Source organism: Trachurus trachurus (genome assembly GCF_905171665.1).
Source record: "Trachurus trachurus genome assembly, chromosome: 20".
NCBI classification, from domain to species: domain Eukaryota; kingdom Metazoa; phylum Chordata; class Actinopteri; order Carangiformes; family Carangidae; genus Trachurus; species Trachurus trachurus.
The window spans coordinates 13081871-13224333 of NC_139911.1; the positions used below are offsets into that span (position 1 = coordinate 13081871).

At 41.1% G+C, this 142463-nt stretch overlaps 9 protein-coding genes across 14 annotated transcripts in view; 4 read left to right on the forward strand and 5 right to left on the reverse strand.

Annotated features, from left to right (window-relative positions):
• Window positions 1-13821: 13821 nt before the first annotated feature.
• On the reverse strand, window positions 13822-19135 carry sec22c (SEC22 homolog C, vesicle trafficking protein). Its single transcript, XM_083995207.1, has 7 exons — window positions 18872-19135; window positions 17866-18077; window positions 17508-17671; window positions 17145-17324; window positions 16927-17045; window positions 16502-16567; window positions 13822-16398 (listed from the first exon to the last, which is right to left on the reverse strand). Exons 2-7 carry the CDS (start codon window positions 18045-18047, stop codon window positions 16198-16200), a joined length of 912 nt encoding a protein of 303 aa, XP_083851333.1. The 5' UTR covers window positions 18048-18077; window positions 18872-19135; the 3' UTR covers window positions 13822-16197.
• A 294-nt stretch (window positions 19136-19429) lies between these two features.
• On the forward strand, window positions 19430-35177 carry nktr (natural killer cell triggering receptor). 5 transcript variants are annotated; one of them, XM_083995708.1, is made up of 17 exons: window positions 19430-19535; window positions 23181-23259; window positions 23741-23815; window positions 24892-24999; window positions 25482-25526; window positions 26871-26958; window positions 27728-27757; window positions 27847-27992; window positions 28770-28989; window positions 29122-29289; window positions 29385-29472; window positions 29747-29895; window positions 29976-32696; window positions 32807-32890; window positions 33178-33237; window positions 34198-34299; window positions 34449-35177. In XM_083995708.1, the coding sequence occupies exons 2-17, from the start codon at window positions 23202-23204 to the stop codon at window positions 34510-34512; spliced, it is 4206 nt and encodes a 1401-aa protein (XP_083851834.1). In that variant the 5' UTR covers window positions 19430-19535; window positions 23181-23201; the 3' UTR covers window positions 34513-35177. The 5 variants fall into 5 exon arrangements, with proteins under 5 accessions (XP_083851834.1, XP_083851835.1, XP_083851837.1 ...); XM_083995709.1 differs by having other exon boundaries at window positions 30000-32696; XM_083995711.1 differs by lacking the exons at window positions 19430-19535; window positions 23181-23259; window positions 23741-23815; window positions 24892-24999 and adding an exon at window positions 25827-25850 and having other exon boundaries at window positions 25515-25526.
• Window positions 35178-37442: 2265 nt separating this feature from the next.
• Window positions 37443-65117, forward strand: zbtb47b (zinc finger and BTB domain containing 47b). Its single transcript, XM_083995378.1, has 6 exons — window positions 37443-37597; window positions 52476-53840; window positions 55184-55331; window positions 56136-56251; window positions 57137-57281; window positions 58382-65117. The coding sequence occupies exons 1-6, from the start codon at window positions 37595-37597 to the stop codon at window positions 58828-58830; spliced, it is 2226 nt and encodes a 741-aa protein (XP_083851504.1). The 5' UTR covers window positions 37443-37594; the 3' UTR covers window positions 58831-65117.
• Window positions 65118-65299: 182 nt separating this feature from the next.
• Window positions 65300-69282, reverse strand: klhl40b (kelch-like family member 40b). The gene is made up of 6 exons (XM_083995565.1): window positions 67986-69282; window positions 67445-67605; window positions 67249-67356; window positions 66939-67124; window positions 66647-66796; window positions 65300-65736 (listed from the first exon to the last, which is right to left on the reverse strand). Exons 1-6 carry the CDS (start codon window positions 69108-69110, stop codon window positions 65625-65627), a joined length of 1842 nt encoding a protein of 613 aa, XP_083851691.1. The 5' UTR covers window positions 69111-69282; the 3' UTR covers window positions 65300-65624.
• A 1907-nt stretch (window positions 69283-71189) lies between these two features.
• Window positions 71190-77351, reverse strand: hhatlb (hedgehog acyltransferase like, b; the record flags this gene model as incomplete). The annotated part of the gene is made up of 12 exons (XM_083995015.1): window positions 77152-77351; window positions 75879-76016; window positions 74313-74380; window positions 74112-74225; window positions 73253-73447; window positions 72941-73150; window positions 72443-72614; window positions 72143-72287; window positions 72027-72062; window positions 71736-71937; window positions 71498-71639; window positions 71190-71401 (listed from the first exon to the last, which is right to left on the reverse strand). The coding sequence occupies exons 2-12, from the start codon at window positions 75982-75984 to the stop codon at window positions 71190-71192; spliced, it is 1602 nt and encodes a 533-aa protein (XP_083851141.1). The 5' UTR covers window positions 75985-76016; window positions 77152-77351.
• Window positions 77352-78101: 750 nt separating this feature from the next.
• Window positions 78102-84529, reverse strand: LOC311003296 (glycine--tRNA ligase-like). Its single transcript, XM_083995013.1, has 17 exons — window positions 84420-84529; window positions 83557-83658; window positions 83319-83421; window positions 83031-83172; window positions 82861-82949; window positions 81595-81671; window positions 81317-81462; window positions 81066-81215; window positions 80807-80969; window positions 80333-80497; window positions 80104-80221; window positions 79574-79715; window positions 79392-79477; window positions 79191-79300; window positions 78994-79087; window positions 78525-78715; window positions 78102-78440 (listed from the first exon to the last, which is right to left on the reverse strand). Exons 1-17 carry the CDS (start codon window positions 84462-84464, stop codon window positions 78327-78329), a joined length of 2037 nt encoding a protein of 678 aa, XP_083851139.1. The 5' UTR covers window positions 84465-84529; the 3' UTR covers window positions 78102-78326.
• Window positions 84530-85268: 739 nt separating this feature from the next.
• Window positions 85269-92875, reverse strand: LOC311003330 (glycine--tRNA ligase-like). The gene is made up of 17 exons (XM_083995060.1): window positions 92582-92875; window positions 92029-92130; window positions 91295-91397; window positions 91061-91202; window positions 90657-90745; window positions 89960-90036; window positions 89709-89854; window positions 88954-89103; window positions 88682-88844; window positions 88263-88427; window positions 88071-88179; window positions 87833-87977; window positions 87636-87721; window positions 87434-87543; window positions 86705-86798; window positions 86394-86584; window positions 85269-85950 (listed from the first exon to the last, which is right to left on the reverse strand). The coding sequence occupies exons 1-17, from the start codon at window positions 92840-92842 to the stop codon at window positions 85825-85827; spliced, it is 2259 nt and encodes a 752-aa protein (XP_083851186.1). The 5' UTR covers window positions 92843-92875; the 3' UTR covers window positions 85269-85824.
• Window positions 92876-99942: 7067 nt separating this feature from the next.
• On the forward strand, window positions 99943-133845 carry ctdspla (CTD (carboxy-terminal domain, RNA polymerase II, polypeptide A) small phosphatase-like a). Of its 2 annotated transcripts, XM_083995372.1 has the most exons (8): window positions 99943-100565; window positions 121040-121206; window positions 122580-122612; window positions 125664-125765; window positions 130583-130639; window positions 131775-131867; window positions 131965-132150; window positions 132806-133845. In XM_083995372.1, the coding sequence occupies exons 1-8, from the start codon at window positions 100490-100492 to the stop codon at window positions 132929-132931; spliced, it is 840 nt and encodes a 279-aa protein (XP_083851498.1). In that variant the 5' UTR covers window positions 99943-100489; the 3' UTR covers window positions 132932-133845. The 2 variants fall into 2 exon arrangements, with proteins under 2 accessions (XP_083851498.1, XP_083851499.1); XM_083995373.1 differs by lacking the exon at window positions 122580-122612 and having other exon boundaries at window positions 99944-100565.
• A 1323-nt stretch (window positions 133846-135168) lies between these two features.
• The window catches only part of vill (villin-like), a gene marked incomplete at its 5' end in the record, with an annotated part of 13867 nt that continues 6572 nt past the window's right edge, over window positions 135169-142463 (forward strand). Inside the window, 10 exons of the mRNA XM_083995668.1 lie at window positions 135169-135213; window positions 136416-136454; window positions 139643-139723; window positions 139871-139945; window positions 140094-140293; window positions 140659-140767; window positions 141101-141211; window positions 141958-142163; window positions 142256-142334; window positions 142427-142463. The exon at window positions 142427-142463 is cut by the window's right edge and continues 62 nt beyond it. Coding sequence (XP_083851794.1) covers window positions 135169-135213; window positions 136416-136454; window positions 139643-139723; window positions 139871-139945; window positions 140094-140293; window positions 140659-140767; window positions 141101-141211; window positions 141958-142163; window positions 142256-142334; window positions 142427-142463 — 982 coding nt within the window. The remainder of the gene's footprint in view (window positions 135214-136415; window positions 136455-139642; window positions 139724-139870; window positions 139946-140093; window positions 140294-140658; window positions 140768-141100; window positions 141212-141957; window positions 142164-142255; window positions 142335-142426) is intronic.

The following is a 142463-nucleotide window of genomic DNA, read 5'->3' on the forward strand; positions in this document are numbered from 1 at the left end:
AAGTGCTCTCTTCTTCTTGACAAGGGCATGGCTTAAAACTGATGCATTTTTTATTTTACTCCCAGAGAGGCTCACATAAAGCTCAAGACTCAAGTTGTTCATGCAAATACACCAGTTCCTGTTAGTGATAAATTTATGTGCAGCCAGTTGCATTAAGATCTTTTTTTATTAAAATATTTATATTTCACAGTCGATGCCTCCTCAACAAGTATTCTGCTCATGTTAAGCTTACAGATGACGAGTCGACTTGATTAAATATGTGTAGTTTGAGCATGAAAGCAGGCGGTTTGAGGTTCCAGCTGATGTGAATGTGTAATATTATTACAAAGTACAGCCCATTAGGTTCTTCAGGAAACAAAGTGTTTGTAACAGACAGCTTAAAAGCTTAGAAATCCTCTCTTCAGCTCACAGAAAGCGATTATCCCGATAACTTACTGTACTTTGTATCTTCATTGTGTGCTGCTACAGGTCACAGTGTCCTTAAAAGATGAAATACCAAGAGACAATTTCTGAAGAAGTAAAATAAACTACTTTGAAAGGTTCAGATTTTCAATCCTAGTTTAAAGCAGAAGTGAGTGATCCGGTCGTTTTTTCCGGTCGAACTCTTTTACTCTTTATAAACTTTGTAATCTACAAGCTAAAAGTGGCTTTTCTAAACTTTTATTGTGAAGGACATTTGGATTGTCAGATGATATTTACTTCTTTTTTTTTTTTTTTTCCTTAAAAATCCCCTCTAACTTTTTCAGATAAAATGAGGGAACAGCTCGATGAAGAAGACAGATTTTACAGTTCCACTGCAGCCACAGCACTACCTGTTTAACAAACACCATAAACTAATAATTTATTTCCCTTGCTTAAAGCAGAAGTAAGCGATCCGGTCGTTTTGGCTAATGCTGCGTTCCCGGCAGGCTTTTGAAACCATAAGTTACACCTTCAAGTCACAACTTACGACTTTGTAGCGTTCCAGGCAACCCACTCGTGTTTTTCCGACCTGTTTTACCGGTGAAAGTCACTATAACGGCCACTCGTAACTTCCGACCTGTGAACTCGTACCAGATCGAACTGGTACGACTTCACGGTCGGAAAAATACGAGTTTCCTTGAACGCACCATAACAGTCCTCGTCGCTACGTCACCACATTCACGGCGTTCCTTGGCTGCACACACAGCCCTGCATGCCGTTCTCTCTCCTCATTGGATAAAAACTGTAGGATACGATAAATGTTTTCTCTTCGGCTCAGAGCAGAGCAGAGGGACTGAGCAACACAGTCTCACTCCCAAGGCGTAATAAACGGACGTTTGGTCAGGGCCCTTTCGCGTTGTTTCCAGACGCTCAAGGTACCCCTCAGCGTGGGACCGGAACGCACAGGGATTTCAATTGATTTTAATGCAATCCCCTCCGCGGCGATATGTGACGCTCAGAGCAAGTGCTCCAGCCATCCATTCACTCCTATTCCGATCCGGCCGCGGTGCTGAAAGACGCCGTGAGCTCCCCTCCCATTGGATAACTGATCCTCGTACCATTTGCAGCTGAATTCGTATATTTATACAGCAATTTGGCCGCAAAAATAACATTTCAACATATTTTTATGACATTTCTAACGAGAAATGTGTGTTTTACTTTCAAAATCTATGTTGAACGAATTCAAATTATATTTTGTTTGGCAAATTGAATCTGTTAAAATCGTACAATATGTTAATTCAGCTTTCTGGCCATAAAAACAACATTTCGGGATATCTGGCATTGTTTGAGGACATTTCTAGCGAGAAATGTATGTTTTACTCTCTAAATATATGTTGAATGAAAGCAGATTGTGTTTTATTTGTCCTGTAACAATATCACAGCTTGTGCTTGTGACTGTAGAGCCGCTTTGGGCGTCATGTTGCCATAACAACGGCCCGCAGAGACTCGTTCCGGAGTCAGAATCATGGTGCAGCTTCCTCATAATCTGATGACAGATTATGAGGAAGCTGCACGCTTTTCAAACCTGCTCAGCAATGTAAACTGCAACGTGACCTCATTTTAACCGACAGTATATTTATACGAAGGATTCAAACGATTTACAGGCCGGACCTATTTCTCCAGCCGACAGGCGGACAGCTTCCGCGTTGTTGCCGAGGATGTGACGTCATTGCAACGGCGCCACCATAGACTGCGACACTGCCATCTACGGTGTCTGGACGGAACTACAACAGTGTGTTTTGTTAGTCAGTTGTGATCATGAGGAGTGGAAATTAAGCCATGTTGATTTAATTCAACAACATGTGAATAAACAGTGAGGAATCAGAACAGTTAGACAGCTCTTTTTCAACAAAGTCCAAATAATTCAAGTAACTCAAGTCATATAGGCCTTTTTTTTTTAAATTCCAGAAAACAACATTTCTCCCCCCTTCTCCCTCCTCCCGCCCAGGAACCTTAGTTTATAATATAGTGTAGAATGAACCCATCCACTGTAGTAATGTTTATGCACAACTGCACCACTTTAGCCAGCTCCTTTATTTCTGGTTTTACATTGGACAAACTGATTAAGGCTCCATTTTCAGGAGACACAGCTATTCTTTAATAACTTCCACATTCGTTGGGTTACGTTCAGAGGTTTATCAGGGCAGGGCCTAGGGTCATCCAGTGTTAGCAATTACAGACCCATCTGACCTTCACAGGGGTCACAGGTCAACTTTTCATGTGAAATTTGACGATATTTGCTATTATTTCAGGCATAAAACACCAATACTTGGAGCCGAGAAGCTGAAATGTTAGCTTCTAGTCCAGACCTTTGAGCAGATTGAGCGTGCCAAATATCAGGGCTGTGTTCCACTCAGAAGTGTCCAAAATGGCCAAAAAGCAGTGTTCATTTCTAATCCTTCATTGTGTACAAGACTAAATTCAACAGATAGTCTTTAATAACTTCCACATGCTTTGAGCTGGAAGTCTGAAAGTTTCAGGGTTTTGTCAGGGGCCTAGGGCCACCCATTATCTGCAATTTCAGACCAATCCCACATTCAGAAGGGGTCAAAGGTCAAGGTTTAGTGTGAAATTTGACGATTTTTGCTATCAATTCAGGCATAAAACACCAATACTTTGAGCTGGGAAGCTGAAATCTTTAGATTCTAGTCCAGACCTTGGAGCAGATTGAAGATCAGAGCTGTGCTCCACTCAGAAGTGTCCAAAATGGCCATGGTAAGTGTCAAAGGTCACAGAGGTCGAACATCAAAGTTAATCCTAACAAAACACACACGCTTTAAGTAATCATCATGAAATTTAGATGAGTTGTATATCAGAGAGTCCTCTATCATTATATTGTATTCCCATTGCTCTGGGGGCCACGGGGGGCCCCTGGGGGCCACTTCGCTTTCCCATGCTCTCACAGATTTGGGTGTCGGGGTGATGGATAAGGGCCTCACAATGAGTCCACCGGCCAAGTTTCAAGTGATTCGGTTGGTTTTTATGGAAGCAGCGGCCTCCTGGAGACAGAGGAATGCGGCTGTTTGAAGCCCCGCCTCTCGAACAGTAATGGCTCAATCAGGACCGAACGCACATCAACGCGTTCGTCTTGGGCCCCCGGAACCACTGATATCAAATTCAGAACTGTACGACTTTTAGAAATATATTTCATCCATTTCAGCTTTTCAGATTCAGAGCCTCTCAGACTTAATGCCTGAGAGACCTTCTGAGTCAGAAAAGCTGAAATGGATGAAATATATTTCTAAAAGTCGTACAGTTCTGAATTTGATATCAGTGGTTCCGGGGGCCCAAGACGAACGCGTTGATGTGCGTTCGGTCCTGATTGAGCCATTACTGTTCGAGAGGCGGGGCTTCAAACAGCCGCATTCCTCTGTCTCCAGGAGGCCGCTGCTTCCATAAAAACCAACCGAATCACTTGAAACTTGGCCGGTGGACTCATTGTGAGGCCCTTATCCATCACCCCGACACCCAAATCTGTGAGAGCATGGGAAAGCGAAGTGGCCCCCAGGGGCCCCCCGTGGCCCCCAGAGCAATGGGAATACAATATAATGATAGAGGACTCTCTGATATACAACTCATCTAAATTTCATGATGATTACTTAAAGCGTGTGTGTTTTGTTAGGATTAACTTTGATGTTCGACCTCTGTGACCTTTGACACTTACCATGGCCATTTTGGACACTTCTGAGTGGAGCACAGCTCTGATCTTCAATCTGCTCCAAGGTCTGGACTAGAATCTAAAGATTTCAGCTTCCCAGCTCAAAGTATTGGTGTTTTATGCCTGAATTGATAGCAAAAATCGTCAAATTTCACACTAAACCTTGACCTTTGACCCCTTCTGAATGTGGGATTGGTCTGAAATTGCAGATAATGGGTGGCCCTAGGCCCCTGACAAAACCCTGAAACTTTCAGACTTCCAGCTCAAAGCATGTGGAAGTTATTAAAGACTATCTGTTGAATTTAGTCTTGTACACAATGAAGGATTAGAAATGAACACTGCTTTTTGGCCATTTTGGACACTTCTGAGTGGAACACAGCCCTGATATTTGGCACGCTCAATCTGCTCAAAGGTCTGGACTAGAAGCTAACATTTCAGCTTCTCGGCTCCAAGTATTGGTGTTTTATGCCTGAAATAATAGCAAATATCGTCAAATTTCACATGAAAAGTTGACCTGTGACCCCTGTGAAGGTCAGATGGGTCTGTAATTGCTAACACTGGATGACCCTAGGCCCTGCCCTGATAAACCTCTGAACGTAACCCAACGAATGTGGAAGTTATTAAAGAATAGCTGTGTCTCCTGAAAATGGAGCCTTAATCAGTTTGTCCAATGTAAAACCAGAAATAAAGGAGCTGGCTAAAGTGGTGCAGTTGTGCATAAACATTACTACAGTGGATGGGTTCATTCTACACTATATTATAAACTAAGGTTCCTGGGCGGGAGGAGGGAGAAGGGGGGAGAAATGTTGTTTTCTGGAATTTAAAAAAAAAAGGCCTATATGACTTGAGTTACTTGAATTATTTGGACTTTGTTGAAAAAGAGCTGTCTAACTGTTCTGATTCCTCACTGTTTATTCACATGTTGTTGAATTAAATCAACATGGCTTAATTTCCACTCCTCATGATCACAACTGACTAACAAAACACACTGTTGTAGTTCCGTCCAGACACCGTAGATGGCAGTGTCGCAGTCTATGGTGGCGCCGTTGCAATGACGTCACATCCTCGGCAACAACGCGGAAGCTGTCCGCCTGTCGGCTGGAGAAATAGGTCCGGCCTGTAAATCGTTTGAATCCTTCGTATAAATATACTGTCGGTTAAAATGAGGTCACGTTGCAGTTTACATTGCTGAGCAGGTTTGAAAAGCGTGCAGCTTCCTCATAATCTGTCATCAGATTATGAGGAAGCTGCACCATGATTCTGACTCCGGAACGAGTCTCTGCGGGCCGTTGTTATGGCAACATGACGCCCAAAGCGGCTCTACAGTCACAAGCACAAGCTGTGATATTGTTACAGGACAAATAAAACACAATCTGCTTTCATTCAACATATATTTAGAGAGTAAAACATACATTTCTCGCTAGAAATGTCCTCAAACAATGCCAGATATCCCGAAATGTTGTTTTTATGGCCAGAAAGCTGAATTAACATATTGTACGATTTTAACAGATTCAATTTGCCAAACAAAATATAATTTGAATTCGTTCAACATAGATTTTGAAAGTAAAACACACATTTCTCGTTAGAAATGTCATAAAAATATGTTGAAATGTTATTTTTGCGGCCAAATTGCTGTATAAATATACGAATTCAGCTGCAAATGGTACGAGGATCAGTTATCCAATGGGAGGGGAGCTCACGGCGTCTTTCAGCACCGCGGCCGGATCGGAATAGGAGTGAATGGATGGCTGGAGCACTTGCTCTGAGCGTCACATATCGCCGCGGAGGGGATTGCATTAAAATCAATTGAAATCCCTGTGCGTTCCGGTCCCACGCTGAGGGGTACCTTGAGCGTCTGGAAACAACGCGAAAGGGCCCTGACCAAACGTCCGTTTATTACGCCTTGGGAGTGAGACTGTGTTGGACTGAGAGACCCGTGTTTCAGTCCAAACACTCTATGTAAGTGATTGCTGTCGGAAGATATAACTATTTAAGACTTATATTAACACAAATATATCACTCACTTCTGCTTTAACCTTTCTAACATTTTGTCCAAGTGCAGACAGAAATCAATGTTGGACTTACATAAATACATTTATTCACATATTTCAAGGTGTTAACTTAAATTGTTTCTATTGTGTACTGCCTCTCTGTTTTGTGCCACTACATTCATCAGATGGTCGCCAGTGAAGCTGCAACTACTCAACAATAAAGCTGTCTGATTTTACTGCACCACAGGGAATAAATTTACACACTGCTGATGCTTTATTGCAACAATGCTTTAACGACTCAAACTGTGACATAAAACAATGGGTATTCATGACCACCACTATGGACACATACTACAGATTGAACTGCACAGTTGATTAAGTTAAAAAAAGAGCTCCACCTTCCCCAGCAACAAAAATGAAAAACAATAATAATAGTTCATATAACTCTATAATTCTGTATAATCAGTACATCTACTTCCAATATTTTCATAACACTTTGTCACTCAGTCTTGTGTACCTTACTTTTGAATACATTTTTACTTGTAATAAATTATTTTTATTCTGGCGTATTCAACTCTTCATATCCACTAAGTGAGAGGAATCACTCTTCTACTGGTCAGAAATCAAAGCAGCTCTTACTTCAGTTCCTCACGGTGCCAGTTTCACTTCAGTTACAATATTTGACAGGTATGACTGACCTGCTGAGTTTGCTTTGGTGTATTGAAGCTCCACCTATTTGAGCTAATCCGTATGTTGTTCCTCAGGTTTATTGGTCCACTGCCTCTGAGTAAAGCAGACCTCTGGCTGTGCTCAGCACCATGAAGAGGAGAGAACTGAGCCAAGGTAAGAAGCCATGTAGTGTAAAAAAAAGATTAACAAACACACCCTGCCATGTCTGGTTTCTCAAATCAAGGTCTAATGTTTCATTAGCTCTATTCATGAAGTGGAAATGACTGAGCATGCATATAATACGATTAAGTATTTATAGAAATTGTAATTATTGTAAATAAAGGATTTGGGTTAGATTACAGAATAAAAATGACTGCAGATATATTGAAAACATCAACCCTACAGCAAATTAACACACATTAATGTAATGTTGTATATTCTTTAATCAGGAAATATCGTGCTTTTGGTCTGATTGTCAGATACCAGAAAGCACAGACAAGAGAAGAGATAGAAGAAGTTATTTTTGTACTCTCAGTGACTCTTAAAATGTAAAACAGGTGTCTTGCCTTTAAGCATCTTTCAATATTCATGACATCAGTTAAATATTCATGTGACAAATAAGGAAAAGTTTGGAAAGGCAAGTGATTGAGCAAACAAGTGAGCTCCGTCCAGACCGCTAAGAGGCTTCTTTGATCACCTCCGCTGTCCTCACACCAGCGCGGAGAAGCCGACTCCTGATCTGAAGAGAGGTTATCTTCCAAATCTGATCTGATCTGTGGCCGCAAGTCATGCTGATGAACATCAGAGGTTTGCCCACTTTACAAAGGCAGAGCTGCAGGAGAAAGTCATTGTATATCACTGATTCCATGACCTCTGTGGTTGTGATTGGCTCCAGTACTTGGTTGTAATTCACAACACTTACCACTTAAATGAATGAATGATGACAAATGTCTGACTTTCTCTTCCAGACAAAGACTTGAAGGAGGGGCGTCTTACTTGGCTCTGCTCTTTTCATTTGCATATAACAGGGAATGTAAAAAAAACAAACTTTATTACCTTGAATTTTATGACCATTTCAGACATTAGCATGGCAACTTCAACCTCAACCAATGCCATTTGGTATTGGTAGGCTATGTGTAATAATTCACCATGTGCAATAATTTATTTAATCAGCTATGTAATATCACCTGTCTGCTGTGTTTTGTTTTATTCAATGTCTAAATGTATGTGTAACTATATTATTCATCTATCTTTTGTTTATATATTTAGGTATTTCATATTGTCATTGCACAGGTTTTCAAATTCCCCCATTGTGGGACTAACAAGGGAATATCTTATCTTAGTGTAGAATAGCTAAACTTAGTTTAGCTTAGTTTATCTTAGCTTAGCTTAGTTTACTTTTGCGTAGCTAAGTTTAGTTCATCACCCAAACAAAACCCAAAGATATCCTCCTCAGAGGTTGACTTACAATTTTGTGTCATGCTGCAGGCAGTAATGGGGTTTTCCTGAAGATGTACTATAGTTTGTTTTGTAACACAATTTAAAAAGAAAAAGATGAAATAGGAAAAGTGAATTACATCAAATCTCAAATGTTCCTCGAATGTTTCGTTGTTCTTAACATCCATGTATCCAAACCTCATCACGCAAGGCAGAGCATTGCGGCATAGATGTTTCCTGAACACTGCACAAAATGAATTCATAACAAAAAAGAAAGCACACAATTAATTAACTCCTTATTTTTTCCTGCAGCTGTTTGGTGCATTGGTGTATTGTTGTGCTTCTCTTTCATCTTGATTTGTAGGGTACACACAGTCATGACTAATGCATGCCACATTTTTTCGAGCCATTCTTCTAACATATTTACTTACTCTAAGTATGTGAAGTGATCTGTCACTGCCAACACACACTATAGAAGAAAGTGATGGAGCCACACTGTTTGATTCATGTTTAACCACGGTGTAAACAAGCTTGGGAAATGGTTCTTCAGATTTATACAATGACAGGATGCTTGATCTCACTTTTGACATAAATACATGACTCAGTTTGGGAAACGATGACGATGATGATGTAGTATTTGAAGTATGCTGCCTCGTCTGGGCACAGCGATTGTATTGTTTTTAGGTTTTGGGCTGGTTTGGCTGGGAGTGTTCTGGCACGACATTTGGCGTGTTGCAGAGAAGGCACCTGCTCTGTTAACATGGAGATTGAAGCCTTGAAGTCTTCCTCAGATCTGTTGTTGTAGCTGAAGCTCTAAAAATCCAGTCATTGCAAACAGGTAAAAAACTTTTAAAATGACTCCAATATGCATTACTCTCAGAGTGACTTAACGGCAAAGCACTTTTATACTGATAACAGCTACACATTGTACAATATACACTTTGAATGATTGCCACATTATATGAATAAACAATTAACTAATTTATTCAGACTTATGATATGTGTACTTTGGGTGCAAATCATCCAACAGCTGCACCCAAGCTCTCAGTCATGTAACAAATACAATAGTATTGTAATAAATGGCACAAGTTTTATACAGAATATTTGCACATTTTATGTTTCACACATAATAGGCTATAATTCCTAAAGCTTATTCCAATTAAACTATTGTTCAAAAACTGGATTAAGTCCTAAAATTATTATGTATGAAAACAGGTTTAGCTTTGCTTTCCTCTCTACAGTAGTATTCCTTTTCAGCAGTCTTATAGAGAGCTCTCAAAGGAGGGGACAGTGTCGGATAGCGGAGTCAATTTCACCCTATCTCTGTGTTCTCTGAATTTCATAAGAGGAGGGGACGTGGATGAAAGGAAAACAAATAAATCAATTGACTTATGGAAATGATGTCTGTTTCAGTATGAGCAAATGAAATGGTGACATCTTAACAGAGTCTGCTCTTTACTTGGATGAGAAGATGTTTCTCAAAGTTTAGCATCGGTTATTATGTCCTTTACATCAGAGAACAATGAACAATTAAAAATCGGTGTTTTAGACAGTTGGTCACATCCCATCACATGATCTTGATCAGCAGATTGAGTTTAACCAGCAAGAAGCAGCATCAAAAGCTCGAAAACAGCCGATAAATGGATCTTGTTTACTCCAAATGATTTCTTAAATACATCAACAATCTAATGCAGGACAGGAAATCATAGTTATTTACACATTTACAACTTTGTGACTCCTGATGAAGATTGTGTAATTAACTTAAAGCTCAACAACTGCTAAATGGACCCCATGCTGAGATCGGCATTGTGTTTCCAAGCCCATGCATTCAATTTGAAACTCAGTTTATCAGTAAGTAACCCACGGTCGGAAATGGTTTCCTCTTGGATCAGTTATTCTCACAGCTCTGACTGGCAGCAAATCCATGTGGCAGGAAAGAAAACTTTTATTTTTTGATTTGTCTTTGGTTTGTGATTTCATGCACTGGCTCTGTTAAGTCTCTGTGTGGGGAACATCAAAGGCCCTGGGTTTATGAATTGTTGAGCATCCTAATAAGCATAAGGGACATGCCGTATAGCCTTAAGGTTTGGAGTACCAGACTGTGAATCAATGCATCATAGCTAGAACATGGTGTGAATGAAAGCTTAGCCATTCTTTCTTCTGCAGCTATGAGAGCACATAATAGAGAATACAAGAATACAGAAATGCAATGGTTTCTGGGTTGAAATAATGAATGGCTCCTTTTAACAGGAAGTTCCTCACTCCAGATGTATTGATTGAAGCTACATGAATTAGTTTTTAATTAAAAATGGATCAAATGAGTATCTTTACATAAGTGGAGTCACAAATAATGGCATGGAGCATTTGAACATCTTTAAAATATTAATAGTTTGGTTGAGTACAGCCCTCATCTTTATCCCTAGAAAACTAAACTGCAACAGCAAACATGCAATAGCAAACTATGTGCAATAAGTGCAACCCAATAACCCTTTCATAAGGCTATTGTTATGCTATGTAACTATTTAGTACGTCACAAATTGGTTCATTATTGATTGTTTTCTGCTTGTGTTCATGTACCTCTCGGATACAGTAGCCTTGAGAGCTCAACACACTATAATTTAATACATGCAAATAATCAAATGTGCTGCAAATTCAGTGATTAAACTGAGTGGCCAAATTACAATTTTGATTATATGAAAGAGATATGTCTTCTTGATATATCTCTGTCCACTTATAACCCGGATTAATCTTCTGTGACCACTGCAATTAAAGCAGAGGAGGGGAAAAAAAAGATCTAATTCCTAACGTCCGATATTGGAGACCTCCACGGAGCGACTGCTACACTGAGGGCACTGAGGGAAAGGGAGATGAATGATACATTTGAAATTAATGGAAAAGGCTAAAGAGTAGCCCACCAGCATGTGGCTAGGGCACTGAACCTGAGACAAAGATTAAATAGATGAGTGGATGCCAGAGTGACTCACCTTGATTAAATCTACCACAGCTCAGAGTAATTTCAGTCCTAGAGAGAGTACTCCAGGAGATTCTGCCATCACATTGAAATATCAGAGAAAAGGTCTGACCTCAGGAATAAGGCTGTTATGTCGGGTTTCTGCTGCAGCCTCAGTCAGAGCAACACAGAACAGAAGCTCCGACCTTACATGCCTCAAGCCTGCAGATAAATTAATGTACAAAATGTTCTTGTATATACCAATGTGAAAATGTATCACTCATTCAACACTGTTTTAGCCTTTTAGCCATGAATGTAAGCTAATGTTTCAACCACTTGATTTCAGATGATTGAAGATACTAATGTATGCATAGGTACAGTTGCCACATATATAGTTTAGATCAGGGGCCACAATAAGTTTTAAAATTCGACAGGTGGGCTGGACCAGTATCAGATGGATGGACAGTGAATGCATGAATTAATATACGTAAATTACATATAAGAGCCATTATTACCTAAAAGTAAAAGAAAACTTACATTCAAACTACATCTCATTTCAGTGGGAGCAGTATTATTGGTCACTCTTTTTTTCTCCAGTGCATCAAAATGTGTGGCCTTAGTTTGCCCATGCCTGGTTCAGATGTTACCAATATACTGAATGTTTTAATGAACTTTATAATCTTTCAATACCCTGAAGAACAAATAACTCTGGCTTGAAACAACTGATCTAAACTGTGACTGATGTGATTGTAAAATATATTACACAGTCACTCCTACTGTTGATCTAACTCTTCATTTTCTGACACAAGCACAGGTCAGTTGTTGTCAGATATTTCACAGACATGCTGCCCGTCAGCACCATGTCAGTCAGCGACAACAAATGACACCAATATTGGAAATCTGTGTGTAATAGCATCATACTTGACAGTTATTAAGAAATTCACTTATATAATACACTGGGGATTTAAATGGTCGTAGATGCTGGGTTAAACCATCTGTCAAAGTCATTTACTGTGTAATTTATTATTACTTGGAGCTGGCAAGGCAAATATTTGTGAAAAACAACAGTGCTGCTGTTCTGTGAACATGTAGGAGCAGAGCGCTTGTCTGTGAGCAAAAGAAATGTGAGTTATAAACATTTCAGCAGGACCACCCATGCTGTTAAGCCTATTTGCTGAGGGAGAGGGGGCAGCTTCTCAACAGTGGGAGCTTCTGCCAATTAGGATAAAAGAGGTTAATCCCTGCAAATGAGGACCCCACATCTGAAGCTGATCATTTAATTTTGATTCATTGTAGCAGGACTGATGGCACTGCGGATTTACGATGCCACTGCGAGCTCCAAGGGGCAAGTTTCATTTGTCTCCGTGTTGCAACCTCAAATTTCCCTCTGAGACTGCTGATAAACACCCGCCATGCTTTACAGCTAATGACCTAACTACGTCAATGTCTGTAAACTAGTGCCAAAAAAAAGTGAAAGCTGCAACAAGACAGTGAGTCAGATATGTATGGGAAGCTTTGATGAATGTATGAATGCTATTAAACCGGAGCTTTTTTTGTTAAATTAGTGAAACCTGCAATGAATGATATAGGTTCTGGTTGAAAGCCATGAATCCCAGCATCATTAAGACAGGATCTCTATCAGTTATCGCTACAGACCCTTGCAGTGAAACCTGAATGAGGAGTGGAGCAAATCTATAAAAGTTGTGGTTAAAAGCAAAACGCTGATGTACGATTCAAGATTTAATTAAATCTGAAAAACAAACAAGATAAACCCATCATGGAGATCTGCTATATAACATTTTGTCGCCCAACTGATCACTTTGGACACCATTATCAAACCAAAAGTGAAAAGCTTCTTTGTTGATTGTAACTTCTGTCAAAGCCTAAATTTGTCTTTTGATGTTTGATGTATATCTCATTTACCTACAGAGAGCCACATGAAACACACATCTGCTTTGAATACCCCTCTGTAAAATACAAGGTTTGTGGGGGCAAAAAAACATGATCAGTGTTTAAACTTAAAATTATCATTCTCATTTCACTTTTAACATTTAAATTGACACATAAACCTTGGAGTTGGGTGAGTTGAGTGTGGATGATGGAGAAGAATTTGTCTTTAAAGTATCACGCAAACTGTTTAAACCTCAGTGTGATCAATTTAAATCAGGGTCAGCAGTTCAGGAAGAACAATTTTGGTCTATTTTATTAATTGTTAAATGTGTCATTTAATAAAATATTTCAGTATCCATGTGAGTCTTATCCTGACTTTGAAGGTTACACAAGACAGATTTCAACCATGAGTATTGTTTGGCCTACTATACTGTAGGTTTGCTGGAGATGAATTTCAAGCTTACTTTGATCAATGTTATTAGTTGTAATATTTAACTAACAGGTAACAAAATCTCTTAAGGCAACACACAAAGGAACATCAGGATTAGTGGTGATAAAGCGCCATCTAGTGTCATTTTGAAAAAATACATAAATAAATTTACATTTTGGTGTTTGGGAAATCAGTTGTTCTTTCAGGAGCAAATGAGTCAAAATATCAAGGTAATAAAGTATTTCTTAATGTATCATATTGTTGATTTTGTGCACACAAAAATAAAATATTCATAGATGGAAAAAAGGACACTGTTTATTAATGAAATGTCAGTTTTACCACACAAGGAAAAAATAAAGCCCTGTAATCACCGGTGCATTTGGCAGTTACAATGAATGACAATATCTCATTACTACCCATCATTGTACACCTGCTCCCCACTGAAAACCCACTCAATCAACCTGATTTAAGTCAAATTAATCAAATAACATTTTAGTGTTTTATATTAAACAAGAGAAACTGTCCTAGAAGCTTTATCGTTTCCAACTTTATAAACTGTATTCAGTTCAGACTTAAGACTTGATGCCAAAAAAGAAAAAGAGACGGCTGTCACATGTTTCAATTGTACAGTGCATTCCTACTGTATGATTGAAAACCTTCATACTTGACATATATAAACTTCATTTTTATTGTCCAGTGCATTTCTCTTTTATGTTTGAAAATCTTCATATCAAACATAATTAAACTTCATTGTTAGTGCGTATTAAAAACCTTTACTTAATTAATTCTATCCTTGAAACATTGGTGGCATTTCTTTGTCTTTTTTATGTATTTGGTCAACAGTGCAGTTGGAGTGTAAATGATGAGTCAGTAAAACCTATTTGTATCAAAAATATTACAGGAGGCTCATTGGTGTAAACTGCAGCTGCACTACATTTTATACTTCCACTGAAAACATACGAACTCTTACTCTTTATAAACTTTGTAATCTACAAGCTAAAAGTGGCTTTTCTAAACTTTTATTGTGAAGGACATTTGGATTGTCGGATGATATTTACTTCTTTTTTTTTTTTTTTTCCTTAAAAATTTCCTCTAACTTTTTCAGATAAAATGAGGGAACAGCTCAATGAAGAAGACAGATCTTACAGTTCCACTGCAGCCACAACACTACCTGTTTAACAAACACCATAAACTAATAATTTATTTCCCTTGCTTAACAGACACCAAGTGCAGCTGTTTAGCTTTTGAAAAGTGAAAATCTAAGAAGCTCAATACAAAAAATAACCGAAGGAGACTTAAACTAAGCCTATTTATTTAGCAGCGCTACAGTCATGTATTCTATATTGATACTTAAATTATAACAACACTATTTCTGTTTAGCACAATTTTGGGCACTAGACATAGGGAGCAGTGTGAATCCCGAAGAAACAGAGGGAAAAAAATCAACAAAGTAAACAGAAATCAGGCCATAAATATCATTTCAGCTAAACCCGATATACTACACATTCAACAACTGCCAAAAAATGCATCTAAAACTTAGTGCAGTCGCTTTGCCAACAATTGTCATTACTATTTAACCTACCAAATCAGTGCTTTTATACCCGCAGTATACATTTCAAACAACGCCAAGATCAGTAGAAAAAACACGCAACTAAAAGATTTACATTTTTTGTGATTGTAGAAAAACGTTTTCAATTGGAGATCATATGATACAATTCTCCTTGAACCAAAACAAATGGTGATATGGAGGATAATATGCCCAAGTAATGTCATGTAAAATGCAATTTCTGTGGAGTCATTAATGGAGCCCTTACATTTGAATTTGCTGAGCACTTGCCGGTGAATTTGTAAATCGGATGATACAATTAAATAATCAAAAGCAATATTTGCATTAGTAAGGCAAGAAACAACCCATAGTTTATCATTTACACCTTTGAACTGGGTTTTTTGCCTCATGATCAAATAATCGAAAGCAAATAACAGCTGCATTTCCCTTTCAGTTGAATTTCAGTGATCGTTAATCAAACTACACTAAGTAGTTTATCTATCGCACTGCCACCAATACAGGATGGACAGCCTAATGGTCTCCTAATCGCCCTCTGTGCCTATTTTCAAAGTACAATTAAATCGAATGTCTGTCACTATCGCACACCGTCACCTAGCTTTGTAAACTGATTATGCCCAGATAATCAATGGTCTGTGGTTGCAAAAGTAAAATAATACTGAGCTGAGTGCAGGCAGAAATGCATCTTAATCCCAAAATGCCAAGCAAAGCCAGCTTCAACAACATTGTTGTTTCTATTTGAAAAACTTTGGTCAACAACTCTGACTAAGGAAAAAAAAAACTCCATGTTCTTTAAAAGCTTTTGAAATAAGAGAGGTTTGATGAAACTAATCGTCATTTTTGTTCTTCAAACAAACATCTCCTTCCTGTTCACGGTGTTAGTTCACTGTTAATCAGATATTTTTAAGGATCCAGAAAGAACTACGTTTCACCGGATAGTTGGTTGGTACAGTCTTGAAAACAAAGACACAAAGTGCAAATGCACAAGTAATTCTCAATGACACAAATATGGTTTTGTTAAAGGGCAAGGACACCTCCACCTTTTGTAGATCGACTCGTCTGTGTCCTTATTTTTCTCACCTGTGCTGCAAACTGGAGACACGAATGGGTTGGAGAGGTGCAATGCAAGTAAGCGTCCAATGCTCCTCAGACGCCACAGTCATTAGTTCTGTCTTGGAGTTTGCGGTTGAGGATGAGGACGGTGGAGAGGGAGGCGACACAAATGTGGAAAATCAGCTGCCACACATTCCTCATGCCGAGCAGGTACAAGTTGCATAGGACAATCACGCTCAACAGGGTGAAGGACTTCTGTTTCTTCAGAGAGGAGTGGAACAGGTAGAGGTGACACTGTGGACGCAGGGAGTTCATTTACAAGGTCAATGCTGCACAGACTGCAGAGACAACATTGAGAAAGAACAGTTTATATTGTGAAAATGTGAACTACATTTACCTGCAACACACAGCAGAGAAATGCCAGGAGAAACGCCACGACGTTCCACAGACCTTCATAATCATCCTGTGTAAAGGCCCCAAAAAGAGAAAAGTTCACTCACTCAACCTTAAAAATGTATGTCAAAGTTCTTCTAAACTAAATTTACACAAGAGCAATAATCTGTGCAGTTTTCTGCAAATCACCAATGTTATTATTTTCTATGTAACCGACTTTTGCTTCCACTGCAAAATGCTAATGTGCAGCAGCCAGTTCCGCCAGCTCAACATATCTGTAATTAATATCAAGCCATAAAGGAAGCATTTATGTCTCACACGTTTATATTTTTGTATATGCTAGCAAGTTACGGCACATTGACATGCTGCTAACCATTCAGCAGTTATCAATTTTAATTATTTGTGAGAAACATCCGAGCACCACCGTACCTGAAATGTGTACTCTATGAGATGCACACCACGGATTACATTCAGAGAAGCACACATAATATTTAGGACCAGAGAGAGGATGCCTGGTGCTGTCACTGGTTCAAGTCTTACATTTTGACCTGTTAAACAAAAGAAAGTCACCATATGAATAGTGTAAATTAATCTAATAAAGTAATTTGTGGATTACCACCAGTAAATAGTGATATGATAAGTCTTACCAGGTCCAGAGCCTTGCTCCACATGTCCATTTGCGATGCCATTGGTGAGCTGCACCTCATCCAAGTTAATTACTTGTAGTGGATGGATCCTCAGATCTTCCTGGACCTCCGCCAGTGTGACCTCTAGGGCCGGACCACCGCTCTGGTTGTACTGCTGCTTCAGCTTCTGAATGGTGCTGTCTGTCAATTCACATCAAGAGTAACAACAGATTTGTGTTAAACAACGTATTTCAATTGTAATTTAATCTAGTTTACCAAAAGACAAGAGCACTGGCTGCCGTTTAGCATTTCATATTTAAATTAAAATCAAAATCACTGCAATCAACAGTAATTACATGTGACAGTATTTCTCTCCTCACGCACCAAATTCCAAAAATGGATACGGCCGAGCTGCCAAGGCAACGACAGTGCTATTGAAGCATGCTGTGAACTCCCAGCGCAGATCTTCCAGGAAGCAGAAGGCCTTAGCAACAGGGAGGCTGCAGTGGCACACAGTCATGTAGGATACACCCTCCGAGGAGATGAAGCTTAACAGTCGAGAGGAGAAAAGGTGTTTAGTAAACAAACAGGCTGACGCAGCGTGGCATGGATATCCCAGTGATCAACTGGACAACAGTCTGTCTGTGTTTTGCTTTAGGATGTATTATGTTCTGAGTCTCTGCACAGCTACAGAAAAAAACAGTGAAACAATCTGCTGCGGCTTTGATTTGTGAATCCTTACTATATGTTGAGCTCCTGGCCCTTGACGGTCCCTCTGTCAGGAAAGCAGGCCAGGGCCTTGCTGATGCCCCTGAGCTGCTGTTTCCTCTCCTGCAGCTCTCGGTTGTGTTCAAAGTCAGTGGAGGCTGACAGAGGGAGTCCATCCCTGACCCGAACCACAAAGGCGAAGAGGATCAGAGACATGATCCACTAGGTCCATGAAGAACACACTGCCTGCGTGGGTTAGAGTACAAGATCAGATCAGAAGGATTATTAAATTATAGGGTTACAACTGGATTATTTTCTAAATCTGACAGTTGTTTCTACAACAACTGATTATTACTATATTATTATTATTGTGATTATTTATTATATTATTTACTACAAAATCATGAAGAATGCCCATTATAAGGCTATAGAGCTGGGACTAATATCTTAAAATGCCTTGTGTCAACACCAAGATGTTCTGTTTACTACCACAAAAGACAGACATGAAAGATTTTATATTTAGCCTTTTAGTAACTTTTAGCCACTCTGGAAATATGTGTGAAATGAAATAAAAATAAAAAATCTAAATGATTTGACGTCTGGTGACTCACTGTATCAACATGTGATTTCTGGCCTGTTTTTAATCAATTAATTAATTTAACTTTCCAATGTATTAAGTACACTAGACTGAAACTAGTCAGATATAATAGTCCTGACATTCATGGACGACATTTTTCATGTTTACCATCTACTATCGGTGTGATTACACTTCGGCAGCACCACTACTACATCCAAAGTGGAATTAAAGGTAAATCAAATCAATAAAACCCACTGTTGCCATGAAGGAAATACTGTTGCAGGACTTGTGTGTTATTGTTTCAGACCTCTTTTGTTTTAGCCAGGATGCACTACAGAGCGTGTAAATTTAACTGCGTAGATATAAAAATCGTGCGGTCCGAAATGTTTAATCAACTTGGGAATCTGTGAGCTTTCGGCTGAAGTAAATGAGGTGCGGATAGTGACAGCCTCTTACACCTTACCTCATTATCATGGGTTTCATGCTGCACCTTGTTACTTAGCTCCTGGAGGCTACTTTACTGATAGCATTGTAGCAAACCAACACCAGCAGCAGCAGCAGCTCAGCTTCAGATACACGCAAGTAGCACAATTGATTACTTTCTAAGACCGGCGATTAACATGGAGCACTCGACTAACGTTATTTATCACGTTTACGCAGCAAAACATTGAAAATAGCCAACGAGCTAACTTGAAATCTGCTTCCTGATACAACAAAACCACAACAAATCTTCTACGGGAACTCGGGAGGGACAAAAACTACCGGCCGGCAGCCAGTCGGCGTTTATGCTGCGTTCGAGACATCTCGCAACTCGGGAAACTAAGAATAACCAAAAACATGGTCGAGCGGGACAAACTTTGCATTCAAATTGCTTAATATAAGGAATAAAAACATGACAAATGGCACAAAAACAATTAAAAAAGTAACATTTTAATGTATTTTGGCATTTAAATACATTTTTCAATTAAGAGGTTGGAAAATCCGAGTTGTCGGGAACGCAGCATTGTGCTACTGACTGCAGCGCATCAACCTCCCTCACCTAAAAGCAAAAGTGAAGTTAGCTCATCATGCCTGAGTGATGACCGTCAGTGACTAGCAAACTGTGGCCAGCTAGCTACTGCACAGAGGTTAGTTGTGTTACTTACATATTTGGGGTAACCTGTAGTGTAATTCACGGCGTTAATTTTGTCGTTTATTTCCATTTCCGCTGTAAGACATGTAACGGAAGACAGCTAACTGTGGCAAGCTAGCTGCTGTTAGCAGCACAACCATTTTGGAAGCGTTAACGTGACTATCATCATCATTATCTGTGTAGCAAGTGGATGTTTTTCTATTGTCGTTTACTGTCTAGACATGGCTTGACCTTACAATAATGTAGGATTTATTTTAGACTAAACGCGATTACAGTGTGTGTCACATTGACATATATCAGACATCATGAATGTCATGGTTTCGTTTTGTTTATTCTCGCCCAGTTCCTTGTTAATATTGCTGGTTCATGGCATTTGTATTGTGATTGCGTTTAATTTATTCACCAGGCACTTAAGCTGGTTTGGTTTGCATGAGTCGCATGACATTTGGCTCATAGTACCTTGTTTTTCTATTGTTAGTTCTCCTAAAGATGAAGGTGTTTATTGTCAGAGGGGAGGTTTTACAAAGTGACAATGTCAATCCCAGAACATCAAAGTTCATACAGTCAGGCTGTGCAACATGATATGAACTCGGCTATAAATACAATGCATTCCCGTGTCTGAGCTGAACAATGGTATCTAACCTCTTGTACACACCCCAGTATCATCACCTACCGTTTTTAATTGTCAACTACACAGTACAGTGCAGCTCCACTGTCCTCTCTTTTTTCTATTATCAATAATTATATAATAAGAGATAGTGAAGTCGACACTATGGCTACAGTACTTATTTTTCAAAGCAGTTCACACAACGCACCTTCACAAATGTAAAATAACTGGAAATGATCAAGTCTAATGAATAACAATATGGTTCGCTTTACAATCAATAAATAGTCCAAAATGCTTTTGAATCACACTCCACATCTTATTGCATTTCTCAGCTGTGGAGTTTGTCCTTTGTCCTTTACAGACCTTCTGTTGCACAAACAGATATTCACGGAAGTTAAACTGTATCATTTGAGGAGACAGGGTGAATGGTACCATAGCAGATTCACACATGAAGCAGCTGTTGCAGAAGTATCTTCCTTACACACTTATGATACTATCTCAGAATCTGCTCTTAATGGTATATTTCTAGTGCATGTTTTGTGAGGTTTAGTGAAGTGAAAGCTGCATATCTTCCGTTATGGTTTACTGCTCTCTGTGGCCCTAAAATCCAGTAAAGCCTTCTCCATATTTCACTTGTCAGACTACTTACTGTGTGCATATGCAAAACATTTCCCTGCAACACCCGAACACATCATGTGAGTTGATAATTGTCACATCATGTCGGCACAGCAACACAGGGTTTGTGTAAATAATAGGCAATTTAGTTATTTCAAGGCGCTGCTGAGAAATGATTATGAGACGCTCCACTTTCTCAGTCTTCAGGCCTTTTCATTACCAATAAAGCTATGTTTATTGGTAACAGACAAAATGTTTTGTGGATGTAATTAGAGATGTTAATAATGACAGTTTTTGTGCTCAGGCTAAAGACATTGGGCCTCATTCACCAATATCTTCTTAAGAACCTTCTTAGATTCTTTCTTAAGTTGTTCTTAAGAAGTTCCTTAAGAAAACCCTACGTCAGATTCATCAACGCGTTCGTAAGCCTCAGAATTGTTCGCAGCTGTGTTCTTATGCCATCTCCTCGTAAGTTGAGGGCGTGTGCCAGGTGAGTCTAATTAACATAGGATTAGCATAGGTAACAGCCCCATCAATGCCCGTAAAAGGGCATGAGACTGCAGGGCCGTGTGCACACAGAACCCACAGGCACTGAGCAGAGAAGGGCCCAATTCCAATCCGACCCCTCATGGACTCACTGACTTAGAGGCGCGTTCACGGGAAGTCCGTGAGTGTGTGAGGGCTGTTCCGTTGTCAGATCATCAAGTCAGTGAGTCAGTGAATGAGCCCTTTCTGCCCCCTTACCGTCAGTCAGCACCGATGCTGACTTTGGGTAGGGGAATTACCCACAGTTCATAGCGTTGTGAAGTCAAACCATAACACAGGGGATGCCGTCGGAACGCAAGTGTTAAAAAAAAAGAAATTAACACAAGTAGTCAGAGAGAGCTCCGCCGGTCTCTTTATTGTTAATGGACAGGAGCCAAAAAAAAGGAATAAATAAAAAGAAAAGAAGAAGTTAACTGTCAGTGTTAACGTGCAGTTTGTGATTATTGATGATGATTTGATCAGATCTGATCCAGGAATATTTTGTTTTGAGTCCGTCCCCCTCACACCACCACGCACCAGACTCCAAACGTAAAAAGAACTTAAGTAGTGAAGTGGAGCTACTGCGGCAGGAATGAAACAAAGAAACAAACAAAAAGCTTATATTTAGTTTAGATTTTTATATTTATATTTAGGCTGTATTTAGTAGCGTCAGCAGTGGATGCAGCTCTTCAGTTTTTATCAGAGAGACCACACTCTCACGTGTGCCATCATAAATATCATCATATTATCACATATGAAAAAAAAACGGTTGTGTGTAGTGTGAACACTTACAGTAAGTACACTGTTGCAGCCCGCAATTAGGAAAAAAATCATATCGGCAGCTGTATGTATCCAAAATAAAAAGAGAGAAAAAAAAAACAACTGATATGAATTAAGTGTCTCTAATGTTTTTTAAGAGACTGCAATGATTTGTCAATTATTATTACTAATATATATGATTATTAAAAACATCATAAAAGATAAGAAAATAATTCTTATTCAAATCATATAATATCATACAACTGCAGAACAAAAGAAAACGCTATAATCGGTTATTTTTGCAGAAGTCTCAGCACCTAAAAGTACGTAAGTATACTCCTGACTGTTCGTAGATTTTGTTCTTAGTTATGAACAAATTCTGGATAAGAAAACATTCATGAATGCCACAATCTTCGTAAAAACTTCGTAAGTAGGACTTAAGAACAAATTTGTTCTTAAGAACGGTTCGTGAATGAGGCCCATTGTCTTGTTCAGTTTCTCTGCTCAACGACACAGAGCAAGTTGAGGCAGTGTGTTTAGAAACATGGTTTAGTTGCTCCTTTTCTCTCCCCAATGTTCAAACCTAAATTTAACTTGGACAGAAAACTGCTTCTACTTTTACACAAAATCTTTTTAAAAGCAAATATCAAGATTTATAAAATTGTACACAATGTGCAGACTCTACCTGATCATGTATTCATGGTGCATCATCTTGATTTAAGTGCAATTTCTTTCCATTTCCAGTTTTGTACTGCCACTGACCTGAGTCTGTGGCAGTGACAGTGGAAGCAAGAGTTAAAAAAAAAAAAGTAAAGTGAGGAGGCTGTGTTGTGCTCTGCTTGGATTTGCATCGTTAGTACATTTCTTCATAGACCGCTCTCTCTCTCTCTCTCTCGCTCCCTCACGTTGTTCTTTCTCCTCCCATTTCTGTTTGTATCCTCTCCCACTGTCTTTTTTAGTCTCTCTACTCTGTTTTCCAACACACTTTCTGTGCTTTCTGTATGCTGTGCTTTCTAGGCTAAAACTAACAGATAAAACGGGAGGAACCCCAACGAAGCACTAACTGCTTCTTTTTAACGACCAGTTCCTTGTTACTTTCTCTGCTTAGCTGTTTGTGCTTTTTCTACATTTTAGGTCACCCAGACTTTGATCACAATGGGGGTGAAAGACCGCCCTCAGTGCTACTTTGATGTCGAACTCAACCGGGAGCCAGGTAAGAAATTCTTAAAGCCAGTCTATAGATTTGAGAGTCAGCCAGTCATCTACTTCCCTTTAGTCGATTATTACTTTGAACTGATTCCATCAAATAAAGACATTGAGACTTTGTATGTAGTGTTTCGTTAGGCTTTGAGCTTTTGATTGATATTTATATGCTTGTATACAATGATAGTTGGATACTAGCACACAGGCTTGTTGTATTGAATGGCTCCATTAAAGTCTAGATTCGCCTGTAGCTATGAGAAACTTTCTATAACGTCTGGGCTTTGCCACAGGATCCTTGTAATTCTTAGTTGGAAGCCAATTAAAAGTGCACAGCACAGGGCTACTTAAGTGTATCCTTGGCCTATTAAAGCTTTTTGTTAATTGTTTTTTTTTGTTTTTTTTTCAACATTTATTCAACATTTGTAATTTTCCATAGCTGCAAGCAGAAATAACTCTTTTGCTGACTTTTTTTTTGCTTCTGTGTCTTGCAGTCGGGCGCATAGTCTTCCAACTTTTCTCAGATATGTGTCCGAAGACGAGCAAGAACTTTCTGTGCCTGTGCACTGGTGAGTAATAATGTTCATTCGAGGACGTATTTGACTCAAATATCATTAGTTGATCACCGTGAGTAGAAAATGAAAGGGAAGAATAAGAACCACCATAGTACCACATTTCACAACCCTAGGTCATTAAATACCACCAGGGACGGAGGTATGGCTGTAGTGTAAACGATCCAGTGACAGATGGAGTTACTAGGCAGAGGGATCCTGTGGTCTGTCTCCCTGGATATTACATCCCAGGGAGCCAAACGCAGTATACTGTAGTAGCCGTGGTCTGCCTAGAGATGACCATAAATCTGCAAACAGACGGCAGATCGATCCTCCCTCTCATTTTTCACCCCACCTTGCAGACGGGAATGTGATGCTGGCAAGGACAGACATGGGAGAGGGCTGGTTAGTCTGTTTCTTTGGCCTGAACGCAACACACACACACACACAGAACATAATACAACAATATACGTGAGTCAGCTGGGCAGATTGCTCTGACTCTCTCAAAGTCTCTACAATGTCCTTTTAGGGGAGGGGGATCAGCTAACTCCATAAGAAACCAAACCCTTGGAACAATGCTGAAGCCAATGAAGCAAAAATACTAGAAGATTTAGCAACACAAGCTGCTGATCTGAACAGCCAGCTCTCTGTCTGCTGAAACCAACCTCATACACATCAACACATCTAATGAAATGTCTGCCTTCACGTCTCCTTTTACCCCAGTGGCGAGGGTAGTCCACGGGGGAATAGCTTTGGGCCATTATTGTGTCCCGAGTCGGTATCACTCCAGTGGAGGGTTTCTTAATGAATACATACAGTCCTACACTGGAGAATTAACAAGATGCCTGAACAAAAGCATCCAGTTTATTGAAACCACACGGCCTCAGCTGTGGTTTCACTTTCCTTTTAAGAATGAAGCTAATGCAACAACATTCAAGTCCAGCATTTCTATACACCTCAAGGCATCTGGTATACGCAAAGTAGTTTGTAGAGCAGCGATAGCCCTCTCCAACTTTCTCTCCCCATTTTTTTTTTTTTTTAGATTCAGTTAACACCATAGACTGTATGGTTAACAGTCATGTACCTATTTGCAGGTGAAAGGGGAACAGGCAAAATCACAGGGAAAAAGCTGTGCTACAAAGGCTCCACTTTTCACAGAGTTGTAAAGAACTTCATGGTCCAGGGCGGCGACTTCACCGAAGGTAATGTCTAATGCATGATCTCATTTACTTTTTGAGTGTGTGTGTTTGTCAATTTCATTGAAATTAGTGATTTGATATTTATCTCAAAGAGGAGGTGCTTTGGAAAAGATGCTGCATTTTTTTTTTTAGAATTGGTAGACAGTGTTTTTCAGGTGAGAACAAAGGAAAACTATTACAACAAAGTTTCTACACACTGGAAGTCTTAAAAATATGGAAATTAGATAAGAGAATTCTCAACTAAGAGAGAAGATACACATTTTAAAGTGTTTTCAGATATGTAAGAGCCACACCCAGCATACTAATGAATGTGAAGGCCACTTAGCACAATATTATTATGAAACTCTTCTCAGAGGAAAAGCATATGAACCACTTCTTTGTCCAAAATGCTTAAGAGACAACGCTTTTATGTACCATAAAGTGTGTGTGCATTAGTCTGACTAACAGCTAAGTGTTCAATTATTGTACTATCTTAATCTCTGTAGGAAATGGAAGAGGAGGAGAGTCCATATATGGTGGCTACTTTGAAGGTAATAGAGTTAACTAATGAGCATGTCCACGTGCTGATATCTCATAAATGTACTTGTAAATACTTTAATACTTTTGCATGAGAATTAAATTAACATTGCATGTGCCTATTAATGTAAACAGGTTTCTTGTGAATTTTCCTATGTATGACTCTTTTGACCTTCACTTTTCCATTGTATGGTGCTGTCTTTATTTAGTTACAGTAGTGGGCTTTATCCAATCAGCATGGAGAGTAGGCATTCTCTTTATTGAAAGCTACAATCTTCCTGCCTAAAATTTTCAACATATTCTTTTATTTATAGAGTGGTCTTTTGCAAAATGAGAAGGTAAGAGATGTACACAGCTCAGTAACACCATGTCAACATTGTCCCCACCACCTTCCTTAGTCAGCAAACAAACAAAAAATGGTGCAAATCTGTGCGGAGGCACAGGTGCAAATTTGCACAGAAGGATTTGCCATCCACACAGCTCCCCTGTTAAACCCCCCCAAAGCCTCTGGCTGCTCAAATTACTTTTTATGTTACATGTGTGATATTTATAGCGACAGTATCCTCAGCTTGACAGGTACAGAGGGACAGTTTCTTTGCTCAATACAAGGACTACGTGGGGTGCCCCAGTGGGCATGAGATAATTAACCTTTAAACATGTGTATAGTGTTGTATAGACACAGATTAGATTTACACATTAGAGGGCATATTATTTTTCATGTTTTACAAATCAGAATAATCTTCTGTTACTTATGTTATGTTATTTCAGTGCTTGACTGAAATCTCTTGTGCATGTTGAATATTAAAATGTGTTTAGTGCATATTTTAGTGCGATAAATCTCAGAAAAGCAGAAATTATCTCTAAAAAGCATTTGGTTTTACTTTTAGTTTGCAGGCACAGTTTGGTTTTTACATTAGTTTCCTATTGATTGTCTTCTCTCCTGTATTGATTTTGTTGAGTTCTCGGCCCTCCTTGAATCTACCACCATGGAGAATCTTTTAAATGCTCGAAAATGTTAAGCAATTTGATAAGAAGTGAGATTGCGAGGCAGAAAGGCAAGAGGGGGCTTCCAGTCTGAGCGATTTCCCTCTGGCAGCATGTTGTTGGTAGTATTAATTATGTAAAAGCAGTTGGTTTTTTTTATTTAGGTGAAGGACTAGAAGTAATATTTGGCACAAAGAAAACCTTAATGAAACTGCTGACTTTATGGAAGGATTGATTGGGGAGGTCATGATCAGGTCTGATGGATTAAAATGCTGTGTTTTTGTTTTTTTCTCCTGTACGTCCGTGAATATGTCTCAACATCAATCAGAGGACACACAGTGAGACTTTGATCCTTTTTTCTCTGCTCCCAACAGATGAGAACTTCATTCTCAAACACGACAGAGCCTTCCTGTTGTCGATGGCCAATCGTGGGAAAGACACGAACGGTTCACAGTTTTTCATGTGAGCATCCAGTAAAACGATTCTCTCTGTAACTTAGATAGATAACCATACCATTTGATTGTGTGCCATTCCTAATGCAGTTTTGTTTTTTGTTTTCTGTCCCTTCTGTTTTGAAACTGTAGAGTAGAACTTGACATTGTGTGACCGTCAACTATCCCCTCTCTGTGTGTTAGAGTTCAAAGTGCAGAGAAACATGGATTCATTCTTTTTTACCCACAAATGTGTTACATTTTTTCTCTTGCCGTTTTTGTGTAAAATTTACAGAAACTCTAGCATCCTGCTCTTCCAAGGTAATGTGTCTCCAAGGCTGTGTTTCTCTCTCTCCTGACTGTATTTATCATTCACTAGTTTATATATGTATTGACACTTTCTTTAAGTTGACTTCTTTTATTTGGCTTTGCAGAATTTATTCAGCACTAACATAGGTTGTCACCATTAGTTGGAAATGATCTCAGTGAATAAAATAACACAAAGGAGGCGCTGTATACACTCTGTTTGAATGATTCGGTGTTATTATGTTTTTGAGTGTATACCTGCCTGTTTTTGGCTGTTTTTAATTTGAAGTATTCCCTAAATACATTTGCAATCAAATATCATTGAACACAAGGTGACCTTAACTCTGTACCACTTTGAGATGGTACAGTAGCACCCACGCGGTGTTGTGATTACTTGTTTTTTCTCATTCTTTTCCTCCATTTTCTCCTTTTTTTATGGACTCACCTCTTCCTTTGGCTGATCTTCACTGGATTGCTGGATTTTCCACAAACAGCACAACCAAGACAGCGCCACATCTTGATGGGTAAGATCTTCTGTTACTCGAATTGCAAATTTGCACGGGTTAGAAAATCTAGGTAGGCCTATAGTAAATCCTTTTTTGCCTCTGTGCAGAGTCCACGTCGTCTTTGGTCTTGTCATCTCTGGCTTCGAAGTGATAAAGAAGATTGAGGGGCTCAAGGCAGATTCAGCCAGCAGACCATACGCTGATGTGAGAGTGGTGGACTGTGGTCAGCTGATCACCAAGTCTGCGAACGATGGTGAGTTCCCTCTTTACTCACTGATCTTATTCTAAAGGGGTAAAGCTGCAGGTGTTGTCCTGTATGTTTCCCAGTGTCAAAGGGCCTGAATGTTTTCTGACCTCTCTGTAATGTAATGTAATGTTTGTTGGACTGAGTTAGCATTTTGAATACAGTCATTTGTTAGTTGGATCAACTAAGATTAGAAATATCATCAGACTTAACCACTTAGTTTAACTTTTAACCTTATACTGTAAGAAATGTCTCTATTACAAGACTTTATACATATTGCTTGCTAGGTAGTGAACTTAAAGTGTAATGTCAGGTGAATATGACTATATCTGATCGTTGCTACAGAAAAGCTTTACACCTTTTTTTAAATTCTCTCCTGTTTTTGTGTTTTCTGTGTGAAACGACGTGCGATGCCTGTGATTGTAACTGGGTCATATTTTGTGCTCATTCTGTAAGAGGTTGGCATTTGGATGCCAACGCCCCCTCCCTCAGTGGCATTAGTACGGGGCGTGTAACGTGATCTTCTGTTTAATGGGGATCAGTGAGGTGATCTCTGTGGAGTTCAGTTGGCATCTGCCCACCTGACTCTGGCAGGCCTGCTTTCATTGCCTCCAACATACCGAGAAGAATCAAACAAAGCCTTTGTTGTAGCAGAGTCATGCCACCCTGAAAATGACTCCTGGCATTTGAACTTTCATGCATCTTTCATTTTTACTGGTGTATTCCTAAAATACATTTAATGATTTTGATGAAATAACATGAATGCTGTTCTATCTCTTTCTTCAGTACTTGAAGGCAAGAGGAAAAGAACCTCCCATTCTGCAGATTCATCCTTCAACTCCCATGACTCGTCCTCTCAGTTCTCTTCAGTGGAATCTGAAAGTGAAACTGATGAAAAGCACAAACATCGCAAGCACAAGAGACATGCAAAGAGTAAACGGTCCAAAAAGAAAAGGAAGGAATCAAAGAAGGAGAAGAACACTCATGTTCCTCCTTTCAAGCAAAGGTACGTTTTTGTTTTGTTTTTTCATCTTCCATCGTCACAGTTTTGAACTAGATAATGACTTTAGAGGCTCGTTGGTTCTTTGCATAACAAAACATTGTTTTGCATTGTGTCATGATGTTGCTGCTGTCACAGCTCTGTGGAAAGACAGACACTGGAGGGAGAGAATGAAGTGGAAGAAGAGAAGGAGCACGGTGGGAAGAGAGAGAAGCCCGTAGTCCGGCCAGAGGAAATCCCACCAGTGCCGGAGAACCGCTTCCTGCTCCGCCGGGACATGCCGTCTCAAGAGAACAAAACAGAGACGTCAGTTGGACTAACATTTATACACTGTTTATAGGAGTATTTGTTGTCTTACACACTTACAGTAAGTATTGACTTTGAACTGTGATCTTTTGCAGAGTTGAGAAAGAAGAATCATCTATTTCAGCTGAACAGAAACCAGCCGTGTCCAAGTCTGGACGGAAGATCAAAGGCAGAGGAACAATGGTAAGATCCCCTCAACTGTTCACATATGTGGTTATGTTAATTCTTACCACAGGTACCTGTTTGTAAGTGCACTGTCTGGGATCAGGATCTCTCAGCTGGTCATAAGATAAATATAGATTTCTGGATAATTTACCTTTTCAAACATAGCAAAGCCAAAGGTTTGGGAATCACTCCTGTTCATCTCAGCGCTCATAAATAGTAAAGAATATTTAGGCATTGGCTTTATGTGAGGAGTTTTGGCAAGTATTTTTATGACTTATTTGTTCCTTTTCAGAGATATCACACACCCACAAGATCCAAATCTCGCTCTGCGTCTGTGGAAGAGCGTGGCAGCAGTGAAACGCCACCTCACTGGAAAGAAGAAATGAAGAGAACCAAAGTTTATCAGCCGCCGAGCGTGGAGAGATGGAGCAAAGGAGACAAGTATGACTTATCATTTTACTTTAGTAGTTCTAGATATAAATCTTCCTTTATTTTTCTTCATGCATCTTTTGACTTAACAGATTGAATGACCATTCCTCAAGCAGATGGGATGACAAGAGTGATTCTGCATGGTCCCGATCTGCAGATCACTCTTCCGACCACAGCTCCGAGAGATCCAACATACGCCGGCAGCAGAAGAAAGAAAAGAAGAAAGCCAAGCACAAGAAGAAGGCCAAAAAACGCAAACATAGCAAGAAGAAGAGCTCCAAAAACAAACCAACCCAACCGATTTACCTGTCAGATGGCGAAAGGTCAGTGTCTTCGGGGAAAAAGTCCCGAAGATCCCGTTCTCTCCTCTCCCGTTCCTCCTCAAGTCAGCGCCACTCATCAGCTCGGAGGAGGCGGTCCTCGATGTCGTTCAGAGACTCACGGTCCTACTCTAGATCCTACACATCCAGTCGATCCAGATCTCGAGGGAGGTTTTATTCGAGATCTAGAAGCCTGACTAGATCCAGGAGCCGGTCCTTGTCCAGATGCATGTCCTATTCTAGATCCAGGTCAAGGTCGAGGTCGAGGTACAGATCCAGGTCTGTGTCGTCATCCAAGAAGAGGAGTTCATCTAGATCTCCAAGAAAGAGGAAAGCCGGCAAGACCAAATCAGATCCCATGATCCACATGACTGACAACGTTCCTGAGAGTAAAGTCACACCTGTCCCCAGACTCCCAACTGTCCCCGCTCCCGAGAGTGTCCCTGTGATCCCGCTGAGCGACAGCCCTCCTCCCTCACGCTGGAAGCCTGATCAAAAGCCCTGGAAGCCTTCCTACATCCATATTCAGGAAATTAAAGCTAAAGTAGCTACCAGTTCTCTCTCCTCCACGGGACAAGCAACAGTTGATAGGGTGACAGAGAAAACTCAGACTTCAGTCACAGCAGTGTCTCTGCCAGGAGATGCTGAAAGCGACAAAGCAAACAAACCTGCAGGACGCTCACGCAGCCGGTCCTCCAGGAGCAAGTCCTACAGCCGATCATACAGTCGCTCGCAGAGTAGAAGTTACAGTAGGTCCAGGTCCAGATCCCCTCATCCGTATCACAGTAGTTCATCCTCTTACACCAGATCAGACTCTGAAAAATCCCCCAAAACAAGTAGCAACAAAAAGAACGCATTAGACAAGGAATGGGGTGAGTATTACACCTCTCTGAGGAGGATAAAAAATGTAGATAAGTACATTTCCCTCAGTAAAGATGCTCAGCCAGAAAACAAGACAGGCATTGAGCATAGTCCTGATATCAGTGTCTCTAGGAGAAGTGACTCTACAGAGCAAATAAAAGAGAAAGGCATCTCACAAGATCAAGAGACAAGACACTGCAGCTCTGTGCCAATAGAGGGATTTAATAGCAGGTCTGAATGGGATAGTGACAGTGATAAAGTGAGCCAAAGCAACAACAGTGTACCATTGAAAAAGCAGAAACAAACAGCTCCAAACAGTGAGTCGTGTGATAAAAAGTCGTCGGCTGTAACTGGATGGAATTCAGAGAGCGACTCTGAAAACGTGGCGGCCAGAGCATTAGCCATATCTGAAAAAGAGGAAGGGGAGGCAAGTTCAGAATCGGACGACGAAACCTCCAGAAAGGCGTCAGAGGCAGTGACTGAATTAGCACAAAAGATCGCTGCTGCTGCCGCCGCCGCCGCTGCAGCTGCTGCAGCTGTTGTCGTCTCCAGCACATCAGAGGGAAGTCCTGAGAAAGCCACAGAGCCAGAGAAGCACAAGAGCAAGAAGAAAGCCAAACGCAAACATAAACATAAGAGGAGAAGTGAGAACAAAACTGGTTCCCATCACAGTAAGGACAAAGGAAAGAGATCTAAGAGGAAACATCAGAAGCTGAAAGAGACTTTTCACTGGCAACCACCTTTAGAGTTTGGAGAGGAGGAGGACGACGACGAATCCAAAAAGGAGAAACACAGTCCTGGTAGAGTTGGAAAAGAGAGGCCTGTTGCTAATAGCAGGAATAATGTTTCATCTTTGAACAAATACGCTGGTAGAGCAGAAGACAGGGCACAACAGAGGGCGAAAGAATGTATTAACAGAAACCCAAAACAAGCTGAACCTCATCAGTCATCCAGCAGGAATAGCACTAGCAGTGCTAATAATGCTAACCTCCCTAGTATCAAAGAGCAGGAGTCGCTGGATGACATGGACATTTGTACACCTGAGCATGATGCTGAAATTGAAGAATCTTCAGTTGCACATAACTCTGAATCAACTCTGAAATCTACCTCAAAGTCTTCAGATATGTCAAGAGAAGATGGTGATTTACCTCGCAGCAAAGAGCAGTCTACTGTAACCTACGCAACAACAACTGCTGGACTGGAAGATGAAGCAGCCAGTGGGAAACCTAGCAGCACTGTAATCAATTTCAAATGGAGGCCGTTGAAGGGAATGTTAGCTGTACAAAATGTGAACGTGCCCCCTGTGACTGCGAAAAACGTCCAAATTCAAGAGAGCCAGAACACCAACAACACACAAGGAGTGAGAATGGAGATAAAAAGTAAAAGCCGGGTAAGGCCGGGGTCTCTGTTCGACGAGGTGCGCAAGACCGCACGGCTCAACCAGAGGCCGAGGAACCAGGAGAGCTCCAGTGAGGAAGGATCTCCTTCTGTGGGAAAGACCAGAGTGACGTCTCGCACGCGGTCCCCGAAGAAGTCCAGGTCTGTTTCCAGTCACCGGTCTCGCTCCAGAGGGTGGACGCACTCGTACAGCAGGTCCAAGAGTAGATCCCGCAGCTCCAGCTACTCATCCAGGTCAGTCAAAATAAATAAAAAAACAGTGCTGGAGTGACATCTTGGATACTTAAATCTTGTATATATCCTAGATACAGAGCACGAGTTGTAACACAATGCAAATGTTTTAGGAGTCGGAGCAGGAGTCGGAGGAGACGACGAAGAGGACGGTCACGCTCCCGCAGTAGCACATACCGGGGTTACAGGAGTCACAGGTACAACCTGAAGCGATTCTTTAACATCCTGTTGTAGCGACTAATGGCTTCTAGTAAGAAAGTACTTTTAGGTTCATAAATGTAGAGAAGAAAGTTGGAGCTCCTGATGTTTTTGTGTCTTGGTCTAAATTTTACATTTCAGCCATGTTGACTCTTAAGAATAGTAAAAAGAAAAAACTGTACACACTTGCCTTCATTGATTCCTCATTTAATTTCTGTGTTTCACTATGATTAATTCTTCAATCTGTTTTTAAAACTCCCTTTTGTTTCTTTTCTCCTGGCGTCAGTCGGACCTACAGTAGAAGTCATTCCAGAAGTCGCTCCCATACCCGCCGTCGGAGATCCAGGTCTGTGAGCCTCCTCAAAGGTTTCTAGTTAAATGGTCACTGACAACACTTTGATCTAAACACAGTTATGCATGCTATATAATCTGTGGGATTCAGTTTCCTAAAAAAAAAAGGCTTTAGTGTTAAATTTAATTTTTCCTGAGGATTAAATTGTACCATCATAGTTACTGATCCATCGGATCATTTATGCCTTTTATGCTGGTCCAGGCAGGTTGTATGAATTTCACTCATCATACTAAAAAAAAAAAAATAAAGGTTTTTTTTTTTAATCTGTGCTGGGTTTCCATAATATTTCTATATATAGTGGCTGGTATGCCTTTGAAGCAGATATTACATTACATTCTTTATGGTATTAAAACTAAAACTGAAGTTGAACCCGGCAGAAACCTGAATAGATCACTGTTGTAGGCTCTTTTCATAAAAATGTCTGCAATAGGGGAGAGCAGACTAACATGAAAGAATATTGTTTATTTGCGTTTTATGTTTCCTGCATCTCTTTGTATCTGTATCGATCTAAATACAACAAGCTTATCAAATTGTTAGGATGTGCATGAAGGACATTGTGTTCTATGACCAGTTTAACGGGTCTTGTGTAAATCAAGGTGATGCTGATGTTAAACTTTTGATTTCTGTTAAGTTCTCTGATGGATGTCTGTCTTTTATAGGCATCATAGGGTCAGTCATATGTGATGTCTTTGTTTGCTGGGGCTATAAATTGTGAATTATTTCCCCTCTGGCTTCCAGTGATAAGTCTCTTATGGTATACATTGTATTCCAATGCCCAACCCATTGTGTGTGTGCATTTTTACTGTGTATAGACAATCTCTGCCACATGGATCTTAATGATCGACATTACCGAGCTGTGGGCCTCTACCAGACATATCTGTGTGAATTACACACCATGATGTAGATATTCCCAAAGCAATAACACTCTGGTTTTGCGGCTGTATGTAAATGCAGGTCAGACTCCTATGACAGCTATTCCAGCCGGAGCCGCAGTGCGAGCAGGAGACGAGGGCGCAGACGAAGTGACAGTTACAGGAGCTCAGACCGCAGATCCCGGTAAGACTCTGCTCCCTGGTGAACCCTGACAGACACCAACAAGGTGGCAGCAGGTCTCAGTTCAGCCATTTTACCCTCTCTTTCTTTCTTTCTTTCTTTCTTTCATGCCTGTAAATCGGAATATTTAATTATGATGTTGTCTTCAACAGGTCGTACCGCTCCTCCAGTCGCAGCTCTTCCAGGTGCAGAAGCCGCAGCAGTCGGTACAGCTGAGCCTCAGGCAGAGTCGATGGTTTCACTTCTGCTGTGGGCCAACATAAAGTCTGGACACTGTGCACACACAATGGCGATCACAGACCAGCAACTAAAGCTCCAAGAGAGTTACTAGTTTAATACTGTAGTATACTGTATATCCTCCCTACATAAGCTGATATGACGGTCTATGAAGAAATGAATGTTACTGAATTTAAATCAATAAAACCACTTACACAGATTACCGATCTTTGTCTTTGGGGACTGTAACAGCTGATAATTACTGGCCACTCAAAACTGAATTTTTGTCTGTAAAATATATGATATGGCCTGTTATCAATAACATGAAAATAAGTTGTAAATATTTTATATTATTGTATATTTGTGTATTCCTTTTATACTTCTTTTATACACTGAAGTGTGCAAATAATTGTTAAGTGTCTAACTAATGTAAGTGAGGGGTTCGGTGGTTATTGGTTGAAGTTCTGCCTTAAGTACAGGGTCAGTAAGACTGGATTGTTTTCCTCAATGAATGAAAAATATGTTTTTTTGTAGCCGTTTCGAGCTGTAACTCCTCTTCGTTCCAACTGTTTAATCACTGTACCATGAATGTTCAAACGTAACTCAGACTAGAGTTTGTCTGACTTTGATTTTGTTCAAACAGTTATGAATGTTTACACTTAATAAATTCCACTGTATCATGTGACTCTGTTTTTCTTTGTTTGTTTGTTGTATTTTAAATCTCTCAATGGTCAGTCATTAATATTGCAGAGATGTCAGTTTATGTCCAAATGTACTCAGGATGTAGTTATGCCTCTACAATGGCGCCATCTGCACTTCAATTTGGAACTGCAGCATGTCCGTCCGTGTGTGTGTACCTGTGAAACCAATCCAGTAAGCTGCAGGCTTATGTCTTTATCCTGGCAGATTTAAATGTGTGTATTTTATTTATGTCAAACACCATCTATGCACAGAGGGAAACATCACTACAGTTTTATGTTCAAAGGATCAACTGTATGTTTTTCTATTGTATGTCATGTAATTGGAAGAATCAGGATTTCAGTCCTGATGAGGGCACTTCATTGGTATAAGAAATGAAGAGTCAATTATTAATCATACCCCCAAACTAATTGAAATGTTGCTTCCCTCCTTGCTAATATTTGCCCACAATTAAAGCTGCTGTGTTCCTGTGTTTCTTATGTGGGAATATCTGAGTGCTGCATTCGAAAAAACCAAGCACCAAGCATGAGATTCAGTTTCTACGGAGCTGGACTCATTTTTATCTGGGTTCATACAGGTACAGTACGTGTTAAGGCCTGTTTTTTTTTTTTTTATGAATGGCTTTCAGTACAGATTAAATCTGGATTTATAATACTCCATCATGCCACTGCCACCATGCAAGAGGGGAAATGTAAGAACATGCACACAGGTTTACTCCAAAATACAGTGTGCTAGGAAAAACCAAAAAGCAAGTTTCCCATGTATATTGTCTTCCATTGAGAGTACTATAAGGTTTTTGTTTCTTACCTCTTCTAACATTTATTTTTCATTTTAAGTATAGAGTCTGTTTATATGGAATTAATTAAAGTCTTCCATCAAGACATCATTTTGCTGTTTAATGTGCAAAAAAAATGGATACCACCATTTAATGTTCTAATGAGGAACAATTATTAGGCTGTTTATAATAGTTTAAGCTGCTAATGCGATCTAAACCACACTATTACTTTGTTCACACCTCCACACACTGAAAACCAGCTAAATACTGAACATGTTTTAAGATTTTCATCAGTCTGGTGCTCAGTTTGGCAGCTTGCCTGAGTGACTGTTTCCACACTCATGTTGTGGACTCAGCTGAGTCCCAGACATGAAGTGATAAATGAGACCTCCTCCAGGTTGTGATCAATTTTTTCCCCCACCTTGTTATGAGAGTATCGACTTCTCCTCCATACAGTCGGCGGAGCTGTGAGTGATGGCAGTCGGGTCCAGAGGCCCTTACCTGAATTACCAAACGGGAAAGGTGGGCAGTTGCCTTGGGGCTCGTAACTGTCTGGGTGTCTGGATGCTCAAGGTTTTCTGTGTGACAATTAGAAATGAAACTGTTAATTAGAGAATGAATAAATCACTAATGCTATTTTTGATAACTGATTTATTGAAGCCAATTTTTCAAGCAGAGATCCTGAACATTTGCTGGTTTCAGGTCTGAAATGTGAGTTTTTGCTGCTTTTCTTTGTTTCATAAAGTTTTATTTGAAGGCAAGGCTTGTTTGAAGAAACAAGACATTTGAAGGTGTCAACTAAAAAACAGAAAGTGTTAATTGAGAAGGTAACAGATTTATTCATAGAACTGTGAGATGCAGCCTTATATGCTCTACTTTAAAGTATGAATATGAGTCATATTCACTTGTTCAGGTGGATGAAAAAATGATATCAGCTGCCAACTGTGAACCAGGTAGTTTTATATAAGGGTGAGCTCATTGCATTTCAAATTATTGGCTCCTATGTGGTTAAATTCCTTATTCACAAATGTTACAATGTGCATGAACAACAATATTGTTGTTCCAGTGAAGAATCCGGACGTGAAAAAGTTGAGACAGGGTTGATCCGTGGCGCTCAGTTTATTTCCATTGTACAATTTAAGTTCTGCAACATGGGAAATAAATGAACTCCCTGACCTCCGCATCTGTCCGCCCGTCTGACGTCACACTGTTGCAGGAGCGCACGGTGAGAGGAAGCGCACCCGGGTTTGCGCCATATGGCCCGTGCATCCTTCCCAGTCGTCCTGCCCGTGCCAAAATAACCAAAGAAGAGTACAAAGAAATGCGCCCGTCTCGCAACTCCACGTTAAACAGTACCGTGTCCCTTTAAAAACGTCTGACAAAAAAGCCCATATGATCCCCGAGCTCCAATCACCAATTCCTTCTGCAAAAGCAGCCTCTGCATTTTTGTCTGTCTGAATGCTACAGCAGCACGGGGGGAAAAAGATTGTGGATAAGGCAAAAACTGAAGAAATGTGACAATCCAACGGTCATTTTCATGGCGAAGGGAAAACTGGTGCGAAAGGAGTTATTCTTGGACTCCTTTGAGCCTCGAAACGCTGGATCAAAATGGTAGGCTACAGAGGAGCGCTGCATTTTTGTTTATTTTTTTTTGTCCCTATTTGATCTCTTGCAAATTTGAGCTACTTAGCAGGCCGATCAAACTTGCCACACTTGTGCCTCGTTATGTGTTTGTACCACGGGTTGTCACCGGTGGATTTCGTGCTTTGTATCCTTCGCGGTGAAGTTTGTAACTTGCCGACATGGCACAAGTTGGAAATTGAAGCTGCTGAAAGAATGCAATGGCTACAATAGCTACATTGATGCGGAGAAGGAGTTAAATTCTTTCATATCAGGGCGCTTCTGCAAAAGCCTCAGGTCGTGACTGGTGCATATGTAGACAGGATGAGTGTAACTAAACTGACCCCTGTTGTTTTTTGTTTTTTTTGTCTTTCCTTCTGAGCCACGCATCCAGTGCAGGACAAGTTTGTCAGGCTTTGACATTCATGCATAAATTAAAGAATCTACTCAGTGTAGTTTAATCGAGGAGTAGATGTCACTCCTCAGGTCTGAATAACTTGACTGCAGCTGACACAGGCAGAGGTGAAACGGTCCTAGAGATGTAAAAGATGTGAAGCTGCTCGTGTGAAGAAATGCTGTTTTTAAATGTTTTTTTGTGTGTGACAGTGATATTTTTGTTCAATAATGTTTGAATGTGTGTTGCATGAGGTCAGTTTCTTATGGTAAATGTCTCCTGTGGTATATCCGGCATTATTTCCATAATGATTTAATTCCTCCATCAACAGATAAGATTAAGATTCTGTGCAGACGGACCGATAGAGTTAAGGGAATAGAGGCAGATAGTGAGGCAGACAGTCAGCTCTGTCTCCAGGGTCATGTTAGGATGCCTCATTAGGAAAGCATGTGGAGCTTGATGCAGTGGTGGAGTAATCCCAGCGCGCGTTCACATCTGGAGGCTTGGGTTAATATCTGGGTCAGGTCAGCGGGGTTAGCCCTGGTGCTCGCTGGGTGGCTTCTGGTGGGAGCAGAGAGGGAGTGAAAGGGTTTGTTTTTTGCTTTGGTTTCCCTCTTTTTTCTATTTGCTTTTTTTTTAGTGAGCACATGAGAGTAAGCTGTGATAAACATAGTGCAAACTGTGCTTGATAAATGTGCCAGCTGATCAGAGGTACTGTATCCTTTGACTGTTTTGGTAAACATGCCCCAGATAATTTCCGCAACTACTTAGTTGACATCAAAAGCGGATTAGTCTTAGCTAATTTTGTTTTTGTCAATAGCTTCAGTTTATATCCCATAAACTCACTTATTCATGGATTACTGAATGGCCCTGTGGGGTCAGGAGGCACCTGGACCCGAGCCTTTTTATGTGAGAGTGACTGCACAACAAACCACAAAGAGAGAGAGATGAAAAAGGACTAAAGAGACACACAAAATGATGCAGTTGCAACAGATACAAAAGCACAAGAAAATGGATATGAATTGACACAAAATGTCACAAAGCGGACAAAAATAGCCACAGAGACACACAACGATAAAAATATAAGTACAAAATGACAAAGAGATGCAAAAACTAGAGGGGCAGGGAGTAAGTCAATTCAGATGCAAAATGACCTTAAACAGTCACAAAACTACCAAAATAGACACAAAAAGAGCAGTGTTTGTTGCTGCTGTTGTTGTTGTGCAGGTGGGAGGCCGTTGTCTCGTAATCCACCGATGGCCTTGTTTGAGTGGAAAGATTGTTTGTTTGCCTCTTAATTTGGTGGATTTATGAAAATGTGAATCTGTCTCAGTTCCATGGTCAGTAGAGATATTTAAACTGTACATTTGTCTCCCTGAAACAGTTTAATTTCTGTCAGCATTGTGAGGTCCTGAGTAGCTCCTTCTCTGTCCTCCTCACAGGGAGCTCTGAGTTTTACGTAACTGCCTATTCAGGGCATTCCTGCCCACCCTTGACTTTGAGGCTTCACTGTCTCTGGGTGCTAAGCAAGGAAACTGTCTTTAGTCCTTGTGACAGGTGCAGCCATTCCCGAGCCACAGCAACAAACTTCAGCAGACATCTTCGGCCCCTGGTAGGAGGCCGCTCTCCTTGGAAACTCAGGCTGTACTGTAGGTGCTGCTAATTTATGCCCCAGAGATAAAGAATAGTGGACAAGGCTGCAGACAGCAAGGTCAAACTTGCTGGGCTTATGTAAGGTTTCTTTTGTTGTTGTTGGTTCAAATGGCGCAAAGTGATTTGAAGTAAGTTAAATTGTTTTTACTATTTGAATAAATCCACAATTTCACTGTTTCCCAGCAGTGTCTGCCAGCATCACCGTCTTTTTGTGTGAGGAAAACAGTTACTTTGATTTAACCCTATGGCAGATATTTTAAAATGGCTTTGAACTCCATTATCAAAGAGGTCAAACAGCTTTTTCTTTCTGTGCAGTTTGATATGAAGATTTCTATTAGCCTTTCATTGTCAGGCATTTGAAGATATTAAGAGAGTTTTTTTTTTTTTTTTTTTTTTTACAAAAAAGGGGCCTTTCTAAAGTGTTCTTATAGCTTTTAGCTGAATTCAGGCCAGAGAGAGACTTAAGAGGAGCTTTAAAGCAGATGGGAATGAGTTTTCATGCTGTTTCCAGAGAATAGACAAGCAGGAAAGCAGAAATTCCTGATCTGATAGTTACCACAAATATTTGTTCATACACACGCAGATTAACATTTTGGTTTTATACTGGAATGACATCTAGATATTGGCCTGTATTTTTAAGCTCCTATCTATGTTAGATTTGCACGGAACTTCCAAAAGAAATATGCTCATGCTATCCTTTTGAAAAATAAACTCTTTGACCTCAAATTTATTTATTTTGAAAGGAATAGCAAGATGTTCTGTGAAACACACATTTGAATTCTGGCAGAGTTGTATAGGCCTACAAAGACTATGAAGCTACATCTAGCATCCACTTAGCTTTGCATGAAGACGACAAACGGGCGCATGACGTCTGTCCGACTACCCATTTCTCCGACCACCCATTTCTCCGACTCCGACCATACATTTCTTTATTTTTGCGTCATCAGTCCGACCTCCCACTTCTCCGACTTAAGTAGCCCTAACCCTTAACCTTACCCTAAACCTAACCTCAACACTGTAGAATGGGTAGTCGGAGAAATGAGCCGTCGGACTTGTGGGCAGTCGGACTGACGTATGCTCCCCACGACAAACAGCAGAGCAGCAAGGTAAGAAAAACAGCCAGCAGTATTTTATTTAATCTAATTTGTTAAATTTGTACAAAAACAGAACAGTTACACAACCGTTTGCCACTTTTCAGGACATTTTTGTGTTTTTTGTACTATTTCTTGACCACGAGCAGTCGCCATGCAACCAGTGGAGACTCCAGGAAGTTAGCTAGCTTACTGCTCCCAGTCGGGAAATCAAGTCTCAACTTACGTCCCATCAAAAAATTGACTTACTAGTAGGTGGATTTACCGTATCACCAGGCTAGTTTACTCGTGTTTACAGTGTTTGTGCTAAGCTAAGCTGCCCTAACCTTTTTTGGATCGTATCTTGGTATTTACCGCACAGACATCCCATCTTCTCGTTTGACTCTTCATCAGAAAGCGAATAAACATATCAACTAGTACATCAAAACTATTCCTTTAGGGTTATTCTCGACATCCGTCTGCAGTTCATTGATTGGTTGTGACTATAGAAAGCCGATGCTCCTCTTCTACCTCTTTTCATCTCCGTCCTCTCTGACCTTCTCATCAAACATATCATCTGCCTCCACACAAACACACACACACACACACACACACACAGGAGGAGTATTGCCACACCAGAGAGATTCCTCTGATAAGGAGCTCTCCAGAGTCTTGTGTTAGCCTCTCCTCTCTTTGTGTCATACTATGAAAGGGATAATGAAGATATCACAGTGTAATAGCCCTCGGGTATGTCTGCACCTGCTCGCTGCTGCACGTCAGAATGATCTTTTGTCTCTAATAGATCACTTCAAAGGTGCATCTTTCACCCTTTGTGTCATGCATTTATGAGATTTCTTCACTCCGCTGGCTTTTATTTTGACACTCTTGTTTGCATTTTTTTTTTTTTACAAATAGACATATCTGTGTTTGTGCAACCCTCCACTCTCTATTGTGCCACAGGTATTTGGCATGGCGTCCCTCCCTGTATTTACTGATGAATCTGGTCACAGCAGGTGTGTGTGTGTGCGGCAGAATTGCGCACATGCGTGTAGGCCTACGTACGGCACTGGCTTGGGAACAGTGTGTTATGACTCCAGCAGAGCGGTGGTGTGTGAAGCGTTGTAACGTGTGTGTGAGGAGGAGGAGATGCCAGCACCACGGGCCCCTCTCTTGGCCAGGCTTCCTGACTCAGCGCTTCCTCTCCCAGCTCATTGGCCCAGACTCAAACTTCCTGGCAGAGCTTCAGTGCGAACGCTCTAACCTCATCGCTGTCCCCCCCTCACCACCACCACCACCAGCACCGCCACCGCCACCAATCGTCCGTCCCACTGCTATACCCGCCTCCAGGCAGCTCCTTTGATTATCCAACCACTCGTCATCTCAACTCGAGACGACCGGTGGTTGATGTCTTCTTTCAACATCACTTCTGATTGTCCAACACGCTCACACGCATACACACTTCGCAGCTTCACCAAACTGATAAAACGCATTCGCCCGGTTTGTTCAAAGGACGACTCAGTAGAAAGGACTTTTACAAAATCATGCAGCCGAGGCAATCCTGCTCACCCTGTCAAATTTTAATGTACTGTACGTCGGCAAGATGCTGCTCAAGCTGTGTTCTCGTCCTTATTTTTGTTTGTGTATCCCAATTTCATGCTTGGGTAAACGCGTATCAGTTGTAGATTGGCTTGTCACCTGTGGTTGCATTAACATATAGATGGAAATGTATTTAAATCTAATGGTGAAAGCTGGTGTAGCTCCACTAGGGCAAGGCTGGGGCAAGTCCAAACTGGTAGATTAGGACAGGGAAAAGTCTGCAGTGTGGAGGGGAGATTGGATGTCTAGGATTAGAGCCGCACTAATGCTGATAATATTGTCTTTATTAATTGCAGCCAGCAGTGAATGTTGTGGTTAAGAAAGTTAAATGTTTTAATAGGCTGAGGGGAATAAAATAATTAGCAAAAGTGGTGGAAAGAAAAACTGAATAACCAGCAGCATATTTTAAAGTAATTTAGGATTTGCCTTTTGCTAGATCTAAAATTATCCAAGTGTACATTTTACCTGACATCTCATACAGTTTTCATGTGTTAAGGCAGTTAAGATTGTTGGGCTCAGTTGTATAGGGTTTAATATTTTCCTCTTTTGTATTTACAAACATTCATCAGGACCAGGGACACTAATGATCATTTTAATTATTGAGCAGCAGATTATTGCCCCCCCACTGAAACAATATTCCTGTAATTTGGTGTTTCACTTATGTGAAATCTAGTTAAATTTATAGATGAAGGTTTTAATGGTGACAGATTTCAAAAACAACGGACTAAATCCGCAGCGTAGAGGTCAAGAACTGCTGACTCAGCATGTGCACAGGGTCATTTCCTGCCGTGCAATTTATGTCCAATGCCAGTGTTCGTTGGCAACACAGGGAGTATTTGTGCATCAATGTAGAAAATCAGACTGTGAGTTTGTGGCTATGGATCTGTAATGTGAGTGTGACTCATTTGATTTCCATGCAGGGAACCACATTCCCTTTCCATCACAAACCTGCAATTAACATTCACCTTGTTATGCTTCTGCACCGGTGACAACGGGGGCCAGAGGCAGTGTGTTTTTGGGTTGTATGCACGTTCATCCATGCGTACATACGTCTGTCTGTCTGTCGGTCCTGTTCTTGTGAACACAATATGCTAGAAACGCCTTGAGGAACTGTCTTCAAATTTAGCACAGTTTTACAATACAATACAACATTCACTCAAACTCAAGTATGAACCGATTAGGTCTTGACAGGCTAAGGTCAAAGTCACAGCTGCTTCAACCTCTCAAATTAGAGTGGCCATAACTCATGTGCCAAATATTACACATTTTGACATAACCGTCAAATAGGATAAAGTGATAGTATTTAATATCCAAAAGGTCAAAGGTCAACTTTACTGTGACATCATAATGTGCAGCAAAACTCTTCCATAATGTGACCATAGTTCCTAAATTAGTCATTTTAAATGTTTCTGTCTCAGTGACAAACCCACTCTGCAGTTCAGACAGTGAGAGAACAGCAGAACACAGTGAGGTTTTGCAACATAAGATCCAGATATTTCCCTTTAATTGGTGGAGACCAAAAACTGAGCCAAAACTTACCTTCATCAGGTGGAGGCAAACACTCCCAACGATGCTAATGGATGCTAATTTTAAATACTAAAATTCCTGATGACATGTTCACATCAATTCAGAAGTTGATAATATAGTATATAGGCTACCGTACATATATTTTATAATATATCCACGCCCACCAAAAATGCCACCAAAATCAGTTATTGAAAGTTTAACCAAGTGTTTTAGTTCTTGACATTAACACAACATTAACAAGTTTATTTTCCATCACCATGAACTTTCCTTGTCTTTAGCCAAACCATTGAGGCCATGTTCAGTTTTTGTAGAGAGAAAGAAGCAGCATATTTCAGGGACGCATGTAATCATTCAGTACGGACATTCTTGTATGATGATAGGGCTGTCTGATACCTCCCATAACGTGTAATGTCTTTGGACTGTTTATTTGTTTTTTTTAGCACTGAAGGAATTATAATTCATGCATATTTTTTTAACCAAGCTTCAATTGGTATGTTTGGTATTTAAGACAAACTAGTGTTTTCACAGTACAGCTGTCTGATGATTCATGACAGTTGATGTTCCAGCACTCTGCGTTGCACGCACCACTTGTTTAGTGGATTATATAATCCCATAGCCTAATACCACAAGGTGTAACTATCAGCCCTAATACCATTATTATCCGATAAACAGTGCCATCCCAGTCAGTATTAAACTAAAATGTAGCTGTGCATGTGACTGTGCCGTGTGTGACCTCGACGGTGGCTGTGCTGCCATCCATCGCTGTGGCTCCCCCTTTAGTCATTGAACATTGATTTTTATTAGCATTTTTTATCATAGTGCTGAAACGATCACTGCCGGGTGTGTTAAAAGCGAGACTTGTCACTTGTGCTACCACCAGTCTGGCTTGTCTGTGCAACAGCAACATGTTTGAAAACAGGATAATGCGAGTTGTATCACATATTCAAATCCTCCTTTTCATCCTGCGACATCAGCAGTGTCATCACGCACACCAAATGTCTTTATTTCCTGTTTACTGACGTGGGCACAAATGCATAATTATGATGCAGGTATTCACGCACAGGCGTTCAGTTCAGGGTTTTGCAGGAGTGTGGGTGGATGTGCTCATGTATCTGCTACTGTATATGCTACTCCTACCTCAAGGTCAGTGCTGGGTCTCTGTGCTGATTGGATTTAGAGAGAAAAGCAGGGAGTGCAGACTGCAGACAGAGGAGAAATCTCTCACCAGACACACGGACGGATTATGAGACTACAGGAAACTGGGCACAGACACATAAAAGGACCCTCACCCCTCTTAAATTGGCAAAAGACACCCAGGCTGAAAAAAAAAAAAAAAAAAAACATAATTAAAAATGTTGCCATGATGTGGTTGTGTTGTTATGTTTGTGGTCACTCTGTACCTCTGTGGTTGATTTGTGGTCTGATTGCTCTCTTTGTGTCTCTCAGTCGTCATTTCACATCATCACGTAGTTGATTTGTGTCACCATGTGGTCACTTCGTCTCTTAGCGGTCTATCTGTGTCTCTTGGTGGTTGGTTTGCATCTCTTTGAAGCTGTTTGTGGCCTTTTTTATTTAGCCTCTCTTTGTACACTACAAGATTTGTGTCTTTTTTTTTTGTTTTTTGTTTTTTGTTACATTTCTTTGTGGTTGTCTTATGTCTGTTTGGTGTCATTTTGCATCTCTTTGTTGTCATTGGATTTTCTTTTCCTATAATTGATGTCGAAAGTGACTCTATATGAAACGGACAGTCAGCTGTGGCCAAAGGTAGTCGGTACTAGTGCCCATTCAGTAATCCATTAATAGCCAGGCGCAAACACTGATGATTTTAGTGTTTGTGGGTTGTTTGTTGGTGGTGGGAGGTAACTGGTCTTTCCCAGTATCTATTCTAGACCAGATAACCCCCCTGGTGTTCAGCCATCCCACACTTTTCAGCTGCAGAACCAGAGCTCTCTGGCTCAGCATCTCTGGGACTAAACCTGTCTGTTGTTTGGCGTCAGCAGCGGGGAAGGTCTGGTGAGCACACAGAGGACACAGTGTCAGTCATTACCCTGATGACTTTTTAATGGCTGTCTGATTAGACTTCGCCAGAAATGACATGCCCTTGTCCCGTTCAGTTTGCTTGTGTTTACGCGTGAGCTGATCAATTTCCCACCACGTAAAAGCACTCTGACGTTACCGCGGGGCAAGACTCGCTGTTGTAACTGGGTGATCTCTTTGTGGGGAGTTTGTATTCGGGCCTGTCATGCTCCGCTCTCGTCTGCACTGATGATGACTCAGGGATATGTGTGTGCGTGTAGGGGTGGACGCTGCTCTCCTACCATCTTCATACCAGTGAGTGAGATGAGGCCTGACACGATGCCCACTCCGCTTCCTTCGGGTGTCAGTCACGTCGAGCTCCGTGCACCGGGCCCCTCAGCAGGGGGCCTCACTGCTGCGTGTGCTCTTTACTGTAGGTTGAAGTGCTCTGTGGGTGGAAGTGGCAGAGCCCTCAGCCCCCCCTCGCTCCCCACTGGGTGACAAGAGGGCCAGCGCATGAGCTCATGGGTTTGCTATACCTTAATGATTGTGGATGTGATCTGTTTTTGTTCCCTGGTCATTTTCAAGTAAATGTAAGGGAGGCCAAAACACTTTACATTAGTTTTGTTTTGTATTTTTCTTATCTGCATTATTTTTGAATTTGTACCTCATGTCTCCTCATGGAAGTGTATTGGTCTGTATAGTTTGCCCTTAAGGCCACTGTAGTAAAGCCTTGACTGTGCATATGGACAGTTTGACATTTGTTTGGTCGCAAGTTTTCCCATGAACATTGTGGCCTGAAGAAGGTCTGCAGAAGTCCATGAGAGAAAAGCTTTGCAGTACATCGTTGTATTGGACGGACTGAAATTCATTAATCTCTATTGTTTGGATTAGCTCTCCAAATAAAAGCATTTGTCATTACAGGTCAAGCTAGAAATTGAATGTAAAACAAGGGAAGACATGAAAGCAAATCCTCAGATTTAAGATGTTGGATGCTGAAAGTCAAATGTGACTTTTATTTGCTTGAAAAATACCTTATATCATCAGTCATTAACTTTATCTTGATTAAATTAAAAGTTAATCAAATAGTTGATTAACTGTTACCAGCTGTAGTCTGAATGAATTATATTTGAAAAATGTTCCTCTGAATTTAGCGCTAAAACCAATGATTACAAACAAAACATTTTTTTTCTTTTGTCTGGCAAAGATGCAAAACTATCTGGAAAATTGTAAAGGTCAGGTTTCACATCTTTTGACATTTTGATAGATAAAACCATTATAAGCTAATCAAGCTGATAATCAACAGTTTCATCAATAATGAAAATAATCATCGGTTCCATTCAAAGTGAAATCTGAAATAAATTAGGCAAAATGAAAAGATGGAAGGTTCATTTAAAAAGCAACAAAAGAACATGGTTATAGTGGTTTAAAAAAAATCTGACTCAATACATAAACATATAAATATATACTGTATATCTTATATATATCACAGCAGTACACATTGGTATGTGGTGTTATTAATGTCGTCCATATTCAGCTGTAGTTACACATACCTCAGTTGGAGAAGATAAAGAGGGTGATGTAAGAGGACACTGAGTTCAGTCTGAGCAGTCTGCATGCGGACAGAGAGAAAGCTTTAACCCCCCGCAGTGTTCCCCCCCTGGGACTCCCTCCTGCTAGAATACAACCTGCCCTCCCTCGAACTATTGATGTGTCCATGACTCTGTGCTGTTCTCTGACATTGGCCCCCACTAATGGCTCAGTCTGTTCACTGGTCAGAAAGCAAACAAGACGGTCAAGGCAGATGTTGTTTAGTTCCCAGCTCATAAATCAGTCATACAAAGGTGTGTTTGGAATAGGGACGGGATTTGAGGAAGACACTCCTATATCCTTGGCTTTATTTTAACACAAGAAAAACACTTGAACATTTAAGACATTGTTGAGCTTTACCCTGGCTACTGTCAGCGAGATTTACACGTGCTGCCCTTGCGGGAGGCCTCATTTTTACAGATAAGTGTCCACCTCATTACAGTGAACGGAGAGGGGAGCGTTTTAAAATGGCAGCTCAGTGGAGGTCGCGGCAGACGCACAATCTCTGGCCAAGCTGCACAATGATGGAGATGCAGACTTTACAGAGTAGTAAATCTACGCGATCATCCAGTGCAAAGGTGTTAGAGAGAAAGGGCATTCTCACCAGTGAAAGTCAAATTAGAAAGAGGGCTCTCATTCTCAGACTCGACACTGGCTCGGCTCCAGGAGCCGGAGAACTGCCAAGTGCATACCACCGGCCCTAACATGGCTGGAGCTGGGTGAGGACTCAACACTACATTCACACAAAGCCCACTTTTCTTTTCTTTTTTTATCTCTACCTTTGATTGACACATCGACTGTGCACCTCAGAGTCAGACCATTACTGAAGATAAACTAAAGCAAGAGCCTCTCAACAGCAATAACTAGTGAAAGTTTTTGTCTCTTATGACTGATGTAGGTTTCTCTTGGGCCAAATAATCCTATGCATCATCCATCACTGCTTCATCAAAACTGGATTAGTGGTGAAGTAGTTTCAGAGTGTAAAAACTTTGAATTTTAATTAAAGCATTGCCATTAGGCTGATGAGGGGAGTGTTTTTAAATGCCTGATTATCTTCCCACAATGCATCATCCTTCCACATTTAGGGAAATGTGCTCAAGTGAAACGTTTTTGTTTTGTTTAGTTTTTTTCTTTTCTGTGAATGCAGCAGCCCATTAGACCAGTTAAGCAATTAATGGAGGGATTTGATTTAGCATGAGTTGTTGCCTTTCAGAGTTTGAATGTTTGATATTTAATTACAGAGCCTCCAACTTGACAATTAGGGTAATTTTTGAATGGAAAACATAGTGGAACATAGTTAAGAGACTCCAGCGCTGCTAGCGGCCCCGTGAGGCTGTGCTGAGCTAAAATGCTAACATTAGCATGCCCTCGATGGCGGTTAGCAGGTATAATGTTAAGGCAACTCTATTCAACACTCGAGCATGCTTGGTAATTAGCACCCAGTAGAGCTGAAGCTGCAGGGAATGTATTTGGCCATAAACCTAAGTATCGGACAAAGTATAATTTCATCTTGATGAGGGAATTAGAGGGGAAGACAAAGTCACCAATCTCATTAGAATAAATTGTCTATGGATTTCTGTACAAATCTTGTGCCAGTGCATCCTAAAGATGATGATATATTGCACAGTCATGAGTTAATTCCTGATGAAGCCATGCTCACCTTTCAACACCTTTAACAGAAAGTGCTGCATTGAAGACCACCAGTGTAGTTTTTAAACAACGCAGTAAAAAGTCAATTTTATGCTCATGGCTTCCTCCTGTGGACTAAAATCCCAAAGTGTAAAATGCAGAAAAACAAAATAACATTTTTATTGGATTAAAAACAACCTTGAGAGCTGTCTTGTGAAACAGGCCCTCTGCGGTCTCCACAATGCAAGACGATCCCCTCCCACCGTTGTGCTTGGCACATGATGAAATGATCCGCGTGGAAAGGGTGTACAGAGCTTTGATTGAAGCCCGTTTAAATGACACCTCTTGTTGGGTGCGTCAGTAATCCCCCCGCTGCGTGTTTGTCATGGGTCAGGCCAGATATGAATAATGTATTGGGGAGACATCTGACTCAGAGGCTGGTTAAAGGTGGCGCTCCCTCTAATGACAGCAAACAAGCTCTCTCCCTGACATTTCCAAGGAAGGTGGGAGGAGGAGAGAAGGAGAGAAGGGGGGGAGTGGATGACATGCAGAGATGGAGGGAGTTAGATGTGGTCTTTCAATCCAAAGTACTCCTCGCTCAATTTGTTTGGCTGCTGAACGAGATGAGATGTGACAAGACGGCTTCATCTTCGTTGCGTATTGTGACAGACACAGCAGCTGCTTGGTAACTCCAACTGTTTGCTGTTGAATTGAATAGTTTTAAAGCATCTGTCTCTCTTCCACTGAAGGAAACCCCCTGTCAATCAGCTGCATAGGTGAACAGCGGTAGCATTCAGTTTTCTTGCTTAAAAAGAATTACATGCCTTATTGTCTATCATATACCTTTTCATATGCAGTATACAGCTAATTAATGCTTACTTCTTGAGGTGGCTGAAAGTTTCCATCAGCTTTTCTAATGTTTTCATCATGATAGTTGCATGCCTGTTCATATGCTACATGTTCAAGCAAAGAGTCAACAGCCTCACCAGCCAGTGAAATAAGGAGCAGCATTATTGTTGTATTGCATGGTGGACGGTGTAGACATTATAATCCTGAAGAGCTAGAAGAAAAAAACCATTCAGTTATAATTTAAGGTAACTTGTTGTGGAAATACCACCCCACTTACAGAAAAAAAACATGCACCATTGTTGGTGTTTTCCTAGTTTTGACCCTCTTTTTTTTCCTATTTTAATCCCAGAGGAAGAAGCCGATCTTTATCACTGAAGGAGCGTAACTTCCACTCTGCAACTCATACTTGATCTGATTAAGGCTGCAGCATTTTGCCCTTGGGCGATGTCTGTAGCCTTGCACGGAGACATCCCGATCTCCACTCCTCTCTAGCTCCGAGTCCAATTTAGCAGCTCAAAACTATGAATAAATCTAACACTCCATAATTGAATTCTTCAAACAGGCCAGATTTTCAAGGTTAGGCTTAAATGCAAATCCATTTTGTAGTCCGAACAATGAAAAGTAATTTTCATTGATCTTAAAGAGAAAACATGTTCAGCTGCAAGGAGAGCCAAATCATTTTATTTTTATTTAAAGGACAGTTGACACTTTTTTTTACAGTGTGACTGGTGCTCATCTACAGTGCATCAGCTGTATAAATGTCACAATAGTTATTGTCCCAAACCAAATTATAAGTTTAATGACTTGCTCCTTTTCTTTGTTGCATGTGTGATAAATACTGAAAAATAAGCGCTGTAGAGATGTAATTATGGTTCACAGTTTCATCATCTCCAGCAACATATTCGCCCCAAACCCCAGGCTCGTATCAATACTCTTCCTATTCTGCCTTCGAGAGACGCATAGAATGATAAATTCCATTAATTGTTTCGAGGGTTAGTTAGTATTTATTCGGCATGGTTTCCCTAATTATTTCTCTGGACGTGTTTTGTCTTGTGCATAATTCGCCATTCCTCAGGGACAGTGTAGTGAGTGGGTGTGCTGAGAGAGCCGGCTAATGGGAGGGAGATGGCAGTGAATACCAATGCTCAGACCAGTCAGTCCTTGCAGAGACCAGACACTGTGTTTGTGTTTGGTGTGTGTGTGTGTGTGTGTGTGTGTGTGCATTTGTGTTTTTTGTGCATGGCTGCACATCACATATGTGTGTCTATGTGTGTCTCTCTGTGTGTGTTTGTGTGCGTGTGTGTGCGTGTGTGTGTGTGTGTTTGCTCTGTTTGCTGCTCTGTCCCCACTCACATCCCGTCTGGATCGAAACCCTGCCCTTCCTGTGCTAAAATAAACCCACCTTGGGAAGTTGAGGACCTTGCACAGAGCGCTGAGTGTTACACCTTTTGATTTTTCACTGACTTGTATCGTGCAGGATGCATGCAGTCTGTGACTTTGCGCAGTGCACATAACAGACTGAAAATTACAATGAGCAAAATGTAATAACCGCACTCGGATGTAATTATGCAGAATTTATTTCAACAATATTTTTAAGTCGGTTTATTCAATACTTCTTACTTTGCATACGAATTTGACCAAAAACAAATAAATAAGAAAGTGTGAATGTATTTCATCTATTTCAGTTTTTATTTTCTAAGTAACACACACACACCCCACAGTGTGTCTTGTCTGAGATAATTTGCAGCAAACCTCCTTTGATGTGCTTTCAACAAGAAAACACACCAATAAAGACACTATAAAAACCCAATGACCCATGGTTTACGCATCTGATTCCTCTTCAAAAGTGGGTTCACTGTGAGTTTTAAATTATCTCATTCACTGTGGGCTTTGAGTCTCTGGGTAAGATATTGCTGATATTGATCCTCGGAAGAGAGAGAAAACGTCGACAGTTTAATGAAATGATACTTCTCAGCTCCGCATTGATGCACCTCAAGTTACTACGACCCTGAGGGGTTTCATCATGTCACCAAGCACCTTAGGAGACTGATTATATATGTATTTATGGATCAGTTTAATGTAGAATTTAATAAAATAATAGAATATTTAGTGGAGGAAACCAATCGCAAACTCTATCGGGGAGCTCTCCTGGAGCTTTTCATCCCTTCCAAAGCAGATGGAGTTTTCCCACTTAATTGCCTTTTTTTTTTCTAAGCCCCCCTCATCTGTGTTGGCCTAAATGTTCAAACAGGTAAACTGTGTGTGCAGAGGAAGATTATGTGATATGAATAAAAGGCCCAGCCCCAACAATACTATGTGTTATTTTATGTGTCTCTTCCTTGCTCAAAACTAATTTCCCCTTGGGACATAAATAAAGTTGAAGTTGAAGAAAAGCTTCAACAGGGTAGAGTTAGTTTTAGGTGGTGACATCGCAATGATGAGATGTGATAAGCTACTAATTGTAGATTTAAATTATTTACTATAATATTTATTTCTGAATGATCCTTTTATATTTAACCCTTTTCTCTGTCACTCTGTGTTTCAGCTCATAGTGGAGAAGACCACAGACTTCCCCTCTGCTGAGTTCTCTCTGGTGGAGGATGTGGCTCTGCACTTCACCTGTTTGATGGACAGGCTGAACGAGCAGCGCCTCTTCCAGCCTGATCTGTGTGACGTCGACATCGTTCTGGTGCGTCAGCACAGCACCTTCCCGGCCCACAAGGGCGTGCTGGCGGCCTACAGCCCTTTCTTCCACTCCCTCTTCGCCCAGAGCAAACAGCTGCGGCGGGTGGACCTGTCGCTGGACGCCCTGACCTCACAGGGCCTGCAGCAGATCCTCAACTTCATCTACACCTCCAAACTGCTGGTGAGCAGCCGCACTGTCCGCGACGTGCTGAATGCAGCTACCCTGCTTCAGATGAGCGACATCGCCGCCTCCTGTCGCGACCTCATCAGTAGCCACTCGCTGAGAACCTCCTGCGTGGATATGGCCAATCAGGAAGGGCTCAGCGGCAGTGACCCAGCTGCTGTAGCGATCCCCCCCGGCCAGCTGTACCGGGAGATCAAACAGGAGTCTGAGCTCGGCAGGGTGTACACGAGGGAGGGCAGCAGCCCGTTTTCAGTTCGAGTGGAGGAGGCAGGAAAGACGCCCTCCCAGCAGAAGCAGTACTACCAGAAGGAGGAGGGGGCGGGGGGCGGCACAGGTGCGTTGTGTAAAGTGGAAGGTAACGGGGAGGAGTCGAAGACCGCAGACAGCCACCCCTCCTTCAACAGAGACCAGATCATCGTTGAAGTCAACCTCAACAACCAGACCCTCAATGTGTCGAAGGGATCAGAGGGCAAATCGGCCATCACCACAGAGACGGCCATGTTTGGACGTTGCCGTGACAACCAGAGAGATTCGGAGGACGATGAGGAGAACGAGGCGGAGAACGACGATGCGGTTGATGAAGATGAGGACGACCTGAAGAGGAGAGACTTACTCGGGCAGAGCAGTGAGGAGGAAGATGACGAGGAGGATGAGGAAGAGGAGGAGAACACCCTAAACATTCCAGACCTGGAGCAGACCGCCATGATGGATCGACCCCGACGGGGCGCCAGAGCCTTGGCCATGGCGGGAACCACAGCATCCATGCGGCAGACGCTGGCAGAGGCCACGCTGGCCAATCAGCGGCCGGGAGGGAAGAGGACTCTGGATGCCGAGGGCCTGGGCCAGAAGGTGAGGCTGGAGGAGAAGCAACATTTCCCGTGTAAGAAGTGTCCCCGCGTCTTCAACAACCGCTGGTACCTGGAAAAGCACATGAACGTCACTCACAACCGCATGCAGATCTGTAACAACTGTGGGAAGCGCTTCCTGCTGGAGAGCGAGCTGCTGCTGCACCAACAGACTGACTGTGAGAAGAGTATCCAGGTATGATGCAACATAGTGATGAAATACACATTTACAGTTTCAGTTCAGCTACAAGGATAAAGTAAATTGCATTTATTTGCATGAAGTTAAACTCTGGCAAACTGACAAATTTCCACAATTGATGAGTATCAAGTCATCTCATCTCTGCAGAGGCTCGAGGGGACAAAAAGTCAGAGTCCAAAACATTAGACGTCACCGTTGCTTATTAGCTGTGTTGCACAATTCACTCCTCCTCTATACCCTCTGAGACGAAACAGCTCTACAGAGGAGATGTGGTTCTGCAGAGATTTACAAGACAGAAGTCAGTGGTACTAATACATCTTTGTGACAAAGAACTGTGTGAACTTCCTGCTAAATGACAGTTAATGAGCTAATTAGCCAGTTAGGAAACTTGTTAGCTGTGAGCACTTTTTCCCCCCGTCAATAAAACTACTTATTGACTGAAATGATGAACAGTGCTGAGCACAAATTGCCAGAGGGTGCAACACAGCCAAGTGCAAAAAAATGGGGAAAGGTTCAAGGAGCTAGTGAGACTATACCTGTATGGTCAACTCCAGTTTGCCAGTTTAAGGCCATTAGTAGTTTACTAACTATTCTCTGCCCTGGGTTTTGCCTCTCAGGTGACATACAGGCTGCCCCTCCTCATTGACACCACTTGAGGCTGAAGAATTATTTCACACCTCCTCTGCATGTGTTAGAGAAAAAGAAATGCATGTTTTGATTAAGAGACACAATGTGTTAGGATAATACCTATTTGGTTGAAGATGCAAATCCAAGATTCATCAATATCAATGAAAGAAAGCATGATTTTATTTGGGTTATTGCAGTGATAGTGCAGCTTTTCCTATTGCTCAATCATCTTTATTACTGGAGGTGCAGTGACCAGTTTTATCCTGTAAATGCAGGAAATAACACTTCAGTTGGATCTATTTACTGGTAATCTTCCTTATGTCACCCTCTCTCACTTTGTTCCTTGTTGTTTCAGCTTTTAAAGTCTCATTCAGTCTCTAATTAGAACATGCACAATTGCAATCATGTAGATGTATTGAAATTGATCAGAGTCACTTCCTCAGTCAAATGGCAGTCAGTCATAATAAATTCTCAGTAGCTCCACTGTTCCCCGTCTGCACTGAGCAGCTGGACTCCTGCTGTGGTTTTGAAGATCATTTGCTGCTTTAATCTACTGACTCTAATTGCTTTTTTGTACAGTGCACACTCAAGTACCTGTGTGAGCACACACACCTGGATTGAATGCGGTTCTAGATAATGACTCTATTCATATCTCACGCACAAACAGCTCCAGCGCTAACTACGTTTTGGTCCTCTCTTCTGCTTTGTGTAAGTGTGTAACATGTGGCAAGGCCTTCAAGAAGCTGTGGTCGTTACACGAGCACAACAAGATCGTCCATGGCTACGCCGAGAAGAAGTTCTCCTGTGAGATCTGTGAAAAGAAGTTTTACACCATGGCCCATGTCAGGAAGCACATGGTCGGTGAGTAGCAGTGATATCGGCGCTTCTAGTTGGTTACTTTGCTCCCACGTGTTACTTCAGGCTTCCTTTTCTACATCCCACTGATTGTTGTGCAGAATTTGTTTTGGGTGTTGCTTTCCTCTTCCACTTTTTTGCGGAGATAAGCATCTTATTTCCCAGGCGGGTTTCCCTCCTTACTCATGTCCATCTTTGTTTCTACATCTAAAGAAGGATTAGTATTGTGGAAATCTTAAAAAAAAAAAAAAGATGCAGGCATATCTTTGTGGGTTTTAATCAAGTAAAAAAAACACATAAAGATCCAACTCTAGCTCAGTGTTGGTAATGTCTGGATACAAAGACAGGTAACTGTAAATTCCCACGGGGAAATACAAGATATGCAGATTAAGCGCTACAAGAGCGGGTCAGCTCTAATTGGAACTATTTATCAATTACAAACGGGCAAAATTATTTTACATTATAATATATAACGCATACAGTATATACATGTTTCTCTTTACAGTTCAAACTAAGATTTTCCACCACAGTATGGAGTAAATGATGTCACTCTTTTATTATTTATTTATTATTCCTGCTTAAGAAGGGAAAACTTCTGAGGAAATGGCTTACAGTATTTACTAAAGGAGACACATCCATAGTCCTAAGCATGCTTATAGCCAATGACAAAGAAACTCACTGTTGTGCTAATTTAAGAAAGCAGCTTGCTTATTAGTCCCCCTGCTGTTATTTGATGTTTAGTGGATCAATATTAAATACCATTCATCGATCCTCTGCTCTGTGTGTGTGTGTGTGTGTGTGTGTGTGAAGCCCATACGAAGGATATGCCGTTCACCTGTGAGACGTGTGGGAAGTCGTTCAAGCGCAGCATGTCCCTGAAGGTTCATTCTCTGCAGCACTCGGGAGAGAAACCCTTCAAGTGTGAGGTTTGAGCTCCTTTTTATACGCTGCTGCTCTCCACTTCACTCACATGAGGAGTTTTATTCCAAACTTGACGAAACCACCAGTTTAAAAACAAAAACAAAAAACTGTGATTTGTTAAATTATTGGTGCCTGGGATGTAATTAGTATTATATGGGTGTCTACGGCCTTGGCTTGTAAAATAGCATTTGGAAACCAGATGTGCTGCTCTAAACGGGTCAAAGAAAAAAAAATCATTAACAAGTCATATTAGCTCACTTAATATACAGGGAATCTCATTAGGCAGCTAAACTGTGAATATTGATTGGTCTATTAGTGTTTGTCTCTGGCATGATTCTCACTACACACCACACCACTGTGTGAATGTGGCTTTTGTTTTTGCTAGATTCATGTGACGTGGCAATATTCGATCAAATAACCCCACTACTTGAAAGAGTAGTTTACAGTTGCATTGTTTGCCTAGCTTAGCATAAGGGCTAATAATTACTATACAGGTATGACAGTGGCATCAATCCTCTTGTCTAGAGTGAATTTTCCAAACTATTCATTTGATGCAAAGAGGTTTGAACTTGTTTTCTGATTCTCACATTTGATATTTATATAGCCCAACATGTGTAATACCCATAATGCAGTTTAAATTTCACAGCAAGGCCAAAAATAAGCAGTTGTGACCTAGGAGTACATTTTATTTTATTACTGAAACTTCTCGGAATGAGTTCCTCATAGCTAAGACTCAAATTAAATTTGTCCCAAAAGAGACTCACATTTCTGAATGTCATCTGTTTTTTGCTATTTAATTTTGCACTCCAACTCTAATACACATTCATCAAGAACTCCTTTAACTACCAGCTCTAACAATTTTGCAAACTGTTCTCCATGTGCCATTTCAGAACTGCAGCGAGCGCTTCCAGTATAAATACCAGCTGCGCTCCCACATGAGCATCCACATCGGACACAAGCAGTTCATGTGCCAGTGGTGCGGAAAGGACTTCAACATGAAGCAGTACTTCGATGAACACATGAAGACACACACTGGTGAGTCACCTATTGTGGTTTTTTTGTTATTTTTAAGACAGCGGTGATGTGGAATCACAGAAGAGCAACATGTCTTAAACTGGGATTTACAGATTTTCTTCAACATAGTGGAAATGGGCTGTAAACACCACACTGATATATTTTCACCAGATTGACAAGGAAAGCTCTTTTGCAACAGTTTCTATATTATATAGTCAGGTGTAAAGCAACATTAGCAATCATTTAAAGTTATGCTTTGGCCACCTAATGAATTTAAAAGGATAGTTCAACATTTTGGCAAATTGGCCCATTGCCATAATCCCTATAGTTTTAGGAGTAAATTTGTTACCTTTAATTGTCGGTGCGAGCTATTCAACAACTCCAAAATGCTCTGGTGGACAAGTTGTGACCTGCACATTCACCACACTATGAGATAATAACGGGACATTACGAGACAGAGTTGGTTTCGAGGCAAATTCATGCAAAACCGCTGATGTGCGTTCCAGTCAGAGGCAGTTTTTCAGCAAGCAGTCTATGAATTTACCTCTAAAACAACTCTGTCTCGTAACGTTCTGTTATTATCTCATAGCGTGGTGAATGTGCAGGTCACAACTTGTCTACCAGAGCGTTTTGGAGTTGTTGGATTGTGTATTTGATGAGTTTGATGAGGGAAACCAAGAAATCCCATTAGCCTCCGTAGCGTAGCTCTGAGCAGCTCGCGGCTCTGCTCCGCCGTTCTAAAAACAGCTTGCACCGACAATTAAAGGTAACGAACCTACTGCTAAGACTTTGCAATTTGCCAAAATGTTGAACTATCCCTTTAAATACAAAGTTTAACTCCCTTTTATCTCCTTTTTTGGTCTTCACCTGAGAGAAATGTACGTACGTTGTACGTTTAGTTTTAAGCTTTTTTTTCACAAGTTATTCCCGCTTTATCATTTTCTTTGGTAGTGTAGTTAGAATCAAAACAACAAACTCCATGATTGTAGTTTGCCGAAAGATGCTAAAACGCTTCGTGGAGAAGACGGAATCAAGACTTGGGTGATCATTTTCTCTGGATTAATCAGTACAAGCGTTCACAGTACAGCTTCACAACACTATTTATGTTCATCACTCTGCAGGAGAAAAGCCGTACATCTGTGAGATCTGTGGGAAAAGCTTCACGAGCCGGCCCAACATGAAGCGCCACCGCCGCACCCACACCGGAGAAAAGCCGTACCCCTGCGAGGTGTGCGGCCAGCGCTTTCGTTTCTCCAACATGCTCAAGGCCCACAGGGAGAAATGCTTCCGCGTCAGCAACCCCATGGTCACGGACGGCAACGACCCCCTCGGCCTCGACCAGCCCCTGACCTCGCCTGCCGTGGACTCTTCTTCCAGTCAGGTCCAGCTGGGGACAGTGCTTCCTGCCACGTCTGTGACCACACCCGCTGCTGCCTCTAGCCCCCACCCCCTTCACGGCACCCAGCTGTCTCTCCCACTGCTGCATCCCATGGGGGGGCTGCCTCCCACCCCTCATTTACCCCCACCGCCCCCCCTGTTCTCTGCCGGTAGGATGAACTCCAACAACTAACACAAATCTCCCTAGCATTAAAAGCACTTTGTTACTTTTGTTTTACCGTTTTTCTTTAAGCTTTTTGAAAAGGACTCGTGCAGCGGGAAAATGATGTACCTCAGTGACATTTACACCGAGGGGAAAAACTCATTGAAGGCTACATGGAGGCCTCATAGAAACACACATACACCTACCACAATAAGAGAGTTATTTTTTACTCTGTTGAATACAATAGAAAACCTCAGTGTCCAGTAGGACGTGTCGTCATCACCTTTCTCCTCGTGAATTTCACAACTCTGTCCTGGTTTCATTTGGGATTTTCCGACACCACACACATCTCTCTCCAGAGCCTTGCACAATGCGTTGATTGTAGCATCTTTTACAAAGTGGGACGAAGAGTTTCCTAAATCTTCACTCATACGGGGTTCAGCAGTCAAGTGAGAACCACACGATGATGAGAGAAAATGTTCTCTGCCAAGATGTAGCGAGTGGTTCTGGTTCCTACCCAGCAATAACCAAATGCTGATTTGTCTTTGAGCATATACATGTATAAGGCATTGCCAATAACCAAATCCTGTTAGCTCACCTGCTATAGATAGGTAATGTTATACAGCATTTATAATCGATCCTGCACCTTACATTTAACTCTAGTGATATTTAAAATGTACTCCTAATTGTCTTCATTTTTATAATTGTGATAGTGTGTAATTCGTGGCACGTTAACGTCAATTTGTAAGGACATAAGAGAAGTGGTGTTGTTTGGAAAGATGACCACGCAATGCAGTATGTGTGTGTGTGTGTGTGTGTGTGTTTGTGTGTGTGTGAGTGACTGTGTCGGATGTAAAGCAGAGATTGGAGGTGAAAGGACTCAGATCTACATTTAGCTAATTAACGCGTGAGCGTCCCCAAATCAGGAGATGGAGTAAACTGTTCTCATCTTTTGCTTACATTAAGCAAGCCCACTCCTCTCCTGTAGGTCTGGCTTAGAGATGATGCGGCACTTTTCTGTGACTTGTTGGTAAAACCTACAGTACTATACTCAGACCTACAGCATAATTGTAGGATTAATTCTAATGTTAGTGGTAAGTTACAGCTCATTTCCCAACTAAACCCAATCTGTGTGATTAGTTTGCAGAATATCAGTGTAGGGATAATAATATTCACAAAACCCTGCTTATGTAGCTCATTAAGTGTGCACATTTTGTCATGATGTATATTGTGAAATGCTAAATGTAATATTCCAGCCTAAATCTCCAAAATAGCACTGACAGTAATTACTTTTGGCACGACAGGGCTCATCTCTAGAAAAAAAAGAAAAAAGAAAAAATCTTTTAACTGTTACATCATGATTCATGTACAAATTAGTCAGCGGTGACCTGTAAAATAATGTGGTTTAATACCCTTTGAAAAATGTGGCTCTACATGCACCTTTGACAAGTGTTTGTCATAAATCTATGAGGTAACATTAAGGGCTTTTATTCAAATCAAATTTGTGTCAGTAAAAAAGTCATAAAGGAACATTTTAATGAAAAATGCTTATTTGTTTACGCAACTAGTATCAGAAGATCGATACCATTCTTACACGTGTCCCAGCTCATATGAAGCTCTATACGGTATTAGATCAGTCTGGAAGCAACTTCCCTGGCTCTGAGAAAAGATAAAAAAAAACATCCACCCACCAGCACTTCAAAAACTAGCAAACAAACACATGCATTTCACATGTTTAATCTGTATGGAAAAGTGTAAAACAAGAATTTGTGATTTTGCCATGACCAAGTCATACCAGATGATGGTATGTGGATTTTCTTTTACCTTCGGACAGAGCTAAGTTAGCTGTTCCCCCCCTCTCTCTAGTGTTTATGCTGAAATAACCAGTGACAAATAACTACAGCGACTTGCTCTGTCCAAATGAAGGTAACAACATCTGTTTACCAGCTTCTTTAAAACTCTTACATAACCTGGTTATACTACAGTATGTTCAAAAACCAAAGTTTTGAGTTTTTGATTTTACAACGCAGTGCACAAATTGTTGCTTTTACAGTTTCTGTATCTATTAAACAAATGTGTTAGGCTATTTGTTTAATTGATAGTCATATTTTGTTTCCTTTTATCTGAGCCAGGGTAGCTGTTTCCCCCTGTTTTCAGTCCTTAGGTAAGATAATCGTTTGCTGGCATTTGTATCTCATATTAAATGCACAGACATAGTGGAGTGGTAAAGATCTTCTCATGTAACCCTCAACCTTAAAATTAATTCCCAAAGTATCAAAGTATTATTGAAATCTGATATTTCAATCGGCTCCTTATCCAAAAAGAGTCTGTGTGCACTAGTGATGCACTCCCGCTCACTTTATCTATAGCTAGCCTACTTGTAGTGTAGCATTAACCTGTAAATAATGTTAAGATGTGTTTCTTCCTTGTGATTAATTCCTCATGTTTACATTGGGAGAGTCAGTTGAATGTGTCCCTGCGTGTCTCGGCTGGTGGTAGAGGAAGGTGGAAATTGTGGATTAAGCTTTTGTAAATGTTATAAGCTGTTGATTGTTTTATTTAAAAGACAGATTTAAGCACCTTAGTGTAGTCTTATGTCTTAGCTCACCCCTGCTAAATGTTATTTCTTAAACTGCCATGGTTAAATGGTTAGGGCCACATCAGATGTTATTTGATAATGGTACGTTTTAATCAAATGTTTTCTTCATGTGTCAAACACATGTTTTCTGTTTTGATTTGCTGCTTTTGTACAGGGTCCAGTTTGAGACTGCCCTTTAAATGAAAAGTCTAGAGCTGTTGAATTTGTTGGCTGTGATAAATCCAATTTAGCCTTACTGGACACTGAGCTCCAGGGTCTGAAACGAGCGACAAATTAGTTATTTTGAGCAGTTTGAGGAGGTTACTGTCAACATCTTATACCTATCTAATGTCCGATCTTATCATTGGTAGATGGGGGACAACGTGCTGTTGACACACACAGGGATAAAGGTAACCTGTCAATGTCACACAAGCATGAGGATTGCTCTCTTGTGGCAACTCTGTAAACTGCACTCTGGCAGAAACCCTACACTAAAGAAAGAGAATAGCCTCCCTCAGAGTACATTATCATTCATTGTCATCATTGGAGAAGCCCAAAGTTGTTTGGGATCATAAGAAAAGGCTAAAGATCCACTTACCACTTCACTGTTTTGAGAAGCACTAGCCCAAGAGACAATACTTAAATACTGTGGTTATAGCTTGTGTGTTTGCCTTATACTTGGAGGGATTTGAATGTTTTTGTGTTATGGATAGTGATAGTAGCTGACAGAGGGGTAGTAGTTATTACTACTGATTTATGCACTTTGATTGCCACACTAGCCCATAATGAGGACATGTATGCAGTTGCAAGATGGAAAAACTAGAAAGCAGAGATGTGTAACGGTAGAAAAAACTGAAATCCAATAACATAGATTCGACATCTAAATGTACCAAGTAACAAAACCTACAAATGGCAGTGGATTTTCTCTGCAAAACGTATTTAAAATAGCTCAAAAGTTGTGGTTTGTAAGTTGTAGAAGTGGCAGACCAGGACTTGACCTGTGCTTTGTTTCCTAGAATAACTTTGTGGATCATTGGCTGTGGCATGGCATCCTGCTTACCAAGGAGAGCTCAGCTGTGAGCAGCCAGTTGTGTGTAAACCTGCACTTAAACTGGCGTTTCTATCTTTCAGTCGGCCTGTTTTGCACATTGCTGCCCTTGTGTCTCCTCCCTGAGGGTGCGTTCGGTGTACCTACGGTGGTTTCTGGTTTGATCCCTGATCGCTATTATGATTATCGAGAGTAATTTGAGGTCTTACCAGTTTGCTCCTATGAAAGGAGCTTGATGTGTGACTGTTGTATTTCATGCTATGAGAAAATGTAAAGGAAGGCATCAGTTGCCAAATTGATCGATGATAAAGATATCAACTACTGTGAGCACTTTATACTCCAGGTCAGCTAGTTGGGTGTCGAGGCTGATACAGTAGCAGTTGTTTGATTAAAATCTGCTGATGGTAGGTGTTATTGTTTGCTTGTTTGCTTGTTTGTTGGTTTGTTTGTTTTAATATTTCCGTGGCAGAAGATTATAGAAAATTGGAAAAATGCAGTTTCTGCCAGAAATTTGTTCTTGGCAGTGATTCAGTCCTTTGAAACAGCATTTCAACCAAAGGGATGACAAAACGGTTTGTTCAGACCCTGCAGAAACAACAAGCCCTACTGTATGTACCTGCTTGGAATCAGATCAGAACAGTGCTAGAGTCTATTTAAGCTATCAGTTTCCAACCCAGTCAGTATTGATCAGTTGCTGTTATGATCAATCAAACTAACAATTGTAATGCAAAACTAAAATATCTGGTTAACCCTGCTTTACACACTATATTATATGTATAGTGTGTGAGACTGTATAAATAGAAGGTTTAGAGACTCACTTGACTATGAAAGTTTAAATCTACCCTAGAGAGCAGAATTTGTATGTTAATCCTTTGTCTTGGATTATTTAGCAAATAAGTCTTCCCTAAATCCTTCTGCAAAGAAGACAAAACCCCTTTGTGACATGAAAGCAGCATTTTATAGACACACATTTGTGGATCCTTAGAGCTAAAAAATACTAAGGAAGAACTCAACAAATCATTTTTGTTGAAATGTATTTTTTAATTCAGTCTTTTGAAGTTAAAACTGAGATTCGAGTAAGTGAGAAGGGACATTTTGCACAGCCTTTAGGAGTCCTATATTCAAGGCAGGTAGGTTTTATATCTTTTAATTAGCCACATTCTCCTGTGCTATGGCTAGCAGCCAAAGGCTTGTATTAGATTAGGTTAAGTTGGACCTGCTCTTGTCCTGAAATGAGTTTGCCAGTGATGGTAAGTGGCTGGGTGCCTATAGACACCACCGTAGTGACTGTGCATCCTGAACTGCACCCAAGGCAAATGTTTGTCACGTAACGAAGCATTGAAAACGGCAGTCGTTAGAAAGCAGAGAGTGCTCATGAGATTGCAAAGCTGAGTCTCCACTGGGACTTGAGATTTTTAGTGTGTATTCAAAAGGATTTGACTCTGTGGCCTTCAGCTTCCAAGAAAATGGGAAAATGACTATCTGAATTTAATAGCATTTACTAAAGTTTAAAGAAGATGGGGGATAGCTTTGTATATATGTGAGAGTTTGACGAAATGTTACTTTATTGAAGAAGAAAAGAGTTTCCTTTTTTTTAAGACAATTGAGGAGGAAAATTTCTTTTTATTTTTTGTTTTGTTTTGTTTTGTTTTGTTTTTAGATTTTTTCCTACATATTTTGTGCAAAGTTATTTATCTCCAAAACTGACAAAGGGTTATCAGTCAAAAATATTACTGAATACATCAATAAATTCAATTGTGAGTTAAATGATAAAAATGGAGTGTAAAGTGTGGAGGACCAATTAGTCGATCAACAGAAAAAACAATATTCAGCTATTTTGGTATAAGTGATTAATGGCTTTGAAAAAGACTTTCTTGAAAATACATTACATACACTTTTCATTAAGTCAAAATTAAGATTTACAATCATTGTTGCTTAAAGATGAGCATACAGTCAAAGGGTCTGTGACTTTCTAGCTACCCAGCGTTAAACTAACCTAAAATCTGATGTTAGACTTTGCTGGGTGCAATAGAATATCTGGTATCAATGGTGATATCAACTGATTGGAGGTAAAAGTATACAGCTTTATTCCTCTTTTTACACTCCATTTAATTTATTTACCCACGTGGATGATTTATTTATGTGTTTAGTTGTATTGGTTTTGACTCATCTGAAGATATTTGACAGTATTTTGTCCGTTGTCAGGCTGACAGAAGAAAATGAAATTGGAAAGAAGCATTGTTGGTCATTTTGCATGTGAAAGTTCGGTTACCTGTTATAATTGAATTTGTTCGATGGTGACTTTCCCCTCTTTGGGCAAAAGTATATGTGATGATAACCATAGGCACCAATGCCATAGTTGATTCAAAGATGTATTATCCACATACCCTCTACATTTCCCATACTTACTCATTTTGCCGCTGTGTTAAAGAAATCATGATGTGTACTGTTATTTGCTGATTCTACTTTATAATGTAAGCACTATGTCTTAGTTAACTCTGGTGTACAAAGACCATGTGTAGGCAGTAGTTGTCAAGTTCAGCTATATTAAAATACTAAAAACAGTACAAGGACAATAGTGTCTAGAGGTGCTAATAACATTAGACTGTATTTTCTGTCTTTTATTGTATTATTGACTAGTGTCTACCATCTGTAACACAGCAGAACGTAATTAAATCATTTCAATATTAAACAGTATAGATATATTATTGAAAAATGAGGTGTGTGCTGTGTTTTTGTCTCTGCACAGACTAAATTAAATGGGTTTTTAATTGTGTTTTCTTCCAGTCAGGATGCTTACATTTTGACTTTGCTGCCATCTGTTGGAAAATACACAACTTCTTGTCAGTACACTTTCCATGATTATCAAGACATTTTTTCATTGGTACTTAAATACTTCAATTTTATTCAATTCATTGCAAAAAAAACTATAATGTTTACAATTTTACAAACTGAATCAGCTGCTGAAACACATATAAAAATGTTATTAATTAAAAAAAGAAAACTGTCCTTGTCAAGAGGCCAGAATCATAGATGTACAATTAACACTGCTGCCACATTATGAAAAGTAAAAGAAAGAAAGAAAACACTAAACACACAAGCTGATTCATGACTGTGACCTTGAGCGTGGCTGAATGTGTCCTTGGACTGCAGCTGTGAAACTCCTGTGGACTTCAACATTGATTTCCGGAGGTGCTTTTACATCTTGGTGAGACGCAGCGTGTTGAGGCGGACCCCCAGAATAGTGGCCCCTGCAGCGTACTTGATCTCTCTGAGGATCCCGTTCCACGTCGCCTCTGACTCATCGTACCTGAGGAGGTCGACAGGTATTCATTTGTCATGACATGCAAAACTGGGACGGCTGCTAGATTTAACGTATGGCTGTGCAGTATGAGAGTATTAATTGTTTTTTAGCATGATGTGTGATTATATTGAATGTTTTTCAGCATAATGAAGACTGCAGAGGACATCCTATATCTGTTTGAATTATGACCAGGCTACTTTTGAAAACTGAAATTTGAAAAATAGCACCCCAGTTTAATTTCTCTTTAAAGCAGAAGTAAGTGGTCCAGTCGTTTTCGCTAATGCTGCGTTCCAGGCAGGCTTTTGAAATCGTAAATTACAGCTTCAAGTCACAACTTACGACTTTGTAGCGTTCCAGGCAACCCACTCGTGTTTTTCCGACCTGTTTTACCGGTGAAAGTCACTATAACGGCCACTCGTAACTTCCGACCGGTGAACTCGTACCAGATCGAACTGGTACGACTTCACGGTCGGAAAAATACGAGTTTCCTTGAACGCACCATAACAGTCCTCGTCCCTACGTCACCACATGCACGGCGTCCCTTGGCTGCACACACAGCCCTGCATGCCGTTCTCTCTCCTCATTGGATAAAAACTGTAGGATACGATAAATGTTTTCTCCTCGGCTCAGAGCAGAGCAGAGTGACTGACAGACCCGTGTTTCAGACCAAACACTCTATGTAAGTGATTGCTGTCGGAAGATATAACTATTTAAGACTTATATTAACACAAATATATCACTTACTTCTGCTTTAACATACAAACATGCACAGACAGTATCTGGTTATTTTTCTTATGGCTTTGGTTTTGACGAAAGTAGAAATATTTATTATTTACCTTTGTAATGTTCATCACAATGTACCAAAACGCAAGGATGTCTGGACTAAAATAGGTACCTCTCTGTCACTGTGACCCACCTCCAGATATCGTTCATCTCCGTGGGAACGACCTCTTCGCTGTCCTCCAGAGGCATCATGGCAAAACCTCCTACAGCGTACAGCAAGCCAGCCACCGACACCAGGTTCAGAGAGCTTCTCTCTTGTGGAAACTCTGTAAAATCTGACCACCTGAGAAATAAAAAACACATGTAGGAGTAAGAGGATTTCACATTTGTGGGTTTGTACCACTGGTGACTTCAGGGCTTTGCTGCTACATGAGACAGCAACATTCACCTTTGTCAACTGTATTCAGTGATTTTGATGAACTCACTTGTTGGTAGCGATGTCGTACACCTCCACAGAGTTTGTCATGCCGTCGTCTGTGACTCCTGCTGCCACATATATTTTGTCCTCATGAACGGTGGCTCCACATAAGGAGCGTGCATTCTTCATGGGTGGAAGCTCCTTCCATTCAAATCTCTTGGCATCATATGCGCACATCTTCCTTAGACAGCTCCTTTTCAGAAAAGAGACAACGAAATTGTGCCATTCCCTAGTGCTCTCTTTGTAGCAGAATTAATATAAGCCTATGTTGTTATTATTATTATTATTATTACAGTATGATCACACTTTATGCTCACTTGTTTTCTCCCTTTCCTCCAATCACATAGACAATGTCATTGTGGGATATCGTTGCATGACCGTAAACTGGGTAAGGAATTGACTCTGATTCTCCCCATTTAAAAGATCTGTAAACACAAAACCACAGGAAATGTGTTAATCAATTAGAAATCAGTGCAATAAATTAAACTTGTATCAAATCAAACTTGTACTAACTGTCTGTCGTAGACCAGAACTGAGTCCAAAGTCTGCTCCTGCTCCTTCAGCTCCCGCCCTCCCAACACGAAGATGGAGTTCTCCGCCTCGGCCAACCCGAAGAGGAAACGGGGAGATGGGAGAGGAGGCATCCCCAGCCAGTCAGCACCGACGGGGTCATACTGAGGTCACAGGGGTAAAACATTTGTGCATGGGTTACGTTTACACCACCGTGATGCAGGCAGACAGACATGAACAGATGCGTCTATGTTCTGAATATGCAAACACAACATAAAATCCTGAGTTTTATATTCAACCCAAGCCTTAATTGGTATGGTATTTCCACTTGAATGTAAAATAAAGTATTATGGGTCTGAATTCACCCACCAAAGGGACAGTTTGTTCTTAATGCAATTTCATGCATCATAGCATAATTTTTAGAAATGAAAGTCAAACTTTAAAGCTTATTACTGACACTGATACAGCAGGACTTGAATTATTAAAAAAATATCAGAAGAACAGGCTGAAGGAAGATCTTTTTTTTCTTTCAAATCACTCTTACCTGCAGGAAATAGGAGCACAGTGGATCTTCCTTGTTCTGTTCATCAAAGAATAATCCTCCTGCCACAAAAATCTGGTTTTCCTTGGTGACCAGGCTGGTGTGGTTCTTGGGAACCTGCGTGGAGAGTGATGCTACAAAGCAGTCGTTCCCTGATGGATCGTAGGCCACAGCGCCTGTTTCATTCACCATCAGTATCAAGTTCCTGACAAACATGCCAAATCTGAGGTTGTCGTTCAGGATGCCTGGGAGAAGGCCTTCCTCTTCCTCCTCATCATCCCCCCTCTCTCCGTCTTTGTCTGCGCCGCCATTCTCCTTCTTGCTTTTTTTCACCTCAGGCAACTTCCCGCCACGAGCATCCCTAACCAGCTGGAGTTTCTGCTGCAGCTCAGGATTTGAAGTTAGCAATTTGTGTCTCTCCACTTTGTCTTTCAGGTAATCCTCGTTGACCAGACGCAAACGAATGCAATCCAGCAAACCTGGCAGCTCCTTTTCCCTGTTCTCTATGTCCCGGGACACCCAGTTCATCAAAGCCTCAAACACCGCTTCTTCCGTTTCTACGTTCAGAGTGTCGTTTGTTAGAATGGCTGCCAGCTCACTGGGGAGCAGCTGGAGGAACTCCTCATCTCTGGAGATGAGCTGGAAGCGCTCGCAGGCATAGTTTCGGGCAGAGACGGCCAGCCGAGGACAGTCGAGCATCAGCCCGAGCCTGAAGACAGCCAAACAGTTGCTGAGGCTCAGGCGCTTTTGTAGGAAAGAGACACACACTGTGAAAATTGAGGGGATCTGGTACACATTAGCTACAGCAAAGATGTCCTGAACGTTCTGCTCTGTCACGTTGATTTTGGAGGTGTACAGGTACTTGAGGATCAGCCCCATGACACCGGGCTCCACATCCTCCAGGACGATCTCCCTCTTTTTGCTCTCCTCCAGGTCTGACAGGAAGATGTGGCGGAAGTACGAGCTGCAGGCGCACAGGACGAGCCGGTGGCAGGGGAATTCCTTGTCTTTGATCTTCAGCACACAATCAACCAGCTTGTCATTCTCCAGCAAGTCGCACAGGCCGTCCTGGAGCAGGGTCTGCTGGTACATCCTGGGCTCGTCCATGGGGTTTATAGGTAGAGTCATGTTTGCTGGCGGGTGAGTATAAAAAGCCTTTCAGGGGCTGCAAAACAACCAAAAAAAAGTGGATTTTCTTAACAGAGTAGTTCTAATTTCTAGCCTGAAGAGAGGCTTCAGAGGCACAGTCAGTCTGCTACGAGCCCACACCAGCTGAACCCAGGGGCGGCCCACTCCCTCAGCTGTCCTGACCCTTCAACTGAGCTCCAACTGGGAGGTTATTTATAGTCAGGGTGCTCGGTGTGAAGCTATGGGCTTTATTCTGGAACATGAAATGCAATATCCACGCTTCAGTCCCTCTCTTCCACCTCCAACTCCACCGTGCCCACTCCCCAGGAACATCCACCCACGCTCAGACAGCTGACACGTTGCCTCATGGGAAATATGTCTGACCTGAGTCACGGGGGTCCGTGTTAGAAGCTGGCCTGCCGGGTCTCCGAGGCTGAGTCATCATAGCCAATGTGTCACTTTGTCCTTTTGTGATGTTACTTCATTTACATATTTACACAACACAAGAAAAGACTAAGTTAAAAGTATAGTTTTCCTTCTGCCTTTGAATGTTATATCATATTTTAGAAAGATGTTGGGATGAGATTACAGCTAAACTAAGCTACCTTTTAAAGGATTATTTTTGCTGCTGCTGTATAGTTTAATTTAGCTATTGGTTCATATGAATGGCACAGCAAAACATAGTTTTTACATTAATTTATGAGATAATCAAAAATTAAAAAAGGGGGCCTTCATTAATTTAGGGTAAGCTACTGTAGTTTCTATATCACCAGGTAGTAGTAGCTACTTTGTCTGGTTGTACAAACTGGCATTTGAAATTGTGACAATGGCATAATGAAAAATGTAGTACATACAAATAACAAAATAGTGGATGTTGCAATCACTTTTTACCACCAGCATCATAGTTCAGGGCTGGCTAACTAACTACAGGCAAGATAAGAAATAATATAAGTAAAAGCAAGAAAAGGCAGTTGCTGGAAACAACTTTTGTCAAGTAATAAAGGAGTGAAGTTTGATACTGAACTTGCTCTAAACTGATCGAACAGTTGTTAATGCTAATATTAGCTATTCAACAACAACAATTCAGCTGATAAGCGAGTATCATCTAACTCTCAGAAATATGTATATGGATATTCTCATTCATCCAGGTCATAGTTATCTCTGGGCAACAAATTGAATCGAGGGGGAATGCAAGGGGCTTCATCAGTTCGCAACGCATCGGTCTGACTAGTTGAAGCCCCTTGGAGGCGAAACGTCTTCCTTGATAAATACAAGTCCAGTTGCCTTCGATTCAATTTATTACCCAGAGATAACTCTCAGGAAGGAAACAAAACATACATAATGTCAATACCGTTTGAGGCTATCACTAAGATGATACCATAAGGTGTAGAGCTACAAAAAACCGTGTAGTCACTACACTATATACTACATTAGATTTGACACAGTGTATCAAATATAATTGCCCCCGTTTCATGTTATTTTTACCTTTGAACACACTGTTTGGGAGTTCAGGCAGTGACTCATCACATGTGTGACCATTGCCTTTACACTGCACAATGTTCAAAGTGTTTCCTTCAAACAGGACGCTGCTGATGTAATCCTTCAGAAATATATCACGCGTCTACGACAAGAAACAACACTGACTTAAATGGTGCAAAAAGCTCTACTTGTCATTCATATTTAAACAGCTCCATCAGGAAGGTCAGAAACTTTACATAAAGACACAAAACATGCTGCTTTGAACAAATCTTTGCAGTTTATTTTTTGCATTGACAGTGGAGGCAGAGGTTTCAGAAACCTACTAGAGTATTGTTAAAGAGTTTAAGAGAAACATTTTGTGCACAGGGTAAGACAGTACACGTGAGGTGAACTGTACATTATGTTATCAAAAATGATTTATTAAGATTGATTTTTTTTTACACTAAAATGATGGTAAACATATTTACAGTAAATGCTGTCTTCAAAATCAGCAGAAGCAAGGCATCTGTTTAAAATATATATTCTAAAACCTAGATTGGCGGTAATACTGCTGGCAGCTGCATCTTTCATTAACCGAGCCACTGGGTGAACATTAAGTATTTACTCTGTTTTTGCCTTGCTAGGGTCTGCGACTGGCTGAGCAGCGGCAGGTGCAGCTGGAGCGCCGGCCGGGCTGGGGGTGGCATTCGGAGGTGGGGCAGGAGGAAGAGGATCGGGGTCATCAATGAGGGCCTGTCTCCTCTCTCGCTCCTTAATCACTTGAACCAGGCAGTAGGTCATAAACATGACGATGATAGTGGTTATAGGGAAGCCTGGAAAGGTAAAGACAACGACCTCATTTTTAGTAGAGCTGGTGAAAAAAAAAAGAATCCTCCTTAATACTGAAACATAAAAAAAAACTAATTCACCTTTGAGAAGCAGCCGTTTGGTGACCAGCTTTGCAAAGTCCAAACTGTTCAGGGCCAGGATGTTGTACAAAACAATACACCAGAAGTTGAAAGTATTGAAGACGGCTCTGATCCTGCGGGACATTGCTTCTGACATTGCCACCTATGAAGAAAAAATACATTTAAAAAGTTAAAAAAATAAATACAATTGATAAACAAAAAGCATTTTATATCAGTGTTCACTGAAATGTAAATCTACCTCAAAAGAAGCAAAAGGCTCCATGGAGAAGAGCTTGGCTGTCCACAGCTCAAAGTTGAGGCCGAAACAGTTAAAGAAAGCCCAGATCAGCACCACCTGACAGGGTCCCAGCCAGAGGATGGTAACGCCGAAGGTGCACAGTGTCGCCACCAGTTCCTTCAGCACATCGTCATGCTTTCCACCCAGGTAATCATACACATACCTGTGGAGGATGAAGATATCAGAACCTCTGAAGCTGACAGGGCTGATGAATGCTTTAGTTTAATTTACTGGTCTCTCTTATACACTCACTTGCAGAGCCAGTCATTGATTCCTCTGTCAAAGTGGCTACAAAAAGAGAAAAAGTAATGATTAGGTTTAGTATAAGGGTTATACCAACCAAGTGTACTTGTGTGAACTCGACTCACGTTTCAGCGAACACGTAGAGCATAGTGATACATTTTGGGGGCTTGGGAGGGTCCAGATGATCCAACCTGGAAACTGTGTTGATGACTCCAAACATGACAGCTGCTTTCACCCAGTCATACACCAAGTTAAAGTAGGCCAGACCCACTGGAAACAATGCAAGCATATTAGTCAAACCATTCATATTACACCAAGAACTCTTAGCACAAAGTAGAACACGATGCTTTTTGCCAAAACTGTTTGAAAACTTCTAATTAAATAATGTGCTACAGCGTTAGAAAGCAGTCATTTCTAGGCCAGACCTAGAGCCCAGTCAGAGAGGTGTTTCAGCAGCTTCATGTCGGTGGGGATGGTGAGGATGTACATGAAATGAAAGAGGACGTCTATGACAATGATGATCCCCAGGTGGATCAGACCCTGCAGACTTATATTCCACATCTCCCGCTCTTTCCTCGTCAGGTCCGACTTGTTGGCCTGCAGGGGGCAGCAGACACCTGAGTCAACCACCAAGAGGTCACAGAAAACCCAACATCTACACTGCAGCTCATGAAGCGCACTCTAGGTATATATAACCATGAGGGATTGCAAGATAATTAAAAGGACAGAAAAGTAAGAGAGAGAGAACATTATATCAAATAACAAATAAGTGTATTCATTTTATTTAGTTGTTGCTTTCACCTTACTTGTAAGTTTTAGATCTAAAATACTGAAATCAAAGAGGGAAGCCCATCATGACAGTAAACAGTTGGGAGCTGCTGAATGACTGCAATAAATAAATAAAAAACACAAATTTAACTTACCTGCACATAAAACTTATCAAAGGTCATGATGGGCCCGAAATAGAAGAAGGGGAGGTAGAAGTTGTACTTGAGCAGCTCGAGGATGCTGTAGTTCCCATCTTTCCTGTCACAGTTCTCGAGAGCAAAGCTCATACAGCGCATGATTGTAAACCCACAACCTCCATAGAAGAGAACATGACGCAGCTCAAAGTCTCCCTCCACAAATCCAGCCTGTGTGGAGCAAAAACAACGATAAATGAAGATCCTAAAGGAGTAATTAAGATGATTTCCTCATATTTTGTGTGATAATTTCTGTAGAGGCAGTTATTTTACCTGCCAGGACACAAAGGGTTCACACTTGAATGTAGCGAGGGTACACAGACCAGTGACGAAGCAAAGCCAGCGGATTTTCACTAAGGAGATGCTGTAGAGCAAGATGCAGTGGGACAGGATGAGGGTGACGTAGGTCCAGCCCATACTGGTCCACACAGCCAGGAGGCCATACACCATGTAAACCAGGGACCTGTACTGTGAGACAGAAAAATAATAGTGTCACCACACAATGAAAGTCTGTGTTTATCAAATCAATCCAAAATGCACCAGATGATAAAACTGTTTACAGAAAAGGAAAAGGAAACTTCCCCTTGGAGGCTTGTTCATCATCATTTTGGCCTCTTGCTGATTCATATTCAATATGAACAAATTGATTCATATTATAAAATCGATACTGAAGCAAAGACTTTGACCCTGACATGACACATGACATGACATGTGGTCTAATGGTATTCAACTAAACCAAACCAACACAACCCATCTTGCTAAATATAGAGCTGCATTTCTATTTATTGCTCTCTCTGTCTCTTTCATTCTTCATCTGCAGTCATCCCTCCATTTGACTCTCGCTCTGTGTTTTTTCTTTCCACCTGGTCCCATTCGTCATCTGCTGTTTGGGTAATGATATAAAAAGCTTCTGTGCAATGCTGCAAAAATAAATTGTGACAAAGTGGATTTCCAAAATGTCAAGTATTCATATTAACGGCTCAGTGAGATATAAATCCAACATGATTGTTTCTTCCATCTTATTTCACAACGGCTCGGTGCTCTGCTCAGATCATTAAACCCGAGTCCATCACCGCTTTTAGCTACATTAGTCTTCCTTAGAAGATGAATCAATGGATCAGTTATTTAGAACCTGTGGAGCCAGCATGGAGCAGATCTTGGCGAACAGCACGTGACCGGAGAGAGCAAACAGGATGTGCGCACAGAATGTGGAAAACCACATCGTCCACTCAAAGTCAGCCGTGTCCTGCAGAACAGTGAGGAGAAAATGAAAATGAGAAACCACAGATGTTTTATCAGTAAACTCCAACTTAATAAACTTCTGTTCTCTCACCATCTTCCTCCCGAAGTAGTACCACCCTGGTTGCACAGTGGGTTTGAACGTCTTTCTGTTTGCATTGACTGGAATATGAAATGACAAAAGAGGATGAGAAATTTCTTTTGTAGATTCAATTAAAAAACCTCTGTACTGTTCTTTGTCGCTCTTCTCACAACAAGGTTTGATGGAGAAACTTCAACACAACAACAAACATACTTCCCTTCACACATCCTTCATTTTAGCACAGATACATTTACATTTCCTTTATGTATTATTTTCTGTCTTTTATTTTAATCTACTTGTCCTTGAGTGCAGACATGATACACACTATGCAGGGCCAACACAGGGCCTATTTTCTTCACTCCTCTGTGGTATTAATACTGACACCTGATCTCCCCTGCGTGGTCCGCATAGCTCCAACTCCTCACCCTCACACAGTGACACTGCCTCGACATGTACACTGCACATTGTGTTGACTTTATGTGACTGTACTACAGCAGGCAGAAGACACAATACAGTATGTCTCAACCTGAAGGCAGGGGAACCTAATGAACTGCTTTTTGTGTTTTACTGCACTCGTCCACAGAGCCGCCTACAGTTATGCTGTTACGGACACAATTAGGATGAAATTTCTATTAAAGTTTGGCTTAAACCTTTTTATTTGTTGCTTTTAACATGGTCTGTGAGAAAAGTTTCTTCCATGGTTACCATCTTGGATAATATCACTAAGATATTCCAATATGCAAAATATGTCAGGAAAGAAAAATACAGTTGTTTAGGTACAGTAACACAATACAAAGCCATACAGGTGTTATCATGTAAGTGAACTCTCTCACACACTAATTCACTATGTCTTGTGTATTTTCAATGCCTTCCTCAATAGTAAACTTTGTAAATTTAGATGCTGGATACCATTATTGACAGACAGAGTCATACTAATGTAAAAAGTGACATTTTGCATATGAATCCATAGCTGTGAAGTAGTGAACATACTTAGTATTTACTTAGTAGTGTCTCCACAGACTTCTTCAGAGATCATTTGACAGTAGGCTGAGCAGAGCACACATTACTTATAGCTGAATTCCCTTTCAAATGTCAAATGCCTGTTTGGTATATTTAGGGTGGGACCACACAGGTGTTTTCACGTATTTGTTGTGTGGGTGTGTACAACTACTGACGCTGCTTGACTGACATGATACCTGTTAGTTTAGTTGCTCATGTTGAAGTGGACAAACTTTTGACAGCAGATACGAATCTGTATTAGCTGATTATCAAAGAGCAGCAGCTGTAAGAGAGGTTTAAGTGTTGGAAACATCAAAAATTGTAAATTGTGTAAAATATATCTTAGTCCACAATTGTGTTTCCCTTTGTGTATCAGTGTATGTGCATAGTTTAACTAACCAAATTTAAGGGAATCATTCATTTAAGGCTCTAAGAATAAGTAAACTGCACTTCAGTAATTTAGTCTTTTACTTGTGTACATATCAGACTAATTCATTATTATATTAATAAGGGCAAATCTACATGAGCATGATATCCTGCTATTCCCACTTGTTGTGTGTTTGCATGTTGACTACTCACCACTGGACACCTCAAAGACCCAGCTGGCAGCCCAGGACATGGCCAGACACAGCATCGTGTTGTAGAAGTAGAGCTCATATTTGGGAAGTGCAGCTTTGACCCCCATGGTGACACAGGGAGGACGAGCTCCGGAGGCTCCTGAACGCACAACATCAGACCAGTCAACAACTCATCTGCACAACTGAAACTGAAAGGTGTACACCTGATCTGCCACGCAATCAGGAACCTGTGTTATGACCCTGTTGGTGTTGTGCCAATGGTAGACTCTAAAATGATTAGTCTACAATACTGAGTAATAAAATCCATGCACATTACAACACAATGTATCATTCATAATATAATATACAAAGTAATGTTTCTGTATGATGAGCAGTTTTATTTTGATCCACATTTTCCTACCTCCGGAGTTTACTTTCACATTTTGAATGCAGGATTTACAGTCTAACAAAATGGAATATTTTAGTCTCGGGATCCAAACTCAAAGTACCCAGTGAGAAGCATATTGGCTCCCTTCAGAGTATATTATATCACTATTATCATCATATAATATCAGGAGAATTTTTTTTAGCTCATCATCATCATCATATTTCTATACAAAACATGCAAAGTAACTAGTAGCCTACAGATGTCAAATAAATGATATCTAGTCAGATAGAAATGAAATGTAAATATGCAAGTTAAGTTAACATTAAAAGTACATTTAAGTACAATGAGTTACATTACACAACTGGGCACACAGCTGTTACCTTTCATAGAAGCTAGCAGGTATTTATAGGCAATTAGCTTGTTCAGGACTAGCTATATTTGAGTGGCTTTATCTTCTTCTGAACCACACTTTAATCAGAGTAGCTCAGTATCTCGTTTCTTTCAAATGACACTGAGTCCTAATCACTAAGGAATTTTATCATATCACATTTATCAAGGAGAGAACAGAGGAGGACAAATGGGCAACTTTCCACCGATTGGTAAAACGTAAAGACTCTAACAAGGTGCAGCTGTCTGCTATTTTTATCCAACCAACTTCTCTCCTGTGACTTTTTTTCTGCAGCTTTAATGCTGAGAAAACTCGCTCTGGAAAGCAGAAACCACACTCGACCAATAGTATTTGATGTTTGCGGTTCACAACACCCACGCTGAACCAAATAAATCATGAGTTAAATCAATATTTCTCTCTATTCTCCTCTAACAATGTCAGCTCATGATGCCTGCAGTTGAAATGCCACACGGTCATGCTCTTCGGTTTGTCCTCTGCAGCACCTGTTGTGATACTGACCTTGAACGCAGCAGTTGCGAGCCCGAAGAAGTTGCTATAAAAACGAACCTTTTTTTTCAGTTTGTTCACACAGAGACAAAAAAAAAAAAATTAAAGTTTCATGTCAAACAAAACAAAAACACATGGGAAAATGTAAACTGTTGTATCTGCTGTGCATCCACAGGGCGCAGGCTGGGCTGCAGGTCCCTCTGACTCCCTGAGAGGGAGCTGCCACCGGTTAAAGGTGACAGGATGTATTTATACTTTGACCACTGACACAGAGGGGGCGGAACAGGCAGGGGAGGGTGGTCCTGAATCAGTATAATAGGTTATAAACCTGGCAACATCAGGCATCTAAAGAGTCTCTGATCTTGGCATGTTAAGTTACTGTACCTACCTTCCCAAATGATGCAGCAGAGGGTTCATTCAACAAAAACCCACTTCCTCATATAGTAAATCTTCCATGTGCAAAAGAGTCTGTCATCACTGGTGTACATGTAGGCCTAAATCACATTTTGTATCAGACTATTAAACTGCATTTATATAAAAAGGAGCATAGATTTCCATAATAATTTTGTCACCATTTTCAAGTCTATTATATGTGATATTTTCCATATTCCTGGTTGCCAGATCTGTTTTGGGAGAGACTAAGCTTGTTACAATTTTGACTTATAGCCAAACGTCCATGTTTCACATTCTACACCGAACTGCAGCTGTGCAACAACAAGCAGTGCCGACTAGTGACAGTAGCACAAAATACAATACAGTGACACACAGTGGCTACAGCTGCAAACACAAAGCAAACCTACGGGAAACTGTACTTTTCAAGTTTACGCAATGACAAAAATCATGTGATGTTTATTACAAAATGTGAATCATACCATACAGGATACATGTTTTCTGCTTTCATAGTAAAACTACACATCTACAGGGCGTTAAGAGTGTTAATACTGTTCAAGGCAAGAGGTCACTGAGGTCATCATGTTCATTCAGTCTATGTGGCACATGTGCATCTCCAAATGTTGCTGTCTGAATAAAGGTAAACACAGGATCTGGAACTTGTGCATCACCATTATAACAATTTCCATTAGGATCTTCACCTTTTTTAATCCAGTTAACTTGAACAAAATAACTAAATGCAAAATCTTTATTAACAATATGGTCCCTGTGTGTACAGTGGTGCAGTCCCTGTCTGCTTACTCCTTCTTGCTGGTTTCCTGTCCTTCAAATATGGGGTATTTGCTCTCCACCTCAGCCCACGTCAAGGTGCCGTTCGCCAGATCTCGAACCATCACTGGTAGCTCAGTGACCTGCAATACATTTTTGTTAAATCAATGGTAAAAACAAACAACATACTGTATGTGATGCTTGGCTACAGGCAGTTCATGTTGTACCTCAGCTCTGATCTGCCTCATTGAGTCGCGGTCCCTCAGAGTGGCTGTGTGCGGCGTCTTGTTCACGGTGTCAAAGTCAATGGTGATGCCAAAGGCCACTCCGATCTCGTCCGACCTGGCGTAACGCCGCCCAATGGATCCTGAAGAGTCGTCCACCTTGTGGGACAAACCGTTTTTGGTCATCGCCTCAGCTGAAAGGAGGAACAAAGGATTAAACCAGCTGAGTTTTAGAAAGATAATCATATAAGCACCTAAATAAATGAACATTTAGTGAGTTGAACATTTTTGGAAACATGCTTCTCTGTTGTTTTCTTGCCTGCTCCTTAAATATGAAGCAGCCTACTAGCTTAGCATTAAGACTGAAAACAGAGAGGTGTATCTTGTTTTTTTATATAAAAAGAGCAGAGAAACACATTTCCCAAAATGTCAAACTATTTCTTTAAACTAAATAATATTGTATCGCACTCACACAGCTGGGAAACAAAAGGCATGAACTCCTGGTTATGGCTCAAAGGCAGGATGGAGCATTTATATGGAGCTACAGTGGCAGGGAAGCTGAAATACTGGAGAAGACATAAATTATCATTAATTAAAACGAACAGCAAAAACCAGAACAAGCATAATGATTCTCACTCGGATCTGATTTCTGTTTTGAAGCACTCTTACCGTCCTCTGTTCATCCCCCTGCCGGATACCAAATGAGTGCTCGAAGATGGAGTACATGATTCTGCCGATGCCAAACGAGGGCTCGATTACATTCGGAACAATCTCCTCCACTGTGGGAAAACAGAGATGGTTGTTTTCCCACAAGAACAACACACTGTGCTTCTCTACAGTCACAAAGCCAGGTTTGATGTTACTTCTTACCATGCAAGGTTTTCTGGAACCTCTTCACACTGACCATGTCTTTGGTCAGTGTGAACGATTTGCCCTCAGACTCAATGCTGAACTTCCTACAGTACAGACACAAACACGGCATAAACACATTAAAACAATATTCAAAATTAAACATTTCTACAACAGGGTGCACTGCAGCGGTCAGTAATTACCCAGTGTCCTTGAGAAGCTTCTCCTGATCGGTGATGTAACATTCATCACAGATGGCCAGGTACTCCAGAACCAGCTTGGCATCCTTCTTGTAGGCCGTCCCGATGGCTCCTTTGTTGGGCTCAAACTGGACAACATTCACAACTTTGTGTGAAGGTGTTAAGGAGTAAACGCAGGACACTAGACATAGACCTAATAATACCATAGAGAATAATTAAAAGCTGGGATCTTGTAAAACTTAACTTTTTCTTCTTTCATTTCCATGATTATTTGATTCACTTTTATTTAAACCATTTTCTATAAAATCTTATGCATGTTTCAAAAAATAAGGTTTGTGTAGGATTTGAAAATGACTGAATTTGGCAACTAATACTGAGGTTAAAACACATTTCCCAACATGCATTAAACCATGCATGCAATGAATCTATTATTTCCAAACATATAGAAGTACAAAGTTGTTGTAACCATTTTCTAGTATTACGATGTTGGCCACACGGTAATATGGTGTGATTATAGTCTGGATCATCAGAACAGAAGGATATGGGTTCTTTCAAAGGCTTTTCTGCCACTAGCGGCACCTTGGTGGCCCTGGAGTGGCAAGACAGGTCGTAACAGGATCGATCAGCACAGCCCACAATTTCTATCCAGCCCTGAGAGAGAGAAAAACAACCATGTGTAAGAATAAAGCATGTAGCTGCCTGCGGTGCCATTGTTTGTCAACTGTTGAGCTCACAAAGCAGAATAAAAGAGAAAATGTTTACATAGGAGGTTTTGGACTCTGCATCCCAGCAGTCACATGCATAGTGAGCCATCTCGTTGTCCATGTGCTGACGGAAGCGCACTTTGTCTTTGGAGAGTCCCACTTTAATCAGATACAAGTAGATCCTTCCAATGAAGTAACCCAGCACTGAGTTGTTGATCACTCCCTGCAGCAGACACACAGAGGATTTAAAGATGTCATCAAGTATCATTGAAACCCATTTTTGGTACATTTACTGTATCTATTAAATTATTCTATATACAGTTTTTTTTAATACACCTCTCAAGCAGCATCTGAGCATTTAATGCATTAACCTTCTTGAGGCTATAAAATTAAACTCCATGATAAGTTGTTTTATGTAAAAGACATTTCAATGACACATGCGGAGGATATGTACAGTATGATATATCCTTTCCTATGCTTACAATTCTACTCAATAATATCAGTATCATGAATGCAATCAGCTCTACTTTACCTGCTTCACAGCATCCCCCAACCTCATGATCTCTGCAGGCTGTCCACTCGTCTGGGCCTTTGAAGAGAACAGCAAGATCTCCAGGTCGGCCACTTTGGAGAATTTAGGATGAACCTTCTCGTTTGGATCCACAAAGTGCTCGATCTCAGCCATGGTGAACTCTCTGCAAGAAAAAGAGGAGTGTTAAGTCTTGCTGTTTGCTGTTGCCGTTTGTTATAATTTGCAGGTGACGACGTGTTGAGCAGCTGGATTTTCTGACCTGACACGGATGAGTCCAGAGCGAGGGGAGATTTCATTCCTGAAGGAGTTTCCGATCTGAGCAGCACCGAAGGGTAATTTCCCCTGGTTAAACTCCAACAGACGCTTGAAGTTGAGGAACATTCCCTGAGCTGTTTCGGGCCTCAGGTATCTGCACAGAAAACGACCAGGTGGCACAATTTCATTACAACAAAAGCTTTTCACATGAGAGACTGGGAGGAGACAGATGGTGTGTTGAGTACAGTACAGTACCCGGGCGTGTTGCCTCCTGGTCCGATGGACGTCTGAAACATCAGGTTGAAGGAGACGGGAGGCGTGAGGTCGTTTCCTGTGCTGGGCGACTTGACGTTGTATTTCACAAAGAGATCAGCCAACGCCTGCTGAGTGTAGTTGTCCATCTGTGACAAAAAGACAGCAGGTGTATTGGATGATTATTTCTTTATTTCCACCAGCAGATGTCAGTATTGTCACAAACATGAAACATCGGACGTCTCCAGTGTCCTACATGTGTTTGTAGAGCGAGCACCCACCTGAGTGATAACATCCTCCATCTCATTCGCCTTCTCTGCAGAGCATTTCTCCTCAGACATCAGTTTTTTCAAATGAGCTGTAAAGGAAACAAACAGCTCTGTTAGCAGCCTTGAAATTAATTAGCCTGAACATAATCAATCTTCTCTTGATTGATTAGAATCTCAAAAATATAATGTGATCTGAAAAACTAGTCATTAGTGAATCCACATTAAATACAGTGGTTACAGGGATTTGTGTTCCTAACAATGCAGAAGTACTTTAGAGTCATTACTTTAAAAAAAAGAAAAAAAATCGGATTGTGATATGGTGATATACTTTTATTGGAAGTATAATGGGGCATTAAAAAGCAAAATCCCTTTAAATTTAAACCAAAGATGGAGATAATTAATGGATAAATTAATGGATTATAACATATGAACGTATTTTAAATGGTTTATATACATGGTTTCAGTGAATCCAATAGAGTAAAACCCCACTGAAATTAGTCATTATTTAGTAATGGGCAAATTAATGGAATTTTATGGTATAAAAAAAGAAAGAAAATCTAATTAAGGGATCACAGTGCTCTGGAGTCTATATTCATTTTGGGTTTGCAGACTTTTTGTGAAGTCAGTTTTGTTATAACCCCACATGCACTGTATCGCTTCTTGCAGCAATTCAGGGTTTACAAATGTTGTTGTTTTACTTTCTAGACTTATGTAGAAAAATGTAAGAATCCCTCTTCTTGTTTTCATTGAAGGTGACTTGGGAAAATATTCGGAATTTCAAGTTTTCTTTTCTAAAAAATGGTCTAGACACATATGTTCACTAATGAATAAACAAACTAAATTACACCTGAATAACCAGTTATATGACCCTTTGACGACCCTACCCCCCACCCACCCAGCTCATTTGGCACGCCTCCCTCTAAACTCCCCTGGGGACATGTTACCTAGTACGACAGGTTAAAGCCTGTCTTGTACAAATGAAATTGCACATTCGGTTAAAACTGGATCTGCAGAAATTCTGAAAGGTGGATACCACAAAGATCTAATGGCAGGTTGACTTTTATAAAAGAGTCCGACCACATGCAAGTTTCAGATGCACAACTCAGCCAGCTATCTGCTAAGTGTGTCGCATGTGTGTTAACCGCGCCGAAGGTCCCGATGTGATGATGAAATCTGACACCTTTCTTTGCAGCATTGTGAAACACTAGAAAACTCAAGGGTTGGGCTCATTTTAACCTGCACATTATGCAGCAGTGCATGGTGGTGGGACAGACTCACCTTTCAGGAGGTGATCAGCTCGGTAGCACTCTCCGGTCTTGGAGTCTTTCACCATGTAGTCGGCAAATTTATCCACGTGCCCTGACGTCCTGAAAAGAAGCAGCAGGTTGTAAGCACAGATCTGATGGAGAGCCACGGGGAGTCTGAGTGTTGTTGGCATTGGCACCTACTTGAGGACCGGCTCGGGGGTCAGCATGGTGCAGTCGATCTCCAGGATCTGCTCCTCCTGGATGAAGTGCTGCCTCCACACCTGCAGGATGTTGTTCTTCAGGGCACAGCCGACCGGGCCAAAGTCATACAGGCCGCTCACACCTGACAAGACAGTTTTCAAAGGGACTGTATAGTAAAATATTCCAGGTAACATTGCTCTTGGGTTTCCACCTGTGTTGGGTAACACTCATCACTCAAAAACTGTGCTTTGTGGTTTCAGTTCTGCAATTGTGACAAACATATTTTACCTCCATATATGGCAAAAGCTTGATCGTAGAAGAACCTCCTCTTTAAGGTATCCTCCATTTTCACCCTGTCCACTGCATCCTGTTTGGGCTGCAAAGCAAGCTCCTATAGGAAAGGGTGTTGGTTGGGGAGGAAACCAAAAGAAAAACTAATTGAATTGTAAAATAAACATCCTTTTACACAAAACGAAAGTGAAGCTAAAGGAATGCCAGGAAAAGATTAGCCAGTAGTTGCTCTGACCTTTGACTCGAGAGTCTTCTTCCGTGCCTTCAGCTCGGCCACAGCTTTGTTCACCTCGTGCTCTGAGGCGCCGGTCTGCTTCAGCTGATGCACCAAGTCACCCTGCAGGAAAAACACCATGCTTTACTTCCTCTTAACACTCACACCTTACAATTCAGTCTTTTGTATCATTCTACCCTGTTAACTAATTGTAGCGGCTAAAATGTAGAAAGTTGACCATATGGTGAGGAGTGATGAATGTTGCCAGGATGTAAAATGACTGAAAATTCATTACATCTTAGTATTAAATGCAGCAGGTGGCAATAACTGGTCAGTTTTATATATTTTTTGCCATGTACGTGTCCAATAATATATATGTATACTACACATTTAAAACCAAAACCAAAACCAATATTTATTAATTTATATTTTAAAACTGAACCTTGAAGGCTACACTTTGCTTTTTAATTGTGTGCACAAAATATTAATTTATATTTTTAAACTTAACATTGAATTGACTTAAATTTAACACTGACCTTTAATATTAAGTTTTAAGATATCAATTAATACATTTTGGTTTTGGTTTCAAATGTGTGTGTATATATACCTGTACATATATATTATAAATTTGATAAAATCCAAATAATCAAAATACATCCCTTGAAGTGTCGATGAAACACTTTACAGCATTGCACTTGCAAATAACTGCTTAAGAATTTGGTATTAAAAATAAAATTTTAAACTTTTTTACAGTATGTTAACGGTAATTTCCTTCTAAATTTCAACATGTAAAACTATCACTTCAAACACAGAAACAACTACTGTGAAAAGTGGAAACAATTCTCCAATCAACACTTTTAATTTCACTTCACCCATTAACTCACCTGCTCCTTCACAGCCTGCCTAAAAGGTGCCAGTACTTGTTCCATGTTGTCACGTACGAAGAGAAGTAGACGCTCCTTCTGCAGCCAGATGTGGATCTCCTCTGGACTCAAGTGATTTCCCTTGACTTGAGACTCTTAAGACTCAGAGCGAGGAAGGGGGAGGTGCCTGCTTTCCCTCAGGCGCTGTCTGAAACCAAGGGTTTTTGTTGCATCAGCCAGGAAGCTCAGACAAACCTACTTTCGTTTTCATCATAAAGACAATGGAGAGCATATAGAACTGGTGTATACATTAACTAGGGAGCAAATATGACCTTAATGAACAGCCCTCGTAAACTGTCGGGAGCCTTTTAGATCCATATTGTGTATATGATTATTAATGCATTAACTGAGCACAACATTAGGTGAAACAAGGTGTTGAAACAACTTTATATTGGGATGCTCCAACACATTTACAGTAGGGCTTTAAGGCCCTGATCTTAACACTCTCAGGGGCCATGGGCAACTTCCCTTCTTTGCCCAGCTGTTACTTTGGCCTTGATGTCAACATTTCCACATTACCCCATACCTACCAATGTTTAAATTGTGTCAAGCAATACAGTTGTTTAAGAACTGACTACTGAGAAACATTTAGTTAATATCAATATTGATGCTGATCTTGTGCTCAGTGTTCCCTACACCAGAAATGTGTATTTAAAGAAAACACTCCCTACCTCGTACGCATAAACAGTTTTGTATTTAGAAGGAGAAAGTTTTAAGTCTTGCCAAAAACCCAGAGCTTCATGTTAAAGAACCATTTGAGCACCTAAGTGACTCCAATCACTTTTCACAACTGATGCTCCTATCCAACATACATCTGAAGCTTTCAACCCAGTTTACCTTCTAATGGGATATATTTCAATGACAATCAGTGCCAAATATTGACAGATACCCGTCTTATTTAGTTGGTGGAGAGACAAACAGGGATGTGATGGGGACCGCTGGACTTGTCTTGATAGAAAACATTAGAGTAATGTGCCTGTGTCCAGTAAGTGCTGGCTGTTTTTATTGAAATTGTTAAATATCTCAATCCAATCTGCCTGGAAACTGGAATGGTGGACACCTCCCGCCACTGACGACTCAAAACAACCTGATTACATTTTCTCCCTTTTAAAACATCAACATGGTCATACATCGATGAAATGTTGCTCATCAAAAGAAACAACAGTCCTGTGCAAGCTTTTTCCACAACTGTTAGATATGATGAATACATGACATTTTTTTGTGACTTGCAGTGGTGGAGAACACAAGGAGGGCTCGGTGCACCACAATAGCTTATTACAATACAGTTTGCAATATTTTCTTTCCTGGTGATGCATATGCAACAAGTCTGTGGGTTTTCACAGAGTGGCTGGCAGACGGGTGAGTTTTACTCTTCAACCGTGTCCTTCTTGCTGGTTTCTTGTCCTTCAAAGATGGGGTACTTGCTCTCCACTTCTGCCCAGGTCAATGTGCCATTGGCCAAATCACGAACGATCACAGGCAACTCGCTCACCTGAGGAGAGAGAGAGCGGTTACTATAATGATTTACACACTATAACAAAGACTGCTATTATTTATTTATTTTTTAACTACAATGTTCAGTGCCCTAATGCTCACTGATGCCGATACGTTGTACAGTGTCACACCTTGAGGTGAAGTCACGTTTTTATGTTGCCCATTTTGCCCTTTACCCCCTTTCTACGTGGGAGTCATAGCGAAAGTAGGACAGACACACCCACACCCACCCACCCACATGAACTGTGAAACCATCAGTCTCGTTCCACCCAATATACCCTTGACTCAACCTGTGTTTGTGCCATCTTGAAACATTTACTTTTTGAAATTATTTGGATTTGTCTTGTTAATTCAAATATTTTTCAAACACATAAATCTGAGAAACAGTCTACTGTGAAACACAACTAGGAAATTATGAATGAAGTTGCACTGTTGTTGTACCTCGGCCCTGATCTGCCTCATTGAGTCTCGGTCTCTCAGAGTGGCTGTGTGAGGCGTCTTGTTCACTGTGTCGAAGTCGATGGTGATTCCAAACGCCACTCCGATTTCATCGGTCCTGGCGTAGCGCCTCCCGATGGATCCTGAGGAGTCGTCCACCTTGTGGGAAACACCGTTCTTGGTCATCGCCTCAGCTGAGGGGGAGAGAGAGATAAAAGAAGAGTAAAGACGAGAAAACGAGGAGTGAGGAATATAGTATTTCTCTGCTAGAGACAAAAATAGAACGTATACATTATCATTATGTGGGTACTTACATAATTCCTTCACGAAGGGCACGAATTCCTGGTTTTGACTCAGAGGCAGGACGGAACATTTGTATGGAGCTACAGTAGCAGGGAAGCTAAAGTACTGTCAAAAGAAAACACACATGTTCATTACAGAGAACCAAGATGTCAAAAATTTACTGATTTAAATACAAAAAGCAACAATAGTGGGTGATACAAACGTATGAATATGTGCACATTCGGTTCCAATAATATCGAATGTTATCAGCTACAATTGACTACTGTTATCTTCAAGGTCATTAAGCCACACGGTAAACACAAAGCAGCAGTTGTGCTTATATAGTGGCAATATAGAGCTGCAGTAACCACCGGCTTTTACATTTCAATTCAGTCAGATAATAAATAATTAAACTTCTGTTTGCTCATAAAGACCTTCTGCTCTTAGATAGATTGCCAGATTCAAACTGCATTTAAACTCATAAACCTGTTAACTGGCACAGGAACCACCTGTAGCTCAGTAATGCTTTCACAATGACGCAGCTGCACATTTGCTCCATGGATACAAGGGTTTAATGATTTGCTAATGTTTGGTAAAACATTCTTTAAATCCAAAATATGTAATAATAGTTGTGTTCGGTATCCCCAGCAGTAACAAATATGGTGTGGGACAGTAAATCATTACAGTGTACATAAATCATCACCAAGCCTCAGCAGAGATACAATGTTGTTCATTAGTGTTGATCGACATGATCTACTTACCGTTCTTTGTTCGTCACCTTCTCTGACGTGGAATGTGTGCTCAAAGATGGTGTACATGATCCTACCGATGCCAAACGAGGGCTCGATTACATTTGGAACGACTTCCTCCACTGTGAACGCAGACAGAAGGAGGTTATGTGTTGTCACTCTCAAGTGCCCCAGTATAATCCACCACCTCCCGTGTCCGATGAGCCGATCTCACCGTGCAGAGTCTTCTGGAAACGCTTCACAGTGACCATGTCCTTTGTGAGTTTGAACGTCTTGCCCTCTGTCTCGATGGTGAACTCCCTGTGGAGCGGAGATGATGATGATGCTGATTATTTGGAAATCACAAAACTGTAACGTTTCATCAGTCGTCCATGTTGCTCCACATCGCCGGCTGCCGTTAACAGTACTCACCCAGACTCGTTGAGTAGCTGCTCCTGCTCTGTGATGAAGCATTCGTCACACACAGACAGATACTCCATGGCTATCTTGGCTTCCTTCTTATACGCTTTTCCAATGGCTCCTTTGTTGGGCTCGAACTGGACGACATTTACAACTTTGTGTGGAGAAATTAAGGAGAACAGCTCGGCAGCTGAGGATTGAGAATCTCTCAGAGGTTTCATTCAGTGCTACATGCTGCAATTTAAGGATATGGGTTCTTTAAGAGGCTTCTCAGCAACCAGAGGGACCTTTGTGGCTCGCGCGTGGCACTGCAGATCGTAGCAAGACCTGTCGGCGCACCCCACGATCTCGATCCAGCCCTGCAAGAGATGAAACATTAGAAGAAACTGTGCGGACAGACTCCCTTGAAAAGCCAAAAGGATTAACTGTAAATGGAACATACATAGGAGGTTTTGGCTTCAGCATCCCAGCAGTCACAGGCGTAGTGAGCCATCTCGTTGTCCATGTGCTGACGGAAACGCAGCTTGTCTTTGGCAATACCAACTTTAGTTAGGTAGAGGTAGATCCTCCCAATGAAATATCCCAGGACGGAGTTATTGATCACTCCCTGCATGGGACAGAAGGAAGGGAGATTTAGTAACCTTGGAAGAGCAATTTGACAAAACACTGAATAAGCCTTTATGTCCTCTTCCAGTTTTATAGATCACATTCAATGAGATTTATCTTATGATCTCAAAAGAATAATGGCTACATATCCAAATCACTTGAGATTAAACATTTATAATCTAAAAGCACTCACACTGATCTACAGTTTAAAGGTATTTCCAGTATAAATATGAGTGTTCTTGTAGCGATTCCTACCTGCTCAACAGCATCTCCCAGCCTCATGACTTGTGCAGACTGTCCACTCATCTGGGCCTTCGAGGAGTATAAATTGATATCCAGGTCAGCTAAATTGGGGAATTTAGGGTGGACCTTCTCATTGGGATCCACAAAGTGCTCAATCTCAGCCATGGTGAACTCTCTGTGTGGAAATGTACAGTTATTACATTCCTGTTTTATCTCTCAAGAGACATCACTCCCCTACACATACAGAAAACAAATGATCGCTGAGCCAGAGTACCACCACTAACCTGACACGGATGAGTCCAGAGCGAGGAGAGATTTCATTCCTGAAGGAGTTTCCTATCTGAGCAGCGGCAAAGGGCAGTTTTCCCTGGTTAAACTCCAAAAGACGCTTGAAGTTGAGGAAGATTCCCTGAGCTGTTTCAGGCCTCAGATAGCTGCAGATCAAAACATGAATTAGAAAAACATAATAATGACGCAAACATGAGGACATTTAAAGGGATAGTTCAACATTTTGGCAAATTGGCCCATTGCTATAATCCCTATAGTCATAGCAGTAGGTTTGTCACTTTTAATTGTCGGTGCAAGCTATTTTTAGAGCGGCGGAGCAGAGCCGCGAGCTGCTCAGAGCTACGCTATGGAGGCTAATGGGATTTCTTGGTTTCCCTCATCAAATACACAATCCAACAACCCCAAAACGCTCTGGTGGACAAGTTGTGACCTGCACATTCACCACGCTATGAGATGATAACGTAACATTACGAGACAGAGTTGTTTTAGAGGTAAATTCAGAGACTGCTTGCCGAAAAACTGCCCCCGACGGGAACTCGCATCAGCGGTTTTGCATGAATTTACCTCGAAAACAACTCTGTCTCGTAACGTTCCGTTATTATCTCATAGCGTGGTGAATGCGCAGGTCACAACTTGTCCATGAGAGCGTTTTGGAGTTGTTGGATTGTGTATTTGATGCGTTTGATTATGGGGGCAATTTGCCAAAATGTTGAACTATCCCTTTAAGAAGATTATAATGTTGGCATTTTACCCTGGCATATTCCCCCCTGGTCCGATGGACGTCTGAAACATCAGGTTGAAGGAGATAGGAGGTGTGAGGTCGTTTCCTGTGGTGGGCGACTTGACGTTGTATTTCACAAACAGGTCTGTCAGTTCTTGCTGGCTGTAGTTGTCCATCTGGGAAAAGAAAAAAAAAAGTCAAGTGAATTATGTATGTCTTTTTTGGTAACAGCTTTTCCACATAACCCTTGTAAAAAGCATTTTCTCCCACTTATCACTGACCTGAGTGATAACGCCCTCCATCTCAGCCTTCTTCTCAGCTGCACACTTCTTATCAGACATCAGCTTCTGGAGATGGGCTGTAGGAGACAAACATGAACAAAAGGCTTTCACCAGGATCTGAGATAATACTTGATAGTGTGACAAATTCAAATTAAAAGTAAAACATATCAAATACAATTTCATTTGGGAAAAAAGGTGTAAATATTTACTAAAAACAAATCAGCAGTATGAAACATTTTTATAGCCTCAGAGTCTAATGTCAGAGGTGCTGCACAACATTTTCAAGTTTCATTACACAATTTCTTGCAGCCTTTGGACCACTTGTCACAGATTATTTCGGGGACTCGCATGTTCTCCCACTATGTGAAATGTTTTCCCCCCAGCTATTTGGCCCAACTCCCGCCTCTGTGATCCCAGCAGCTTGTATTGTTATGAAAGCCCTGTGTGATTTCTGCTGGTCCAGTCACTTCCATTCTCCCTCGGGCACAACAGTGATACTCAGAAACCGGCCAACCAGCATCGGCCACTGACAGCACAAGTTTGGCCCGTGTCCATGCCTCCCACGGCAGAATCCCATGAATAATACAGATGAAAAACTTCCTCAGACCTCCGGTGCAGAAGCTTTTGGGATGAGTAATCTTTAGTTTACACAGCGGTGGAAGTCGAGTCTTGACAAACAGATGTACAAAAGGCTTACCTTTGAGGAGGTGGTCCGCCCTGAAGCACTCGCCATTCTTCACATCCTTCACCATGTAGTCAGCAAATTTCTCCACATGGCCTGATGTCCTAATAACATGTAAAGCAACAAACGAGGAGTCAGATTCATTATAAGAGGAAAAAAAAAAGTTTTTCACATTTAATTATACTCAAAAATGTATCTGCAGCCGGGCTATGGAAGGCTGCTATGGTGACAGCTCCCATGCATAAAACTACAGAGTCAATATCTGCCTGTTTATAAAAACCCACAGTGCAGCACTTTGTAGCTGACTGCAGGAACCACCAGGCACGTAGTTAACACATAAATAACCAAAGACTGCTTAACACTGATGGGAGATATGATAGAAAAGAAAGTATCTCCAATTTAATTCCCACAGTACGTACTTGAGGACCGGTTCGGGGGTCAGCATGGTGCAGTCGATCTCCAGGATCTGCTCCTCCTGGATGAAGTGCTGCCTCCAGGCGTGCAGGATGTTGTTCTTCAGGGCACAGCCCACAGGGCCGAAGTCATACAGGCCGCTCACACCTGAGAGGAATTACTGCGTTGTAAAAGACCGCTTAAAGACTTCTTGTACAGTCGTATGCAGCACATACAACTATTCACTGTATTAATGTTACCTCCGTAGATGGCAAAGGCCTGGTCATAGAAGAATCGCCTTTTGAGGGTATCCTCCATCTTGGTTCTGTCGACGATGTCATCTTTGGGTTGTAATGCCAGTTCCTGTAATTAAAATTATATTATATACAACTGTTTTACTTGCTTTGAGGGTGTGGAGAAACTAAGTTTAAGATGTAGTGGCGTTCCACGAGCAGGCCTTGTTTTGATAAGTCTGAGCAGAGGAATTAACTCCAGACCTTTGGGAATCCTAATGCAAAAGTTAAAAAACACAATCTCGCCTCAAAAAGGTCTACTAACAACATTTACATCTGCATGGCTGCCATTTAACAAATGGAGGTGACTCACGTAACTCTATGTGATCTATGTTGGGAACTGTGGTCACATGATTCAAGCTACATGAGTAGATATTTGATCCTGTAGTGTTGGATACTTTATGGCAGTTTCCATGTTAAGATAGCAGCTTATTTGTAATGTATTAATTCATCACATGGTTTAATCCAACCCATAAAGCAATGAACCAGTGTTTGTCAACAGTGTGAAATCAAACTGTGAGTTCACGCCCCAAATTCAGCTCAAGTCATGACTCGGGTATCTTGGAGACAGTGGATGAGTCTGCCAAACCTTGCATCAGTCAATTTTGAATAATAGATGTCTGAACTTTTTCTGGTTCTGTGACAAAACTGCATTCAGGTGTAATCAGGTGCATATTTAACACGATTTTTTTATGACTCACCTTGGCCTCCAGAGTCCTCTTCCTTGCTTTCAGTTCAGCTACAGCTTTAGTAACATCCACATCAGGGACACCATCCTGCTTCATCTGGCGGACCAGGTCCCCCTAAAAACACAGACAAGAGGTTTGAGACTTCCTCCGCACAGGAAAAACCCCTGAGCCAGCTACAAATACCCGACTCAAGCCTGGGCATGTTAACAAAGCCTGCAGCTGATCGTTGGATTACTAGTATTATTTTCGTAGCTGGCCTCCTTTCTTAACCCCACCCTGCTCGGAAACGTCTGCACCAGCAGCAGCAGCAGTAGCCCCACACTGAAACGTGGCAAAGGGCGCAGACATGACTGTCAGCTAGCGTTAGCACTTAGTTAGCAACAAATGGCTATTATCATTCATTGACAGCTTCACAATGAGCCGGTGAGTTAGCCGGCTAGCCGAGCCAGGCATGCTGCTGGCGGAGAGCGGCTGTCGGTGCGATAAAAACAGAAACACACACATTTAACCCTAAACAATCTGACTTATTTCACATCGGTAGAGTGTGAGATAAGTAAAGCGGTACCTGTTCTTTGACTGCGAGCCTCAAAGGAGCGAGGATCTCCTCAATGTTGCCGTCCATGGTTTGTCCTTCCGCAAGCTGCAGCCACAGGCTTTTCTTCTTCTGCTGCTGCTTCTTACACCGGCAGACCGACGTGGAAAACGGCCTGGTTTCGGGCGGGGAGCGGGGGGACTGCCGAAAGAACCGGACCGTGGACACCGGGCAGACGGAGGCAATCTCAGTGCTGGTCCTCAGCAGTGCTGATGCTGCGCTACGAAGAAGCATGGACCGCCGTAATGGGAGAAGAGGAGAATGATGAAATCTCTGAACACAAGTAAACGCTGCTTCCGGTCCGCGTCCGCACTTTCGCTACGCGCCACTGGCGTCTGGTGACTGATCGGCAGATTCGCTACGAATGGTAACCAATGCTGAAAGTGAAATAACAAGGCAATAAAAATATAGTGTAAAATATGTTTTGGCTTTAACATAAAATCTTTCACGTTTTAAGGTTATATAGAGTCCAACTTAACTTACAAAGAATGAATCTAAGGTTAAAAATACAACTAACTGTACATTCATTTTTATTTTTTTATTTTAACTGTAGCTACATTCATGGTAAATCAACACATTATGAGAATGACTCAATTAAATCTGGATTCAAAGACAGGGGTCAAAAGGCATCACTTAGGCCTATGTATTTTGTACACGTTCAATTACTTTATTAACACAATTGAAAAACTTCTGTTTTCTCCTTGGGAAATATTTTAAACTGGAATGGGGGCACCTTATTGAGGTTATCACTTGAAGTAGCTATAGGCCAGGATCAAATAAGAAGCCTACTTGTTTGATCCAAAACATAAAGTTGCAACATCCCACTTAAATATAATAGTCATAAATATTCATGCCTATAGCCTATGTGAAGAGGCTGCCACATGTTACACATGTAATGATTCCTCACAACAGCCTAATGGGCTTTATGCACAGCTCCACTACTTTCTGAACATTTGAACAAGCTGCCATATAGGTGAACATATACTATGTGATTATATAGGTGCACATATAGGTGACCATATAGGTGAACATATATGTGATTATATAGGTGCACATATAGGTGAACATATAGGTGATTATATAGGTGCACATAATCGTTGGTACTTCTTGAGATTTTTGGTACTTCTTGATGTATACTTTCCACCATTGACACTGGCACCTTCTTGTACCCTTTTCTTTCTTTTTTGGCATTTCCAATGTGTCCTCACTGAGCTCTCTGCTCTTTGCCATAGCAAGTCTTGCATTGACATGAAAATGACTGAAATATCCCAAGCAAGTCAACTTTTACAGTCAGAAAACTGGTCAAAAAAACTCCAAGAAACATTGAAAATAATTGTAAACACTTTAGACCCTTAAAGAGAACGGTTTGTTGGAACATCCTTACAGAAAAGAGGTCATTAAATCAGAGACAATGGAAAGAAAAATAGTCTTATTTTTTGGTCCCAGATAAGTTTATTTAGTGAGTGAACTCACCTTGATCATTGCAATATGTGGTTTTCAATATATGACACAACTAGGCTTTTTAACTATTATATTTTTTTACATCTTGGAGGAAGAGAAAGTACCGAGACACCCTATCAACTCCTGCAATTCAGTGTTTAAAGCTTGATACTGAACCAACTGGATTTAAGCAAATCATTCAACCTACAGTAAAGACATCATTGATTTTTAAAACTTTGATTTTCTCTTTGTGTGTTCAGAAAACCACATAGGAGACACTTCTTAAGAAGTCTGCAAGGAAACAAAGGATGGAATATTTGGGGGCTTTCAGACTCCTGTTATGTTGGAGCAACTGTGAAGCAGATTTAATAAGGACTTCACATAAAGCCTCAGACATCAAGGAGCTGCAGTAATATAACCCATCCTGTGATATCTGTTCTGTCTGATTCCTTTACCAGAATTGCACTTTGGTAAAGACTGTCAATCAATCTTTCCACAGGATAAATCCCAGAGAATCCATGTATCCCCCAGGGAACAAATCTAATGAGCTGAACCTTATTAAAAACCTGTCCTGATTTTACAACATAATGACAAGATGTGATCTTTATTGTTTCAATCATTTTTATATCCATCACTGACAGATACAGTTTCTATTCAGTTGGTGATGTCTGACTGAGTTTGTTAAGCTCTTTTCAGTCAGTTCCTACTCTGTTGAAACCAAGATGTTAAAGTTGGTTTGTGAGCTACTTGACAGCAAACAGCCTTGAGCTCAGGTTGTCATGTTTGATTGTTGACTGACTCTGCAAATCCCACTGATCTTCGATGTCCAAAACCTGGCTAAATGTGCTATTTTTCATTGAACAGATGATGTATAACTAAATCTATGAGCTATTAATAGTTATATGTTATATGATTTACAGTTTTTGCTTGGTGAGAGGGTTTTAGATAGATGCTGATTCAGCTCCATGATGATTGGGGACTGTACAGTAAATTGTGTGTGCTAGGTACAGCTAATACACTCACAACTCAATGTATGTTACTGAATCTTTCTAAATGTGTCAAAATTCAAAATAGTTCAATAAAAGCTTGATATAAATGACTATAGTAGTTTATAGGGATGGTAATCCACAAGGTGGCGCCACAAGAAAACTAATCGTTGTTTGTTTGGGTGGAAGAAAACCCACAAAAACATCAACACTAAAATGTCCAAGCACAACATTTTACTGAGATTATTTTGTGCAAAGAGTGGTCTGAGGGAGCTCTTCAACTCTAAAATTGAAATGGACTGTGACAGTTTATCAGGTTTAGATGTATTTCTAAGCTTTAAAGGGTTGCATTTTAAATCTGTAATCAATGCAGTGTCCGTTAATCCAGTGTACTTTTGTAACAGCTGTTGGCTATCAGCTTGGTCAAAAGGAAAAGCAAGCAAGTCAGACCCTCCTTTTCCCATGTTTTTTGCTTGTCTCGTTACTTTTTTATTGTTTGTGTTCTTTAATTTATGTCCAGGCCTCTTGAAACTTTTGGACAGGAGACTATCGTAACCCTCCTGAACTGAACCGTGTCTCTTTACAAGCCCCCACCATGTCATTGTTTGGCTGTGTTTAACAGCTTCAGGAAATCAAGTGAGAGAGGCCCATGCAGAGAGGGAGAGAGGATTATGCGATTGCAAACTGAACTACACCCACGTTCATAAAACATTCAAGCACCCACAATCTTGACAGCACACCAGATGTATTTGAAAGCAGTGAAAAAAAGATCATCTGTGTCCTATCAAAGTTAATATCAAGACCATATTTATTTTAATTATTCATCAACAGGAACACGCTGCTGGAGGGCAGTGCCGTTCAATTCCCTCGATGAGTGAAATGTCAGAGGCCAACCGTGTTTGATGTCGATGATCAAGAAGTGAATACTCTGGTGTTTGGTTTCTGGTCTTAAGGTTGTTCTTCGTACGTTGTGTGCACATCTTCCCTGTCCCTTTTGACCCTCGCCACACCCTCTATCACAAAAACAGTGATGAAGTGTTTTTTGCCCTGTAGCCCTGGAGTAAATAAACTCACATGCTCTGTGCTCAGTCTAACAGCAGCAATACTACAACCACAAAACATCATGGACTTCAGGGTTTCGTTAAATTGATAGCTTTTTAAAATTAATGATGAGACACTATGATGTAACATTTTGCAGACAAGCGGAAGAAAGAAATAACAACTCCATGTAATATTTACAGGAAGGAAAATGCTTACAGTACAAATTCAAGTTATTGTGGTCCCACTTTCTAATGTAAAATATGGGTCTCACTTAAACATCTGGAACTATTGTTATGTTTGTTATTTATAGATGACCATTTGTGTCCTATGAGCTACTTCAGCAATGTTATATGACTGTTATTCTGTATTTCTGGAACAATGTGTTGTCATGTGTCCCATTAAATCTCTAATGCTCCTCATAAAAATATGTTTTGGTCTGTACAGTACAGTCTGAATGATGCTAAACATTGCTGTTGGGGTTTCTGACACATTTTTTGACATAAGAAATCTTTCTCCTCCTTCCCTGTGAATGAAACGTCATCTTATCTATGTAAAGTGGCTAAGCTGTGGTTAAACACATGTTCAGATCAGATTTCAAGAGGCCATGTCGTCTTCACACACAGAAACCTGACACTGACTGTCAAGTGATGAGACTGTGATTGTGCAAAGTGGCTCAGAGACCGACGTTGTGGTGTCAGTTACATACATACATACATTATTGTAAATATTGTGACAGAGACACTTTCAGGTGTTGGTTATTTCTGCCCCTGTCTCTCACTGAATCAATATGAGACTTGGTCTGTTAATATAAGGATATTGTCTGGCTCTCTTAGCCTTCATACACATCTGGTTGATGGAGCTCTGGGGCTTCTTAAAGTCAGATGGAGCTTCAACCTCTCACATGTTAGCAAGAAACAGCAAAGCCACATTTACATTTACAATATTGATTCATGGAGGCAGGATTCATTTTGACTGTGGTGCAAAGTAACCAAGTCCGTTCTGTATTTCAGTTAGTTTTCTACTCCACCACAATTTATATACCATATTCACTACTAGACTACTGTCCCCATATGGCCTATGATTATAGACATGATACAGTATGTGAAATATACTGTATATGACAGTTTTTTAGGTGATGAGAATACCATGTCAACACTATTCACACGGCGTGGCCTAATAATGCATGTTTTGCTATGGAGACTTCTGTGATTCAGAAATAATTTCTTTGTTTATTTCATTCACAAGAGACGTGACAAGAGAAGTGTAACAGTGTCGACTCATCGCAAGCTCTTTGACACCAACATTTTCGGGAGCTCAGCAAATGACTTCAGTTTTTCATCAAGTTCAAGTGGAATAAAAATGAGAAAAAAGCCTTTTTTCTCAATTGCGTACTTAGATTTTTTTGAAGGACTCAGTCTTACATGGACAGAAGTCTTTTACATCATTGCAGATGTTGTATATCTGTATGAGTGTTGCAGAAAAACAATTTAGATCAGAGGTTCTCAACCTTTTTGAGTGACTCAATAAAAATTAAAACATAGTAATAGCAAATTACTTGAGAACAAAAGACACTGCACACTGACATGGCAAAGTCATGTCAGATATAAATATAGCATAATATGGATAATGAGTTGGTGCCCTCTGTTTGTGGAAAGGTAAACAGTATTGTATTATGCACCTCTGTCATTTATCTGCTATGTCCATCAAGAATCTACTTCTGTGTGACTCACCAACATGTTTGAGTCCAGCACCAGGCCAGTTATCTCGTTGCCGATGATGTAACGTCCACAGGTGTAGCAGTTGGCATCATCCTCCTGACCAGTGATCAGTCCCAGTGTGCACGTCATCTGAAAAAGACAGGTTAGGTCAAAATGACTCATGGCTTTACTAACTTGATCAAGCAGCAATTATAGTCTGCATCATGAGTTTACAGATGACTGTGGGTTCAATCTACAAAAACAGCTCAGGGGACACCAGAGCAAAACAAAGGCAGTTTGCAACATTTCACTACTTTATACTAATCAGATGCTTTAACTCAGGCGTCACATGTTGAAGAAAGGTAAAGAGCAAATACAAGATTCAACTGCACTGGGAAATAACAAATCATTTGATTCTTTTACCCTATTAATAAATCAAAATAAAGTTTCTGTAGACAACATAACAGGATTCAAAACAGAACCTCAATAAGATGCACACAGTAGGTATGTGACTTCACATTAATTTAAAAAAAAAGAAGCAATAGCCCAATTAAGCTACTTTTAAGAAATTAAACGAATAAAATGTGTTTTTCTGATTCTCCTTCTCCTAACACTGACTTTTTGCAACAAAACTATTGTAGCACCTTGAACTTTAGCTTGGCGCCCTGACCACTACAAACCTTGGTATTTGCATTAGCTAACAGGATTCATACACTGACATAGCCAACACTGATGTGGACCAGTGCATGCCTGGAAACTATAGAGATGTCAAAACCGTTATTGATATGAATATAATAATAAAAAAAATTAAAAATTAAAAAACATGTTTATTTTCATGGTTGTGAGACACAAAGATAACCAGAAAAAATGATCTGACAACCATCTAGCCTTACTGACCCACACAGGCCGGGTGCATCACATGAACTGGGAGATTACATACTAATTACGAGCAGCATCAACAGATGACAGCTTGCCCTTACTGCTGTTTCCCTCCTGTCCATATGCCATCATACACTTGTCTCTCAGGTGGGGTCATTTAGGGCTGTGTGGGCCTCTGCTCCATTAAAGTGACAGCGAAGGTGAAGAGGGACGAACGCTCAGACACGTCACTGTTGGCAGTGGACCAGAAAACCACTTTATCTCCCTTGTTGTTATTCTACGGTCCACTGAGGCTGAAATAGCATGAATAATATTTGTTTATCAGTGCATGTGGAGGGTGTAGGTCTCTGGTGCACAGGAGGATATCAGATAAAGGGAGAGGGGCTGGCTAATATGATGTAACCCTCAGAGTAAAAGGGGCACTCCACTGATTTTACAAGCAGAGAAAAGATTATTAATGACAGAAAAAAACGACGAGAAATGAAAAAACAGCTTTTAAGGTCTTATGTGGCTCTAGTTGAGTTATGTGAAATCTGAGGAAATAATGTGACTCTGATGTCATCCTAGTGGCCTGGGCGATATTTACTGTTACCAGAATACAACAATATACAGTAGCTATATTTTAGAAATTTGGATTTAATGTTTTTTTCAGGAGATGGTTTAAAATCTGTCAGAATAAATCATTTGATTAGATCTGCGTGTGGATGCTAGTAAACAGGGCATCCATTTTATGCCCTCTGTGTTGCTTCATAATATCTTCTATATTCTATAATCACAATAAAATGTCACATTATAGCTCATCTTTAAATTCTGGGTTAATCTTTTTTTCTTGTCAATTTTTTTTTGACGTTTTTTATAGACAAGAAATAATCATTGAAATTACAGGACTTGTTACAACTCTATCAGGATTGCAGTGCTGGCATAATTTTGTAGAAAGGTCTTGAAACAACACTTAAACAATGGTGAGATCCTATTTATGTAAGGAGGGGCAAGGGGGTTAGTGAGGGTGGAGTTCCACAAATACTTGCAATACTTTCTAGATTATAATTGTACAATGTCTATTTAGAAGAATCTGCAAACATAGGCCTATACTTCATTGTGCTTTGAATTATTTTTCAGTAAGGCTATGTGTGTGTGTGTGTGTGTGTGTGTGTGTGTGTGTGTGTGTGTGTGAAAAAAGCTGCACCCCAGTTTAAAAGCACTGGAAACAACATCAACATAGGAGTGAGTGGTGGTGGTGGTGGGCGGACTGAGGTTTTCCAGTCAGGAGGACTGAGAGGGATAACAGAAATGTTGAAGGCGTGTTGTTGTTGTAGAGAGAGCTCGCCTCGCCTTGCTTTGCCTTCCCTTGCCTTTGCCTGGCTCTGTGGCAGGAGGACGGTCGCCATCTCCGGGTAAACAGTGTAACCGTATCACGCAGTTGATATTGTAGTGAGTGGAGTGGAGCCGGAGCGTACAGTAGCAGCAGCAGCAGCAGCAGCAGCAGCAGCAGCAGAAGGCGGGGGCTATGCTGCCTGCAACAGCCATAGCGGACACACACCACGGCTTCAATGCAGGACTGACGCTTTGTTTGTCTCCTGCACGTCGGACTGTCACCTCAGATGTTGCTGGACGCGCTGTGGCCGCTTTCCCCCGCTGACATTTCGTCTTGTTTGTAAAAGCTCCGGTGGGGGGCGGGAGAGAAATGGGACTTGCATGCTTCGAATAAAATGGGATTTTAATGCTGCAAACAGCGGACGCTCTAGCAGCCTGTGCACAGCCAGGGGACTGTAGTACACTTGGTAATGTTTACCAAGGAATAAAACGGTGTAGCCGAAGGTGCATAACATCTCGTTTCCATGGACAACACGTCCATAATAACACAGGTTGCAAATCCGAAAGAGGAGGAGAGCATTTCTTCAAGTCAAGATAAAGGTAAGGCGCGCAGAAACAACTGCAAATGTCACATACACACGGCTGTTGTTATTCTAATTTCTCACATGCCTGGAGATTTTGATTTGCATCTATTTTGGTGCAGCCGTAGCTACATGTTTTTACGCTGCTCGGTCCCAGTCTGATCTGCTGCAGCTCAGTGCAGAGAGGAGATGGGCTCCGGACTGCAACAGCAAACCAGAGAGTATCGACGGAAAACCTCCATTGTTCAGCTGAAGCAGAGAAACATTAAGAGCCAGAGCCCTCAGCCCAGGCTGCCTCTAGTAAATACTATAATGTGGCTGCACAGTAACTTTATATACCAGGAGCTTTGTTTTGAAGCCTTTCACGACCAGATTTTTTAAATCTTCAACATTTTCCGACTTAAAACATGTGATATTTTCTTATCTGTGTAGAGTGAGGTGGGTTTACTACAGGGGGCGGGTACTCTACTCGTTTTCCCTTGCACTAGCGACATCCCTGTATGCATCACTGACACTGTAAAATGCCTGGTATACTACCAATAACAAATCCCAGCTAAAGGGCAAATCAGCAGTTTGGCTATTGTAACAAAAAATATACAAATTTTAACAAAAGAATTTGAAGAGGAAGATATACAGTAACTGTGCATGAGGGAGTCCATTTATCTGTTTTGTACAAGCTGTCTTTGCACGTTTATGAAAAACATTTGATACACACAGATCCATTTTGCAGTTTGTCCATTTTAGAATAGAAGCATGATAGGATAGGTGTTGCAAGAAAACTGTACTGTTTATCGGTATCATCTGCTCCTTTGTGCAGAGCTTGGTGCTAATAAAACAGTTGTTATCATATTGCTGAGAATATATAGGCACCCTGTTGGAAATGTCCACTTCCAGCTGCGCAAAGAGTGCCTGAAAACAACAGCTCGACAGCTGCTCTACAGATTACAGGGGCTGAACGAAAACACATTTTCTCTCTGTTGTTTTGCACAAGAGTCGCCACTAACCATGTGGTGATGACATCAATGACAAATCCCCCTCATGAGTCAGGAGCTTTTCAGTTTCCATTAATGTTGAGAGGGGGTTTCGTTGGTCTGTGCAGGCTGTGACACTTTTTTGAACTCTAAATAGAGAGGAAACTCCTGCATATTTAACTCATTTCCATTTTGATTGGAGTGCACGGAGCATATGTCTCATGTCCGGGCAAGAAAATCAGGCTGTGGGGTGTTTTATCTACAAGTGTGGGGACATGCAGGTGTCCTATAGGAAGTCACGGCAGGAGGGCATGGTTGTTTGGAGCTCAGGGCCCCGTTATTCCCCCAGAACCCGGGGGGCTTGGAGGCCAGAGGGACCACAACTTCCTGCTAACGCCCAGTGCTCTGTGGGAGGAAAGGTCACCTTCCTGCATCACCCTCCGCTGAGCAGCACTGACAAACCATGAGCCACTCTGACTCACTGACCTCCCAGCTAGTGGTCATGAAATGAAGTAATAATCTGGATTTGTTTGCTTTGATAAGTAATTGGTCACAAATGTAGTTCAAATTATGGAATATTATTAGTATCAATAATGAACCTGCATCATCAAGGCAAAGAGAATAATTGTGATTTATACAGCGTGTTTTTTCCCCTCATCAGATCAAGTATTTAAAAACAAAAAAAAAGCAAATATCCTGCCTCGTGCAGCACAACAAAGAGGAGTAATATCACCCAGGAAATTTGTTAGAGGAAAATCAGAGCTGTTGCCTTTTTCCTCTTTTAGCACATTGCTTAATCGCTCGCACAGAATTCCCACACTTTCTTGTCTGCGACATCCTGCTTGTCTTGAACAGTAAATCCCAGATGATCTGGAATCTGACAATTAATCTGGCAGGATAAAATCCAGGCTCAGTCTCTGACCAGAGCGAGTCGACACACACACACACACACACACACAAACACACGCACAGAGAGAGACAGGCTCCCACAAAGGCTGCTGGGACACACACACACACACACAGTATCACTAGGGAGCTTCCTGAATGGAGTCCCTGCCCTTCACTACTGCCTCTGTCAAAGCAGACAACAAACAGCACTTGTTGTCCAGGACAGTTACCCTGTGACCTGCTCGAGCTGCACCGAAGCCACAAATGATCCCCCCCACACACACACACACACACACACACTGAATATTTCAGAACACTGGCAGGCTATTTTCGGAGACCTATCAGTTTCATTCCAAGCAAAGACGTAGTAACTCATTAGAGCCAAGATTTTTAGATATTCGGTCAGGTGGAGATTATATTTTTATGCATTATGGATTATGTTAAATGAGGTGAGGGTTAGAAACATAATGTGGGTGGTTTCCTTCTTCAGACAGAGCACGTGGTACATAGTCATCCATGTTACGTTGAAGTTTGACAAGACTGTGTTTGCACTGCAGAGCTTTGAATTTGTCTTTTATGATAGATAATTGTGAATACATTCAGGATAAAGAATAAAACAGCAGTGTTGTTCTAATTTAAAGCTCTATACTTCACAGAAACCAGCACTGACATTGGAGGCTGAGAAAACAGCGTTTCTTTTTCTCCAAATCCAAATTAGGCGTTTCATTTGGCAGCCGTTTACTTTTCAGGGTCTGATGCAATGAAATGTAATGGATGGACTAACAACGCACAGGGAGTCAGAGGCTGGCCAGCCTCCTTCTCGCTTCACAAATCGGTTAGGCTTTGCTCTGATGACTTCACAGTCCAGCAGGTATCAATGGACAAGCTGTTTACCTTAATCAGATTACCTCAAATCTCAGTTTAGCTCTTCACTCCTGCTGGGAGACTGATGACACTTAGACAAACACATACAGCTGCAAGCGTTGGGTTAAATGGTGATTAAAATATCTGTGATTTTTGCTAAGACTACAAAATGTGGACTGCAACATGTTACTGATTTTATTTCCAGTTTGTCTTCCTTAGCAAAGTAATTGAAAGAAAGGTTTGAGGTACATTTTCTTAGTCAACAAATGCCATGAAAAGTCCAAAACCAGGAATGTGTTTGCCCATCCTCCCTACCCTGTCTGTGGCACTCAGCCTCAAGCTGACTGGTTCCTACCAAATTCTTTTAAAATGTCTCACAAACATGTATTCAATTTAAAAAGGCTCAGTTATATCCCACAAACAGCTGGACACTGTCGTTCTTCGCAAACATTACCAAAGCAAAACCAAACTGTGCATTGGTTGGAGACTATTTTCAGGCCTGGATTAATACGTATTAGGTAATCTTGTAAATATTTACAACATAAGAGTGGTAAATGTGGACTGATTCAAAATAAAATACAGTGCTTGTGTTCATGATAATGAGGATCCATGTTGGCTCTGGGTACACAGGCAATACTTTACTGAGTGGGGTGCTTTTTGGCTTTTCAGGGGATTTACTGACAATAAGAAAAATATAAGAAAACTATAGAATATCGCCAGGCTCATTATTCTGCGCCTTATTCTATGAATCTGCTCCGATGTCGCACAGGGATAAAGCAGTGTGTTTTACTTCTTCCTCATGGCTGAATATCTGTTGGATTTTCCCTGGAGTCTGTGGAATAACTGTTTGCTTTCTTAAAATCCCTTTTTGGGGAAGAACAAGAAACACACATTCAATTTTTTTTGATTGCATGTTTGGTTTTCCTGGCTGAGGCAGAGTAATATACTGTACATTCTCCTGAACAGACATAATGTCATTCTCCTCTGTCATTACTCCTGTGGCAGCTCAAGGCTGCAACAACAGCGTGGACACTAAACTGTAGATTTTACAGAGCCCATTAACCTTCAGCCTTTTCAAAACCCCTGCGGTCAATGTACTCTACCTGTCCTACCGCATGTGAACGTCTCTTATGGTGATGAGATGTATAGACAAGGAGGAGCAGCAGACACTGATATTTATGATTCCCTCGAAGGCATGTTGGTTAGAAAATCTTTCAACTGCCATATGAAAAATGTGAAGAAAAAAAGAAAAGGAAGGAGAAAAAAATGCTGAAGCTCTAAGTTAATATTAATCTGGAGAAAGGCCTATGAGTATATACACACTTGGCTTTTGTGGTTATTCCTGGAACTCGCTGCTGTACATTAATAAAGTGTTTACGATGTGTGGACCACACCTGCAGGGGTGTGCTAAGCACAGTGAGCGAGGAGAGCTACTGTGAGTCTTGGCTGCCTTGGAGTCCCTGGCACAAGTTGCCACTCTGCTGTGTACAGCACTTTTCTGTCACGACCGTACTCAAAGTGTGGGCTAAAAGAGGACAACAACCTTTTACGTGGTCAAAGGTGACATTAGGTTTCTTTGATATATGTTGGGGGGATAAAACACGTCACTCTCCAGACCAGCAGCCCACCTCTCGTGAGAATCGCATCAGATTGCTGTGTGCATACATACAGTGAAGTCAATATTCAGGGCACCATTTTGACTGAGAGAAAGAGGGAGAGAAAAGCTCGACTCAGTGCTCTGAAGTGCAGGTCCTTATTACAGATTTATGAGCCTATTTCAGCCAATGTTGCTCAGAAAAGCTGATTATCTGCACCTCCAGGGAAGTGTTGGAGTGTTAGATGTTTCCCAGCACATCTTCATTACTTCAGTCCAAGACCATACTGGGCAGCTGATTGGGAAAAGTTGAATGTTTTTCTTCCAAGCCTAAGCCCCTTGACTGATAAGCTTATGTGCGGGATCGGCCCCGCCTTAGTGTGTGCATGGACATGGCTGAAGTGGAACTTGGGGGATTGTATTAATTTATAGTCTTTAACATTCATTCAAGCCCAGAGCAAGAAATCATGTAGTGTTTTTACAGCTGTAAGTAGAAAATAAATGCTTTGTTGTAGAAACTTTGTGTTATTGTTGAGCTTGTTTGGCATTGTGAGTAACCACAGTGAACTTGCCAGCACTGAATTTCACATTATGCATGAGCTCATAAACAGTCAATCACCAATAGTGGATCCCTGAGGTGTCTGTTGATGTATCAATCACTTGTTTTGACTTGGAAATAAGGTCTAAAATCACAGTTTATGTTCACATCTTCCTTAATGATGTTGTATTTAATGCAGTGTTGCACATTTAACCAAAAGTGTTAGCTTTGAGCAATTTATAAGATATTGTCAAGAGAAAAGTCCATAACATGCTGCTGGTGTTTATGTCAGCAAAGCTATTTGTTTTTCACCAACACTGAATTTAGATCGTAATTAAAGGACTGCGTGGACATTTGGGGGAAACACACTTAACACAAACAACAAGCAAGAAGTTACAGCCAAGAGACATTTAGCTTATAGCATTGGATTTGCTCTGAGAAAGAGAAATCTGGCCACCTACTCTGCTGTGCACAAATTTAACATTTAATCTCATTTGCATGAGAAACATACAAAACAAAAAACTGAGCCAGATAAACTAATTACCACATTTTCAATCTTTATTCTAACTATAAGGGTTTCTGTCGTTATATTTTTGGACAAAAATTATAAAACTAGATGCTTACCCACTGTGCATCATTTTAAATAATGAAATGATCCTTGGAATATAACTATATTGATATGAGGAAGCTGGCAAAATAGCAGTCCTTTATATTTCTCCCTCTCTCTTGTGCATTTCCTTAGTGGTAGATGTTGATTCTGACAATGTAGCCCAAGATGTCCACTTTTGTTTTGTTTTAAATAAGGTGTAACGAGGGTGTTTCCAGAACCAATAAGGGTTATCGCTTTTGACACAGTGCATCAGGACGATTTATGTCAGATTTTCACATCCACTCACAAGTTTGAAGTTAGAAATGAGCAAAGTGGCCCTTAATTAGGAGGCAGCATGTTGATCTATGGATTGTGAGGCACTATGAAGTAGATGCAATCGCACTGCAATCCGTCCTCGGAGAGGCCACAGGGGAAAACAGTGTGGGATGACTCTTTCTTCACTCCTACACTAGCTGACTGTGAATACTTAAGCCCTCACTCAGAATGCAGTTAACTGGGAAAAGAGGGCTCCCACTGCTGCTGCTCTGAAGTCCAAGCACTGGCTTCCAGTTTAAAATAGACTGTTCACAACCTTTTACTTCTTGTGCATCTTGTCACAGCGTGTATGGTTGATATGCTGCCAGTATGTCTTCAGCAGAGTCCTCAGATCCTCAGATACTGGGCTACAATCTATACTAAAGGGACCTGAACTCCGTAATAATCTCCCTGTGGGTCTGACCTGAGAACATCTTAAAGTGAAACATGCTTTCAACGCTGGTGACACTAACTAAAAATTCTGCATTCAAAATCTTAAGTAATTTCGCAGCAGAGTGACTGTCAGTGTTATATCATTATATAAATAATGCATTATCATTATGTAAGTAGCATTTTAATGTTGCAGCTGGTTACTTAATGGAAGTTAATCTGTAATGCATCAAGTCTTATCAGTTAACCCTAGAAAACGATTTGATAATAAAAATGTGTATACAGGCAAAATAGCCTACATCCCAGCACCACTGACTCTACCATGTCGAATAATTTTGTTTCAAACATTATTTTTATCTTTATCATTTCATAATTGTGTTTTTGTTATTGAACTGTCATGTTCTTTGTCAGAGAAAGTACTGTCGGTCCTGAGGGTCACAGAAGAACACGTTCCTGTTTCTATTCCTGTTCATACTGTTCATACCACGAGTTTCATTCCTGTGTTACAAGATGATGATGGATTGGGCTACATTAGAGTAAACAGACAATCTGTATTTTGTTAGTTTCTGTCTTTTGTTTCTTTGCTTTTGAGCTTTAATCCATGTAACAAATGGATTTCATGAAGAAAAAATTTCAATTTCAAATGTAGTATGTGCTCACTTCAAGTAGGTAACTTGTACATACAATTACATAGTATGTTTTTTAAGATACAATTGTGACATTTTGTGTGTTTTAAAATGAAAAATCCTTATACATAGTTGACCTATATATTTTCTTCCTCTTCTGTTATAATGCCTTTTGATTGCCTTGTTTCTAGCTGTAGGCGGCACATCAAAAACTCAGCATTTCTCTGTATTCTGCAAGTATTTTATCCTTTAGTTGATGCTGCTGCACAACAGCATTTGGGTTTTTCAGGGTCTCTTTTTTACTGTATGTCTGTGTGTGCTTTGTATTGTGTGTTTGGCAGTTTCTATTCAAACCTGGTCTTAAGTGGAGCTCGCTGTGTTTTCGTTGCTTGTTTGTAAATGAAAATGAAGAGACTGTTGCGGTAACGTTTTTGTGCAAATTCTACATAAAATGATTCTCTGTCCAGTTGGCCTCCATCCTGAACAGCGCAGCGACTGATTGTGATTGCACTGGGATAATGTTGTTTGAATTGATTTGAATGAGAAAATATAACAGAGAAACTCTATAGATGTTTAACTCAAATGAACCCGAGCAGATGGGGGCATTGTCTTGTATCCAATTTCAGCTTTCGGTTTGATTGACTGCAGCCATCAGTGACTCTCAAGTCATCAAAACTCTCCTGATTGACTACTGAAGACAACTGACACTTCAGTTCTTCTGGTACATGCTTGTCGTGCTTAGCTTTAGATGCATTGTTTATATGCGCGACAGTATTGTTGCGGAATTACATCACCCTGGCTTCACTGTATATCTTGACACATTGGTATTCAGTCTCTGGGAATAAGTGAAGACCATTATTAATGCTCCAAAAGCCACAATTCCTTTGGAGCTAAAAGACCGCCATGCCGCATGACCACAGCGGCCTTGAAGCTAGCTCTCTAAACTGTCTCTTAACGGGACGGGACTGTTGAGCAGGGGCTGGGACAGGCCACAAGCTAGGATTAATTTAGCCTCCATTCAGTCAAACAGACTCTGTCAAAATAGATCGATACAATCAGAGAAGGACAGGGGTCAAGGAAGGAGGAGGAGAGAGAGCAGAAGAAAGCGTCCCAGTAGCATCTGTGGGTCTCTGGAGTTGCAGGCAGGTACCCACAGTCTGGCTCTGACAGAGGGATGGCCTTTCTGCATATTTTGCCCTCTTCTGGCTGGCATTCATCATCAGTAATTGGCTATCTAAAAGGGAGATCATGTTTTGTCCGTAATGATTTTCTGTCACCCCTCCTGAATTATGCTGCACGCCAGTTTGTGAGATATTTGACAGAAGAGCATAAAAGGCTTATACATTTTTAAAGCGACGAGCAAGGAATACACAAGTACAGGAGAACAGATGTTGGCAGACACACAGAGATTTTTTTTTCTTCTGCCTCTCCAGAGGTAAAGGTGAATATTGTTTAACTGTAAATCTCAAGGGAGCTCAAAGTAGGACATGCTCTGTGTGGAAGCGTAGAGATCAACCCTCTTTCAGTGAACAGAAGCATGGGAAACAGTAGCAGCAATACACAAGCAAGCCACGCACATGCTTCCACCAACACATGCACAACAATATGACCTACTTGTTTATTTCCTTTCCACTCATAGCGAGCAGCATTTTAATACACCCTAATCTGATTTACTGTTATTTTGATGCCTGCTACATTTATGGGCGAATTTGTATGCGAGAGGAGGAGATTGAAAGATTGAAAAATTTACCAGACAGGGGTTGTTTAAAAGTTGTTGCATTGTGGGAAATGTAGGAAGCAGTGTATTTGGAGCTTGACCCATGCAAGGGATTACAGTCGGGATATTTCTGCCTCTGCTGTTTTGATTTTTACTGTTCTGTCTCAATAACAAATTGTTGGAGTACTCCTTTTAATGCCGTCAGCTCACTGGATCAGCCTCCAGGATCTAGTTTTACAGCTGCATGGATAGCTTCTCTTACTCTGGGGGTCACCAAGTGTACAAGCATGTCCATCTTCAAGTGAGGCCTGAAGACAGGCCTTTAATTTCATCTGACATTAATTCTTCCAATGTTTTTCTTTTTTAACCAACAGACAGGCAAAGCAGGATTTCCCATCAGTCGCTGCCTCTGGCGTCGAGCGCACAGTTGTAGATGAGTATATAAAAAGATATATAAATAATGAACCGCCACAGCCCCAAACAATGTGGGCTGTGTTGCTGCCGGTTGCGTAACTCCAGCAGAATAGTCAGATCTCCCTCATTATTTCTCCCTGAGCTCTCAGTTGGTTAATTCCCCCATGCTTGTCATCTCCTTCATTTCGCCAAATGCTCAAGAAGCAGCAGCCCTCGTCGCCCCCCCCACCCCCTCCCCCCGGGGGCCGCATGCAGGCTGGCACTGCCACCACAGCGCCTACGCTGCGATACGGCCGGGACTGAAAAACAGGGGCAGACCCGCCCACGTCCCTTTGACAGGTTCACAGCAGCAGCAAAGGAGAATTAGTACCTACCATGACATGGGTGCCAACTGAGTAGTAAATGTGCTTAAATCTCTGAAAATTGTGCCTTGACTTGTTCGAGTGAGTGAATGTCAGTTACATAAAATCATGTAGGATGCAAATGTATATATAAATCCTCCTGGTTAAGTAGGGAAATGAACCCAGAAGGGCAGCTGAGGGTCAGTCAGTGTGAGTAAAGGCATCTGCTAGAACTAAGTGTACCTCCACAGCCTGTAATTTTCACCCCGGCCTCAGCTGTCTGCGTGGGGAAGTAAGGAGGCTTAATGGGAGTTTATTTTATCATACTGTGCTATTATTGCCTTGATGGCCTCACACATAACCCACCAAGGATCTCGCCACATCGGACACACACAGGCTGAACTGTCAGGCTCAGCTCATCTGACGTTACCCAACTCCATTCAGCTGTTTGGATTTACTGTTTGTGCGTGCATGTGCGTGCACGTGTATGTGTATGTGTGTGTGTGTGTAAACAGGCACATGTTCAAGTGTATTGTGAAGCAGATGCTCTTTGGTGTAAATATTGTTTTGGAAGCGGATCTGTTGCAATTATCATCGCCTCTCTTGGTGGGATTTTGCCTTGCCTGGAAACGATCAATACTCTGTTCTTGATGAACGAGGGCATAACTCATTCTTTAAAATTCAGTGTTTTGATATTTTGAAACAATTATTTGATTACCTAATTAGTCGAAGAACAAAGCACAAGGTGACTGTAGCTCAGCTGGTGCATCTGGCCAGCACTTGGAAGAAAAACATCTGCTAGATGTGTGTAATATTGATCCACTAACTATTTATGCGATTTAAACAAGATTTTTCAAACACATCCCGGTTCCAGCTTCACAAATGTGATAATCTTTGGGTTTTATGTCGCTGAGCAAACAAAATTAGCATCTTGAAATCATCTCACTGGACATAATTATGAGCATTTTCCACTGTTTTCTCACATTGTACAGATTAAGCAAATGATAAAATGAAACATGCACAAAACAAGAAGAGTTTATAGCCATGCTAACAGCCTCAAGAGGCAGCACAGAGAGCCTACACTTTACAATGCCAATGGGCTGATGTTCAACATCTATGTTTACCATGTTCACCATCTTAGTTTATAATTTTAGCAAAAATCAAATGTGCAGAAGAGTGTAATTGTATTATTATAATTTCACAGCTGTCAAAATAGTGGCAAACAAAATCTGTTTTTGGTGTGCCAGGAAAAGTCAGCGGATTAACATTTGTGCCAATCTACTGAGTTGGCTGGTGGCACCGAATGGTCAAGGGAATACCAATGTCATTATTATTTGTCCTTTTGGCACTCGTCATATGCTGCAAGGTATTCAATAGTTGAGATATTTCAGTGCAGAATTGGAGTGATATACTCAGATTGTCATTCCTAGATCTAGGGTGGTAACGTGGCTAATAACATATTAAATATATGCTGCTCCTCAAATTTGAAGATGTATTGCTTTTCTTTGATTTATATAACCGTCATTTGAATATTCCTGGGGTTTGGACTGTTAGTCAGACAGAACAAACAATCTGAAGATAATACTTTCCGAACTCCGATGAACATTTTTCACCATTTTTAGACATTTAATCGCATTAATTGATAAATTAAAGTAATTATCAAGGGTTTAATGTAGGCCTAATTGCAGCATCTGTCTAAAAGAACAAGATGAAAACATTTGCTTTCATAGTATCACTGAATGGAGCTGGAGAGCCTATTACTGCAGAGATTCTTGTATAGTGTTATTTTGCTGACACAGTGCACAACAAGGTGTTCCCCCTTGCTGCTGTGTGTTGTAAGTGAGAGCCAGGGACAGAAACAGCCTCATCTTCCCTTCCTCACTTTGCTGGTGAATGTTGTCAAGGTCAATAGTGGACTACCTGTCGGTGTATGCATGTATGTAGAGTCTTGTTTTTCATTTCTAGCTGCAACCGAGTATACCTTCTTTATCTCACATGGTGTTATATAAGCCCTAGACAGCTGGTTCCACTTGTAATGCAAACACCCCTCACTCAAAATCTCAGTGACAGGCTGAGGCAAATAATGTGTAAAATTGTGCCCGCTGCCTGTGGGGTTGGCTGGCTTTTAGCATGTAATTTTTGGCTGTTGCTGTCTCCTTGCCATGATGTCAACTTATCACTAGGCCTCTATATCATAATGGCTTTTTCTGAGTTTGAAGTAGATTCACACAGCAGCTCCAGCATGGAAATCCCTCTGCCTGCTAGCTGTTTTATTTCCGTCTATGTTAAGTACCCAGCCACGCCATTTAAAACCGACCTGTTTTCCATCTGAATTATTAAAGGCACCTTCACATGGGCTGTTCTCACATTTACCTTCATACCCCCCAGGTACTGTAATACACTTTACCTGCCTGGCTGCTCAACTAACTGCTGCTGGACGGCTTCTCAACAGGGACTGCCAATACCAATATTTATAAGATATTTGTAGGTTTAATACAACATAGATTGATTTCCACAATCAGTCATGAAAGGTGGTAGGCAATAAATTACTTATTACTGAGATTCAGTGTGTTCAGAGGACATGTTGGCCTCAACAATCAAAGAAAATATCTTGTTGCTCAAATGTTTTGTCTATTTGGAAGCTAGCTATCAACCTGTAGCTTTGTCTGCTTTTGGTTCCTACAGTATTTTCGTTTTAAATCACACATTGCCATGTTTTGGCTTCACATCAACCCTATGTATGCTGGAGTTTTACATTTCAGAAAATTGCGCATTTTAAAAACGTTGACGTTGATGCTAATGCTAACAGCATTAGAACACGCATAATGAAATAAAAGCGTAACTGACCTTGTTGTCTTTACCAGCAGCTCTTGTCCAGTTGAACTCTGCATTTTGACCCTGCTGCTGTCTTTGCCGTTCCTCGTTCATGGTTCATTGATCATTAATTGCAGCGTAGATTCCAGTCCGCTTCCTGTTCCTGTTTCGCGCATTGCTCAGGTACGTGTTTTGAGGTGCTAGCATGAATGCAGTTTGTTTATGATACGGAGCTAAAAATACAGGTCTGGGGTTAATATAATACATCCATGGTCTGGGGGCAGATTTCAGAGTTTTTGGTCTAAGAACGAAAATGTAGCAAGTTTACAACATTTCCAACAGTTTAACCATAACAGTTGAGGACCAGTGTTGGGTAGTAACGCGTTATTAGTAACGCCGTTACTTTATTTAGTAACTAATAATGTAACGCGTTGTTGTTGTTTTTAATTCAGTAACTTTCCGTTCAGTTTTCGTTACCAAATGCTGCGTTACTCCGTTCCTTTTGGTGAGGTTTTACAACGGCACACAGTTCCCATAACATTTTAGTGATCAATAAAGTTTAACTGAATTGAAAGAAAGACAAAGCACTGTGAAAAACAAAGCACTTGGCGCCCTCTAGCGTCTCACACGTAATCAAACCATGGATGTATTGAATCAAACACACTCCATGAAGAGGACTGGACAAGGCAGGGCGGTTCCAGGGTGCCATTCCGAAGGGCCGCCACTCCGAACGTTTACTTTAATTTGTCGGAATGCCGACCCTTAATTATTTATGGGAAAAGGGTGCCATTACGAACCTGAAAGAAAGGGTGCCATTCCGAACCTGAAAAAATCTTGAATGGTTTACGGCACGGAGTACACAAGCCTAATTGCGGTGGTAGCGTAGTGGTCAGAGCATCCTCTTTTGACGCGGTGGATCAGGGTTCGACTCCCGGGGGAGATACATATTAACTGCGATTTTATTGGCCTCTACCTAACCTTTTTACTAAACTTAACCAACTCCTTTCTACATTGCCTAAACCTAACCAAAGCACAGAGCAAGGACATTTATTTTCAGCAGGAGTGCCGCGGCTGCATCAGACCATGGATGTAATGCATCAGACTCGCACCTGGGTGAAACTTTGGAGGCGGAGGCGGAGGGGGAGGGGCCGGTCGGGCCATAGACTGTCCCGCGGCGCGTCGTGTCAAGCCGGGCAGGAAGTCAAACCACGAGAGAATCCGGTCAATTTTCAAAATAAAACACATTCGGAACGGCGGCCCCTCGGGAAGTTCGAAATGACGGACCTTCGGGAATTTTCGGACTGGCAGACCGTCGGAATGGCGGTCCTTCGGAATGGCGGTCGCCCCCCGGCAGGGCAGTGCCATAGGGCAGTGCATGATGGCGAGCTAAGGTAACGTTAGCTAACGCAGCATTAGTGATGGGCAACCGAGGCTTTGTTGAGGCTTCGACACCTTATTCGAGTAATGGTTCATTACTCGAGGCTTCACTGACACAGTCGCTCCAGTATGACATCTAGTGTTCAATAAAATGAAGTGCAATTGAGACGTGTCATTCATTGGTTCATTGATTGTGTGAGATTTGAGTTGCCACGCACACTCCTGTTCAACAACAGTACACTACATTTATGTATGGTTTTAAGATGAGACAATAAAATATAAAATCAACATTAAGTTGTGGCTAAGACTTCTGTATCTTTTTTGGCATATATTGATTCATATAGGCTACACGTTATCTTATGAAACAAGTCCAAACAGTTTATGGTGTAGAGTGATGTCATTGCAAACTAGATAAGCTTTATTAAAATTACGTGATATAACTTATAATTCTTGCGCCAAGACCTAGATTCGATCCCGGGACATCTGATCACCGAGCGTGTATAATCTGTATGCGCCACTGATCTGACTAGCATTTCCAAACGGTTATATTTATTAGTCTTCAACCTCAGCTGTACTAATGCTCATACTTCTTCAAATCCTACAAGTATGAATGTTAGAACGCTTCAATCATTTTCTTTCCCACTCCTCCAAACCTACCATGGTTTAGTAATATCCTTCCATTTCTGATAGGCTAACGGCCTGACGCTACACTTAACAACCAAATCTCTGTCGCCTCAGTTTGTATGTGCTTTGATGGCTCAGCTCAGCTCCCACAGAGAGCCGAGACAACCAAAACATTAACGGTGCTTCATGAGCGACTGAAGCAGTGAAGTGGTTCATACGTCACTAGTCACGTGATCTTTCCGAACCGAAACACCAACTTGATTCAAAGAGTGGTTAACGCGTGGATGTATCATCATACTAACGTCGGAACGGCACTGGGGTGGTGTTAGTTTCGATTGGGTTGCATAGGGTAGTGGAGAGAGATATGGCTTGAAATGCGGGGGAGCGGGGTTCGATTCCCACCCTAACCTTCTATCTCTTCTGTCATAAAATGTTTACTAGTCTTAACAAGTCTAAACGTTTTATGACAGAAACGTTGCAAGTAGATGGGTGTATATTTTCCTTTTGCATCTTGTAGGCTATGTGAAGCCGGCGAGAAGCATGATTAGGGTCAGGATCAGGGATTACGTTGAGAGAGAGAGAGAGAGAAAAAAACCCTTCCAAGATTCGAGCCTAGGTTGCTTGCAGTAAAGTCTGATATACTAACCACTGCACTACCACATGTAGCAACTCCAGGAAATATTCAGAGTTATTAATTTTATAACCTGATGGCAGACCTCCTTTCAAATTATTGATTTGGGCAAGGTTGGGGGATATTGATCATTCATGGTTAGGCCTATGTAAGGATGTTGTGCTTAGACAGTGATGTTGTGCTTAGACAGTGCAGATGTTGTGCTTGAAGAACTGGGCAGAGGGTGTGCTTCTGTAACATGTCGTGAATTTTTATTTAAAAACAAAAGTTGAGGCACAGTGTGGGGGTTGAGGCGATTTCTCTTCTTGCACAATATTTCCCCCGCCTTCGAAAATGTGCGTTCGCACGGGACAGAGGATGCCGGCGTGCACATAAAGTGCTTGGCCTGGACTGGTGCGCCAGGTGTTTCACATGACAAACCGAACCAATCAGGTGCTTCGATTGACGTCTGAAGCACTGAACTGCTTCAAACGTCATACAAGTGGTTCATACGTCACAAGTCACGTGACCAAACCACGCCTCGGCACACTGGTTCGATACAATTTGCTTCATGAGCTACGGCGCATGTGTCGGAGCCTCGGTGTCAAAGGACCATCACTACGCAGCATCCGAGAGTCACAGCGAGCAAACACAAGTAAGTTACCCACTCCACCCAAGCAGCAGCGGTTGGAGTTCGACAGACGGACTCGAACCTGAAACGGTAAACACAGCTGACCGATCGGAAAAAATTACTCGAGTGAATTTACATTAGGCTACGTAATTGAAAACAGGTTCTTGAATGTAACTCGGTCAAATATACGTTTTTTTGCAGCTCTGTAGGTCATGCTGCTGTAGCATGATGATGATGGTAAAATTTTACAGATAAAAATCATAGACTGTAAAAGATAAAATCACGCGTTTTTTCATCAGCATGAGTAGGACAGAACTAAAATGACGTTGAGAGGGGAATTCAATCAACCATTGGAATGCATTGGAAAAACGTTTTAAAGTAACGAAATAGTTACTTTCTCAGTAACGCATTACTTTTTGGTTACTTTTTTATGAAGTAACTACTAGTAACTGTAACTAGTTACTATTTTTCAGTAACTAGCACAACACTGTTTAGGACAGGACTTCACTTCAAGCTTAGCTGGTCAAAAACTGGAAAGTAGTGAGGCACAGTGTCTCGTTTTCCAATCTCAGCACTGAGTTAAGGAAGATGATATGGAATTGTTTAAATCTACCTTTGACATGCTAGACTCAGGAACAAAAGTAATGTAATAAATTACTTTTGCAATTGAGTAATTGGCAGAGTTATGTTGTTTTTAATGAGTATTTGCCCATCACCGATACTCATGATACTTAGAAGTTGACAGCTGACACTGGGGAAAAGAGGTCTGACAAGAAACACAAGTTAGATGATCAGCAAAAGTTTTGAGTGGTGAAGTTATTACGCAAACTGCAAGTTTATTTTTGTTCACAGCTCTATTCACCTTATTGAGCATAGCTTTGTCCCGATAGAAATAACAGCCAGAGCCACAAAGTTAGATGTAATAAAAGTTGTAATATACAAGGTTTATCAAATTTTCTGCACAGCATTCTTGCCTCTCTCAGGACCGAATGTGTTGCTTCACTTCAAACCGTAACTGACTGAAACAAGACACAGCTAAACTTCCACCTTCTACCATATTTTAAACATGTCGTGTTGTGTTCTTGTTGCTCACATATATTCTGTGCTTTTAAAGCTACAGTAAAAGGAGGCCACCTCAAAAATTTTGAGCTAAGCTGGGGATCATATTCCCTCTCTGAGCCTGGCATTATTCCACGCTGTGGGTCACGGGGTGATTATCTCTTCCTGTCAGGAATGCTGAGAATTTCCTGCGTTTTCTCCCTCTTCCGGCCTTGTTAGTGGTTGTGCCTGAACATGTGACAGAGAAGCCCGAGCCCAGCTGGCTCTGATTGACTAGCGAGCTTTCTATCACTGTTACCTAACGCTCATGCAGCAGCAGCGTTGACACAGGCGCCGACTTAAAGGGCCATTTTCACAGCTTTCAGATCAAGGGAACATGCTGAATCCAATGAAGTGGATTCAGTGGGTAAATAATGTGCACCTGCTTTGAGGATGCAACAGATTTGGTCCAATAACTCTCTCTCTATCTCTCTTTCTCTCTCTCTAGGGAGCTTTTGTTAGATAAAGCTGCTTGCATGCCGGTCTTAAAAGTGGTCTATCTCTTATTAACTAGACTGCTGACCATCAACCAACGTCTTTCCTCGTCCGGGTGCTTCAGTGTCTTATTATTTTCTAGATTTAACATGTTGTGTTGCTATAGATTGTGCAGGTTTGGTGCCAGTATTCTTAATGGCAAATGCTGCACTTTAACCTTTTGCTGTTATTCTCAGAGCTGACGAAAGCTGCGTTACTATGCAATGCAAGCTGACTCCACTCACATTCCTGAGCAAGGACATTGAAAGAAAAAAAAAGTTCCTGTGTGCTTCGTATGTGTCACAGTGTGAAGTATAGATCGCTGTACACGTGGCCGTTTGCCGAAACATGTGAACATACGTACACTGCATGTGTGTGTGTGTGTGTGTATTTGCTCAGTCTCCGGCAGCACTCAACTCCCAGCCATGTTATTTGTGTCAAAGGGAGAAAGGAAAGCTCTGTTTGTGTAGGGTGGTGTTGCAGGAGGGGGTGGAGTAAGAATCAGACCCAAGTATAGGCTGTCTCGCCACAGTAACTCTCCCCACCCATTCTACGCCCTTCTCTCCCCCTTCCAGCTCCCTCTCCTTTCTTCTCTCTTTCTCACTTTTTCTCTCTTTTTCTCTCTTTTTTTTTCTCTCTCTTCCACTCCCACCTGCTTTTTTCAGGCCAGTTGATCGGGGCAGCGGACCAGGGCGGGAAAATGTAGAGACGGTCTCAAAATGGAGGAGCGAAGAATGACATCAAGGCATTTGAGGCCAACTTTAGGGAGAGTGAGGGATGATTCTGGAGCTGGAAACTTACAATGTCAAAGCGTCCAATCACTCCAGTTTCAAACAAGCATTTTTCCTCCGTTACCAGCCATGGTATTCAGCCATGAAAATAGTTGTGGCTTGATCAGCCGATCGTTCTCTCAGATTTCTGCCTCCACCCAAATGCAATGGAATACAATTAAATTAAGTTTGAGGAGCTCAAAGCAATGAAAAGTCACAAATTATATAAAAAAAAAAAAAAAAAAACACAACTTAGAAAACTATTAATACATTAATCAGTTAGTTTAACATGTCAGGAAATTGTGAGAAATACTTAAAGGCTCAGCCTGAGATCTTCAAATTTAATTTGAGAATCTAAAACTCAAAGGTCTTGATTTACAGTTTTACATTTTTTGTTTTATTTTATTTTTCTTGATAAAAGGCATTTAAAAAAGTGTTAGCCTGTGCCATGAGCACCATGAATGGTATTCATCCACCCACCAACAATTAAACCTGATCTGATTTGATAGATCTCTGAATTTTATGCCACAATACAAAGTTTAGTTCATGTATTTAATTCCTTCACACAAACTTTGCAGTTAAATGAGACTTTCTCAGTTCTGTGTCTGTGAAAAGTCTGTGACCTTGTTTCTTGTGGGGTTAATGCTTTGAGTGTGTGTTGTTTTTCCTTTTCTGTAATCAGATGGATTCCTGCTGTCCTGCAGCTAATATCCTCAGACAGAGAGAAATATAGGCTCTGTATGTGGTTAGTGGACTGTTATCAGTTTTCTGTTGCAACAGTGAGTGAATCAAGTCTGCAAGGGCAGAGGATCACTTTCAGTCACCAAACACAGCATGTTGCCTTCCTTTCCAGACCATAAAGCTGTGTTTGTTTACTGAAGTACTGCTTCTTCAGAATATCTATCAGGGAAGAGCGAGAGCAAGAGCGAGCTTTGGACTACAAAGATGGAGAGAACAAAGAAGCCGAACTGCCTGCAGCCTGTCAGATCCAGACGGAGGAACCCAAGGATAGATCCAGATGTCAATCTGAAGACTCTCGGAATAGGAGCAAGCTGCAAACAGCCTCATCATGCATGGCTAACTGGGCTGCCTGTGTCACACGGTTGTATGAACACGTTAACAGGACTGCAGCAAACAGGGACACTGTGTGATGGCCACTCCAAGGCACGAAAACGATGATTCCAGCTAAAGTCGGCCCATGGACACTTCAAAGTCCCAAACAGATTTGGAATTTCCATGCCTGAAAATTACCTTTAAAGCAATTAAAGTGGCAGAATTTCAACTTCAGGAGCACCTTGGGATAATTGCACTGTCAGATTTTAGCCTTTGTACTGTAGCTGCCTAAAATTCTATTTTTATCCCCTCATCCTCACCAAGAGAAAATATAAAAAAACATAATCCGTGGAGGCCCACAGACCATTCGAGACCGCTTGTTTCTCCTCTTTCAGTGTGAAAGTAGGCCATGGACTTCAGAGACAGGGAAGGAGGGATGATGTAACCAGGGACCTATATGTGTATGTTGTTTTATCCCTGGAGCTTCGCCGCGCTCGGCTACTGATCAGTGCTTTTTGCCATGCATATGAATCAAGGTTTCATCATTTTTGCATATAGTCATATGATTTCGTAATTTCAGCTGATTTAAATATTGGGTCTGCTGTGTGATTACTGCACATTTCAATCCTGACTGGATTGCTCTCTCTTCTATCTTTATATCTCTTTCATATAAGAGGCATTTCATTCTCTTTTATTTTTTATAATATTGTCACATTTCCTTCCATTTTCTCTCATTTAAATGATATAAATCTGTTTTGCTGTCATATCCCAATCTGATATTAATTAAGTGGACTGCCTTCCCAGAGGGCCGTCTGATGACAGCTATTTTTGTCCCCCATGCTCCTTATTGCATGGACCCGATGCTTCACTGTGTTGTACAACATACATCTCAGCTCCTTTTGTTGCGATGATGCGATGACGCATATGAAACGCAGTCTGTCTGCATCTCTGAGCATCACTTGTGTCTTTCTGTTTCAAAGATGCAGCATTCATTAGTACGGAGGTTTTTAAACAAATATGACACCTGCTCTCAACAGGTGACATTGTAGCGAGATAGCCTTAAAACAGCATTGGTTTCTAAGTCAAGAGGCTGTTTGTTTGTCAGTGTTAGTTAAATGTGGTTGAATGTAACTGACAACTCAGATAATGCACTTAAGTATATGTAATTGGCAGCTTCCGGTCATTCTACAAAATAAGATGTGACACACAAAACATAAAATAGGCATCTGTGATGCACAATGTCTGCCAAAACCTGGATTAAGTAAAATTATGCAAATATTTTAAATAATATATAAAAATGTATGGGATACATTTTCCTCATTAAGTTCTTTTATTTTGTATTCTTTACGTCAATTTTTCTTAGCGTTAGATGGTAACACTTCACATATCTGACCATTATATACAAAGCTACGGCCAGCTGTTAACTTAGTTTGACACAAAGATTTGAAATGGAAAAACTACAAAAAATTAAAATCCACATCTGTAAAAAAAAAAAAAAAAAATGTAATTGTCTTATGTTTGGTTAATGTGTTGGGCCATTTCTTGGTGAGAGCTTAGCAAAGTTAATATATGGAGGTAGGCAGTTAAGCGAACTGACTGCGAGCTGCGTGGTACCATGAGTGGTACCAATCTTGATCTCACCCTAGGACATGTGAAGAGTTTTTTAAGAAAGGATTTTTTTGTTGTTGTTTTGCTGCTACTAAAGAAACTACTTCCTCCATCACTGTCTGTCAACTTCAAAGCTCCCTAATCTAACCTTCCTTCTTGTGTCTATTGTGGTTGTTATCTCTTCCAGTCTCCCAGTCCAACAGCAGCCTAAAGAAGCACCGGAGCCGCAGCATATTCAGCCCCTTCTTCTGCTGCTTCCGCAACTACAATGACTACCACGTGGAGCCACCTCCCGCCAACAACAAGACACTTTCTCTGCCCCCACCACCGGAGGAGAATGGCAGTCTTCCCAAGGTGAAGCTCATTTTTCTCTCACATCATAGTTGGCCAGAATCCAACTGAACTGACATACCATTTGCATCCACATGAGAAAAAAAAAATCTTGTGGGAATTAGTTAATATTTCACTACAGAGATCCTAGCCAGAGACTAGACTTGAGAGCTCCGGTAACAAGTAACATTTGTTTGGTTTTGTTACAGTGAGCTTGTTAGAGTTTGTGTTTTCCTGCAGAGAGCTGAGGCCGAGGCGCTGTGCTGTGCAGCCTCACTGAGCTCCCTCCACAAATTTTTCCAGCTGCTTCAAACCCGTTGAACCCAGAGCTTGTTTACCATCCACTGCTTGAAAATACGGGCTCGCTTCCCATCTTGCATTCTTCGATATCTGCCTACGCACACAACGGCACACACAAAATAACACACTTAGAGCGCGCAGCACAGCACAGCACATTGAGAAGCTAAGGAGACACACGCGCGCTCGCTCGCTTGCTCGTTCTTTCTGGCGCATGCTCTCACAAGCTTTTCACGAGCCTTCGCCGTTACACCCATGACAACACATGTACGCACGCACACATGCACTCAAACTGCTGCTTCTTTAATCCCCCATAAAGCGGGCCTTGTGTGTGTCCGGTGTGATGGATTGCCTGGCACCCACGCCTCCCCCCCCCCCTCCCTCTCCTCTCCTCCTCACACACACACTCTGACCAGTGTAGTGAGGATGTGTGAAGCGAAGGGTTCTGGCCGTGGAAAAGGCGCCGAAACCCCCGAAGCTCCTCCACAAACACGGCGTTCTGCTGCCAGGGGCAGGTACACGGGGGCTATAAATGGAGCAGAATCGTATCACATTTCCACTCCTGTTTACCTGTAAATGTCTCTCATTCAGGGGAGGAATGCGTGGCCCCTCACAGACACTATACATGTGGTCAGCTCTGACCCGCTCCGGACCCCTCCTTAACAAATGAGTTCCCGTTAATTTAGAGTGAACCTAGCGAACCTCGCCATAAAAAGCCTTGTTATAGAGTGGGGCTGATTTTCTGAGCTGGGCTCCTGCCCGCGGTCCCTCCCAGCAGTGTACTGTTGCTGGATTTCTGGCCAGCCATATTTGTTACTATGGCAGCTCTGTTTGTTTTTGAGCAAGTTGTTCTCACTTTGTATCACCATGTGTACTATATGTCCTCCTTTTTTCTCTCTGTCCTCTCCCTCTTTTCTCTCTCTCTCCCTGTGCATTTGTTGATTAGAATATTGATGTTGTCGATTTCTTCCTCGCGACAATGTTTTTTCACTGTTTTTCTTTTGCTTTGTTTTCTTTCTTCTTTTCTCTCTGGTTTTCCACCCGATCTATTTCAATCTCTTTCTCTTTTTTCTCTCTCTCTCTCTGTTTATTTTCTCCAGTGTGACCAGGTCCAGGTCATCCCCATCCCCAGTGTATGTATTATTATCTTTCATTTTTCTTCATCTCGCTCCATCACAGTAGCGTCCTCGCTCCGCTCGCTGTGCTTCATCATTCTAGCTGCATGTGGATGTTGACACAGAGGTGATTTTTCTTTGCTCTCAGGTGAAATGCCGTACTGTCCCATTCTGATAATCATGTGGTTTCCAAGGCTTTGCTTCGCGCCGCTTACCCTCCGCTCACACAGTTGGGAGCAAGAAGTCATTTAAATCCATTTATTATCATATGATTTATTTGTTGCTTTGCCCCCCCTGTCCATTTCTCCAGTCTCTCTCCCATCACTGGGATAGAACATGAGATTGATTTTCTTATTAGATCAAATTTATTGAATCTTGTACTAGACCTTTACAGCTGCAGTTTGGGTCAACAAATGGATCACTCGCGCTTAAAAGACTTGATTAAATTAAGTATCTGTCTACGCCGAGAAAGATTACATTGTGGCTATGAACTCTGCGGTGAATGAACCACTGTCAGTCCATTAGAATGGGGTTTGGTTTCGGTACTTTGTCAGACGTTCACCAAAAAGGGGGATTTATCTGATCCCTGCTTTGTTTGTGCTGAAACAGCAATTAATTTAGCTATTTTGGACCGTACACGGTACCCGCGGTTTACAGTAATTTAGGATATTCACACTCACAGCATCCCACATCACAGCCAAGCTTTAAACTACACCACCCAGCAGACACCTCCCTTCAGCGGCAGGAAGTACATGTGGTGTTGAGGTCTGCTCTTTGTGTTCCCAGCGTGGTTCCAGGCAACTTAAATAACTCAAAATGACCTGGACAGGTCACGTCTTTGTCACGGTTCATTGTAAAGCAACATTGGAACCGACATCGGTCAAGTCAGCAGACAAACGGGATGCATCTGCAACTTTCAGATAGGTTTTTAGCTTCCCTGCACAAATACCACATCACTATCCAAAGTAGAGACACAACCTTTTAGCTCAACTTAAACGAAAACATAAATCACGTATTCGGACACACAGACATCACAAATTCATAAAAACCTACAAAAACAACAGAAAATTATATACACACACAAATATATCCCATACTTTTTGTAAATAAGTAACATTTAGTTTTTAATGTTTAAAAAAAACGTACAATAATGCAGCTCATTGAATATGTGGTAATGTGACAGGGAGGAAGGATGTTTTCAATAAAAATGGAAAATTTAAGGTTTTACATTTACATGATGATTTTAACTGATACTCAGGTGCAGTAGTAAGATAAGTGGAAATGGTAATTACATGGTAACATTTGATCTCTTACATTAATGCAAATGACTGTCTCCTTATCTCTGATACTGAATTCTAACACTATGAGGGTAGCCCATCCATCACAAGGGATTCAGTGTTGACATTAAAGTATTACCTGCACGGTTTATGGGAGGTCACTGGAGTCCCGTTGTCCCTCTTATTCCCAACAAACAATCGTTTTCAACATTTGTTGGGAGTTTTCTGCTTCCCGCTGATCAAATGAAATGACTTGTTAGAAGTGATCATGGTGCACTGCTGCGATTCGCAGGTATTAGATTGGGAGAGCGCCCCCTGGTTGTGGTTTCATGTGATGGGGCTTCTTATCACAGTGCAGCAACTGGTGAAAAGGTCACGGTCCCAGTCAGTCCTTCTTTCTTTGCTCAACATGCATGTGTAAATCACATTCATCATGGCCTGACAGTGTGTCATTGCGTGTCCTTGCTCACAGGGTATTCTTCCTGTGATACATCAGCATGCAGTCTGCGATACGACGTGAGAGATACAGTCAGTCTGGCCAAAACACACTAAAACACGGATACACACACACAAGATGGCTGGCATACTGATAATAACGTGTGCGTTTGTGTGTGTGTCTGTTTGTATGTGTGTGTGAGACGGAGTCCTTGCTCTTCACCTCTATATAGATCTGTTCAGTGTGTATGGATGTATGTGTGCATGGATGTGGTGAGTGTGTGTGTGTGTGCCCCCCTATGGTACTACCATCTGCCCCGTGCCTGTCTGTTACCCCAGGCCGGCTTGGCAGAGGACACAAGTGTTTCTCCTTTAACCCCCCTACCACCCCACACCCCACACCCGACCCCGAAGGCAGCACAGTCACAGAGCTCAGTCACCATGAGGTAATACAGAAAATATCCACAGGGACTCGTGTACAGGCAGCAGGCAGCACATTACCAGTAGAAAAAGAAGTGTTTTTTAATACATAATGTCTGGTGACATGACAGTGACTGTCACAAGGTTTTGACACAGAACCTCGTGTTACTAACAATTTGATTATAGGTGCTACAGCACAATGTTGTGATTTGGTCACAGGTGTGCGCCGGTAATTCAATTTTATCTCACTTGATTTATTTTATAGCCTGTTTACATGGTTAATACAAGTAGCATGTTCAGTCAGATGAAATGCATTAAGGTGAAATACACTTTATTGCATCGAAATCATTTGATAGGCTATAGTATATATTGTAATGTACATTATTTCTGAAGCAGTTGTTTTATGAAAGAAAACCATGGTCGTCCTCAGTGAATAGAGTTTGTCCAGTTGTCATAGCAATAGCTCAGTTGTCATCGAGTGACTGCAGTCATCTTTTTTACCATGAGCAGCTTCAGAACATCTTTTTAACGGGGTATTATATGTTGATATTGTAAAGATTTTCTCATGAAATGCCAGTTCAGCCATGTAGCCCAGCCTTAATTCAGATCTTAAGAAAAGAAAAGGAAAGAAAAGAAAAGAAAATATTTGTTTTTTTTGTAAAGATACAACAATCTGTGTCCAAATGAAGTAACACATAGTCACCAGAGCTCTGATACGGATTCACTGACACTTCCTGCAGGTCATTAGTGTTGTTAAGTGTTTCTTTAATGCCACCCAGAGCGGACAAGGAAGTGTCTCCAACACCCTCACTGAGCTGCCATCACACCAATACTTTATGATTCTGTGTGTGTCAGTGTGTGTGTGTGTCCATGAGCGTGTGTAGCAGACTGTTTCCTCTATGCATTATACTGTAAATGATGTATGTTGTCTCTGCAGCCTCCAGCCAAGTTCCTCCTGCCTGAGGTCAGTATAGAAGACTACGGCAAGAACTGTGTGGTGATCGACCTGGACGAAACCCTCGTGCACAGCTCCTTCAAGGTATTTCACACACACACAAAAGACATCCAAGTACGCAGGCACTTTGTGTCATGCTTTTATTCCACTGCCTTAGAGGGATAATAGGATTATACAGAAATAAATCCTGAGGATGCCACTCTTTACAGTAAATATGGGCACGATGGTGACAATAATATATTTATATGATGTGTTGCTTGCTGAGCTCTGGCAGCATCGCTGAGGTATACATAAAGTATCTATCTGTGTGGGCTTTTATACAACAGCTAAAAGAAGAGAACGCAAGAGGGAGGCTACTACTATAACAAGCTGTTGGCATGGCAACCAATACATCCTGTGCATCATGCAATTGATCAGCATGAGTAGGATAAGCTTCCTCTAGTCCTGTTGTTTGGCAGGAGCTGTCTCTAGTATTTTCCCCGTCCAGTGAAAAGCATGTACATTGCATCATGTCCAAAAATGTTAGACTTTATGAGCTAACATCCTTTAACCCTTTACAACCAACTCCCATCCACCAGCATAACGAACTAAAACAACTATTTCAGTATGTAAGACTCTTACAGTTTATTTGTACATAAGGTTTACAGTTTCAAATGATGTCACACTGTTAGATGAGCTGGGCAGATGCAGTTATACATTCCTCTTCTTTTTGAAACACAAAAACAAACAGCAGTAAAATATTCTATTAGATTAGTGGGAGGAGGAGTTTAACCTACAGTATTATTCCTTTCTGTACTACTTTAATTTATTTATTTATTTAATCTATCATCATATCAACTTTTAATAACAAAAAACTCACTGGATCATAATTTCATAACAGTGCAACTAATTCAATACGGTGTATTGGTTCCACATTGGTGAATCATCAAGCCAACCCCATAGCCCATAATGTTACCACCACGTCACTGTTTGTACCTATAGTCACAATCATGAAAATGTGTCCCATTAGTGCGTAGCTCCTCTTCTCATGTGTTGAAGACCTGATCCCTGTATCACTCCTACAAATCTTCCCTCTACTCACAAACCTGGCTGGCACACCTAGTGACCCACTTCAGCACAGCTCTTCCTCAGCCCCATGCAGCCGCTCTTATTACATCTACGTCGCGCACTGTATCTGCTGCTTTTGTCCTCAGCGTGTGTGCAGCTCAAATAAGAAAGCCAAAAAAAAACAACAGATAGACAGCTCAGGATGAGGCTGAAGAGTATTTTTGGGTCTCTAGTATTTGTTGATTTCAAAAGAATTTGAGAAAACAGCAGCACATTTTCATGCTGCTTGGAATTAATTCCTCGTTTGCTGTGAAAGGCAAAAGGGGAGAGAAAAATGTACACACACTGTACTGGACCCACCCATTACAGTCACATGCCAGCAGTACGGGGCCACACACACGTACATGCTCACCCACACACTAAGGGTGTGTCCAACACAGTGTACTGTTGCCTTGAATGACTGCGGGATGAATTTCTCAGAAATCCTGGATCTGTTCTAATGGTCTGAACTTGGGTTTTGTTTTCTCTCCTGACAAAACAAGTCAGAAACTCACACAGGAGCTGTTTCTTTCTTTCCCCCTTTGATGAACCTCAGTTGCACAGCGGATACTCAGTCCATCAAAATTCAATAAGTTCACAGATCAGTATGCGGTTTGAAATGGATTCAAGCTATGCAGTAAATGGAGATCGGTTGGGAGAGGAAGAGCAGGAAACAGAAAGCAACACACGCGCAGCATTTTCAGTTCCGTTCAGAGCCCTGCAGGATTTCCTGCACATTTTTTTTCTAGAGGTTTGGAGGTGATTTTGGATCAAAATAATAAGCTCTTCAACAGACGAGTGACGCCGTGACGCCAGTGATGCTGGAACTGGACAATTAGGGCAGAAATAAACAGCCACAACGAACAGGGAACATTTCACACAGACGACTCACAGATGGACATAGACTAAAAGAGAACCGTTACATAATACGTCACATACTGTATGCTTTATCCTGCTGCTGGATTAAATCCAGCGTGAGTTAGATGTGAAGTAGCTGAAGGAATTCATATTCTATATATAACAAGCAAAGTTTATTTGTTTGGCAGCTCTCAAAACCAGTGTTTCAATTAAATGACCTCACAGAAAAAGGAAAAACATACAGTTCGTGGCCAAAAGTATGTGGACAGGCGGGCTGAACGTTCAGATGTGATTGTTCCTAATAATTCCAAACCCATTGGCCTCAATCTGCTGTCATAACAGCCTCCGCTCTTCTGGGAACGCTGTCCACAAGGGACATGGCTGCAGGGATGTGATTCAATTCAGCCCCGGGAGCATTGTAGAGGAGGGTGTGTGTGGGTGGGTGGGTGCGGTGGGGGTGGTGCAGTAAGGACTGGCTCACAGTCACCGTTGCAGTTGATCTTAAAGATGTCAGTTGGGGGTTGAGGTCAGACTCTGTGCACGGCTGTCAAGCAGAAACCATTGATTTATGGAGCTTACAGCGCTGGATCTCACAGAGCACCAAGTCCATGAACAGAGTCGGGTCCTTTGTGTTTTTAAATCCACACGCCTGTCTAAATAAAGGCGTTAGAGCTGAAACAACTAAAAGATTCATCAAAAACAATGCAGAAATCAAAGCTTTCAGCATCCTGATTTTGAATATTTGCTGTTTTTGTACAAATCAAAATACTTTGACCCCTGCCAACCCACAATTACATTTTTTACCATGTTGACCCTTTTTATCGGCTAAAATGAATTATTCTTTTGATAAAAATGTGCATATTAACTGATAAAGAAGTTTGTCCTCTTTCTTTACTGAAGAAAAAGACGTTTATTGTGTTGAAACAAATTAAACAAAAATCTAAACCAAATCTTGAATAATATTTCCATACCAATGTGTGTGCATGTGAAGAAGGAAACACTGGAACGCAGCCAGGCTTTAATCGCCAGGTGAAACAGCCCAGAAGAAATTCTCTCCATCACCCATATTGAGGTCAACTCTGGTTCAGCAGAGATCCATAAAAAACCTTCTTCCTTCTTATCATTTACTTCATCCCGACCATTTCTCTCAAACATACATTCCCCCCTCTCGCCATCCTCAATTTCCATATCTCTCGCCGCCTCGGATCTGGGTCCATTACAGAGCAGCAGCGCGACGAGCAGCTGTTGTGTGTTCAGTCTTCAGATGATGGAGTGATTCAGCAGAGGAGTAACAGGCAGAGGCCAAGTCTGTTTCTGCATCTCTCCCTCCATCTGTGTCTCTCTCTGTTCCTTCTCTTTTCTTTGTGAAAGTAGGACTAATGCTGCTGCCTGTTTGTTCTCTCCTCTGCCTGGCTGTCACTGGCTCGGCTCATTACTGATACTGTTTTTAGACCACCGAGGCTTCAGTCTATACGTTCAAGAGGGTTAAGGTAAACCAGAGCTGAAGATGACAAAACCTGTTCATCTATAGGAGCTGCGGTCGTACATTGACTCACTCTTTCTTGCACAACATAAAGAAACCGAACATCTTGGTCACATCAGACTCTTAATGCAGGTGACAAGTGGAAGGTCAAAGTGCTGTGTTCGTTGCAAACGCCCCTTCTACTGGATGGCATCAAACACTTCCTGCTAACTGTGGTTTTATGCCTGAAGGCAAGTGGCACTGAAATTGCGTATACAGTAAAAACACTGAGGATGTGGGCAGCTTTACATTCAAAGATGCTGAGTTGGTTTCATTAAAAAACAACTTTATGGAAGTAACAGCATTGTTTTAAGACCTGAGGACATGTCTGCTCTAAAAGACACAGGTAGCTTTACTTTGTCCCTTGTTTAGCATTTATATTGTAATGCAGTTTTACACACAAAAAGGTCATTTAAAGTTTAATAATATTGACTGTATTGACGTTCATTATCTGTCATTCAGCTGCCTCCACTCATGGTGCACATAGGACTTATAGTAATGTATCAAGAAGCATTATATCCATCAGTTATAACAAGATATTAAATGTTTAAATGCTGTTTCCGATTACTAAAAAATCAAAACACAGAGACAAGAATTACGTTCAAAGAGGCATACAGTTATGGTTTAACTATTTACACAATTTCTCAGTCTCTTATTTTACCTTGACTAGTTGTGTGGTTTTTTGTTGTCTGACTTTGTGAGGCTGAAATGTAAATTACAAAAAGATGAAGGCACACTCTAGGACACAAAAGTGTTATTTTACCAAAGAGTTTTTTTTGCAGATTTTCTAAATATCAGCAGATGAATTAGTCACTATCACATATAAAACAATACTCTACCCGTTTCTGTCTCTAAAACAATCTTTCCAAACCGGTGACAGCTAAGTTCCTGTGGAAGTAGCTTTCCTTGTGTTCTGAAAATACAGAGAAACATTTTTTTTCCCGTCTCTCTCTCTGTCACCTATTTTTCTTTCTCTCCGTTTCCGAAACGACACCGCTGTGCCTCCTACCTAATCCTTTCATCCTTGTCTTTACACCCTCCACTTGTCTTCCACCCACACCCCTCTGGCATCTATCTGCCTCTGCCTCCTGCACCTCTCCGTCTCCCCTTTCTTGCTTTTAAAGATGACACGAGTCGCACGTTGAGAAAATGCTGGCACTCCTCCTGTCCGCGCTCACGTCTGTCATCTTGCTCAGCTCCTTGGTTTCTCCCCGGAGTCTCACTTCTGGTTTTTAACTAACATTGAGACGCAGAGCACCGGAGCCGAGGGAACCACATTATGCTTAAAACCTCCCTAGTTTGCCGGGGGCACCTTAGAGGAGTACCATACCTTTCTAATCAAAAATGTAACATGTGATTAACCCTGTCAGCTTGTGTTGTTTTGAGTAAGAAACACTAATTTTAAATCCTGTCTGTGTTTCTCTTCATCCTGCAGCCCATCAGCAATGCAGACTTCATCGTTCCAGTGGAGATTGATGGAACTGTTCATCAGGTAATATTGCACTGATATGGAGCACTTCCCAAAGTGGGCTCGAAAAAAAAAAGTATTAATTTATAAGGGCTGTTAAAGAGGCCTTGGCTTCATTTTCTTATATTTATTATTCTCTGTTATCTAACAGCTAGTACGTCAGAGTGGGACGACTCAAACACTGCTCCCTGAATTTAATGCTTTCTGTTTTATTCTTGATTTATTTGGGGTCAGTGTTGTGTTCACCGACTGTAAAGACACATGCACCACAACACGATTGTGTCACCAGCTGAAGAAATGTCACAAGTTGTCTGGAAGCTACTGTTAAGAGAAGAGATGTTTCACTGCATATTAAATGTGTGTGTATGTGTCTGTGTGTGTGGGAGAAAGAACTGACGACACACAGTAAGAAACAGAGGCGCTTGTCATTGTGACAAGAGACAGCGTGCTTGTGTTTGTGCAGTATATTGATGTTAAGGGTTTGTTTTTCTGTGTCCTATTTGAAGCGGAGGAAGTTCCACCTTAGCTGTAACCTGGTTCAAGTAATCCAGGATAGGCTTTCTGTATCTGCTTTGGCCTATTCTTGATTACTTGCACTTGGGGGCAGCAACTAACACACGGACACCAACTGAAGAGGATGACGAAAGACGACTGATGTCTGTTTTACGAAAGATGCCAAAGTTCTCAGTTGTTTAATGATCTCAGAACAAAAGGAATTGAATGAAATGGTTCCTCACAATCCCAGAGATGTTAAGCGTTAATTAGGCAGACAAAAACAATGCTGCTTGTGCCACTTGGATTTATCTAACTCTTTAGCATTAGATATATTATTATTATTATATATTGTGTTATAATATATACAGTATTTGATGTTTTCAGATATGTTTCTTTGTTCAGGAAGATGATTTGATTTTTCAATTTCTGTATAACTGTGTTCAAGATCTATGATGACAATTTCTTGTAAAGAATTATGAACTTTCAGCACAAAAAAAGATAAAGTACAAACTAAATGTAACTCGTTGAGTATCTCTCTTCTTTTTTAAAAGTCATAATAACTAATAAATAACAGATGACCAATCAATGTATCCCAAAACAGTGCAATGTGGTGAAAAGCATTGTGTGTGTTTGAGGTGAATTCACTTTTGCGTCCTTGTTTCAGGTGTACGTGCTGAAGAGGCCCCACGTGGACGAGTTCCTCCAGAAGATGGGGGAGCTCTATGAATGCGTCCTCTTCACAGCGAGCTTAGCCAAGGTCGGTTCCCATCATGTCACACCATTGTTTTTAGAGTTGTGTTAATGTTTTTTCATAATGTATTTGTTGTGTCAAGCAGATATTTGTCTTGTTTCAGTACGCTGACCCTGTGGCAGATCTGCTGGACCAGTGGGGGGTGTTTCGTGCCCGGCTCTTCAGGGAATCATGTGTTTTCCACAGAGGAAACTACGTCAAAGACCTCAGCAGGCTGGGCCGAGAGCTCAGTAAAGTCATCATCATAGACAACTCACCTGCCTCCTACATCTTCCACCCTGAGAATGCAGTAAGTTCATTACACCTCCTTAACCTCCATTATCTTTTCCACATATTAAAATGGCCGTACATGGTACAGGATATATTATCTAAGAGTTTGACCCAGTAATCTTACTGTGTTTGTTTACTTACTTGCAAAAAAATATAGAGAGATATGAGAAAATAACTCAGTCTTTAGAGCATCAGCTTCTGTGGAAAACGTTATTAAGATGAAGCTGCTCTGTGAATGGGGCCAACAATGAAATATGATGCACGATGCGATGGTGTCGTTTCACACCCCCGAAATCCTGATCAAAACAGCAGGTTCAAAATACACCTGTGTAGTTGAAATATGTTAGTTGTAACGTTATAATGATGTTAATGATTATATCTGAGAGTGTGTTGTCATAGTTTTGATCTGCAGTGCTGTTTTTGGGCCAGAGGCAGTGTTCCCACTTTTATGATATTTCTCTCCTCTGTGGAGAAGTTGCTCAGTGGAGCGGCTGCCAGTCCTCTTGCCTTTGATGCATTTCCCCCATTAATTATTTACACAAAACTCGCACCAGCTCTTCACCTATAATGCAACATTTTAGCATCAACTGTCAGTGGAGTTTTGTCCCATGATCATATATACATTAAACCTTCACCTCTGTCTCTCTGTTTCTTCTGTGTTTCTCTCCTCACAGGTCCCGGTGCAGTCCTGGTTTGACGACATGACGGACACGGAGCTGCTGGACCTGATTCCTCTGTTCGAGGGCCTCAGTAAAGAGGAGGACATTTACAGTATGTTACAGAGCCTGAGGAACAGGTAGCAGACGACAGCTGCAGCTGCTCCTTCCTGCCTCGGCCCCCGCTGCACAGAGGCCCCACCTCGCTGCCACGGCCCTGCAGCCTGGCGTCCACCGCCCAACCGGCCCAGGAAGTCCCAGCGTGGCTCCCGATCCCAGGACTTCAGGCAAACGATCTGGTTGTAATCAAATCTAGAGAGAAACTCCGTATGGATTCTCATCATCTCTGGATTTTTGGACTTTGTACAGGACTCGTACTGACAAAAGATTATATTACTGTATGTACATACTATATGTTTCTAAGAGCAAGACATACATAAAGTAATTTTTCTATCAGAGAAATTAGGTTTTACTATTCTATCTAGTAATATTTTAGTTACCAAAAATAATCAATTACACAGAATGAAGAGTTTTTTTGTTGTTGTTGTTTTTTTTTCTGAGAATGGGTGACCATTTTTTTGTGTTTGTTTTTGTGGAGCTATGCTATGCAGGCTGTTTTTTCTTGTCTGACCTTTTGTTCAAACAACTGTGATTTATCTTCTCTTACAGAATGAAGTGCCTTCATTACTGTGCTGATTTTGTTGTGTCGGGTTATGGGGTGCACATTTGTATGCTGCATATTTACTCAAATCTCTAAAAGCGTATAAACTAAATCTTAAAATTGAAGCTGAAAATGAGTCTTTGGTAACTGTCATTTAATCTGATGAAAATGGAAAAAACGATTCCTAGAAATTTATAAAAAAAATTAGCCTGTTAGACTTGGATGATTTTCTTTTCTGCTTTTGAGTTAAGTAACATTGAATTGTTAAATTTACCAAAGGTTTTTGCAATTCAATGTGATTTGTGGCTGACTGACATCATTTGATCCCTGACAGGGACTGTAAATTGATGATCCTTCAAGACATTGAAACCCCACTTTATAATGAAAAAAAAAGAAACCTTTGTAATAACATCACTGTCCAACAATAAATGTTCAACTTTTGAGGAAAGTATAATGATTAGCTTAGAATATATGAAATTCTATTTATTGGGGGAAATGGGTTTGGGTGCATTGTAAAGAATGCTGTTGAAATCGTACTGTACAACATTATTAAAGTTGCAAGTTTGCACACTGTCACTTTGTATTGCGGTGTGAGTTTAACAACACTTAAAGCTGCTCAGTGTTCATCATTATCATCACCCTGATAATCCACAGTACACTACCTGCCAGCACCACAGTTGGCTAGTTAGCTGGTAAACATGGCAGAGCAATTCCACGAGGAAATAACACAGAGGTAAAAGGAGCGATTATTAGACTCGCACCCATCAGACGGGCACAAACACAACTCCAAATGAGAGTTAATGCTTGCTACATGATCATTCTATACATAAATAGGCAACTGTTTGTTAACTAATTCAGCATATCAACTTAAAAGGTGAAAATATGTCAGTGTTGTGTTTATGGTTTGTTTCTGCTGCCCCCTAGTGCATAGAAAATATGATGCAGTTTAATTGACAACCAAAGAGCCATTGCCTTTAAAAAAAAAAAAAAAAAAAAAAAAACTGAAAAATATTTCACTTTAAATTAGGTTTAACTTGATTTTCTGGTTTAACGTTATGTGGAGCTTTCTATCATGTCATCATCAGTTCATTAAATTTACTCAGGTGTCATGGAAATTTGTTTCGGTGGGTTTAGGTCAACATAATAAAATATCTCATACAGGCCTCTTTCACCATATGTTACAGTTAGAAAAGCAGATAAATAATAATAAAGTTAAATAATCAATGTAATGACGACTGAGAATTTCATTTACCTGCTTGAGTTGCAGGTGTTATATTGTCATGTAACACCTGTGCTTCTTTCAAGTCAAGTCAAAATGTGAAAAAGGCCTATTTTGTAAAATACTCAATAACAGCCGAACAAACATCCATGTATTTCTGTAGTTTGGCCGTGTTCTTTGAATTCAAGGACAAGTCTCTCTGTAAAGGGTCAGGCTTCTTTGTCTACAGGGTTAAACGGTCTGCAGGTGCCTTAATTACCTTCACTGGTTAATGTGCAACCAAGAGGAGCTTAGCTTCATGTGATATCTTTATGCGAATTTTCAGCTTCCGCTTACGTTGCAGCCACCTCAGCTGCAGCAGTGGATTAGGTATTATAGAGCCCATTGTTCAAGCCTGACGAATTCTTGTTTTCTTCTTTTTCACTTTAACCTTCCACTTGGCTCCTCAGATATGTGGGGGATTGAAGTTCACCACATCGCTGAAATGATCATATTTTCATAATGGAGTCCGGGACTGAGTCTAAAAATGAAAAGCCGTGGTCAAAGGTAAGAAAAACTTCAGCGTGTTAACTTGAAGTTGTCGGTTAAGAGGAAAAATAGTTTGGTTGCATAACACTTGTGTTCTCCAGGTTCCCTTGCAGGGATTGCATGAACTATATCAGACAGAGACAAGTATAATTAGATGTATCCCTGAACAGAAAACATCAGCAAAGAGCCTGATCCATGATTCATTCCCTGACTGCAATATTTAGCAAAAGAAGTTTATAGATTCTTCACACAGTCTGGAAATGTTTGGGGCGCCAGCAGAAGCAGGGTTTGATGGTTTTGGTGTGGAAATAATAGAGTCTTTATGAGCAGCAGGCTTCTTGAATCCTGATGTGCCATTTTCCCACAGCTCAAGGTTATCTTTAGCTACAAAGGCAAGTAACTCCTAATTTATTTCTCTTGTATCTTCACATACAATTCAATGTTGACTAAGGATTAACTCTGCAAAAAGACTCTTCCTTTCTATTACGTTAAAAAGTGTGCAAATCACTTTGGATACCGTGTGTTAATACATCTCCGCAGTCAGCAAACAAATGCAAACACAAGCTGCCAATGCCTTCTCCACTGGGAGATCAAAGCCCAGAGCTGTAAACCTTCAATAATGTCAAGCGTTTCTCCTTGAGTGTCTGTGTGAGTAGGCACAGAATGAGAGATTTAGCCACAGAAAGCCTCTGATTCCTTTCCAATCCCACTCGGCGCTCCTTGAGTCCAATTCCCCCATCTGCTAGTTGTAACAGTTGTGAAATGAATAATTGGTGTCAAGTGGCTCCTGTAATGCCCACTGTGCTGCCGAGGGCTCGCTCGAACATAAACACAACTCTGGCTGGCTACTTAAAGCCAGGACCGCAAGTGAGACTCGAGTCCATCTCAACTCAGGAATTGTAAATGATTTTCTCAAGCATCTTGGCTCAATGGTGAATTTTCCAAGTCCCGTCCTTCAAGCCCAAAATGTAGCCAGTATCTCCACATCAACACTGGGAAACAGTGTGAGAGGAGGCACAATTAAGGCTGCAGCACTGGACATATTGCAACAGGAAAATTGCAGGTGTGTTCAAACCTGGGTGTGGAGATAAATACATCCAGCCCTCCCTGCCACACACACACACACACACACACACGCCAGAGTGCATGCAGGAGGCAGACCCAGCGACACTTCATTACATAAAGACCTCACCTCACTAATCTGCCTCCACAACTTGCAGGAGAGAGCCAGGCCTTCACTCCGCCACACACAACACAAGGTAAGATCCATACTTTTATTTTGGTAACTAATTTCTGTGTGTATTTAAAAAAAATAGTCTTTTCATATCTTTTGAATAAATCACTGCAATTTGTGAAGAATTACATCTTTATTGTCATGTCTGTTGATTAATATTCCTTCAAACTGAATTCATATAGTGTCTTCAAATCCACATCATTCCATATTAGCTGCCCATTAGGAAATAAATGGACATTAGGACGTTGTTAGAGCATTAACCTCATTGTGTACGCCGAGGCAAAGAACACCGCAGGTTAATTGATGTGGAACCAGTCTGTCCTGTCACAGTAATGGAAGCGATGCTGGTCTTCAATTTATCCTGTCAGATATTATTTACTTAAGTTTTTCAAGTGGGATCAAATTTCACCATTCAATAGTTATCCTCCATTCACAACAGGGAGTTGCCACTGCAGCCAGTGTATCCTACGTCTGGCAATGAGCAGTGCCATTAAGTCGTGTTGTTATGTCAATTAAATGAAATAAATCAATTCAAGCAAAGTGGGGGAGTGAGATACTTACTCTCATGTTCCACCAGCTTTGTAGGAAATTGAATAAAATATTAACCTCATGTAACTGTATCACAATTACATCGGAGAGTGAAATGATCCTGTGTGTAAATGTAGAGTAGGTACGCTTTGATTTCATTTTGTCTCACAGAAAATCTGTAGTTTTGTCAACCATTCTTCCATAATATTACTGTACTTGGTTCAGTTTCACTGTTACCTTTGCTACAGTTTGATATGTGTATTGGACATGCCCTCAGGGTGTGGCCCATACTTTGTCCACATAATAGATAAATCAATGACTGGGGAATGTGATTTTTCGGGGAGGGTTAATAACAGCATCTTTGTAATATTTTTTTTCTCCTATTTTTTTGAATGGAAGCGCGCACATATAGTTGGCTTAAAGCAAATGTTCACTTGAAGTCACAAGCAAACATACATAGGCCTTCATTGACAGAACCACACTAAACAAACAGGACATGATAATCCAAAATTACAATACGATGTTATAACAGCACATTGCACAATACCCATCTCAAGGATATTTCTAGGGTATTTTCATACAAAGAACACAGTCAGTGTTTCCAGAGTCACACTTTTCAATTTAGCTTTAAAGTGAGACCGAGTAACTTTTGAATAAACAATAAGTAACATGAACAAACCCTCTTACTGTACAACTCAACAGATGAGTTCATAAGCAATAAAACACACCCTCGGTCAATTAAATACACCCAGGACTCTGGTTCAGACATACTTAGGACCATTAGCTAATGTGAGCTAATCTAGTGTACGTAGATAATGGTGTATGATTGATATTACTATATCACTTGGATGATTGTATCACTCTTTTCAATACTATACTGTTACACTATTTTTGGCTTACAGTATTGTTATGTAGTTGTTATATAATTTACCATAGCTACTTTCTGTAGTGCAACATATCTTAAGATACTGTGAAATTATGTCAGCATGATTGAGTCTTTGGGTGAGTCCTCCTCAGACTCACCCACCGGAAGCCAGATTCAGCCTCAGCCCTGTCGTATTATTTAAATCTCAATCTTTTCTTCTGTTTGTTTTTGTGCCTGTGTCACCTCTTTATCTCAATTCTTAAATACCAGAGCTTTGATAAGGGTGTGGTTCACATCCTGGTCGAGAACAGCTGACCTGAAATATCTCACCTCACCTCACACCACCCAGTTCATTAATCACTGACACTCTAAACCTGGAACAATGATTAGACTCTAGGCTAATACAGGGAGAAATATATGAACCATGAATTACAGCCTGGTTATTTTTACAGCTGAGTAACTGCAACCATGTTCCTCCAGCTATTGACAAACACAGTGTATCATGTATGCATCAGGACTGTATTTGCCTTTGGGCTGTTGCAAGCAGCCCGACATCCCACCTGCCTGTTTCCATACAGCGTGTCACCACTAAGCCTATATTTTTGGCTCAGAGCTGATCGTCTTGTTTGTTCATCAGTGCTGTTGTTTCTGATATCTGAGTCAAGAGGTGGTTTAAGCTCCGCTGATTGCAGAGCTTGAATGTTGCTATGGCACCAAGCTGACACTCATCAGGGGGATTAGAGGTGTTTCGCTGTCAGTGATCCAATCTTTTAAAATGGTTCACTTGTCACTTTAGAGACATCTGTTTCCAATGGAAAGAGAAACTCTTAAGGTGAGCAGTGAGACGTTCTCAAAGCTACAGTTTTTTCAAGTACTTTTGAGGAGTTTCTATCAAACATGTGTCTTCTAGTGGACTATTATGGGGTTAACCTTTGATATTTGACATGCAATGGTTCTTGTTTTGGTTTCCTTTTAAATCATTGCCTATATTGCATCTTATTTTCACAACAGGTTATTTAGCTAAAAGGTTAAAATCCAAGTGTACAACACACACTGTAACAGCATTAACAGCAGACAGTGGAGCACATAGCAGCTGAATGGCCAGATGTTTCCCTCAAAACTGTTGGATGCATAAACAGGAAACTGTTTGCCAGTCGAGTGCTGTAGGGATGATGTGTTTGTAGACCAACCCAAAAGTTTGCATCTCTCTGGATCTGAGACAACTGGCTTTTGGATTATTACAGATACAGAAATTTTTTCTTCTTTTCTGATATTAAGATGTGTCTTACAGCAGGATAAACTGCCCACAGGGGCCCACATGCCCTTTGAAGCCCCTATGTTGGCTTTGGTTTGATTGCCCAGAGAACTACATGGGCCCCCTGTGTGTTTGCCCATATGAGGCCTCTAGCAGTTTTGCTCCTTTGGGGGCCCAGGAGGGTAGTCATGCGTGCAGAAACCCAGAGTCCACATGCTCTTTGCCCTTTGGTGCCCCAACGCCCCACATGAGCATGTTTGCAGTTGTACAAGTACCTTAAAATTGCAAAAACAAAACATACATTCCACTATATTAGCCACATATACCTATTATCAATGATAGATATTATTCTTTAGTTTTAGAGACCATACTCATGTAACTTTTAGTTTGACCCTGATCATGTGTTTTTCTTTGTCTCACCTTCTTTAATGTAGCTCATCAATCAGACACATGTAAATATGTACATTAATACTGTTCAAAGAACAGTGAGAGAGGGATTCAGTTTCTGAACAAAACAAATGGGAATCTCATTGTGTTTTCTTTTACATGTGTGTTTGTTTTACAGTTCGGCAGAATGAGTGATGACAATCAAGACGCATTCAGAACTGTCAACCGAAAGCCAGGCCTGCAGATATGGACCATCAACGTGAGTCAGCCCTAAAACAAATATCTTCCACCCACATTATTGTTAATGTGGGCACACAGCCCTCCATTAAGTGAGGTGTGGTTTGTTGAAATCGTATTATTTTTGTGCAAGATTTCGCAATGTTTACATGTTTTTGTTGTTATCCAGAACATGCAGATGGTGCCTGTTCCACCCCAGGGCTTTGGTAACTTCTTTGAGGGAGACTGTTACATTGTTCTGTATGTGAGTACAAGGCTGGTGGATTTCCCAAGGGGTTGCATACATAGCGGCTCAGCATAAATGAAGGCATGTGGCTTATGCATGCCTGGTTAGTACTGTTTGTGCACAAGTCCTGAAGTCTTTTATGTGTGTTTCTCACTATTATTACCAGATAAGTCAGAACAAGGGCTCAGGCCAGTCGACTGACGTTCACTACTGGATAGGGAAGTCCTCCTCTCAGGATGAGCAGGGTGCAGCAGCCATCTACGTCACCCAGCTGGACGAGTACCTGGGTGGGAGTCCGGTGCAGCACAGGGAGGTGCAGGGCAGCGAGTCGCCCCGATTCAGGAGTTACTTCAAGAGTGGCCTTATGTGAGTCAAAGAAAACAGCTGGTGTGAATGATAAGTTGGTGGTGCATGAATAAAATAGAGGGAGTCACACACACACACTTGTGCACATTTATGCTGTAATCTTTCCGAGACATGGCTTACAACACTAATCCCTCTGTATGAAATCATTATGACACAAATTGCACTTGTTGAGGCTAAGCAAAGAAAAACATTTTTCTCACACCCTGTAAATTAACCTTTGACTTCCCATTGTGTTTTTTCTTCGTGCGAAACACTGAGAAAAAAAAATCTAAATTAACATCATACCACTGCACACTGGCATGGTACAGTAGTGTTTTTATTACACTTGAACTTTGCTCACGTAGGGTATACTGATCTCTCCTCAGCTACAAAAAGGGTGGAGTGGCCTCGGGTTTTCACCATGTTGACATCAATGCCTACAATGTCCTGCGATTGCTGCACGTCAAAGGGAGGAAGCACGTCACGGCGACAGAGGTATACAGAGAAGAAAATAAAGAGCTATAACAGGGATTAATGACTGGGAGGCGCTGCCTACGCAGGACTTCCCACTGGAGCTCCCAGGCTTCACGTTGACACGTTACAAGGGGTGTTGGCACTCCATAATAACAATTAAAAAATATGTCATCCTTGTTGCTGCCACTGTCAGAGTAGGTGTTAAATGTCTGAGGAGTGCTACGACTGTGTAGTATTTATTCACTATTTCCCTTTGATAGTATTTGTTTTCAGAACATTTATGATGCTATACGCTGTCTATTTGAATAAAGGGAAATAAACCGATAACCTTGAAGTTTGTCCGTTTGCGTGCAGGTGGAAGTGTCATGGAACAGCTTTAACAAAGGAGACATATTTCTTCTGGATATGGGCAAAGCCATAGTGCAGTGGAACGGCCCCCAGAGCAACAGGAGAGAGAAGCTCAAGGTAATGTTGGTGTTATAACTGGTGTATTAACACGTAGACATAATGTTCAGGTGGAGCAAATCACAAAGATGATCAAATGTGTGGCATTTTATGATGATGGCTGGCAAATAAATATACTCATAAGTTAACACACTATTACTTTATCATTGCATTTTCCATTTTTCTACTACTGTGAGTCGCTTGAAGATTCATTTTTCCCCTATTGCCACTAACACTCTGCACTTCTTGGCCTGATCTCCTTGCGCTGACAGTATTAATAACAACACGTAGTCGCTTTGGATTAAAGTCTCGTCCATAAGAGTAAATGTCAATGTAAATGCAAATGTAAATCATTGCACAGTACATTACACATGGCATCCAAATAAATGAAAAAGACAATTTGAGATATAAAGACCAAGATTGTTTCCAGACTCCATACGACAGTCATTGTAAGAAGAGCAACTGAGTTTGTAACTGTCTATTGAATGAAAAGAAGAGAAAAGGAGAGTCAGAATGAGGTTAAGTTGTTTTTATTGTCCATTTTGTTTCTTGCAGTTTATCAGGTCGAAAGTATTTGCAGTAAAAGCTTTCCATCTTACGTGTCTGTGAAGTCAGGAACCAATAGCAAATATTTAACTTCAAAGATGTTAATGTGTCCACAATGTTGGTTTTGTGCTGTAAATGGGTTTCCAGTGTAGAAAGATTAAAAAAAGAAGGAAAAGTAGTAAGATTTTACTCAGCTGGTTTCATATCTGTTTTCTCTGCAGGCGGTGTTGTTGGCTCAGGACATCCGTGACAGAGAGAGAGGGGGTCGTGCTCAGATCGGTGTGGTGGAGGGAGGTGATGAGCAGGACTCACCGGAGCTGATGAAAGTCATGATGGCGGTGCTCGGCCAGAGAACCGGGCCGCTGAAGGAGGCTGTCCCTGATGACAAGCGTGGTCAGGTGCAGAACGGAAATGTCAGGCTCTACCAGTAAGGACTCTCTGATAATCTAGTAATGACTATAGTGGTTTAATGAGACTTTTGAACAGAAACATCAAATGTCTTCTGTTGTTTTTCCCCAGTGTTTTTGAAACTGGTGGCAATCTAGTGGTTCAAGAAGTGGCCGTACAACCCCTCACACAAGACCTGCTGCACTCCTCTGTAAATGGCTTTTATCCTTCAAACATGTTCCACAGACACTGTTTTATAGAAACCGAGTCCTGTCTCAATGTCTTTTCCTGCTGTGCTGCCAGGACTGTTACATTGCGGACCAGAGCGGCTCTAGTGTGA

What these genes read in the sequence shown, in the direction of transcription:
- sec22c (XM_083995207.1), bottom strand. Translation starts at nt 18,047, where the DNA reads ATGTCTCTGATCCTCTTCGCCTTTGTGGTTCGGGTCAGGGATGGACTC. An exon ending in GTATCCATTTTTGGAATTTG is followed by an intron (nt 17,325 to 17,507) that starts GTGCGTGAGGAG and finishes GTGAATTGACAG; the next exon opens with ACAGCACCATTCAGAAGCTG. An exon ending in GGAGCAAGGCTCTGGACCTG is followed by an intron (nt 17,046 to 17,144) that starts GTAAGACTTATC and finishes TTTGTTTAACAG; the next exon opens with GTCAAAATGTAAGACTTGAA.
- nktr (XM_083995708.1), top strand. Translation starts at nt 23,202, where the DNA reads ATGGGGGTGAAAGACCGCCCTCAGTGCTACTTTGATGTCGAACTCAAC. An exon ending in ACAGCGCCACATCTTGATGG is followed by an intron (nt 27,758 to 27,846) that starts GTAAGATCTTCT and finishes GCCTCTGTGCAG; the next exon opens with AGTCCACGTCGTCTTTGGTC. An exon ending in CACCAAGTCTGCGAACGATG is followed by an intron (nt 27,993 to 28,769) that starts GTGAGTTCCCTC and finishes CTCTTTCTTCAG; the next exon opens with TACTTGAAGGCAAGAGGAAA.
- zbtb47b (XM_083995378.1), top strand. An exon ending in TGTCAGGAAGCACATGGTCG is followed by an intron (nt 55,332 to 56,135) that starts GTGAGTAGCAGT and finishes GTGTGTGTGAAG; the next exon opens with CCCATACGAAGGATATGCCG. An exon ending in AGAAACCCTTCAAGTGTGAG is followed by an intron (nt 56,252 to 57,136) that starts GTTTGAGCTCCT and finishes GTGCCATTTCAG; the next exon opens with AACTGCAGCGAGCGCTTCCA.
- klhl40b (XM_083995565.1), bottom strand. Translation starts at nt 69,110, where the DNA reads ATGACTCTACCTATAAACCCCATGGACGAGCCCAGGATGTACCAGCAG. An exon ending in GTTCTGGTCTACGACAGACA is followed by an intron (nt 67,357 to 67,444) that starts GTTAGTACAAGT and finishes TTGTGTTTACAG; the next exon opens with ATCTTTTAAATGGGGAGAAT. An exon ending in GGAGGAAAGGGAGAAAACAA is followed by an intron (nt 67,125 to 67,248) that starts GTGAGCATAAAG and finishes TTTTCTGAAAAG; the next exon opens with GAGCTGTCTAAGGAAGATGT.
- LOC311003296 (XM_083995013.1), bottom strand. Translation starts at nt 84,464, where the DNA reads ATGGAACAAGTACTGGCACCTTTTAGGCAGGCTGTGAAGGAGCAG. An exon ending in TGGGGGATGCTGTGAAGCAG is followed by an intron (nt 80,498 to 80,806) that starts GTAAAGTAGAGC and finishes TGTCTGCTGCAG; the next exon opens with GGAGTGATCAACAACTCAGT. An exon ending in AGGGGGATGAACAGAGGACG is followed by an intron (nt 79,088 to 79,190) that starts GTAAGAGTGCTT and finishes TGTCTTCTCCAG; the next exon opens with TATTTCAGCTTCCCTGCCAC.
- LOC311003330 (XM_083995060.1), bottom strand. Translation starts at nt 92,842, where the DNA reads ATGCTTCTTCGTAGCGCAGCATCAGCACTGCTGAGGACCAGCACTGAG. An exon ending in ACCCCCGAACCGGTCCTCAA is followed by an intron (nt 90,746 to 91,060) that starts GTACGTACTGTG and finishes ACATGTTATTAG; the next exon opens with GACATCAGGCCATGTGGAGA. An exon ending in TTTCCAGAAGACTCTGCACG is followed by an intron (nt 87,544 to 87,635) that starts GTGAGATCGGCT and finishes CTGCGTTCACAG; the next exon opens with TGGAGGAAGTCGTTCCAAAT.
- ctdspla (XM_083995372.1), top strand. Translation starts at nt 100,490, where the DNA reads ATGGACAACACGTCCATAATAACACAGGTTGCAAATCCGAAAGAGGAG. An exon ending in TTCTTCAAGTCAAGATAAAG is followed by an intron (nt 100,566 to 121,039) that starts GTAAGGCGCGCA and finishes TATCTCTTCCAG; the next exon opens with TCTCCCAGTCCAACAGCAGC. An exon ending in TTGATGGAACTGTTCATCAG is followed by an intron (nt 130,640 to 131,774) that starts GTAATATTGCAC and finishes TCCTTGTTTCAG; the next exon opens with GTGTACGTGCTGAAGAGGCC.